Source organism: Megalobrama amblycephala, linkage group LG1 (assembly GCF_018812025.1).
Source record: "Megalobrama amblycephala isolate DHTTF-2021 linkage group LG1, ASM1881202v1, whole genome shotgun sequence".
In the NCBI taxonomy this organism is placed as follows: Eukaryota; Metazoa; Chordata; class Actinopteri; order Cypriniformes; family Xenocyprididae; genus Megalobrama; species Megalobrama amblycephala.
In genome coordinates this window covers 57,325,696-57,432,115 of record NC_063044.1, presented here as the reverse complement: position 1 = coordinate 57,432,115, position 106,420 = coordinate 57,325,696, and the positions used below count along the sequence as shown (strand labels likewise).

The window sequence follows — 106,420 nt, the reverse complement described above, 5'->3', positions numbered from 1 at the left end:
AAATTTTTTTAAGCTAATTTCAAAGAACAGACTTTCAAAAATAATCTCCCAAAGTTTCGTAGTCCAGATAATCGAGTAAAGGTATTTAAATGGCTATTAAATTTGACATGGTTTCACTAAATTAGCTGGAAATGAACTTCTCAACTCCTCTCGTCACTTATGAGCATTTCCCGGTATCCCCTGAAACGTCATTATCTCTGCTCTACAAATATGGTGTTACACGTTGTATAGAACAAATCAAAAAGCTTAGAAATGTAAACACACTGACCTAAACGCTGATTTTTAACAATGGGAAGCCCCGTTTCGACTGACAGGCACGCGATCGGTCCAGCCATCCTCCTGTCAGACTAGCGCGCCTTATAAAATAAAACTCCCATTTGCGTGTCTCTCTTTAAAAGCCAATAAAAATTGAATCCATATAGGTAGCACAAAAATTCTTTTTGCATACAAAACCAAAGACTTTAAACTTTAATATCAAGCCTCCAACATGCTTCTGTTGCGTTGTTTTCACCCTCTAATGAGTCTGAGTAATATGCGTTTACAACAAAAATAGCACAGCAGCTAACTGAATACAAGTATGTATTTCACGTGCTCATAACTTCATGAAAAATGCACAGATCATAAAAATGGCACATCAATATTTAAAGCAGATTCTCAAGATTAAAATGAATCCAAAATCAATATAATATATTGCGTTGATCACAAGATATTACTCACGAAATGATTTAACATACTTGGCTAAAAACATGTCTCTCATCTCTCCGGGATGCAGTGTGTATCCAATGTTCCCGGACCCATCCATGTTCGTTTTCCAACGTGGAATAACAAAATAGATACTGTTTTAAAGCTTAGAATCTCATCTTTTTAATGCATCTAACCATTTTGAAAAACTCCTAACGAGTGCTGAGAAGCACCTCTAAACCGGAGTTTACCGCCCGTTGGCGCCACCTGGCTGCGGAAAAAATGAACAACAATTTTTCAAACTATTCTTTATAATATCACCACGAAATTTGAACCAGATGCAGCTCACATATAGGAGAGCATCACCAAAAAATATTTTTTTAGCGATCTTATTGTGTTCCATGTCAAATAAAAAAGAAAAATTATTAAAAAAAATTATATATATTTTTTGTGTTATCAGCTGTTTCTCGGCAAGAAAATGTCCAAATGTAATGTAATTTATATTTTCTTAAAATTTAAAATGTTTTCTATCAAATGATACCTACCTTTTGACTCTCCTTGCTAGAGTTTTGGAGTTATGAGTCTTTACTTTTGTGTGTGTCGCTCAGAAAAAAAAAGAAAAAAAAAGAACTCTAAAAAAGCCTTCAGGTCTTAAAGGGTTCATTTAAATAAATACTTTAAAATAATTTGAGCTTCATCCTGGTTTAATAGCATTTATGTATATATAAAAATGTATTTGGTCAAATTAAGCTGTAAAATAAATAGTTTATCCCTTTAAATGCAATGGATTTTGAAAGATATCAACAAAAAAACGGGCAAAAAACTTTAAAAGCGATTTTCTCAGGTTTTCAATTTGAAAAAGAGGGCAGACAACCATAATTAAAATGGGTATATCTTTAAAACCATTCAAGGTATGACTTTGACTAGGATATCATTTTAAAGCTTATTGTCTCATCTTTCCATTGATACCAAAATCTTAATTTTGAAATTTGGGTCACTGTGACTCATTTTGCTGGATCAGGTCACATTTACATTTAAATGGTAATTAATCCACATAAAACACCAAAATGTAGCTATAAATTACTTAATCATCTTGATTCAGACAGATTTACTGAATGGAAAGTGCTGTTTTGTGTGCCTGTCACTGCGTGTGGAATTTATGAAAGCCTGTTTCCACCTCAAGAGTAAGAAGAAGAAAAAAACTAATTGTGAGATCAATTAACTAAATCACACTGTGAGATACAAAATCAGGCACAATTGAAAAATTGAGTTGCCATTTCAAAAGTCAGAATGAAGTCGTAATTGAAGATTATAATGTCACACCACAAAATATGTCACACTGTACGAAATAATGTCACATTTTGACATATAATGTCATAATTATGAGAAAAAAAGTCTAAATATCTACCTTATTTTAATGTAAGAGTGGGTGAGGTCATGTTTAACTTCCAGTCGCTTCCAGTTATTTTAGATGTACAAAAACATTATCTGTTAAGCTGCTTGTTGCTGCAAACTACTATTTACTGTATCATATCATTTTAATGTATTAATGTACTCATAAACACACTGTTTATTGTAGTGTAAATAGTTTTACAAATTATTGCCCTGCTATTTTTAGTTATTTATAGCAGACAATGAATCCAAAGTTTTGCACATTCACAGGAAATAGCTTATGTGTTGAAAGGTGGATAGTCATAATTTAAGATATAGTTTCAATTAGCTTTTTATTTATTTAGTTTTCACTCTTAGGAGAAAACAGGCTTCCATCAGTAGGTTTCTCAAACAGTAGGTATGTAGTTCACTCCATTATTTATTTATTTAGCTGCATAAAAGCTTAAACTGCAAAAAAATTGTAGTTAAATAGGTTTATTGTGCATTTTCTCCATATTTTGTGCTGAATTTAGCATGCTGCACATGGCAAAAATAGGCTCAGCAGTGAAACGTGTTTTACTGCTAAACCTACGAGATGAAGAATGTACCACATCTAGACTTGCTGTAAATGGCAACATTTTGATGCAAGTTCACGACAGTCACATTTAAGTCAATGCTGGCGTGTTGTCATGTCACAAAGTCCACACGGATAATAGAAGAGGAAGGGTTGATAAGGTGAGAGATTGCCATCATAACAACAGATAAGTTCAAATTTCTGCTGCTAGAATTTCAGTAATGAAAGAAGCAATGAGAAGCTATTCAAGCTGTTGTTCTGCTCTCAATGGGGAAATCATGCTGATCTGTATATCACATTCTCGTCATCAGGCACTATAATTGGCACCTTAGAGCACCTAAATCAAAGAGCTTTGTCAAAGAATTACAAATACATTCACTGAAAATTGTATACTCAATATGCGTGTTATGAGTGAACTCGAGTGGCACATAAAGACAATCAGGTGGATGGAAAAAAAAACAAAAAAAACACAACTGTCTGGAAACAGAGTTGTATAGTTTATTTTTGCCATTTTTGCCAAAAATAACTATTTAAGTATTATATGGATGTGATTCATGTGTCTAAAAAAATCAACTCTGTGTAACAAGTACTTGTGCTTTTTTGGTCTAGAAATGATCACATGTTGACACATTTATATTGTTTTGAAAAGACAATACACAACTGTTTACCCAATAAAATGTTTCAACTACATCAGTCACAATATAACAAAATATCAGTTAAAATATGATTAAATATATTGTCAACAACAATATTAATTCATTGGCATCAATGTGGTATTTTCATCTAAAAAGAGAAGAAAGGTTTTCGTAATGTAATCCCTTGTTGCATCCCTTGTTGGTTTGTGGGAGAAAGCCAGTGGATTTCTCTGGTACCTGTTTTACAGTGACGAGTCTGGAAGCAGAAAGAACAAAAGGTCAGTCTTCTACTTCTTGCATCTCCTCACATCCTCTTTTTAAAGAAAAGCTTTTGACATAAATCAGAATTACTGTCTTTAACTTCCACCTGGAAGCGCGTTTTAAGTCGCGGCAACAGCAATAGAACAAAAGCTGTTCGCTATAATTGAGGTTGCATCTGAAATTTTATGCATGCCCTTCTCTGAATTTTACAGTCTCAACAGAACAATAACACACATAAAAATGTACCGTGCATCCTTAGAGCAGCACGCAGCCCTTCTTCTTGACCTTGGTGGGCTGTGGGCATAGCACAGCCCGGATGGCCTCATCAAACACTGTCTTTAGACCTCTCTGAGTGAGAGCAGAACACTCCAGGTATTTTACGGCATCTGTTCGCACACATAACAGGTTTGTTAATAGCACCTCCTTTCTCTCTATATATATTATAAGCATAGTACTGAGTCATCTCTGATCTGTTCTGAGTGGGATACTTAGCACCAGATGTCTGGGTGTATTAGGTGTGCACAAATCTGTCATAACTTGAATGTGTAGGAGGACTAGCCCATGTGTTCTCCCAAATGCTAGTTCAAATCGCACCGAGAACAAATTGCATTTAGCATCTAAATCTGTAGCCCGAGATGTAGTGCTTTGTAATTTTGTGTATTTAGAGACTATGTGGTAATTATATGTTACAAAGGAACCAGACAATAAATAGTTTTTGCATTTGTCTTGTATCTTAAGCTTTATTTTTTTCTCTCTCTTTATTTTTTTCTATGAACAGATTTCCAGCAGAATTAGTATATAAGTATATAACTCAGATACACTCCTGTTCAAAAGTTTGGGGTCGGCAAGATTTTTTTGGGTGACACTTTATTTTACAGTGTCGTTGTTACGTATGTTATATGTACCTACTGTAGCAATAACTGTACATTTTGCAACAAATATTTTAATGTTTTTGATAAAAGTCTCTTATGCTCATCAAGGCTGCATTTATTTGATCAAAAACTACAGTAGAAGCAGTCATTTGGAAATATTATTACTTTTAAAATAAATGTTTTCTATTTGAATATATTTTAAACTTTAATTGATTCCTGTGATGGCAATGCTGAATTTTCAGCATCATTACTCCAGTCTTCAGTGTCACATGATTTTTCAGAAATTATTTTAATATGCTGATTTTCCGCTTAATCTAATATGCTGATTTCTTCTTATTATCGGTGTTGAAAACAGTTGTTGTGCTGCTTAATATTTTTGTGGAAATTTTTTTTCCATGTTTCTTTGATGAATACAAAAAACAGCTTTATTTGAAACAGATTTTTTATAACATAATAAATGTCTTTCTGTCACATTAATGTGTCCTTGCTGAATAAAAGTATTGATTTCTTTAAAAAAAAATCTTACTGACCCCAAATTTTGAACAGTATTGTACTGTCATCCAGCAACATAAAAGGACAAATCCACCTCTGCCACCTCACCTATTTCTTTGGCCAATGCAAGACCCTGTGGGTAAGTGATTGGTGCCAGTTTTTTCTCCTTCAGCTTCTCGATGGTCTCCTTCTCATCTCTCAAATCGAGCTTGGTGCCAACTAGAATAATTGGAGTGGAAGGGCAGTGGTGCCTCACCTCTGGATACCACTAGAGGGAGCAGAGGAGCAGATCAAAACAATTAATTCACTCCTTTTTATCAGCCCATCTCTAGACTCTATGGCAGGGGTGGAGAGCCACAGTCCTGCAGAGTTTAGCTCCAACCCTAATCAAACACACCTGAACAAGCTTATCAAGGTCTGAAGGGTTACTAGAAAGCTACAGTTTTTATCAGGGTTTGAGCTGAATTCTGCAGGACTGTGGCTCTCCAGGACCGGAGTTCACCACCCCTGCTCTAAGGTATTTCTCTTTGCTTGTCTGTTGTCATATACATGGGCTATAAAGCTATTCATATGCAAAGACTTGAGATTTTCTCTACTTTTTGATGTTTCCACTGCTTGCTATTATCTGCTACATCTGTCACTCAGTTCCAATACAGAATGAAGTGAAAATACAGGCTAATGGACATGTACAGTTTGTTCAATTTTAGATGTGCCAAGGCCTTTTCATTGAAAAGATTTTCCTCAGAAAAGCACCAACCGAATAATTTATTAAAGCTCAGCACACAAACAATGTCAGTCGTATCTCAGAAAGTGTGCAGAGTATGTGAAAAATGCAGCAAAAACAGTTTCTAAGTTAGTCATTGCAGAGCAGAGGAAAAAGATTTATGAAAACCTATAGTGCACAAATGACTGCTGCACTTTTCAAGGCCTGGCCTCTGAATGTGGTCTTTAATCTGACGCTCACAAACACCATTGTTTCCATACACAAAGCAACCCATGCAGTCAGACCTTGAACGGTCAATGAGCACAAAAGCATTGCTACAATAAGCCCACGGTGTACTTGCCATCCCAACAGACAAGTTCTAAATGGCAAAACCCCATTTAAAATAAAGCAGTCATCGATTTATTTGCTAAAACTGTAGATACTGCTATGTCTTAAACTATAGTTAAAAAAAGTGCTTCGCACTAGCTTTACAAATGTAGACCAGACGCTATACTGTGAACTAAAGTGCACACAAAAGATCACTTTAAATAGAGCAATAAACAAATCTTTTCTTGATGTTTCCATCCATTCCCTTTCAGTCCTATGCATTTGATCTACAGAAGATTATCTATTAGTGCTTTAGTATGCAAGGTTTATTTGTTTCCTCTCTTCAAACATATTAATAAAAGACTTCAAAAGGGTTTAGAGACAAAAAAATGGTGGGCTTCGTTAGGGATCAGCATGTCTCCAGTGGTATTTGTGAGCATATATGATTGCCGGGTGGGTGGGGCGCTTTCTAAGCATCGCTTTCTCAGTCAAAGCAAACCATTATTGCAGTGCCACGTTTTCACATACTATCAGCCTGTGTCAGTAATGAGAAATGATCTCTTCACACTAAAGTTGTCCATGACAGTTAATTGCTACCGAATTAATGCGCAAACACGGATCACGTGACGTCTTGCAACATGCATCTATGCGCTTTCCTCTCCACTTTAAATAGATTTTAATTTGTCTCCTCAACCTCTCACAATCTATCAAGACTACATTTGCATATGGCCAGTGTTGCCATGGTTACTACTCAGGAATATACTGTTGAAATAATAAAGGGAAAGACCGGGAGGGTAGAAAAAGCAAAGAGTGAAAGAAGCTTCTGAACATCTTTGATTGGGAATGAAAGCAAAATGCATTAAGGAACCGGCGAGATGAGATTGCCATTGTTTGAAGTTAATAACTATTCAAAGGGCTGTTTGCGGACTTGTTTATGCGAGCGCTGATTTTAAGCAATGTAAATTGGACCGGATTAAGCCTCGAGTGCTTCTGGAGTTATTGATATCACAAACAATTTGCTTTCCATTCCATCTCAGGCACCTTAAACGTGTTGCGGGGGCCTTGATAAGGTCTGGCATAACAACAACTCAACAGAAAAGGAACTTGCTTTCTCTTTGCTCGTTCATTTTTGTCTTTATTAATGAAAAGAAATCTAGGCCGGAAGAATATTATAAAGCTATCTTCCTGTTTGTGTTTGATTATCAGGATTCCTTTTGTCAGCGTGAATCTCTTTTTCTCAATTCTCTTTGAATGTCTACACCATCAGTTGCTGTCTCACTAATGCAGCTTTATATTACCATGCTCATTTCGGCTAATATTTGTAATACAAAGTTTTGCTCTCATAGTCACAGTTAATCCGATAGCTGATGGCAAAGTAACAGAACAATAAAGATCATTTGGGCGCCAATCAACTGCATAGGTAACACTTAACACTGAAGGGCTGTTAAAAAAAAATAGTTGTGAACGTTTGGCTCCTAAACTCTGGAATAGCCTTCCTGATACTGTTTGGGGCTCAGACTCACCCAGTTTAAATCTAGATTAAAGACGCATCTCTTTAGCCAAGCATTCACATAATGCATCTCATATCGTTGTACTCCAGTTATATCAGATCAAATGCACATGACTATCTTTGCTTAATGTTATGAACAGCAGCTACACTAATTGTTCTCTATTTGCTTTTCTGTTTTATCTTGAGATGCCCGCCCCAGGGTAACTAGAGAGTATGTCAGCTCCAGTTTGGATCCAGCCTCTTATGAAGACTTCAGATGACCAACACCTGTGAAGAGACGACCCCAACCCCTGCGAGGACTTCAGATGACGCAAACTCTGGATCAACATTCACCATTCCAAATTTTGCTATATATCCTAATCATTGTTAACATGTATTCATTACTTCCATGAGCTCATTGTTTCTGCCTTAAATACACTGCTTAAAAACATTGTTAGTTAACTGCGTGATTTGTACATGTATATTTCTGAAATTACATAATTTGGACACAGTCACCTCTGATAACAGATTACTCTAAATTGTAATGTTGTCATGCATTTTCTGTAAAGCAGCTTTGAAACGATATGTACTGTGAAAAGCGCTCTACAAAAAAATGTGAATTGAATTGAACATTGTTAAAATTAGTTGGTGAAATAGTAACAATGCCAATTAACTTTTACAGCATTTAACAATCAATGTTATTTTCCATATCCTAATACTTTTTACAACATTTTAAGTTGTATAAATTAATATCAGGCTCTGTTCAGACAAAATCTTTGGACATACCATTTTAACACTGTATGAATACTTCCAGCATTTCCGTCATCAGTTTTGATGTTATCGTTGTGTGGACATGCAAAAAATCGTATTTTTGCCATGTTCAGACTGCCAGCAAAAATCAGATTTTTTGCATATCCAGATGGGTTTTTGAAAGTCTGGACAGCAAAAATAAACACATGAAATCTTTTTTGTTTCAAATCTGATTCAAACCAAATACTGTATAAAAGGTGGTTTGAAAAGCAATTCCAATCAGACTTTTACAGGTGCATCTCAGTCTGGACGTTCTGGAGGTTTAAATCAGATTTCCTGTCCTGTGGGCCATGTTGTAGTTTTTCCCTGTTGATTTGTCTCACCAGGTGTGTCTTGTTCATCTTGTTAAGCTTGTTTGACCCTGTGTATATAGTATAGCCCTTGTGTTTCTCTTGTGCTTTGTCAGTCGTTGTTTGGTGTTCCCTGTGTGTGCGCATGCATGTTCTCCTAGCTTGCAGTGTTTCCTGGCTGTTGTTTTGATTTTTAATAAACTCCTGCACCTAGACTCAATCATGACAAATATGTCCAAAGATTTCGGCATTTTGCTGTGTGACGGAGGCGTTCTGCACCTCGACTCAACAGGGCGCTTTTTGGAGCGCGAGATGATGCACCTACACTTTTCCTGCATCCGTTTTGAAAGCCTCATCACATACGTGGGTACACCTACGTCATTACCAAAGCGACACATGCAGATAGGATGGTTATGTCTGGACAAACAAATCTTATTTGGTGACTTGCAGTTAATAGTGTGGGTAATCTGCCTGAAAAGATCTGGTTTGAGAAAAAATCTGGTTTGTCTGTAGTCTGAACAGTCTAAACTTAACATAGCCTAAACCATAATCTATTTAAAATGATCATTGATCAAAATTTTAAAATGCTGTAAAATTGTTTTAGTTCATGATAATGCATTAAAGGTGCCCTAGAATTAAAAATTGAATTTATATTGGCATAGTTAAATAACAAGAGTTCAGTACATGAAAATGACATACAGTGAGTCTCAAACTCCATTGTTTCCTCCTCCTTATATAAATCTCATTTGTTTAAAAGACTTCCGGAAAACAGGCGAATCTCAACATAACACCGATTGTTACGTAACAGTCGGGGTGTACGCCCCCAATATTTGCATATGCCAGCCCATGATTGAGGCATAACACAAGGGCAGTTAGTATTACACAAGGGCAGAACGTCTGGATGTGCACTGCTGAATAATCAGACTAGGTAAGCAAGCAAGGAAAACAGCGAAAAATGGCAGATGGAGCAATAATAGCTGACATGATCCATGATAACATGATATTTTTGGTGATATTTGAAAACTGTCTTTCTAAATGTTTCGTTAGCATGTTGCTAATGTACTGTTAAATGTGGTTAAAGTTACCATTGTTTCTTACTGTATTCACGGAGACAAGAGCCGTCGTTATTTTCATTATTAAACACTTGCAGTCTGTATAATGCATAAACACAACTTCATTCTTTATAAATCTCTCCAACAGTGTGTAATGTTAGCCAGTTAGCCACAGAGCATAGCCTCAAACTCATTCAATATCAAATGTAAACACCCAAATAAATACAATACTCACACAATCTGACGCATGCATTCAGTATGCATGACGAACACTTTGTAAAGATCCATTTTGAGGGTTATATTAGCTGTGTAAACTTTGTTTATGCTGTGATAGAGTCGAGAGCTCGGGAGGGGGCGGAGCGCGCGCGATTTAAAGGGGCCGCAACCTGAAATCGGCTCGTTTGTAATTATGTCCCAAAATAGGCAGTTAAAAAAATTTATTTAAAAAAATCTATGGGGTATTTTGAGCTGAAACTTCACAGACACATTCAGGGGACACCTTAGACTTATATTACATCTTTTAAAAAAAAGTTCTAGGGCACCTTTAACAAATGTTAATAAATTGAACCTTATTGTATTGTTTTATGACTCCAAATCTGTACATTGTTCCTTTTCCAGTGGAACACTGAAGTTATTTTGAAGAACATTGGATTCTAAACAACATACTGCATTGATTTTATTATTATTATTATATGGACAAAAACAAACAAATGTGTGTTTTTGTTTTTTTTCCCCCCAAAATATATTCTTGTGTGTTCCACTGAAGAAAGAAAGTCATACGGGTTTGGAATGACATGAGAGTGAATAAATCATGACAGAATTTTTGGGGTGAACTACCCATTTAACACTGCAGATTGCAAACTGCATTTTGATCAATAATCTTTTCAAACAAAGATGTCTATGTTTATCCCAACGATAATCTATTCATTTTAGCGGAGAGAACATGATGTAAAAAAAAGAAGAAAAAAAAAAAAGAAGAAAAAATATGTGTAGCTGTTCTGGTTTACCGGGTAGACCAGCACCAAAGCAGGACTCTGTCTTTTTTAAGAAAATACACTACATTGTTAGATAGAATCCAAGTAATGGCTTAAGGGAGTAAAGACTAACCATAGTAATACAAGATATCAATCGCAGAATCACAAACCAGATTCAAAGGTAACCTAACCAACCTGAACCGCTCTACATTGCCTGAATGCTTGCAGGCAGTAGGACACTATCTCTTTTTGCCCCTAGGACACTAGATTATTTTCTGATTGCACTACACACTCAGCAGAGAACTGTCATTTTGACTTATAAAACAGCATTCTCTTTTGGGATCACTCTTAAAGATGCTCTCTGTCAGGGTGAAATGGAATCAATTTAAACACGGTACCTCTAGCAGGACACTAAGTGGTGTGTATCTGTCAAGCTTCTACAGTTGCATTAACAGAGAACACGGCAAGGTCACCTGAGCTGGCACTGTTTTTATATTCCCTTCGGCGGTTTGGAGAGTGTGAAGTAGACAAATAACTTACTAAATAGAGTCAGCATTGAATGAACCTTTTGGCTAGCTGGAAAACATACAGGTAAAGATGATGCTGTGCGTGATAAATGCTTCCTGATAACAAAACGCTTTCTCTTTCAAAACAGCTGAATGCAACTGATGGAACTCAGCCTTTAATTTGTGAACGTCTGAATACTCACAAGGCCACCCACATTTTATAGCAGCTGGCGTTTAAGTCATGTCCTCTTTATGAGTATTTATTTCAATATGACTCTTACATTTAGTGAAAGTCTGTAATTAAGGTCAGTAAATGCACCTTGAATTAATGCACAGTGGCATCTAGTGTCCAGTGCAGTACAGAGCAAGTGTTTAACGGCATGCATGAGGGTATGTGTACATGTGGGAATGTGGCAAGGAAGGATGAATGTTGTTGTTTGCTACTAGATTGTGTCTATAGGCTCATGCTGGTGTGACTGTGCTTCTATTCCATTAAAGGGTTAGTTCACCTAAAAATGAAATTTCTGTCATTAATTACTCACCCTCTTGTCGTTCCACACCCGTAAGACCTTCGTTCATCTTCAGAACACAAATTAAGATATTTTTGATGAAATCCGAGGGTTTCTGAACCACGCATAGGCAGCAACATCATTGCACCTTTTGAGGCCCAGAAAGTTATTAAAGACAACATTAAAATAGTTAACGTGACTACAGTGGTTCAACCTTAATGTTATGAAGCGACGAGAATACTTTTTGTGCGCAAAAACAAAACAACTTTATAAAATAACGTATTTATTCAACAATGTCTTCTCTCCCCTGTCATTCTCCATTCTCCTCCGACTCATTATTGGCCCGGCTCCTGCGTCAGATTCACACGCAAGCGTTGCGGTGCTCACGTGAACAGAGTCGGCCAATACTGAGCCGGAGTTCGGACTGCACTGCGTCAGCTGCATAGGAGACTGACAGAGTAGAGAAGAAATTGTTGAAGTCATTATTTTTGTTTTGTTTTTGCGCACAATAAGTATTCTTGTCACGTCATAACATTAAGGTTGAACCACTGTAGTCACATTGACTATTTTAACAATGTTTTTAATACCTTTCTGGACCTCAAAAGGTGCAGTGATGTTGCTGCTTATGTGTGGTTCAGAAACCCTCGGATTTCATCAAAAATATCTTAATTTGTGTTCCAAAGATGAACAAAGGTCTTACGGGTGTGGAACGAAAAGAGGGTGAGTAATTAATGACTGAAATTTCATTTTTGGGTGAACTAACCCTTTAAGATCCCGATTAAACCACTTGTAAGGACTTACCTTGGCTCTGACGTTTTCAAACGATGCTGGGCTCACCAGAGAGAAACAGATGAGAAACACATCCTGCAAAAATACCATCAGAGGATGTTTATTTTGACGAATAAACTGAACAAATGCTACCGTTCATAAGTTTGGGGTTAGTTGGATTGTTTTTTTGTTTGTTTGTTTTTGTTGTTGTTGTTTTTTACTAGAAATTTTATTCAACAAGGACACATTCATTTGATAATTTCTATTCAATTCTATATTCTATTATGAATGCTGTTCTTTTGAACTCTATTCATCAAAGAATCTTGAAAAAAAATATGCTTCATGGTTTCCACAAGCCAAATATTCAGCAAAAACTACTGTTTTCAACATTGATAATAATAATAAATGTTTTGAGCAGCAAATCATCATATCAGAATGATTTCTGAAGGATCATGTGACACTGAAGACTGGAGTAATGATGCTGAAAATTCAGCTTTGCCATCACAGGAATAAATTAAAGTTTAAAATCTATATCACAATAGAAACAGTTATTTTAAATTGTATTAATATTTTACAATATACCTGTTTTACAGTATTTTTGATCAAATAAGTGAGCATAAGAGACTTCTTTCAAAAATAATTTAAAAAAAATGTCCGACCCTAGGTTTTTAAAAAAATGTATTGATCACAATTATGAATATTCAAGGGGATGTGTCCCATTAAATGTATATGGTGGTGTGTACCGTCTGAGGGTAGGACAGTGGCCGCAGTCTGTCATAGTCTTCCTGTCCAGCTGTATCCCAGAGGCCCAGGTTGACTGGTTTGCTATCCACCATTACATTTGCTGAGTAGTTATCAAACCTGAGTGAAAATAATCAACCCACACAATCTCTCAATATTTCACCATGAGTGTCAAGTTCAACATAAAAATATAAACAATCCTTCAATCCTCCTCTATTGTTGTGGTACTCACACTGTGGGAATGTACTCCCCAGGGAAAGCATTGGTAGTGTAGCTGATGAGAAGACAGGTCTTTCCCACAGCTCTGTAAAATACAAACAACAAAGAAAAATGGATACAGTTTTCTGTCAGATTGCTGGAAAACACACAACATAATGTACTTTCAGTAAAACACATGCTGCTAAAATTACTTCAAAGTACGCTAGGTGTTTGTTGTAACCATTTAATGAGAGGAACAGGTGCACTGTACTTTCATAGTGATTTCACACATTTGTTCTCAAATACAAAGAACATTGAATGTGGTCCTTTTTTAAGAACTAGGCATTGAATGTTTAAATCCTAACCGCATACAGCAATGCCATACATGAAAGGAGAGATTCTGCATCCACTTTGTCTGTATTATTGCTTGTCATTGCTCAAAGCTAAACTATCTCAGGAATAGTTCACACAGAATGAGTTTTTGCACGCCACGGCACTGCTTTTTAATTGTTTTTCAATTGTTAATTGTCTTTTACCATTGCACAGCGTCCAGTGTCTCCCTCATGAAGCAAGTGTTGTTATAGAACTTCAAATTTTAAAGTCACAATGAAATCAATGTTGCCAAATCTTGTTTTTTTATGGAATATTTAAGTATTTATTATAAATAATTTATCAGTGCACATCATTATTTATTTAAAATTCATGCGCCCTAGATCTTTAATCAAAATAACAGTAAACATGATTTCACCAAGTTAATATCTTTGTTGGTCCTGGAAAAACATTCCAAACAACCAATCACATTTGAGGGGCAAGTTTACAGTTTATGCCAAGGTTAGGCTTACAACCAGGGTTAGGTGCTTCTACATCAGTGTTATTCACTTATCATTTGCCTCTGATTTTAGGGATAAGTTATGGGTAGGGTTAGGGGTAGATGTTCCTAGATCAACAAAATATGTTGATCTAGGAAAATCTTTTACTTGGGAAAATCACAGCAACCTCAAAATAATATCCCCTCCCTCTTGCTGCAACATCTTTTCTCTGATGATGTGTTTACTGGCATGAGGGCGGGACAATCTGTCACTCACATGACATCACAGCAATAGCAAACCACAATGATCCAACTATCCAATCAAGTCTCACCCTATATTTTCTTGTTTGACAAGCCGTTTCACTCGAATATATGTCACAACCGGGAAGAAAAGACTATCGCAACTTTGTCTTCATGTCGACTCTAAAGAACTTTGACTTTTAAAGCCCAGCACGGCTGTCGGTTTGGGGCATGCTGCATTGCACATGTGTTTACAATAGCAGCAGTATATTATTTTTTTGGCAACGCCATTATGTTGTCCACACACTATACGATTTTAGCCGTTCAACAGCAGTGTGAACAAGCACTGAACATACATGTTAACATGAGATGCAATCTCAGAGAAGAGCCGATGCAAAAAAATATTTAATGGAATTTCACACTCCCTGAACCGCACACAGGTCAAGATATTTAACCATCTAAATAAAAGCTTGAGCATTCTGCGCTGCACTTTTTTTTTTTCTATTATTAATTTTACCTTTCCTCATTTTTCAAACAGCCCCTTACTGATGTATTTCACTCCTGTAAATAACACTGTTCTTTTGCGCAAAATTTTATGTGTGTGTGTGTGTGCATTCCGTTTGCAGCTCTTATTGTATTATCAACAACAGAAGATTACCCTCAGGGCAAAATAATTTGTATATACTCAGAAATCCCTTCATACAACTAGAAAAAACAAATGCTTTCACAGTCAGATTCAGGGATAGTTATGCCACATGCAGAGCTATGACAGCAGACCACAAAGCAACTCAAAATACCTCAAAACAATTGTACATGCTTAAAAACTCAAAAAGAGAAAATGGCATTCAGTACGAAAACAGGTCACCTGAAAAAGCAAAATAAACACATGGGCTGAAATAAGAGTGTACGAGACACAAATTCCAGTGGAGCGCATGTTGATGCATGCAGGCAGCGAAAGTGAGGAATGCTGGGATTCAGGAGCCTGTGGCTACATCTCCCTCACATCAAGAATCACTGGAGCTACTGAAGGGCAAGGCCAAAATCACACGCCTCTGGCTATACGCGTTCAGTCACATCACAACTATTTGCTATCTTTATTACACACACAACTGTGCCTGATTTCTCTCTCTTGCTTTCTTTAATATGTAGACATAAAAAAATACATGGAAAAACACATGTGTACTCACATGTGGCAACAACCACACATGATTTGAGTTATCCAGACTTGTGTGCACTTGACTGAAGGGCTAGGCTCTGGTGTATTGTGCACCGTATGGTATGATTCAACGCCAAAAACAGAAAAAGTCCACATAAAATTTCTGTAAGCCATTTTGACAAGTCAGGACGAAATAATGTAATATTAACAGAATTGAGTCTGAGTGCAGCCACTGTGGAAATCAAACATGCCTTACACCACTGAGCATACTTTAATCTACACAAATTCCAGTACACACTGGAGACAGTGCGCTGAAAACATAATTAGAAAACAGTGGGAGATAACCGTTAAGAGGTGCTTTCTGAGGCACTTTGAAGTTGTGAATCAGATATAGATAGATACAGAGAGAAAGAGAGCGAGAGAAAACTCAGTATGGGGCCTGGCATTGTCGTGACAGGATGACAGGAAGTTGGGCGGTGTCATCCAGGAAGAGAGACAGCGAGGCTCTTTTTGAAGTGTGTCTTTGAAAATGTGCCCCTGGTCGCTTCAACTTGTTCATTCTGTTTTTCTCTCTTTGATTGTAAAATGTAAACATTTTTTGCATCTTCTACTGCTGTATAACAATGTGATTAATATTAGTGTGTACATGTACTTTTGTGTTACAGATCTTGAACTGATCGTGTTAAAGTTTAGGGCCTCGTGCTTTAGCAGAGCTGGCTTCTGCAGAGAGCAAGAGAGGGTCGATATAGCAAACTGATACTGGGAAGTGTCAGAAGTGTTAGAAAAAGTAGAACATGTCCACCCAGATGCCATGACAGTTCAGAGAACTGAGCAGACATCATGTGATAGCATCAGAGTTAAAAACAAAACAAAAAAATCAAAGTGCTTCAGGATGTGCGTTGACATGCATGAGTTCAGTTGCCAATGCATGACAAAATATACAATCTATTCCACATTACTGCAAAGCAAAAAATCTGCAGTGTTAAAGGGTTAGTCGAAATGAAAATCATGTAATTTAATACTCCCCCTCAAGTCGTTCCACACCCGTAAGACCTTTGTTCATCTTCGGAACACAAATTAAGATATTTTTGATGAAATCTGATGGTTCAGTGAGGCCTGCATTGCCAGCAAGATCATTTCCTATTTCAATGCCCAGAAAACTACTAAAGACATATTTAAAACAGTTCATGTGACTACAGAGGTTCAACCTTAATATTATAAAGTGACGAGAATACTTTTTGTGCACCAAAAAAAACCCAAAATAATAACTTTATTCAACAATATCTCGTGATGGGCGATTTCAAAACACTGCTTCATGAAGCTTTACGAATCTTTTGCCTCGTTTACTGAAATCACGTGATTTTGGTGCTCCGAACCACTGATTCAAAACAAAAGATTCGTAAAGCTTTGAAGCTTCATGAAGCAGTGTTTTGAAATCGTCAATCACCAGATATTGTTGAATAAAGTTGTTATTTTGTTTTTTTGGCGCACAAAAAGTATTCTCATCGCTTCATAACATTTAGGTTGAACCACTGTAGTCACATGAACTGTTTTAAATATGTCTTTAGTAGCTTTCTGGGCATCTGAAAGTGTTAATTATCTTGCTGTCAATGCAGGCCTCACAGAGCCATCGGATTTTATCAAAAATATCTTTAATTTGTGTTCCGAAGATGAACGAAGGTCTTACGGGTGTGGAACGACATGAGGGTGAGTAATTAATGACAGAATTTTCAGTTTTGGGTGAACTAAGCCTTTAAAGTTTGCATTCTTTTAATTCAGGTCACACTGTGACGTATCAATCTTCTATTGGTCTCGTCTTAATGTGATATGAAATTTGCAGGTCAGAATTCACCAAAATTTGGAACCCACTAAAATTCCATCTCCCTCACTGGCATGGATTTGAATGGAAGTCAATGGAATGAAATGTGTATTGTAACCATCCCTTGACTCCACAAATCCCTTATGATGCACATAAGTTTAAGTTCTAGAGGTTTTAATATGTAGCAGTAGTTGAGGATGACTAGTAATGAAGTGGAACACACAAAATAACTTCACATTAACATTTTCCATTCAATGACAGCTCACAGTGACCACAGGCTGTCCATTATATGCACTAGATTTCAAGTACGCAAAAGTCAAACAAAATATTTGCGTGAGGAATAAGCCAGATTGAAGTTATCTCTTTTTGTGATTAACTTTTTATTCATTTCAATGTCAAAACCATTTACATACACGACAAATACAAACAATAAAGTTCACCACTCACAGTTAACATAAACTACACATATCATACAACATATACGTTACAAACAGTCTTACCCACCCCTACCCAAGGACCCTGTACAAAAAAAGAGAATTAATAAATAACTAATCGCCACCTTGGAATTATAAGGTTCTATCTGCATTCTGAGCAGTTTTGAGATATTAAGCTTTTGCATTCCATAGGTCTACTCTTTTGTAGATAGGAGGGGGAAAAAATCCCAAAATGTACACAACTTAACAAAAACATCACATAATGTAAATAAGTTGAAAGAATAAGAATGTGAATAACTCAATTTTGACAAATTGTCAGATAGAACCTGATAATTCCAAGGTGATAACTAAATCCTTTGATTGAAGTTTGAAGTTATTGAAGTATAATATCCACCTCCGCTGAGGCTCTCAAATCAAATATAACATTGTGTCATTGGTTCTGCAGTCTCATAACCAAACGTAATGTGGGCAAATGTAGCACAGTCCAGTGTGGACTAATTTGTGGCTTTACAAAGTGCATGCTTTTTTGACCTTGTTGCAGCTGAACAGTCTGTGGTCACTCCGAACTGTCGTTCTATGAAAAAGATCTATATGAAGATTCCTCATTTTTTAAAATAATTAAATAGTGACAGAATTTTCATTTTTACACCATTTCTTTCCCCCTAAGGTGTAAAAGGAGGAATATTCAGCCAGTTCATCTTCGACCAATATGAGGAACTTAAGCAGCTGGGTCACAGCATCAAATGCAAGAGGAAGTTAACAGCTTCAAAATGGAGAACCGTGCACAGGGTTTAAACAGGATATCCTCAAAGCGAAAGCACCTCTCCCCTGCTGCCATTTGCAGATGTTAGATGTTCCACTGAACATGGCCAAAAAGCAATGCATTAAGAGTGCATTTTGATACATGTCATTCATGAGTTACAACATTTCAGCACTTTAAACCTCCAAACTACGTCCCTAATAACTGCTGCATCAGCATTCTGCCCTGCTTCCAGATCTGAACATCAGCATTGCTTTTATTTTTTCAGTTCTGTCTCCTGCATTATATAAATCAGATAAGATAAAGTGATGTCGCAAATCAAAACCTCATATATGTTGTGCCTATGCAAATTTCCCCTCCTCCTTTTGAAAAGCAGCTTCAGACTCACATGTTTCGAAATCAGAGCCATCTCATCCTCCATCTTGAATCATGACTGTTTGTAGGTCAGCATATGCTCTAGAAACACCTAACATGTTTGTCAGTGTTTAACAGAAAGAAAAATACAAGCTTGACATATGTGGGTCTAAAAGAATAAAGGAGAATTTCCTTCTCTGTCATTGTCAGTCATCTTGAAAACAGACTAAAAGGTACCATTTTGACTGCATGACTTGACTTTATATGACTGCACTCGTACCAAGAACAGATACTTGTTGTGTTCCTTGCACTGCTATGATGCATACTTCATGGAAAACATGCTTGGTTCACTAGTAACAGCCCAAATGTTTACAGCCTGATGAAGTGCCCAATTGTGTAAGCAAACATTCCCCAACGTTTTTTGACTTCTGTACCACAACAGGCCCATCAGTAAGGTTTGGCTTCAACCACATTAGACCTAGAATGGGTTCATTTTAACTCTTAAATTAATTAGCATTATTAATATTGTTAATGCCCTCACAAATTTATTTTAATCAATTAACAAAGCAAAATCTAAATCTTACCCTGCAACCGTTCTTAACCACTGGTTTAGACCATATGATTTCATAACAATGCTCATCATGATCTTGTCACTCACAAAGAAAGTATAAAAACCTCCAGAGGATTGTGACCCAAGTGCGACTGCGGTTTCCTTTTTGATGGAAATCAGGTATTATGTGTGGAATAACTTCCTGGACACTGTATTAACTTGACTGTGAATGTCAAGGCTTTAAATATCTCTGTGACCCCCAATCTTTCTATACCAATATTGCTCATCTCAGTGCTTATCTTTCAGCCAAACACAACAGTAGTTCATGTTAAATCATGAAACCTGTAGGTATTTTATATCCATACACCTCAAAACAGAAAGAGAGAAATTTGAGATATATGAAGTGTATTCAGACATGAACTTATAGGTTCAGCAACTAACCTGAGCCTGAGGCTATATAAACTATAATACAAAGTATCTCACGTGACAAATGAGGAAATTAAAACTAACCGACAGACGAAGCAGATAAAATAAATTCCTTATAAGACATTAGCAATGCCCTTGAACACTTCAATAAAAGCTATCAAGCCAGTTTCAAATTAATATATATTAATAAACAAGAAAATATAACCCATTGTAATGTTTACGAACAACTTCAAAGGTAAAATGTGAAAAACAGATTTTGCTAATAAATTAATTTAAGAGTTAACTTTCTTCACTCACCCATCTCCGACCACCACACACTTTATTGCTTGCATTTTCCTATACTTTTGAAAAACCTTTGCCGGCTGCCGCTGTAAAACAACTGTTAAGGAACTAAGTTGTAATACAGGAAACAGATTTGCTTCTTCAGTGTGTCAGTTGTCTCTCTCTCTCTCTCTCTCTCTCTCTCTCTCTCTCTCACTCTCTCTATCTATCTCTCTCTCTCTCTCTCTCTCTCTCTCTCTCTCTCTAATCTGCGCACTCGCTCATGTGGTTGTGACAGTTTTGGACGTGTCTGTCTAGTGTCGAACTGTACGAGGAAGTATTTAACTTGTAAGTGAAAGACATGAACGCGCTCTATAAAAGTGCGTAATATGCATTACAGTCCACAAGAGGGCGACGACGAATCATCATTGAACGCGCCTATGTGTACACTTAAAGGATTAGTTCACTTTCAAATTAAATTTTCCTGATAATTTACTCACCCCCATGTCATCCAAGATGTTCATGTCTTTCTTTCTTCAGCTGAAAAGAAATTAAGGTTTTTGAGGAAAATTAAGCTTTTTTTTGTACCAAATGGTTTAAGGTCAAAATTACAGTTTCATTGCAGCTTCAAATCATTCTACATGATCCCAGATGAGAAATAAGGGTCTTATCTAGAGAAACCATTGCTCATTTTCTAAAAAAAAAAAAAAAAAAAAAAAAAAAAATGTAATCATAAATGCTCATCTTGAGCTAGCTCTCTTCTTCTTCTCTATTTGAATTCCAGCAGTGTAGACACTGCTAAGTGTATTACTGCCCTCCACAGGTTAAAGTTTGAAGTAATTGTTATATACTTGCACTAGCATACTGTAGGCTATATGACAATTTAGTTCAAACTTTGACCTGTGGAGGGCAGTAATACACTTAGCAGCATCTACACTGCTGGAATTCAAATGGAGAAGAAGAAGAAGAAGAAGAGAGCTAGTTCAAGATGAGCATTTATGGTTAAAATGTATAAAATTTTTATTTATTTATTTTTTTAGAAAATGAGTGATGGTTTCTCTAGATAAGACCCTTATTTCTCGTCTGGGATCGCTGTAAACTGTAATTTTGACCTTCAACTGTTTGGGCTCCATTGAAGTCCACAATATGGAGAAAAATCCTGGAATGTTTTCATCAAAAACCTTAATTTCTTTTCGACTGAAGAAAGAAAGATATGAACATCTTGGATGATATGGAGTAAATTATCAGGAAATTTTAATTTGAAAGTGAACTAATCCTTTAAAAAAAAAAAAAGTTTTAGCCCTAAAGAAGTTGAGAAATACATAAAACATACTGTGAAATAATGTGCACGTGTGATGTAGTTTCCAGTCATATCAATAACCTGTAGCAAAATCTGCACATTTACGTTTTACACGGAGCAACAACATCATAACCGAACCTATACTCGCTTTAGAACATTAATTTCATTTCTACTGATTGCACATTTGAAATAGAGTAGTTTATTCATTATTTGCACTTTATTATAATTTATTAGTATTTAATAAATTTAATTTAGCCTATTATTATTTTACTATTTGTTTTTTGTTTTTTCAACCGTGAGGGGGAGGATTTTGAAAAAGGTTGTATTGCGAAAGTCTCATGTTATCTGTCAGCGTATTCTCTGAATTGAAATGTGATAAAAATCTTATTCAAGAAAGAATAATTGTGACATGTTGAGGAAATGCTGAGGAAACAAGAGCTCGGCTGTCATTCATAGTCTTGACGTCACCCTCCTCGCGCAGGAACTCGGCGCTTGTTCATCAATTAAAGCGCATTTGGCGTTTACGTTCGTACTGTACGACAGCGAGTACTTGCACACTGAGATACACATATGAAGGTATGCGTTTTCACCGCTTTTCTTGCTTTTGACAAAACTTTGTTTAACCTCCATTTTAATCTTTACTTTGTAATTGATTTCCTTAGTAGTGCAAGAAAGAAGATTTACATCTTTATACCTCCATAACATCTCACCTATTTTACTAATCGTTTTTAAGAGGTTTGTTATGATATGTATGTCTTTTCCCCTCGATTTTTTCGACAGTTAGGTTGTTGCTGGGATGAAAAGGCTATTATAACATTATCAATTGATTAATAATATTATATGTAAGCTGAAAAACTGGCCTCATCAAGACATTATCATAATACATTTCGATTTCGTTATTTTAATAGACTTTGTCTAATATAGTAACTGCAGCACTTCGAGATTTAACATTTGTCTTAGTATGCAATCTGTGTCTGTGCACTGACTCGGAGCCTGATCTTCCTGTTTCCCTGCAGTCCCCCTGCAGCACAGCCAACATGGGAACCCAAAGAAAGGACAGCTTCCTCTGGGGGAAAGGTATGTTCTTCTTTAATCATTTGCTTAAGGTCTGAGACTGCTGTGCAAGTTCTGTGAATTAGGGGCTTTTCAGGCAAAATGTTCCAGTGCACCTGTAGTGGGATACCTGTGATATCAGCTTTATCTAAACTTTATCATTGGACATTTCGTAAAGGCCTACAGTATTTGTGTGATATTAAAGCAGCAGCAATTAGTGTTAAAATGAAGGACATAATGTTGAAGGATCAATAGCATCCTGTGTATGTGTTACTTGAAGAGAGCAACCATACATCTGTTTTGTTTTGTTTTCTTTCTTTTTTTCACTTTTTATTAATTTTTTATTATATTACGTATTATTTTACTTGCTTTTGCAATGCTTGCTATTTATGTTTAATCTTGTGATTGCATGGTTTCAAGGGAAATTACTTAAAAATGATACAATAATAATGAATTCTGTTCCACGGGGCATATTAATGATACAATAATATCATATATTGTTCCACAGCAGGGCATAGTCACTGTAGTAAATATTTATTATAAATATTTTGTGTGATGTCATCCACAGAAATGTCAGTGTTGTGTAAATGCAACCAGTAACAGACCAAAATACATCCTATGTGGAGCAGTTCTCCAAAACAGAAGTAGCAATGTTATATTTAGCTGAGAAATTTGGGCTGTGTTTCCACATTCTGCATGAGTGTGAGATCAGGGATCTTATGCTAACTGTTGATCTATTCCTGCTCCCTTGTCATCTTCAGCACCTTTAGCGTATCAAACTAATGACAAGAAGCAGTCTGACGTCCATAAGCATGTGATTCTAGATGACATTCAGGTATTTGGCTTTATAGTCTCTTTCTGCATATCATGATTATTCATAGTGTCAAAGGCTTTTAAGCAAATAAATACAATTTTGTGCTAAAGAAAAATGTAATGCAAAACTGGTGAAGTAAAAATGATGACGTATTTGTGAGCTACATGTCATTTTGTGCAGACAAAGCTGATCAATGTCTTTGCTCTTGCAGAAACTCAGGCTGGAGATCGAAAACATGATGACAGAAATTCAAACAATGGAGGCCGATGATGAGAAGTGAGTATTCATCGCTATCACTCAGCTCTGAGGTACCATAGCAACTAGAACAAAAATCGATTTGGCCGTTTGCTACATAATATTTTTGCTGTGTAGTTTCTTTCTCATCGTTCTTCATGACAGCACTGAATCATTTTCATATCCACTTTCATAATGTACACATATATTCAAGTTATACTGTCTAATAAAATGAAGCCACGTCTTTTCTCATAGCAGTCTAAATCCACGTACATCTAAATGTCTCCTAAAACTGAGTACAAACTGATTCCTAGCCAAGCATGTAACTCATGTGATCAATAAATTCGGGCCTCAAACTTAACCTTGCAATGTGCGTTCCATAGTCACTAGTCAGGAAAAGGTGCACTGAGTCTTTAAGTTTAAGAAAACACCAGTGTGTTTCCAGAGTCTTCCTTGAATTGAATTCTACATTTGCAGGTTCAGTTTATTACACATCACGAAACACCATCAATAAGCGTGGGTATCTGTTTCCTGTTTCTTGGTATCAATTTTACGAGAAGAGCTTTTGACGTTGCTAACTCTATATGCGGACAGGCTAAGCCACGGAAAATGTTAGACAGGTTATATGCATCGACCACTATACACTCACACCATGATTTAGCTGAATCAACGATCTCTTGTCATCAAATAAGCTGGAAATATTTTGTGGAACCGAGAATGTATTTCATTTTTGTCACAACAACGTCATTTTTTTTTTCATTCTCCTCTAGTAAAAATGTTATGAAGAACAAGAGAATCCAGTGTGGCAAAAAGAAGTTTAACATGGACCCAAAAAAGGTATGAACAATGAATCATTTGAGTTGCATGCAGCGCTACAGTGTGATGCATGCAGGGTGGGTAACAGCTTCACATCTACAAGGAGATTTAGCTAAAGTAGGTTAGAGGAAGAGGGGGTGGAGAGAGACAGAGAAAGAGAGATAGAACCACATCCTGTGTTTTCTGTAGAATAAGTGAGCTGAAGCCACACTGCATTTTCCGAGTAGCTCGGTATACATGGTCAGTGTGTTAAAAACAATGACCAGTTTTGATCGTGTTTCACCAAAGCATCCCCCAATCATATGAAACCTACATTTGAAAGATTTTACCAGACTCACTCAAAGCAGTGCCATGAAAGCCCTGGCAGCAACATAGTGTCGGGCCAGATCCAGCCCACATCTGGTACATGTGGACTACACGCGGACCAGTTGTGGGCCGGATCTGGCCCGACACTATGTTGCTGTCAGGGAGGTATGAAAGCAATGAGGGATAGACTTACTGTGTTTTCAGTGGCATCCACTATAAAAAGCTGTATGAATCTCCTAGATCGCTTATAATTTTCTGAAATTTCGTGGAAAGATATTCTTGCAGTGTTTCATCAGCAGAACAATCCAAAAACACACAAAATAGTACAACCCACAAAAGAGATTCAATGCTTTGATTCCAGTTAAAACAAAGATAGCACTGTTGTGAATAAGTACTTAGGCCAATAGCTAATCATGCGTCACAATCTGTATGTTATATCCTGTTTCTTAATGAATGTTTGGTAACAGAGATGCCAGTGGTCTGTGGTTCAAAATTGGCATTATTTCATTGAGGTTAACTGTGTGTGTTATTTTCAGGGTATCCAGTACCTAGTGGATAACGACCTGTTGGAGTGGAAACCAGAGGCTGTGGCGGAGTTCCTCTACAAAGAGGAAGGCCTCAATAAAACAGCTATTGGCAATTTCTTAGGAGAAAGGTATGGTGATGGTGATATTTTTGTGGCGAATACTGCTTGTGGCTCTGATATAGAGAAAAAGATGTTTCTTTCTTGTATCCACAGGGAGGAGATCCACCTTCAGATCTTGCAGGCTTTTGTTCACCTTCATGAGTTTTCAAACCTTAATCTAGTTCAGGCTTTGAGGTGAGAGGAGGTCCACATCTTGTTGTTTCATTTCTTTATATTGTTGTAACATATTCAAATACTAATATGGGGTAATCTGTGATTGTTTGATTGTGGATATAGGCAGTTCTTGTGGAGTTTCCGTCTACCTGGTGAGGCTCAGAAGATCGACCGCATGATGGAGGCCTTTGCTCTGCGCTACTGCACCTGTAACGCTGGGGTTTTTCAGTCCACAGGTAGTTTGCCACTGCATTTAGAGGATAGGTTTCATGTTTGACTACCAAGAGAATGAAAACATCAATTCAACAACAATTCAAGAGACATTTAGAAACCAAAATGCCCTTTTTCCTTATTGTTAATAATATAGCATACTGTTAGGCTTATGCAGTTCATGGTAATATTAATACATTTCAGCGTTTGACTATAGCCTGTTAACTGGAAGTGTCCCACTAGGGGGACTTGGCATTGCTTTTTTATTTTTTCCTATCACATATGTTAGTAATCATCAAAAATTATGTATCATTTGAAAACATAAAGACTCAAAATTCATTCTGTGAAAACCATTTTTTGAATTTGGAGCACAACTTGAATAGACATATGGCTTTGATTTTCTTGCAATTTTAGAGTGTAAATGATTTAGTAAAATGCATATTTTGTATAAAGGAAACATGTTTAGTTCTGTACATTTACTTTACAGTAAAATTACGCCTCTATAACTTCAATTTTTGGCTTTCACTTCTGCTATAATATGCTGAGTGTCTTTAAAAAGAGACCAACTTTAGGTCTGTGTTCCAAAGCATTTATGAATTACATCCATTTAAGCTTAGATCTACTGCTCAAAAAGTGGGGTGACAGTAATCTGTGTCCTGAAGTAAAACTAGTTGAGAACCACTGCTATAGACTGCTTTCATGTAGAAATTTGAAAAAACTGATATATGTGTGTTTTCTTTTGTGTTGCAGACACCTGTTACATCCTTTCCTTCGCTATCATCATGCTCAACACAAGTTTGCACAACCCCAATGTGAAAGACAAGACCACACTAGAACGATTCATCAGCATGAACAGAGGAATCAACAATGGAGGAGATCTTCCCAATGAACTACTCGAGGTGAGAGAGGTCACATGGTCACATTTTCCCTCAAATCACAGCTTTACCAGACCAAATACTCACGTTTACAGTATTTTATAATCCAAGGATTTTTTATTCAGATACACTACCATTTGTTTTTTTTTAAAAGAAATTAATACTTTTATTTAGCTAGGATGCATTAAATTGATCAAAATAGACAAAATGTTACAAAAGATTTCTATTTCACATAAATGCTATTTTTTAGCAGCAAAAGATGTTAAGAAGTTAGATTTTAATATGTTAACATGATAGAAAAGTTATTTTAAATTGTAATATTTCAAAATATTATTGTTTTTATTTTTTAATCAAATAAATGCAGATTTGATGAGCATAAGAGACTTCTGTCAAAAACATTTAAAACATTTTGAACAGCACTATAGTTCTTGTGTAAGTCACCTTGCTTGGGTAAAAGCATCTGCTAAATGCATCAATGTAAATTTAGTTAGAAATGTCATTAAAGGTGCCCTAGATTATGTTTTTAAAAGATGTAATATAAGTCTAAGGTGTCCCCTGAATGTGTCTGTGAAGTTTCAGATCAAAATACCCCATAGATTTTTTTTTAATAATTTTTTTAACTGCCTATTTTGGGGCATCATTATAAACGCGACGATTTTATGCTCCGGCCCCTTTAAATCCCGTGGTCCACGCCCACAGAGCTCGCGCTTGCCTTGAACAATGCCTTAACAAAGTTCACACAGCTAATATAACCCTCAAAATGGATCTTTACAAAGTGTTCATCATGCATGCGTCGGATTATGTGAGTATTGTATACTGTTATATTGTTTACTTCTGATTTTGAATGAGTTTGATAGTGCTCCGTGGCTAACGGGTAATACTACTCTGTTGGAGAGATTTATAAAGAAAGAAGTTGTGTTTATGAATTATACAGACTGCAAGTGTTTAAAAAATTAAAATAGTGACGGCTCTTGTCTCTGTGAATACAGTAATAACCAATGCTAACTTTAACCTCATTTAACAATACATTAGCAACATGCTAACGAAACATTTAGAAAGACAGTTTACAAATATCACTAAAAATATCATGTTATCATGGATCATGTCAGTTATTATTGCTCCATCTGCCATTTTTCGCTGTTGTCCTTGCTTGCTTACCTAGTCTGATGATTCAGCTGTGCACAGATCCAGATGTTAATACTGGCTGCCCTTGTCTAATGCCTTTTATAATGTTGGAAACGTGGGCTGGCATATGCAAATATTGGGGGCGTACACCCCGACTGTTACGTAACAGTCGGTGTTATGTTGAGATTCGCCTGTTCTTCGGAGGTCTTTTAAACAAATGAGATTTATATAAGAAGGAGGAAACAATGGAGTTTGAGACTCACTGTATGTCATTTCCATGTACTGAACTCTTGTTATTTAACTATGCCAAGATAAATTAAATTTTTAATTCGAGGGCACCTTTAATTATATTATTATTATTCGTTTTTTTATTTCAGAGGAAAATTAGTTTTGTATATATTTTTATAATCCACTGTTGATATCATGATTTTGTAATGATCATGTGTTGATAATTTCTCTTTATTCTGTAGAAACTTTATGAGAGCATTAAGAACGAACCCTTTAAGATCCCAGAAGATGACGGCAATGATCTCACTCACACCTTCTTTAATCCGGATCGAGAGGGCTGGCTTCTAAAAGAAGGTTTGTTACTCTTTTGTACAGCTAATGCTTATATAATATAGCTAATAAAATCATGACATGGCAGCTTCATCCCTATTATAATAAACCTCTGTTTGCATTGCAGTTAAGCATTTTACATCATTAGTTCCTATAATTTGCTTGATCAAGCGGCATTACAAGCTGTGAAACAGCCCAGTGCAGCTCGGCCAATCAGATTAGAGGATAGGAAACCAGCAGTTCTTTCTGATCATCTTGGTATTTCTGAATGTTAGTAACAATTCCTGTTAATCCATAGGTGGCAGAATAAAGACCTGGAAGAGGAGGTGGTTCATTCTGACTGATAGCTGCCTCTATTATTTCCAATATACCACTGTAAGTACTCCACCTTTACAAAAATTTTAAGCTCGCTGATATAAAACACATTAAATTAATTTGTTTGTTTGTTTTTCTAATTTGAATAAGAATATTTGAGTCATTAAAAGGCAATCTTTTCCCTCCCTAGGACCAAGAACCAAAAGGAATCATTCCCCTAGAGAACTTATGTGTTAAAGAGGTGGAGGACGCACACAAACAGGTACTTTTCCAATGTTATTTCCATTCCACCTCATCTATTATCACTGATCTAGCAGATAGTGTGTTTCACTATAGGCCCTATTGCACCTGCTGTTTTATGGTTGTTTTAGTCACTGAGTGATAAGTGTACCTCTTGCTATAATCAACCTCTACCTAGATCCTGATTTCTGTTTTTCTTTCTGAGTCAGCATGTCGTAAAACCAAGCGACATTTAAATGTTTGTGATATGACATGCTCTTGTTACCATGGAATGTAACCTTTCGAAAATGACAGCATATGCATTTCCTCTTTTGAAATGTGCGCATTCAGTTCTGTTTGGAGCTGTTTAGCCCTCATCGTAAAGGAGAGACGATAAAGGCATGTAAAACAGAGACAGATGGGAGAGTTGTGATGGGCAAACATCACTCCTACAGACTCAGTGCTGCTTCTGAAGAGGAACGTGCAGACTGGATCCAGTCCATCAGGTACCAGACAGCACAGTATGATAGATTAACTATTAAAAATAAACAGATACAATAAACATTAACGATTTCCGAATGGCACACAACCCCAGACGAGACATCCAGTGTTTACAAATGTGATTCAAACCACATCGTCATGAGATTTGAAATCCAGTTTTGCTGGAATATGTCTGTTTGCATGATTTCAAGTTGGATTCCAAGTCATTTTTCTCATAATTTAGGATCATGTAACATCAAAAAAAGTGCAATACTTTCTGAAATGGTGTCTCTTTCCTCATATAACACACTATGCGACATTCACTAAGCAGTGAAAGTGTCAAAGGTTTTAGACCGTTTGCAAAATTTGCAGTTTTCTGTTCTGTTTTTACATTGCGCTAATGATTACATCATTATTATAGGAACCAATGTAGGCAAGGCAAGTTTATTTATATAGCACATTTCATACAGTAATTTATGGAAATTTAAAGTGTTTTACCTAAAAATAATATAACTAAAGATTGACGAAAAATTCATTAATTAAAATGAAAACAGTATACATTAAAAGGAATGTGAGAGAAGAATATGATGTAGATACTGAACAAGCGATCACATTTTATCAAGATTTGCATGAACAAATGACTTCTCACGAGTGCAGCAATGTGTTGTTGTAGGTCATGGGAAAGAGGAAGTCAAGTATGTTTAGAAATTTGTGCACACTTAGTCATACATTAACAATAAAATAATTAAAAAATCATTTACAGTTAGCATTGACAGAGGAACTGAGAAAAAAAAGGTCTCTGAGTCTTAACTGTTTCCTCTCTTGTTCTTAGAGCTTGTATCACAAAAGACCCTTTCTATGACCTGGTGTCTGCACGCAAGAAGAAGATCATCAGCCACACCGAACAACAGGACTGAAGCTGATTAAACAGCTGACAGATTAATGAACTGACGAGATCTGATCTTTCTGAACAGCTGCACACAGACTGAAGTACCAACAGTAGCCAATGGTACTGACTGAATGAGCTGGAAATGATGAATGAGGTTCTCAGGGTGCTAATTCTCAGGCCTCCCTCTCACCACGCAGAGGTCACCGCTGCTATGTGTGCAGCCTCAGGGTTCATTCACACAGTGGTGTTGTGGTCAGGAGTTTTGTCAAAAAAATGTCCTATTTAATTTATTTAAAGCTTACGGGAAATTTTACAGTGAAAATCTAGCGCTGTAAAGATTGCAGTTTCTTTTATATGTAAAATATTGTATAAAAAAAAAAAAAAAGCCATTACTCTGACCTTGAAAAAGTTTGTATAGTGTCACCTGATAACTGTAGGATTTTTCTAGTCATGTTTGAATTTTATTTTCAATGAAAAACCTTTAAATTAAGCTACATTTAACAGGGTGTTTGTTTTAAATCACTATTTTTTTTTCTGTGTATTTTTCCATTTGACTAAAACATATAGTTTTTTTTTTAATCTAATCAGTATGTCTATCTTGTAAATATTGCAGTGCCAGTTAGCATTAATTGTTATCAGATTGAAATTGTCCATATTCTGCACATAATAAATGATTTATTTAATGAATGTATCATTATTTGATTATAAGCTTATGTAATTACAGAGAACTACTAAATAAACTTGTAAATACATTAAAACCATGTTATTAAAATACAATGACTGCACTAGGCTGATTTAATTAAAAGTCTTTTCCTCTTTTCTCCAGCAGAGGGCAGTGTTGATCAAGTCCTGTAGCGTTTATATATATATATATATATATATATATATATATATATATATATATATATATATATATATATTGTGTGTGTGTGTGTGTGTGTGTGTGTGTGTGTGTGTGTGTGTGTGTGTGTGTGTGTAAATGTGTAAAAACACTTTTCTCCAGTTTTATTAACATGATATGCAAGTACTTCACTGTTTCTTTCCTCTTGACGGTCACCTCTGGCTTCTGGATTGTAATATTTTAAACATACCTTTCTGTAAAGCTAACGTGAAACATTTTGTATTGTAAAACGGCTATACAAATAAACGTGCATTGAATTGAATTGTGTACAAACTATATATACAGTATATATATATGTGTATGTTTAGATGGAACAAGAGAGAACGTTTCAAAACATTTGAAATTACAATCTACTGAAGAAAAAAACAGACATCTGATTCTGAACTCTCGTGGGCTACACAGTTGCTTCCTTTGCTACATCTATACTGCACTTGTGGTCTACAAGAGCACACTCCCCTCTTCCTGTGTATCATTTCCTTCATCTTTGTGTCAATCGCTCATCATCTTTTCAGCCCTCTCCTTGAATCCTTCCCTTGCAAGATTAACTATTCACTCCTCTAACTGGTTAAGTACTTTACAAAAAGTGCCAACTCAGCAGTTGAGCACTACTATTTGGTGACCTTTGTAGACTGAAGTAGGGATGGGCGATACACTTATTTTGTTTTCGATACGATACTTTCAAGGCCAGTATCACCGATACTGATACGATACCTCAAATATGAACTTATAGATTTTAACATTTATTCAATTATTGAATTAGGCCTACTAAGAGTAAAATGGGTTATGATACCCACTTAACATATTTGAAAGGCATTTTAACATTCAATGTGCCTTAATTGCAGTTTATTAGATTATATTTTTGTTCACACATGGTTAAAATGTTTACTTGGTAAACCATGGAAAATCTACAAATAAGCCTATATCTAGCTGAACTATGGTCACTGTAGTAATGGTTCATTTTCATAAGGGACTGAGACAGGCTGTTGCACCCATAAAATGAAACATTTGTATTCTGACAGAACATCAATATGAACTTTTAACATTTAATTTAAATAAATGTAATTGCACAGACTATGTAGGCTACTATTTCATTTTGTTTATTGTGAAATAACTAATAATAATATGTTTTTCTGTCTTTTGCATTTCCCAAAAGCATCACGATACTAAACGCAGCCCTGTTTTGTAGTGTCACCCTCTGTGATTTATTGGTTCTGACTTACAGCATTTGCGTGTTCAGATCAATACTTCTACTACAAATTATTCGCTAACATAGGTTATTTGTCCATTTCAATGCATATTGGATGCATTAAATTTATTGTTAAATAAACAAAATAACTGGTAAAAAAATATATAGGCTACCTTAGTATCGATATTTTAATTTGAGTATCGATACTTTCAATACTCAACGTCAGTATCGATATATCGATACTTCATATCGATCTGCCCATCCCTAGACTGAAGAGTCTGGCTGAAGTAAAAAAAATGAAATAAAATAATGTATATGTCAGTTTTTATACATGTTATCCATGAAAGTGCTTGGTGTAATGTACGTTTTAGCAGCGCACATCATAATACTCTTAACAAACAAACGAAGGCAAATGTCACACCCATGTTAGTCTAACCAACCTGTTGACGTTTCTCTGACGATGTCAGCATGGTCAGCTCAAGTAATGTGGACGTCACCATATCACAATGACACAGTTCTGTTTTTGCCGTTTCATATTGTTTTGTAAAGCCACAATTAAAAATTCTCCGTTAACTCAAAATGGACCACTCACATTTCTTCCAGGCAGTTTTCCACAGTGCAAGATTACATCTTTTGAAGTTAAATGAAAAAGAAATACAAGGAATCAATTTATTTAAGGCCACGGTCACGGTCATTTATTTATTGGCACTCATGTACAAAAAATCTTTTGAGTCATATTTATTATTTCCAAGAGGCATAGTTTCACACAGAAAAGAAAAGAAGGTCCTGTTTTTCCCCGTCGTGTAAAACTTTCAAACATACAGATTGTTATTTAAATGACTGGATTTTGCCTGTGAAATTTTGCTGAGCAACAGTAAATGTGACCACACCTTTAATGGTAACTGATCAGGCATGTTTTCATCAGGCATCTGCCAGCTTTGCTATGGACCTTTTCCCTCCTTCCTCTAGGACTCTGAGGGAGCCACAGGCTCAATGATTGGGTAAGTAGAACGGATTGGGACAGGGATAACATATAGGGCAGAGATCTGCTGAACAGGAAAATTGTAACATTCTACATTTTTAGACACTTCAATTTAAAGCTCTCTGCAGTCCAACTATGAGCTCTGTAACCGGCAGGTCACGTGATCCCAGGCTGCACACATTTGTCTGAGTCATTTCAGTCATTTTTTCCTCACACCAACTCCTTGCAGTGTCAGCAGCATTTTGGAAGCTGTTCAAACAACCTCACATCCTTCTAAAAATACAGCACCAATACTTACATTTTCAGCTGAACAGCTGAATCAATATAACTGTAGGGAGAATCACTACACACATCCTGTCCAAAATGAACAAAATGAAAAATTTCCTCTTTCTTTCTTTTTTTTTTTTTTTTAAAGCATATACATTAGTATATTCTCATTGAAACATGTCCTAGAATCCAAGGTCCTGATTTGTAAGCACAAGTTCTTGATTCCACTAACAGGGATATCTCAGGACTGAATACAGGCCTTCTTCTGGGTACGCCTCCGCCCTCTCAGGCCTGAAAAGAAACAAAAGAAGTTAGTTATTTTCATATAAATTAAAATAGGGCTGCGCAACTTGAGGATGAGTAAATGATGACAGAATTTTCATTTTTGGGTGAACTACCCCTTTAATTAAAGATTTGCACTGCTTGTTTCAGAGTGAAGGGTGGTTTTTACAAGTGAGCAGCTCACACTCTTACAAGTGCCCCACACAGCATTTGTCTGAGTTTGGGTTGCTTTTGGGAACACCACATGTGCCAAAAATCTTCAAAAAAAGAATCTTTAAGGGCTCCCTGCAGTTTTCTGTCAAAATGTGGTCAAATGGTTTAACGCTTAAAGATTAAGAGATTAAGAAAGCCAAAATATTAATATTGCAATTTTGAAGTTGTAATGTAAAATAATAATAATAATAATTATTATTATTATTATTATTATTATTATTATTATATTTTTCTTAAATACTCAATTTTTTATTTTACAGTGAAATATTACAATAGTAATATTTCTTGTTTTGTTTTATTTAGTCATTTTATTCAGTAATAATAAAAATACATTTTTATTAGTTGTATTATTAGTATTATTTTATTGTCATACTGATACATAAATCGAGTTTTGGCCAAATTGTGCAGGGCTACAAAACATGCACAACAAACTTGGATTTTTTTTTTTTTTAATTGCATTTTAAAACAGCAATCACAATTTTAACTAGAAAAATCTTAATTCGATTTTTCTCCAAATCGTGCAGCCCTTAAAGGGATAGTTCACCCAAAAATGAAAATTTGATGTTTATCTGCTTACCCCCAGCGCATCCAAGATGTATGTGTCTTTGTTTCTTCAGTCGAACACAAATGATGATTTTTAACTGCAACCGTTGCCGTCTGTCAGTGGTATAATGCAAGTCAGTGGGAACTTGGGACTATAAGAGTAAATAAAACACGACAGACAAATCCAAATTAAACCCTGCGGCTCGTGACGACACATTGATGTCCTAAGACACGAAACGATCGGTTTGTGCGAGAAACCGAACAGTATTTATATCATTTTTTACCTCTAATACACCACTATGTCCAACTGCGTTGCGCGGTTGGTGAGGTTTGAAAACGCATTCTGATGACGGAAGTGATCTCTCCCGCTTATACTCCAATGAGTGTGAGTCTGTGAGACATCACTTCCGTTGTCAGAGTGCGATCAGACCTCGCCAACCGGATGTGCAACGCAGTTGGGACATAGTGGTATATTAGAGGTAAAAAATGATATAAATACTGTTAGTTTTTTCGCACAAACCGATCGGTTCGTGTCTTAGGACATCAATGTGTCGTCACGAGCCGCAGGGTTTAATTTGGATTTGTCTATGCAAGTTTTATTTACTTTTATAGTAGAAGTTCCCATCCACTCGCATTATTTGACTGACAGACGGCAGCGGTTGGAGTTAAAAATCATCATTTGTGTTCTACTGAAGAAACAAAGACACCTACATCTTGGATGCCCTGGGGGTAAACAGATAAACATCAAATTTTCATTTTTGGGTGAACTATCCCTTTAAAGGGATAGTTCACCCAAAAATGATAATTTACTCACACTCAAGTTGTTAATCTGTATGAATTTCTTCGTTCTTCTGAACACAAAGGAAAATATTTGAAAGAATGTCAGATCTCGCCCCCCACTGACTACCATAGTATTTATTTTTCCTACTATGGTAGTCAATAGGGGGCGAGATCTGCTTGGTTACAAACATTCTTTAAAATATCTTCCTTTGTGTTCAGCAGAACAAATAAATTTATACAGGTTTGGAACAACTTGTGGCTGAGGAAATGATGAAAAAAAAATTCATTTTTGTGTGAACTATCCCTTTAATGAAAATATTTCATCATTTGAAAATACTGTACATGACTGAGGTCCGGATACGTACCATCCTCGCCATCTGTGGCAATAGTCTGAAGAGAAACACTCCTTGGACCCATTTTGTTCTTTTTGAGTTTAAACTTCACCTGTGGTGGATTTATGATCTCAAAGGTGTCCTCAATTTCATCAGTGCTTTCAGTCTCTGAGATTTTGCGAGTAGTGGGAGAAACGTTTTTGGATGCATCTTCTTGCTCCTTAATATGATTGGCCGAACAAGATGCTTCCTTGGAACTGTTGGTAAGCTTGGTGTCTTTATGATTGATCTGCTTTGTATCTGTGTTTTGATGGGTTGTTTTAGAGAGAGCATCTGTAGTCTGGTTGTTCGCTCTGCCTTTCAAGAAATTGCGGAAGGAAGAGCGCTGCTTTTTAGAACCAAACAGCGAGGGCTTCTTCCCATCGCCCTTACCGTCCTCTGTCCCATCTGGGGATGTAGGCGACTGTGGATGTATACTGTCCCCATTAGCGTAGATTAATTTTTCCGTGTTATTCACAGAGGCATGGTCAACATAGTCCCTCAGCCTGGAAAGATCCTGCAGGGAGCCTGTCACACCTAGACTGTTGCCAACGACTAAAGAGTACTTAGGGTTGTGGTATTTATGTGCAGGCACCTTGAGGTTCGCTTGTTTGTTGTCCTCTACAGAGATCTGGAAGCGCGACGTGGATACGGGAACTGTGAGTTTTTTGGGTTCTGCGGGCGTTTTCAGCACAGGAACTGCCAGGGCCGGCTTGCTGATGTGAAACTCACGGTACAGGTCCACTGTATCAGACACGGCATACAGCTCTCTGAAGTCGTTGTCGAAGAAGTCAACAACTTGTCCAGACATCACAGTAATTGTGTTCCGGTTCATCCTAGAGGAACTCCACGTAAAGCTACGAAGATGAGAAGAGTAAAGTAAATGTAATGTAATGATGAAAGAGTGAACAAACGCACACAGCAAATTGTACTGTTTGATCTACACTACATACTAACCTATAGGACCCAAACATCACTTTCTCTCCGTCTACCAACATATATTTTGAGCACATCGATCCTGGCAGACGACCAAAGGACAGCGGCATGCCAGAGCCCCTCACAGTTCGCACCCGCAGGTTCTGAAAGAGCACAAGAGAAAATAACAATTAACGACGGATGAACACTGCATCGTTTTGCCACAGTTTTTCCGTCAAAGACAATTCTGTAACTGTTAAATTATTTTTTTTGTCACAATGGAAAAATTGGCAGTCTTGGATAACATGAGAACAATCTTATGCTTCAGAAAAAAATGTAACCGTATTTAAAATTTTGGGGCTATCTAGTGAAATAATAATGGAAACCCAAAATTAACACAGCAATGGATGACACTGGTGCCTGTGATAAGAAACTTTTAGCTAAAAATATCTTATTTTTTAGCATTCCAGTCAAGTTATTGTCAAAATTACCACAGGTTCACTCTGAAGAATAAAGAAATCCCTCTTTTGTCCATGTCACAACTGACTCTGCACTCAGAAGCTAGTTTTTCTTATAATAGAAAAATGTAGTCAACTTTATCTCAAGAATTAGCCTCTTGCGGAATCATTTCAATTATGCATGTAAAAGAGGATGTTAAAACAGACATGGACCAGTTAAAATGCCCAGTCAATTGTGATTAAAGTCTTAGCTAAGATGTGTATCATACTGTCTGGCATACAGTACAAGACACACAGTCTGCTTGAACTTTTACCCAAAATCTCACTGGTGTCACATTGTTTTTTTTGTTAAATTTGCACAAACAATATTATATTATATATATATATATATATATATATATATATATATATATATATATATATATATATATATATATATATATACACACACACAATAAAAATGTACCATAAAAAGGTCATTAAATGGTGGTTAAGGCCCGTTCAGTTTCACACACACCAAAGATTATACCTATATAACAATCAAGTTTTAATAATTGTTCTAATTCTATGAGAATGGTGAAATCCACAACCCAGCAATAATAATATTGACAAATCACTTTCAAAATGTTTTTTTTAGCTGATGACTGATAAAAACATTGACAGCCAATCAGAATGCACCGACTTTTAAGAGCATATGACAAAACTGCAGCTTGCACTAATAATAAACAGAATGTTATCGCCCGTTGGTGTGGACACCAACATAGTTATCATTATAGTTATCGTTCTTGGTGTGAATGGGCCTTTACTCCTGGTATAAAGTGGGATTTCTTGCTTTCATAAAAGATTTGAGGTGACAGATCAACACACCTGATCTGGGCAAATATCCAAGTTGCAGTAGCTAGTGTGAGGTTAATGAAAAAGAAATCCTTGCACACAGAGGTGTGGCGATTTCATTTGCACACTAAGGACTCAAACGAAAGGAATACTGTAGCTACAAAAGGACTTTGAGTACAATTCTGGCATGGACAAGGAAAAAGCAGAAGCGTGAGAGATGAGAGTGCTCCACAACTCTCCTAAATGAGATCGAATTGCCCTTTTTTCTTAGTTCTATTGAAATCTGCAGATCCTCTTTCAGGAAATAACAATGCTGAATTATCCAACTCTATTGCTCAGTGTAAAGTGTCAGATGAAAAGTCCCAGTGTCCTATATAAAACAATCCACATAGATAAGGCTTGTTGGCAGTGTATCTCAAGGAAATCGGCGGTATTTGGGGCAGTCTTGCGGAAAGTCCTGGGTTTCATTCTACGGCGCAGTTATGCATGTGCACAGCAGACCAGGAAGTCAGTTGAACCCTGTGGCAACAGCTACAGAATCATCCAGAGTTTCAGGTTCACACAGGTCCCTTATAGGTCAGCTGACAATCTGTTAACATGTGCATTTATGTGTGATATGGTAAGTCACGTGTTCAGGTTTGACTTCTTCTCCAGGAAAGCCTGATAAGGCAAGTCTGCCTATTCACATACAAACATTAAGTTGTTTTGATAACAGATGTCTTCTCTTTAACATTGTGTGATCACACACAGAGTTAAGAATAAAAGGGCAAAAGGGATCATGTTGGATTACTAATGGCTTGTATTAAAAGGTTAGTGTAACGAAGTTCGTCAATACGGGAAGAAGGAGGCGGGAACCGGCGAACATTCAACAAAACTTTAATCTCCAAAATAAACAAACAAAACGAAAGTAATGCCGGCAGACCCTCGCGGACGTCTGCCGGCCACACAAACATAATAAAACATAACATAAAGTCCAGGCCTGGTCCTCTCTCGTCCTTCACTGTAGTCGCTCCTCCTTTTATGCTCCCGGAGCTCCTCCGTGAGGGACTCAAGGCCGGTGCGCCTCCCAGGTGAAGCTCATTAACACTCGCGCCACCGGCCTCGCGCCGTTCCCTCACGGCTCTCGCCCGCCCTGGTCGCCACATACCCCCATCGCCCCTCGCAGGCCGGGGGGTACTCCCGAGACTGCGCTCTACTCCCCCCCGGGGCCTGTCTCGGCGGCCGCAGCACCTGGGGGTAAGGACAGACGAGACGAGAGAAAGGAGACGGAAGCAAGGGGAGCGACAGGACGAGAGAGGGGAGAGAGGAAAAAAGAGAAAAAAAAAATTCTTGGTCCGGTTCCCCGACACACTGCCGTTCGGTCCTCAGCCAGCCGGGAGGCTCTTCCTCGCGGTGCCATGCGGTGGCACTGGACGCTCGGTGGACGGCCCGATCCTCGACCGCCTCCTGGCGGCCGGCGATGGCTCCTCCGGACTGAGGGCAGCCGGCAGCGAGTCCCCCGTTCCCTGCTCCTCCCCTTTATGGCGGACGGCAGCAGGCTCCGGCCCACGGCAAACGGCGGCGACTCCTCCGCTCCCTCTTGGACGGCAGCCACCCCACCTCGTCCCAGGGGCACAGCCTCGAGCTCTCCGTCCCACCTGTCACTAGGCTCCAGCACCACCGCCTCGGGCAGCCTCTCGCGGTCTACACACACTCCCGCGCTGCCCGAACTCCGCAGCACCGCGATCCCCCTCAGCAGCGAGGGCTCTTCGACAGCATGTCCCTCCTTCCTCCCGGGTTTCGGCACCAATGTAACGAAGTTCGTCAATACGGGAAGAAGGAGGCGGGAACCGGCGAACATTCAACAAAACTTTAATTAGAAATAAACAAAGAACAAAACGAAAGTAATGCCGGCAGACCCTCGCGGACGTCTGCCGGCCACACAAACATAATAAAACATAACATAAAGTCCAGGCCTGGTCCTCTCTCGTCCTTCACTGTAGTCGCTCCTCCTTTTATGCTCCCGGAGCTCCTCCGTGAGGGACTCAAGGCCGGTGCGCCTCCCAGGTGAAGCTCATTAACACTCGCGCCACCGGCCTCGCGCCGTTCCCTCACGGCTCTCGCCCGCCCTGGTCGCCACAGTTAGTTCACCCATAAATGAAAATTGTGTCATTAATTACTCACCTTAATGTCATTCCAATCCCACAAGAAAGTCGTTCATCTTTGGAACACAAATGAGAGCTTTGTTTGTGCAAAAAACGTAATTTACTCGCTCCGGCGTCAACTCTCATGAATGCGCGTTGGAAATAAAGTATTAAATTATGCTTTTTGTGCCAACAAAGCACTTGTGTCTCTTCATAAAATTAATGTTAAACCACTTGGATTACACATGGATTACTTTAATGATGTCTTTACTACCCTTCCCAGGCTTGAAAGTGGTAGTTGCGTATGCTGTCAACGGAGGTACAGAAATCTCTCAGATTTCATTAAAAAGATTCTTAATTTGTGTTCTGAAGATGAACGAAGGGCTTGTGGGTTTGGAATGAGGGTGAGTAATAAATGACAGAATGTTCTTTTTTTTGGGTGAACTATAACATTGTTTTAAATTCCATAGTCTCAATAGTGAAATTAAAGGAACACTCTATTTTTTTTAAAAAATAGGCTCATTTTCCAACTCCCCTAGAGTTAAACAGTTAAGTTTTACCGTTTTCGAATCCATTCGAATCCAAAAGTTTCGATATTTCTCTTATTTAAAACTTGACTCTTCTGTAGTTACATCATATACTAAGACCGACGGAAAATGAAAAGTTGCGATTTACTAGGCCGATATGGCTAGGAACTATACTCTCATCCCGGCGATGTAACTACAGAAGAGTCAAGTTTTAAATAGGAAAAATATCTAAACTCTTTGGTCATTTTTGAGCGAGATGCTAACGGTCTAATCAGATTCAATGAACTATGCTAAGCTATGCTAAAAGTGGTACCGCCAGTGGTACCCGGAGATCGGCTGAATGGATTTGAAAACGGTAAAACTCAACTGTTTAACTCTAGGGGAGTTGGAAAATGAGCCTATTTTTTAAAAAAAGTGGCGTGTTCCTTTAAAATGAATGGTGAATTATACAAAATGATAATAATAAATATAAATATTTTATCAAATTGATAATATCATTAATAATATAAAACATTAAGGACCAACATATTTTTATATTTGCTTTACTATAATGCACCCTGATATTTTACTTTTACTATTCCTGTAATTTTCAGTGAGGATTCTCATTACTATAATAGAGTAATCTTAAAAACAATACTGTCATAAAATTATTATTTATTTTAAATGAAATCCAGTACAACAGATTTTTTCAACTTATGGTAATGTGAATAGAAGAATAGATTTTTTTGCATTACTGTAGTGAACATTTGGGGGAAATGTTCAACACTGAACATTTTTTCTTACCCTAAAATTGATTATTTTCCTTGTTTTGATTTATGGGGTAAAGTTCATGAATCATTCAATTGTTTTCGCTCACCCTCAGATGCTGCGTAGAAATCTGCAGCCTGCTGCTCATATCCAGGAAGTGCGGCAAGCCGTTCTCCTCCAGCAGCAAGTACACAGCCACCCCTCTCTTACTCGCAGCATCTAAGAGATCCTGCAGGATCTGAAGGTCTGTCAACAGGTCCATGACCACTGCAACCAACTGAAAACCAAGAGAAACCAAACCGTGGTTAGAGCTTAACTTATTCACTGAGTTTATCGTAGCATCTGCTTTGAGGTGTGTATGAAGCCACACTGGCCATTTTTGATGACTCTAGTCTTTTTGTGCAGTGGCAGTGCAGCTTGTTTCAGCTTGAGGTAACATGTGAAGTCTCATACAGGTGGAGGGAGAACAGGGAGCAGCTACACTCCAGCAGACACATTAGAGGCGACGTGATACTCAGGGGCTTTAGACAAAGTCCAAACTCAACATGAGTCTGTCACAAGCTATTCATAAAACAAAGCAGCCAATCTGGGTTAAAGGCCTTGTATGCGTTATATATAAACCACACACTGAGCATTTTAACAAATAACATGCAAACTAGGTCAGCATAAAACTTATAATAACATGGAAAACAAGTTTAAATTTAATGGATCATTTCAAAGCTTGTTTAACGCCCTAAGGGTTTTAAGGTTAGGCCTTTCTTACCCTTCTTCATCCTCACTGACTCACACATTGAAGCTCTATATAAATAAGAATGAAGCAATTTGCAGTAAAGAGAAAACAAACACAGGCGCGTCTGTTAAATCACTTTTAATAACACAGATTCTATTCTTCTGCTAAAATAAAAAAATGCATGTGGGTTTTTTTTTTTTTCAGAAATGCTGTAAAGACAGGCGTATTACTTTATCAGTAAGCTATGCATTTCAGACAAAGAACTAATGACCTTTAAGCATCTTGCACAAGTTTAAGTTGAAGGAAATGTTATTTTTAAGACACGCACGTTTCTTATCAGTTCTTCAAGAGGAGGTACCATGTGCTTCAGATGAACATCAAATGACATTCAGATGACACCAAAGATATGCACAAGAATCAGGATCAACCTGAATGATATGTAAATGGAATATCCTGTGGACATAGTCTAATGCTAACATTGACATTTCCTGAAACTAAACCAAAACGCTAGTCAGCAATCGGCTCTGAACCTTTTAAGGCATGTCTAAATATCATACAACTAAAGATTATGGAACAGAAACTCACCCAGAATGTGAGGCCTATTAAATATTATAGACATAAATGTGCATAGAATGTCTGTATTTATTCTGTATATCAAGAGTATTACAAAAGCTGTGCTTGAAGAAAGGCAAAAAAAAAACAAAAAAACATTTTCAGTTGTTGTATAAAGTTGATCTATTCAAGATTGTGACTACAAAACTAAAGACAACAAGGGCAGCACCTGCCAGAATGACATTAACTTCATTTGACAAGTAATTTGAATACGTTTCACCGCAACCCACCAACAAATAAGTTTTACCTGTCACATCTCTAAGCACCATAAGTACACATTGTAAACTAGAACAGACATGAAGTAAAATGTTTAAATATACAATATACCCCAACAAGCTCATTAACCAGCTATACATTTCATACTGTATTCATTTTAACTGTTATAAAATGACCCATTAAAATCAGCAGTTCTCAGGTACAAAGATTGTAAATGAGGTGTTAAATATGATCTCATGGTGTTTGGAATGTATGACAGATTTACAAGGCATTTGTGAGTGGAAACATACAGATAAATTATAACAAGTTATAATGAAATGTAGCAGAGTTTTTGAGCTCATATTTTCCATGAACCTTTATTACAGCTGTACTGTATTGAGGGTTAGTGTACAGTATATGGAGGTGGACTGAAGGCCGCCGAAATGCTTTGTTCCTTGAAGTCTGTCATTATAACTTACTGTTAAGGAAGTCGCACCATGTGTGTGTAAACCGGTAGCAAAGACGGAAGACTTGAAGCCTCGGGCAGCGTGATTGACAAGGCACTTATTACAGACAAAACCCAAGGTTATACGGGAGTGATTTTTAACTGATTATTATTTCACCGTTGACCTTTTCACTGAAATTCAGTCACAATGACATGCATCATACCATAGAAAAGGTCAGAGATATTTCTTTACACGCCACTTGATCTAACCTATGGCAAAATACCTCTGCTTTGTGTGTCTTCAGGGAAAATTTGTCTTAAGAATATCTTTTTTCCCCTCCTTTAATAATTTATTATTCTAAAAAATCAACATTGACATTTGTTTACATAAAATTAAATGAATGTAGAAGCTTTTTCAGCACATTTTTTATTAAGCTAATTATCAGTTTTGTACCATGTATATATTTATTTACATTTTAATTTGAAGTTAATTTTCATATTCAATGTTTATTTCATTATTATTTTCATTTAAACAGAATTATGATGTTTCTGTTGCATGTCATTCAAACCTTCAGGGTGATTTCCAAACAAGAGCTCAGAGCTAGCCTATTTTTCAAATGAAAAAAAAAAAAAAAGCCACAACCCCGTGCAACACGTTCCTGGATCAACATCTTTGTTGGTCCTGGAACAACATTCAAATCAACCAATCAGATTTGAGGGACAAGTTTACAGTTTATGTCAAGTTTAGGCTTACACAGGACTGGGTTACTTTTGAAATGTATTTCACTACAGATTACAAAATACATGCTAAGTAATTTGTAACATATTTCGTTAGATTACCCAAGTTATCACACAATTCTGACTTTATAACTTGCAATTGTGAGTTTATATCTCCCAATATTGACTTTATAAAATGCAAGTGTGAGTTTAAATCTTACAATTGCAATGAAACAACTTTTGCAAAACATGAAAATGGTTGTGGATCATCCAGTTAATGACAGGACAGCTAAGATTCAAGGGTATGTAAATTTTTGAATGGGGCAATTTTTTTGATTAATTCAGTCATTTTGTCTTGTGGAGCATATGTAAACATCCATTATGTGAAATAGCTAATTCAGGACAGTACTAAATAAAAATAACATGCAATTTTTATGATCGCTCTTATTTTGTTACATTTATTAAAATGTTGCATATTCTGCAAGGGGTATGAAACTTCTGAGCAGAAATGTAGCTTAGGATGCTTTTGCAACCTATCAGTCGGAGAATCACCGATTGCTGTTTAGATTAATTGCCTGTGACAGTTTACATTAATGTTTATTGACATTAAAATTCCAAGTAATCACTTTGGTACTCTACAATACTTTTCTAATGTAACTGTAATTTGATTACTACCAATGTAAAATGTAACTAATGAAATACAGTTACTCAAATTTTGTATTTTTTGTATTTCGTTACTCCCCAACCTGAGGCTTAAACCAGGGTTAGGTGCTTCTACATCAGTGTTACTCACCGATCATGATAAATTATGGCTAGGGTTAGGTTTAGGGGGAGAGATAGGGTTACTGCTACATTTTCTGACTGAGATGTTGTTCCAGGATCAACAAAATATGTTGACACAGGAACATGTCTTACTTGGTAATAATCATGGTGACCGCAGGGACTAGTCCTTATCAGTTTCCAAGAAATCGGACTTCTTCATCACAGACGAAATCAGCTGAACTTAACTCTTAATATTTGTACTTTATTCCATTATTATTTATCCCACAACTTTATGCATGTTTTAAAACAGTTAGTGTGAGAGTTAAATGTTAATTATTTTAAAATATGACATCATGCTCAGTCAAAAGTATAGCATCACATGACTGACAATTAACTTCATGACAGCCCCATATAAACTAACAATAAAGCTGGACGAGGCCACATGCTTCATCATCATCATCATGTGAATGATACGAATAAAACATCTTATATATGACTTTGTTTAAACAACAAACTTAGACAAGACACTGATTAACAATCCATTATTTCCATAAAACTAGTGTCTATTTCTCTTACTACTTTATTTGTTAGTATTTTTTTGTTTTTAATAAAGGAATCCAAAAGTGACTATATATTTTTAACTATTATAAGTTAACTATTCATTATATTTTAGTGTGTGGATCTGCAGTAAATATCAACTATTTGAGACAGATCTATCCCAGTTGTTACCAGTAACAATCTTATGTCTAGTCATATTACTAATTTGGTTGGAAATGCTACTTCATAGTTTAAAAAAAAAACAAGTATTAGTTTTACTAACAATGGGAATTACTTGGGTAAAGTTGGTTTTATATTCGCACATTCGGACTTCTGATAAATTCAGACTTTCCAATAAATGTGCAATAAATTAATGTTAAATAAATTAATTGTGAATTTTAAGCAGCGACATGATATTGACAACTAACGAATGTCAACTTACAACATTTTTCACAGTCGATCAAAATAGGCAAGTATTGTTTTAATGGCATATTTACTTGTGAATATTCACTGAATGTCCAATGTAGTGTGATTAACAAGGCTATTGAATACGGATGTCCGAATGTGCGAATATAAAACCAACTTTACCCAAGTATGGGAATTCACAACAGAGGTCAAATAAAAATGCAATAGAGACTATTCAGTTGGCACCAGGAAAACTAGATATGATCTCCTGGATCTAAACTAGTAGTAATACAAGTTAATAGTAAAACTTGAATAAAACTACCAGCAACACATGAAAAGCATACTAGTAGGAAATAAATAGGCCTAGTTGACCTGTGACCCACAGAACACCACATAATTTAATAATGGCAAATCATTTCACATAGTAAACAGTAACAATTGAATAGATACTTGTAATTTCAGGATAGTGAATACTAGTATGCATAAGTAGGCTACTGAAGACTAAAGGAAAACATAGGTCACTACTAGTGACTAATGAATTGTGAAACTGAACGACATACTAGTTACCATTGGAATAATACATAATAGCAATAATTTAAAAAGTAGCCTACTAATAACAAATACAGATGCATTTAAAACCGTTTATTTTTAGGAATAAGTGGTAAACTTCCATAGTCGCTTACCTTTGTAGATTCTTGAATGAGTCTGCGGGCCACCTCTTTAATATGCGGGCTGTCAGTTTTGGGTGGGTGGGTGTAAACTGACACCCGAGTTACCCCTTTGTAATGGCCGTTGCTAGGCCAACCGATGTCCAGCGGAGGGATCTCCGTATCAGACATGGTCGGCCAGTAGGTCGAGTGAACACCTGAGTCTTCACTCGTGTCGTGGGGCGACCGTGAGCAGCAGGTGTCCGAGTCACTGTCATACTCCTGGAACGTGTCCCGCATCCACTTGATTTCCCTGGCGGAGAGAAAGTCTTTAACGTTATCCTCTTTGAGACGCATCTTAAACGCGCCATCCCCGTTCTTCAAGAGCTGCTCGAGCGCGGCCCGCTGCTCCTCGCTGTAATAAAACTCTGGTTTGGACTCCGGTACTTTCACGTTAACATGATCATCGTCCATGCATACTAGCTGAGACTCAGCCATGGCAGTTGTGCTCCCGGAAACAACGGTTCACCTGTGTGGCTCCAGGGAGTACGCTCAGCCCACCTTTACCTGTTCGAGTGGTTGGTTGAGGTGAATTCAGAGCAGGATTAGAGAGAACAGGTGGGCGGGGTTTCGGTAGAGTTGTGGGCGGAGCATCGCCGACCTGGAAGAAGGTTCTTGGGAATTGACATGACGACACTTGTTTAACTTCAGATAGAAAAGACGGATGAAACTGTCACGGTAGTTTCCCTGAATGACGTCAACCTTTTCTTTCTCTCTCTCTTAATAAAACTTCCAAGAAATTGAATAATAAATACAAATACCACAAAGAAAAATCTTAAAAAACAAAAACAAAAAAACGTATTTTGTTATTATTTACCTGTATTACTTATTGAAACACAGAAAAGAGAAAGAACGTACAGGTTTGGTAATAAAGGTGATTAAAGGATTAGTTCTCTTTCAAATAAAATTTTCCTGATAATTTACTCACCCCCATGTCATCTAAGATGTTCATGTCTTTCTTTCTAGAGTCGAAAAGAAATTAAGGTTTTTGATGAAAACATTCCAGGATTGTTCTCCTTATAGTGGACTTCAATGGCCTCCAAACAGTCAAAATTACAGTTTCAGTGCAGCTTCAAAGGGCTTTAAACGATACCAGACGAGGAATAAGGGTCTTATCTAGAGAAACGATCGGCCATTTTCATTGCCGCGTTCGTTCCGTAAGTAGAATAGGGAAAGTGTAGGACATACAGCGTAAGCTTTTTTGAAGAATACGGAAATGTGGTTTTGGCAGAACCACTCGGATCATTTGTTTATATAAAGCATATACATTTACGTTTTTTAAGAAAATGACCAATCGTTTCTCTAAATAAGACTCTTATTCCTTGTCCGGTATCGTTTAAAGCCCTTTGAAGCTGCACTGAAACTGTAATTTTGACCTTCGACCGTTTGGAGGCCATTGAAGTCCACTATAAGGAGAAAAATCCTGTAATGTTTTCATCAAAAACCTTCATTTCTTTTCCACTGACGAAAGAAAGACACAAACATCTTAGATGACATTGGGGTGAGTAAATTATCAGGAAAATTTTATTTGAAAGTGGACTAATCCTTTAAATGAATGACAGAATTGTAATTTTTTGGATTGAACTATCCTTGTAAAAAATAACACTTGACTTATATATGAAAGCAGTAAGGTAATGTTTATTCAAATACTTTATACTACCGCTGTTATCATCATATTTGCCATTCATGTTTTCTATCCTGCATAGTAAAACAATAATAATCATACCTATTCTGCTTGTGCCACAGGCCTATTCTGACAAACGACATTAAGATTTTTAGTACAAAAATTGGTACAGTAACATAAAAGCTTTGCTTGGTACTGTAACACCTTCTCCTGTGTTAGTGTGTCCTACTGAAAGTCTTGAAATATAAACATGGACTGGACATGAAAACGATAAAATGGTCATTGTATGGGCTATAGTATATGTATTGTATAATTCAGTAATTCACAAGGGTCTAGTCATTAGGAGAATTTGACACAAGGGAAATGGTATAGTCCTTTCTTCGTACCTTATTTGTGAAATAAAAAAAAACATTATGTATAAAAAAAATAGAGAAGCAAAAAGACTGTCATGAGTAATGTCATTTTCTCACTTCTCTTCAACTGTTCTGCAGCCAGCTTTATAAAAGTAATTTGAAAATAATCAACCAGTCCGTACATTATAGGCAGGCATTTGGTGAGAGTACGATGGATTTAGTACGGTGATTCCACACCTCCAGGCAGTCGGAAGATGTCAGATCTGATCTGTGTAATTGGCAGGGAAAAGACCAGTCCTGCCGCGCAATCGACCTTTCCACCATGATGGATCAGAACGGTCCACCACTTCAATGACGTCGCCAGCATTGAAGCCCAACTCGTCATCCTCCTCTGCAGTGAAGTCATATATTGCTCTCACCTGTATGGTTGACCTCTGACACACACAGACACAAGCACAAAGTGTCAGTACCATAAAAGGTAATAATATCCTTCTGTATATTTATATAACTAGCCATTTAAAGGTGAAGCGTGCCACTAACATCACGAAAGGGAATTGTTTGCAAACAAGTTTCTCGAATTCCCCCTACATTCAATTGGCCGGACAAACAGATCGTCCTGCCCCCGAACTCACGCCTTTGGCTGGTTTTCTCAGCATATTAAGCTGGGACAGGAAAGTATTTTAACACTGAAAATATTACACACATCATCTTTAAAAAATAAAAAGTTCACACAAGAGCCTTGACAGCAGGTGAGACAGTTTCCCTGACAGCCACATAGTGTCGGCCCAGATCCGGCTGACATCTGGTCCACGTGTAATTCACATGTACCAGATGTGGGCCGGATATGGGCCACACTATGTTGCTGTCAAGGTTGTGAGAATTTCTGGTGTCATACCGGAGCAGGCAAAGTTTCAGAGGTTCGCCGAGGGGCTGGACTGTTCCTCCCTTGGTGACCCACAGTGTTAGCTTTCTCCTCAACACTTCCTCTCTTACTCTGAGGAAAGAGCACAGTTTTATTTATTAGCCAGTTCCCTTTTCTTGCTAAACATTTTAATTAATATATAATTTATAATTAATATTATATATTATAAAATTAAAATGTGACACATGTAAATATTTAACTGAATTAAAGGTCCCACTTTATATTAAGTGGCCTTAACTACTATGTACTTACATCAAAAAATAAGTACAATGTACTTATTGGGTTCATATTGAATTGCAAAACACTTTTGCTGCTATTGAGGTGGGGTACGGGTAAGGTTAGGGAAAGCTTTGGTGGTATGGGTAGGTTTAAGGGTAGGGGTAAGATGTAAGGGATGGGTCAACATATGTAATTAGAGAATATAATTACAGATGTAATTACATGCAGGTGTTTTTAAAATATAAGTACAAAGTAAAAACATGTATGTACACAATAAGTGCATTGTATCAAATGATTAATTTAAATGTAAGTACATAGTAGTTAAGGCCACTTAATATAAAGTGGGACCGAATTGAATATACAATAATACAACAAATATTAAAATATGTTATATTTAAGCTTTAAATGTCTTTTAATAATCAGTTTTCACAAAACTGTAGGTTACAGATGGTTAGTTGGAACAGGTATACATCCACTTTGAATGGACGCTCTTTAATAATTCAACAAGGTTTTTCAATTTTAAATGCATGCACAGCTGGGGTTGAGTTTGACTGTTGACACGCTTCTACCTTCTGGTTGTGAGTTTGATCCGTTGTGTTGCGGTATTGTGATGAGGTTTGTGGACCACCATAACCACCACCGGGGGGAGGCCGAACTTCTGGTTGACTCTTTAACTGAAAATGAGGACCATTTGATCATTATTGATCTCCTATACTCAGACTCTCAGATTCATTCACATTTAGAAGGCATGATTGACAGAATCTGTTCATATAGTGCACTGATAATATCTAAAATTAGAAATGAAAATCTCCCCCAAAGAGCTTCACTTTTTGCGTCTCACATCAGACATCTCTTGAAAAGCAAGAGCAAATGGATTAGTTCAAAGTTCATGGACTTCTGTTATGAGAGTCAGTATTAACAGTGACCTAGATGATTAAAAGCAAACCTATTGTATTTATTGATTTAAAAGTTTATTTACAGGCGGAGGTGCTCTTGGCTCATCTCCACTTCCATCCCTAAGGAAGATCTCCCTCTGCTTGGATATGGAGGTAGTCTTGTAGAAATCCACGAGCTTGTTTAGAGAGGTAAACCTCTCCGTCCACAGGTAGTACTGGCCCGATTTATCCTTCATAACTTTAAAATGCTGTACATCATACTCATGTCTGTGAGCAATGGAAAAAAAACAAAGTGAGATATGTGAGAAAAAAAATGACTCTTATTTCAGTGTCTCTTTTGGTCATATGACAGACTGATATCTAAAAATAAACTCAAGAAGTCATTTAGCAGAAGCTTTTATCCAAAGCAACTTATTAAAGGGACAGTCAGCCTAATAATAATCATAATCATTTATTTTTATTCATTTCAGTACCAGCCCTGTTTTTTTTTTTTAATAAACTACGGTTAACAAAAGCTGCACAACCTGCTTTCTGCACTAGAGGGAACCCTCGCTCATTCTCTCTCTCAGTCTTACACAGTGCATTCAGTGAGGACCTACTGTAAGGTGATTTATGAGAGGATGGCTGAAACAAATGGACTGTCTGACCGCTGTAATAAGATGGATGTTATTGATGCATTATTGATGGAGTGTTTCTATAGGCCAGACTCAGTGTGTGTGGGCCGAAAATGGCTCAGGTGTGAGCCTCTAGTCTATTAGGATCTTTCGGCCTCGTGGCTTAAGGGGGTAAGAAGACTGACAATTTGTGGGATTACAGATTCACAGCATTCTAAAGGTGACTTTCATGGGCCAGCTGAAATATTTACTAATAGGATAACAGGACTGATTTATGACTGATTTATGCTGATTTCAGTAAACACACAGACAAAACAGAATGGATATGTGCTGATGCCAAAATTAAAATCTGAAATCCTAATATTAATCCTCTAATTTTTGTTACCTGACTGAGATGGAGAAGTCTCCAGGGGAACTTTGACTGCCACGGATCAGGAAAGCACCCACCTCTCGGGATATTAGCATCTCCTCAGCCGAGCCACGACTGGCGCTCTCTTTGAACCAGCTGGGGAGGGAATCCAAATACATTTGTGTGCTTATTGAGGTCTTTCAATTTCTCTCTCTCTATTAACTACTACATACTCACAGGTTATTTGCATGTGGTTGCAAAGATTAATATCACATAAGCTCACCTTGGCGTTTGTCTGTCAACATAGTTTTTTGGTACAAAGCCCTCATGACCATGTAGCTCTGCCTTGAACCAGTCATCTTGAGATCCCAGGATCTGTTAAGAGTATTATTTGTCAAAATGAATTGAAGCACATTTTTGTCACATAAAAAAAATCATGGGTTACACTTTATTTTAAGGTGTACTTGTTACAGTGTAATTATACATTTAAGTAAAATATTAATTAACAACATGTACTTACTATAGGGATAGGGTTAGATTAGGGATTGGTTGAGGGTAAGTTGCATGTAATTATGCATAATTTACTGTTATTACTACAGTAAGTACAATTAACAACATGTTTAACAAAGACACTGTAAAATAAAGTGTTACCATCATGCTTTGGTAAATCTTAATGAACAATTATGAGATAAAAATACATCATAATTATGAGATGAAAAAAGTATCACATTGACTATGAGATAAAAAAGTTAAAAACATAACCATGACATAAAGAGCCGAAATTATGAAATAAAACTTTGACATGACATGAGTCGAAATGATGAGAATAAAAAGTCAGTTATGACATAAAAACCTGAAATATGAGACAAAAAGTAATAATTATGACAAACAAAATCGACCTTTTGGGCTCTGTTTTAACAATCTAAGCGCGTGGTCTGAAGCACATGGCGCGGGTGCACTTAGGGCGTGCCCGAATCCACTTTTGCTAGTTTAACGATGGAAACGGCATGGTCCAAAACCTATTCTCTTAATGAGTCAAGGCTGTTTTGGGTGGAGAGTGGACAGTCATCACATGACTCACATTAACTTGCCCAGTGCACTTGCACTAGCTCTAAAGTAACTATTATAGTCAGACGTGGTAGCGCTTCACTAAAAGATTGTTTGTACTTTGACCCCCATCAGCTGCTGATGTCAATTATTATCTGACAATTTGCATGATGCATTCAATGTGTGTCTTGATAAGTCCAACTTCACACCTACGTTTGTGTTTAAAACCTCAAACCTTGAATGCCTCGTTTTCTGTGCAGTCATGAAGCCTACAGAGTTTTATGAACCTTTCTGTGTATAAGAATTCTTATCAGTGTATTAAAACAATAACTGGATTTGTCCTATAGGCTCAAATACTTGTTTTCACTGTTTACTCTGTTCACTTTTCGTTTTTTTTGTTTTTTTCTAGCGTCTGTTTTCATGTGGTGGTCAATGCAAAGATTGGCGCTTGCAGTGAGCAGTGTTTTAAAGCTCTGACTCGAGGGCCTCATAACTCGTAAACCAAAGTAAGAGTTTTTATTTTTGTGTTTGGGTCGTCTGTCACTCACCTTCAAAATGTCTCCTTTTCGGAAGCTGAGCTCATCTTCTGCTGTGCCATTGAAGTCATACTTTCCCCTGGCCTCCATGATAAAATACTGAGTAGAACTGAGGAGAGGGTCTATAAGCTGCCATAAAAGAGAAAGATAAAGGTTACGGGTTAGACAAACCAGGGTGATGAAAGCACCAGAAAATGAAGAGTAAATGTGTTAACCTCAGGCTTATGAGAGACCAGAGAGGTCAAACACCTGCTGATGTTCTTGCTAAGCAAAAGCGTGCAGCTGTGGTTAGCTGGCTAGTCACAATTGTATGCTATGCAAAAGTGTGTCTTTTTAAAGTGAAGCAAGTTGGTGAGAAAAAGCCTTCTCAATGCTTATCGTATCCTAAGATTTGACCGCTCAGTCCAAAAGGTTTTAATGGTGGAAAGATAAAGAAATTATTGTATTAACCCATAATTTTGAATGAAGAGGTCAAGTCTTACTACTTTCTTTCTTACTTACACTGTCTGTGATCTGAGGATGTTGAGCCACTTGTTTAGCTGGCTTCAGGAGGCCATTACAGCTCCACCTAAAGAGCAGACAGATGCAGGTGTAAATTAACGAAGCAAAATTAATTGTGGTATCACAAAACATACATGTAGTCCATTCGCATGTGCGCTACCGTATAATCCAGGTCGTCTGAACTTGTAAACTTTTTAGATGGGAAACAAAGATTTAATTCATTATTACTAATAATGTTTTGAAGCTTTGAATCTTCTTTTTGGTGAACTAACCCTTTGTTCATTATAAACAAAACTCGGTTACACTTCTTTTTAAGGTGTCCATGTTACAGTGTAATTATACATTTATGTACCATAGGGTTAGGATTAGTGCTTGGTTTAGGGTTGGTTGCATGTAATTATGTATAATTTATAGTTGCAATGGGTGTATGAGAGTTTATTTTTAAAAAGGATGTTATTATTTTAACCAAGTTGATTAAATTGATCTTGTTTTTCACCAGATTACTTAAGACGTTTAAAGATTTTCTCTGTTCTCCTCTGAATAGAAAGAGAAAGAGTGAATAGAAAAAGGGATGCTGGTTTTCAGGATCATTTGCATTAGGAGAAAGGAGAGCTTCACAAACAGCTGAGGAGGAAATGCAGATTAAATTGTATTTAATCACTACAGTATGATGCATGTTCTTGCCCATCCTCCATTTGAGATGGTGGCGGAGAACACACACAAGTGGGAAAGAAAAGTGCCTTTGGCTCCCTGTAAGAGGAACTTTGCAGAAGTAAATACAAACTTTTAACCCTTTATCAACAGTTCATGCTGTTTTAGATAAAACAGCTGACGGCAGGCTCATGGGCTATATTTAAAGTCCCCTGTCTAAGTCATTCAATTGAAATTAAATTGTTATTCACTTATAATTGTCTTATTTGCTGCAACTCTCTCAGGATTCATATGGACTACTGTTATGGTACTTTTTATGGTACCTTTTTGTCATTTTTGAAACTTGACCACCCCTCGCCAACATCGATTTTCATTTTATTCACAAATATATATATATAATGAATACTGCTTATTTAATAAAGTGGTCCGCTTTGTTAAAACCAGGGCAACACAATTACAAGGCACCGAAGTGTTGTTAAAAGGACAAAATACATGCAGTAATAAAAGCCTTACATAGGATCCAATAATAAGCAAGACTGTAAGAAATAAGCCCTGCTCACACAAAGGACGATAACTAAAAAACGTATAAGTGTACGCTGCCGTTTTGTCGTCTGCCACTTTAAATGCTCAAGCTCTTCAAAATCTGGTGGACACTGATTGGCTGTCAATGTTTTTATCATTCATCAGATAGGAAAAAAAAAAGTCGTTCTGAAAGTTATTCCAACAATATCATTTCTCTGTGCCGTTATCGTTATTTTTATGGTGTGGACTCTGATACTCTTTTTTTTTTTTTTAGAAGATTTTTAGATCTCTTATCGTTATATTTATCATCCTTGGTGTGAACAGGCCTATGGACAACTCTATACAACTTATATACAGCACCCAGCTTTGTTTGATGTTAGGATGACAAAACGTTTTAAAAGTTACATTTTAAGGTCGGTCTGTCTTAGTGGTCTAACAGCGCTCGTCAATGTCAATGAGATGGCCAAAATATGCCATCATTTACTTGATTCATGTGATTCACAACTGAATGTGATGAGACAAGAAACATGCGTTTTCAATGTATTAAGCAACTTTGGTCCGCAGCGGCCTTGCTACAAAAAACATTACTCCTACATGGACCCCTGTTAACACCAGGGTACCTTTCATCTCATATTTCAAGGGGTCATATCCAACATTTTATTATCATTATGATTATTATCCCAGAGGTGTTATAAATTAGTGCAAGTTCATTGCACAACATTTTATTTTTCAATACCATTTTCCACTCCCTCTTTGACCCTTAAAATGACGGCCCATTTCACTTTTGTGCTTTTAAGAAACACCCATTTCACAAGTGAAATCAACAGCCTAATAGGTGTCATAGAAGAGTAAATAAAGACAGGCATATGTTGATGCGTTTATCTCTGTGGCGTCACAATGCTGTATAAGTCATTTTTGCTAAATATTTTCATACAGTTTTCATACATCAGGCTCTTTTTCAAAAGCAAAAACAAATTAAAAAAATGTAATTCCTCATAATATGTAACTGAGGTTATTTCCTTACAGGACTGCTAATGATCACTTCAGCAGCTGTATGTGATTTTGTCTCACAGTTGACAATGATGTTTTATCCCTGCAATTGCACCATAATGGGATTGACGTATATTCTCTTCATAAAATACTGTGCATGATCTTAAAAAAAAAAATTGTCCCACTAATAATGATAGCAATTAAATCTCATGTGTTGTTTTTGGTCTCATACAGTACATGCTGTTTTTAATGTACTGGTTTGCAGTGTCCTACTCCGATATAGCTTTCGATGTCATCTATTTCAATTTGTCACCTCCTGATTACATTGAGCCACACTTTGAGACATGGATTTGGAGTGGTCCGTCCATCCCTCTCCCCTCTGGCCTTGTGAAAAACCATTTCTCAGATGAGCAGCGATTAGATGTAAGAGCTGATCTGTCAGTCATGTTAATGTGCTCTGTCAGTTCCACAGTGCTCACTTGTCTTTGCCTAAACTGAGCTCCTGCCGTAACGCAGACAGAGACAGAGGGGGCCCAATGACGCATGTTCAAAAAGCAACAATTTCACATTAAATGGAGTGCAAAGTGTGCCATCTATGATAATTAGAAACCTGACTGAATGATACACAGTTAGGAAGTTTGAGGAGGAGGAGAGCTGTTCTGTTTTAGTTTTGTAGAATAATCTTACTTAATTTGGCTACAAATGAGAAATCAGAGAGATAGTATAGAATTAATTAGACAGATTCACAGAATACGCTACAGGAAATCAGATCCTTTTTTGCATAAAGATACTTTAAGGCGGGTTAATATTTCATTTTAATATTTCAAGTTTATCAAAAATACAAACCAAATCTTTTTACATACACTGAAAATAAGGGATTCAAAATCTAATTTACACTTTGAAAAAATTATAAATGTTATAATGTAAAACAAGTATGACAAATTTAAGATTCTACATTATTACTAGCTCATTATTCAAATAAGTAGATTTGTGACATTGATCATGTGTCAGATGATATCAGCATATCAAATCATGATGGAGAACATGATTATAAGTTTATTTAGTTTATGCTGCTGTCATTAAAGCAAATGAGGGATGAACCAAATACTGAGACTTTCATTGAAATTTACTCAACTGTGAAATTCAGTTTTCGCTGATAATATCATTTGTAACTTAAAATGATAAAATATTTCTATACACTGCCAGTACTGCTGTTGAACCTGTCACACTTCATCCGCCCTTTGCAGATCTGCGCTCTCTTTCATATGTTATACTCTGACAGGCAGCATCTGTAATATCAAGATACCATGGCTAAAACAATGTGAAAATATGAATAAACGTGAATGCAAATGAAACAACTGTTTGGACATTATTTTTTATCCTATCTTCCGTTTATCCCTTAACCTTGAAATACAGGCCTCAGAGTTCATGCAAACATCACCAGATCAATACTAGGCTAAAATAAATAAAGAAAAACAAAAAGGCCATTTAAAGACTGAACGCTGATTTGACTGCTGTGACAGGGAAGTTGTTTCATGAATAAACACTTATCTTAAGTCTCATTCCCTCAATAGATGATCTCTTTGTGTTACTGTATGTGCTGTTTTGCAGAGGCTCAGTGCTTTTATACTGTGCGAATATATTTTTTGGAGAGGACTGCATCAACTTAATACTGAACACTATAAGTAGGGCCTACTGTATAACAAAGCGAAACAATTTGCACTGTATATGCAGTTTGAGAGTTGATATTAAGATAACAACTTTTAATCGTTAGAAACAGGGAAATTGGAAACTGAAGTGGAAAAGGCGATCAAAAAACTATGTTTTACATAACATATTTTAGCTTCTTCAAAGTAGCAACACTTTCATAGGTTATATTATAGCTAGATCTCGCTCAATCACTTTCATGAGGTTTCCACCTGTGATGTTGGACATTGCCTGGGTTTTCCTTCACTATCCTGACCAGCAACATTAATATATAATGTTACTTATACGGCACATTTAAGCACATCTCTAAAGCAACAGTTTTATATGCCAAATATAAATGCAGAAGCAAACAGTTCAAACAAGCATCTCAGTGTGTCAGCGCGCACGCTGCGTGTCGCAAGAGTCAAGCAACTTAACACATCTATTTCTGGTCGTGGCAACTTTCAATGTTTTGTATAAAACTAGAGACAAACCAAATTACTTTACCGTTGTCTCGCTGTTTCACTGTCCGCCAACGAAGAAAAGACAAACCTCCTGCAGAAGAACTGTCTCACAAACCACCCTGTACTCAGCAGCTACCTGCATGCGCGCACCCGCGAAGTACCTCGAAGCGCGTAAATCGGAGCGCTGAACGGCACACCAACCACAAGAACGAGCGGAACCTTTGACTCCGCCCCTTGAAAAAGGCATTGAGATCGCGCACATTATCCCTGTGTGAAATATTCAATGGCTTTCAATGGATTAAATTCAACGAACTGTTGCCATAATTACAACTTCTGTTCACTAACGTCTGTTTAGCACATTCTGACAATCTTGTAGCCTGATGTAGCCATTTGTGGTTAAAAAAAACACTGTTTGAAAGCTTTGGTGAATAAATAAAAGTGTTGTATTTTATGTGAAAGGAATATAAGATCCTCAAAGCTATTAGTTTGATATATAAAATCTTTAAACATTTGGTTGATGAATGTTGGTTGCCTAATATGCAATTTCCTATGTCGTTGGTAAAGTGTTAAAATAACTTGCTCACACAACTTCTGCAGTTCTGCTAGAGTGGCAACGCATGCGACAGGAAACCCAGCTTGAGAACAACTCACTGGAAGTATGTGGTTTCTCTCTCTTTCTCTCCCTAACACACCATATAAGAATGTTTGTGTCTGTTTATGCATTTTACAACACCAAAGTTATGGCCTACATATTCTACATTCCGAGCACATGAAATTTGATGAAGCATGGATCTTCAAGCTTTGATAATATAGGCTACAGCAGAGGTCCAGGTCAGGATGTAATGTGTGTGTTATGGTAGTTGGTTGGGGGTCCCCCTGCGCAAACCTTTTATGCACCTGCAGGAATCAGGCCAACCCTCAAACCACATACGCCTTGACAAGAAAAAATGTTTTTGAATGTTTTGAGTAAGGTTAGTTTTTAACAAACTGTAACAACGTTGTTATTTTTATAGTTGTTATACAGTTGTTATTTTTGTGTTACATTATGTTATTATATTATATAGTAAAAGCAGTAGGCCTACTTACAATGAAACATTGATATAGCAATGTAAAATGTGACCCCCCCATTTCCAACAACTCTGAAACGGCTGTTATTTTATGTTCAGGTGGATATGAGCTGTGGTAACTCTGGGTTAACTCCTTTTCTAACTCTCCTTTTTGACAAATATCCTTCCTTGTCTGTCAATAATTAAGTTAAGCTTCCTGACAGAACACAGAACATGACCTCAGACAGGTCAGAATGCAGAAGCGAATGGGATTCCGCTGCTGTATCCTGACCAACTGTTATATAACTACTGTCCAGTACTGTCTATAAATGCATGCCATTATGTGTTGGTCACTAAAGCTAGCCTATCACGAAGCATGTACCTCGAAGTGCTGCATGACATACTAAAGACGTGTACAGTACACTCTTTTAAAATGGAGTTTGAGTGATTTGAGTGTGAAGTCTATCACTTCTTTCAGCACATGATGTGCTTCTTGATGATAAGATTGCTTTTTGATAACACTAATCAGAACTTGATTCGGAACTTTTTTTTTTTTTTTTTTTTTGCACAAAATGAGAAAAAGATGGCCGGGAACTGTTAACATGCTCTTCTGGTTATTTTCTTAGTTTCAGCAATGAATTGAGTCATAGATTTGCCAACTAGGATGACAGTGATTTTATAATAATCTATAATTCATTTTTGAATCATTTTATGTTAATTCTATAACAAAATGAGTGTTCGGCACATAACGGATCTTGTAAATTGATTATTTCTGTTTTATGCATCCTGAAATGAATGTCTTACTGTACAATCAGCAGTGTGTGAAAAGTAGTTTTGATACTGACTGAGATGTTATCTCATTAACACCTCTATCTGCCTGCATCTGCAATGGCAACTTGCTTCCTTTCTTCAGTAGGAACCATTAGACACCAGCTTATGCCTGAAAGAGAGCAAACAGTAACACTAATCTGTATCAGTAATGTTGGTTTGGGGGTAAAATTCAAGGGACATACAGTAGAGAAAATGATTTAATGATTCTGTGCATTTGACCACATCACAGACAGATCACATACAAGGGTTTCCAAGTTTTATGGGGACTTTCCGCAGACATAATGTTTTTTTATACTGTACAAACTGTATATTCTATCCCCTAAACCTAACCCCTTAAGCACAACCCTAACAGAAAACTCAGCATTTTTACATTTTCAAAAAAAAAAAAAACATCACTTAGTATGATTTTTAAGCTATATTCCAGAATCTATTTTATAATATTTTACACTAAATGAATCTTAATTAATTGAAATATTTACCCTAATTAATGTTTATGCTATAAGATACACAGTGGCAAAATTATATCAGACATATTATGTACATCCGAATGGTTTCCAAGGGACTGACCTGGCAAGAAACACATTTGATTGAATTAATAAGACTAGATTTCCTTGTTGTCCACCATAGTAATTTTTTTATTTTTTTTTTAAAGAAATTAATACTTTTGTTCAGCAAGGATGCATTAAATAATACTTCACAATATTAGGTGTGCACAAGAGACTTTTTTCAAAAACATATCTTAATGACCCCAAACTTATACAAATTTATATTATTTTGTTCACCATAAACTTCATAAACAGAACTTAAGCCATTTCCTGGTTGCATAAGCAGTACAGTGCCTGGTGTGCAACGTTTTGTGGCAAAGTGAATGACACGTCTTTTTCTCTCTTGGAGATTATTTCTTTCTTTTATTTTTGTTCTTGAGTTTCTGTCTAATGTCACTCATCTTTTCCCTTTCAGCAAGGAAGAGCATATTCTCTGGAGTTACACTCCATGAAGCTGTGTTAAATCCAGCTGAGGCTTTCCTCTCTTAACTGTGATACGATCACTCACATTATTCGTATGTGTGTGAGTTGTTCTGGAATAACTTTTTTGCTGACAATGGTGTTTTGTTTCCATGGCAACTGCTCGGACCCGTTCCCTTTGCCACTGAGGAGATGAGGTGAGTACCCCGCATGCAGCAGATGGTCAGGAAGAGGAAACTGCTAAAGAGGCCAGAATACTAGCCAGAGAGAGAGAGAGAGAGAGAGTGTAATTATCAATGGATAAAAGGGATTTGCTTATGCCATGAATGAATGAGTGACAGTGTTGTCATTTTCAAAGAGAAAGCAGAATTAAAAGCTCTAGGTATGTAGGCTATTGTACCTGACAAACAGGGACGAACAATCTTAAACCACTGAATAGGATACGTTCTCCCCAGTATTCTGATTAGCGGTCGACTGGTATGGGTTTATCAACGGCTTATTCTTAACCCTCATGTTCTGTTGTGGTTGTGTTTGAGAATGCACTATGCAAAAAAATGCTGGGGGTAAAAATGTTTAAAACATAAATAATATATATAATAAGAAATAATGTTTATCTTGACATTTAAAATTTGATTCATTTTTATGTCTTACTCCTAAGTGTCCATTCACTCAGAACACATTTCTGTATCCCATTACATTGCTTTTATCCCATTGTTTGTTTATGTAAACAAGGGGTGCCCAATCCTGTTTCTGGAAATCTACCTTCCAGATATCAGATCCAACCCTGACCCAACACACCTGTCTGTAATTATTAATTTCTTCTGTTGTGTTTGGGGTCAGGGTTGAAGCTGAGCTTTGCAGGAAGGTAGATCTCCAGGAACAAGATTGGGCAACCTCATGTAAACACTCTAGAAGATTGTGTGTGTTTGAAGCATTTCACACATGAGACAGCATCCCAAAAAAATTGCCTATTGTTTTTAAATACATTCTGAGTGAACCGGCCCTCAGGCAGTATATTTACATTACATTTAGGCTGTGCATTTGGCAGACACTTTTAGTCAAAGCAAATTACATTGCCATATTTGCATTCAAATAGGGTTGCATTCAATAACCAGAGTAGTGAGATTTACTTGTCAGCTTGCCTCTATTATACTCACCTTAAATCTCACTCCCATCCGGGTCACGGCACCAATATAACTGGTCCTATTTGACCCACTCCAAGCAGGATTTGAACTGCCGTCTCCGGCATGAGAGGCGGGTGTGCTAGCAATGCTAAAGGTTGCAGTCTCTAGTGTCAGGGGAGTGAGGTTTACACACACTAGCTTGCTTCTGTTACAACAGCACTTTCTTCTTACTGTCAGTGGATCATGGTGTAAAATGACAGATATGGTGATCTGGTATAGTGATCACTGGTAACCATGGAGAGTCCTTAAACCATCAGATTCATCCATGCAGAAGTGAAGTGGCGCAACTAACATAAAAAAAAAAAAAAAAGAAAACTTCCGCAGTTAACTTTCAATTCCATGTTTTCACCACATATTGCAATTGAGAGGCCAAAGATCCATAGTAGTGTTTTTAAAGTAGACATCTGGGTTGTCTGAGACCTCTGAAAAAATGTTACCATTATTTATGGAAGGTGGTTGAAGCATGTTATGAACTTGAAATGCTATTAACAAGTAGGTGTTTAGGAAAAGTCATCAATAAAAACCTGAATATGTGGTTACATCCTTGGTGAAAGGAAATGCAGTTGGTTAAGTTAGCATGACACCTTGCCCCATTTCTGTCGTTAGAAAGAGAGGTTGCAATAGAAGGATGAGTGAGATGGAGAAAAAAACTTAATGGTTATAGCTACGCTGGCAGAATGCCTTTGTGGCGACCTCACCAGCCCAGAGTCCGGCTGGCACAGAGCATTCTCAGTCAGAACTCATCACTTGAGGTGTAATTAATAGCCACCAGCCACCGGGTCAATGTACAGGCTGTGTTTAAGGAAGCTCCCTGGGGCTTTCCTGCTCTATACAGCTGGCTCTGGTCCAGCTAGGCCAAACACACACGCACACAAACAATCAACTGCTTAGCAGAGAGAGCAGGAGAGATAAAAAAACAGGCCCGGGTCTTTTTCCCTTTTATCATCACTTGAGGATCCATGAAAGGAATATGAGATGGAATGCAGGGAACATGTTATGGAATTCAGTGCAATTGCTTCATTATTTTACATATTCTATTCCGCTGTCCTCCAAGCTAAAATTGAATCCAGTTTCTTCACAGTTTCGCTGTAAGCTCTTGGGGAAACAAGTGAACACAATAAAATCACACTGGCTTCAGACAAGAGTTTATAACATTCAAAAGATAGGGGTTGGTAAGATTTAATCGGTATATATAATAAAATAATAATAATAACAAATGGACAAAACAAATAACTAAATAGGCAAATAATTGAATAAACTAAAAAATAAATGAACCACATAGCTATATAATGTAGGTAGATTTGAAGAAAAAGCTGAAAATCTGTAAAAAAAAAAAAACAAGGGTATTTTTGTGAATGGCATTATAAGTTTTATAAGTTGTCAGTTTATAATTGTATTAATTACAATCTTAGTTAGCCATGAAGACAATGGTTCACAGGTAATATTGTGACAACATCGACCAATAGATATTTTTTCCCCTCCCTCTCTCTCTCTCTCTCTCTCTCTCACACACACACACACACACACACACACACACACACACACACACACACGTGACAGCTAACCCTGGTTACCCTTGAAACCACCATAAGTCGCTTTGAATAAAAATGTCTGTCAGATGCATAAATGTATGTGAATGTACATGACCTGAACAAGCCATCTCCTCTTTTGTACTATAGCAAATATAAATCTGTTTCCCATGCTTTAAGGCAAGGTGCAGCTGAGGGCATTTCTGAGTGACCACGGTTGTCATGTGACACTGAGAAGACTTGGCTCCACTTGGCTCATCTCCGTCCTCCTCTCTGATCCCATGAGCACATGTCTGTCTCCATGGAGAGGTGAGGGCTCCTGCTGGAATTCTCTCTCTCTCTCTCTCTCTCTCTCTCTCTGAAAGAATTGATTAACAGATCGACACCATGCAAAAATAGAAACTGTCTTTATTTTGCTAGTTTAGACCCGACAATACATTATACATTTGTGGTGACAGCAAGCTTTGCAGTATTTGAGGTACATTTATAAATAGCTTGATGGAAGAAGGTTCTATTTATATTTGTAGAGTGTGATAAATGCAAAAAAAAAAAAATGTTTCCTTCCCCCACTCATGCTAACTTCTTCTTTTTTGGGCTTAATGTGTTAAATCATTGGCACTATAAAGCAGCTAGGCTTAGCATACTACTTACTACTGTACTTCTGCCATAATGAGACTATTTCAATCTCTATCTCTGTTTATTGCTGAACTGATGGAACATGATACTAACAACAGCGAGATTATAGGATGCACTTTTAGAAAAAAAGGTTCAATGGGGTTCCATATAGAACCCTATATGGGTTCTTGACTCAATTTTAAAGAACCCTTAATGCCAAAGAGTTTCTATATAAGAAAAAATACTTATATAATAATGCATAATACTTTCATGTTTAACAGGTTATTTTTTCTAGTGAAAAAGTATGTTGCAAGCTGTTTAATTCATAAAATTGTACAAAATGAAAAATTCAACAAAAATGAATGAATTAAAACCAAATCCATAAAATGATCCCATGATGGGAAAAGATATTTAAAAGGTAGCGCCTGAGAGAACCCTTTAAGGTTCAATATAGAACGTTTTCTTCTAGTGTGTAAGTCCTTTCTATTTTAAAATGTAAATATACACTCTAAAAACGTGCTGGGCAGTTTTATTTAACCCAATATTGTTTAAAAATGACTATATGGCTGGCTTAAAGTGAACCCAAAATAGTTTGCAAATTAAAAATCAGACACATAATTATAGAGGCAACAATAATAATCAAAAGATGAACATTTATTAGTAAGCAATTTAATAAATGTTTATTGTTTAATTATTATTCATTAAACTTATTAATAAATGTTCATTTCCAACATAGTTTGGGTTCATTTTAAGCAAGCAATACAGTCATTTTTAAACAACAGTTGAGTTAAATAAAACTACCCAGCTGGTTGGGCAAACATTTAACCCAACCGTTGAGTTAAAACAACCCAATTGCTGGGTTAAAAAAAACTGGGTTTGTCCATTTTCAACCCAACTTTGTTTTTAACCCAGCATTTTTAGAGTGTACATTTCTGTATTGCAAGCCTACTGGCAGCATGTAATAAAAAAACTTTTAATCATCAACAGGGGGCAGTGTTTAGCTTTTATCAAAATGTCAAAAAATAGAAAACAAAACAAACCCTGAATTATTTTGCTTTGTCTTTGTTTCAGTCGTGTGTGAACTTTAAAATCTTGGAAGAAAGAATAGGACAGTAAATGGCCTTAATTTATTTATTTAAAATATAGGGAGTGAGATGCCCACCAGGAAACTGAGTGACACAGCTTAAGATATGAGGGATGAGACCCAGTTAGTGTTGTTACATATTACAAGAGATTCTTTCCTTTTATTTTAAAATGGCCACAATCAACTGCAACCAAAACTCCATCCATTTCTTTTTCTCTCTCATAGAGCAGATGGTCCATCCGTAGGGGTGTGTGTCCCTCACGCTGACATCTCTGTGTCACCTCTCTGACTCCCACAAGTCGCTTTTCTCATCTTGTTCTACATTTATTCATATTTGTTGTTACTCTCTCCAGTATCTGCTTCCATTTTAAATCCCTTTAAGCATCACACTGCTTTGTGCTGTGCTTGCATTCTTGGTTCTTGCCTCTCTCTCGTTCGCTCTCTCTCTCTCTCTCTCTGGAAGTGGATGGAGATATGGATGCAGTCCAGACAGTGAGTGCTCACCGCTCTGCATTTCTGGTTAAATCACTGGTAATGTGATTCACAATCTATTTGACTTCAGCAGAGCGGAGGCAAGCAGGTGAGCTAAACCAAAGGAGACGTGAAATTACTCACTCCCCTCTCCATGGCAACGCTTCAAACCTGACCTCCTATAATATGCATTGTAATAACCACTGCATAAAAAAATAAAAACACTCAAAGCACCGTTGAGCTTACACACAGGCAAAATAAGTGGTGTGAAATCCCCTGAAATACTCCTCATTTTAGTTTCTTTATCTGTTAGTGACCTTTAGAAGACAGGCCATGATGTGCTGTGACAAGACACCATGTTTGATCATGCTGTAGAATGAATTTTCTATGCAATGCTAACATTTCATATGTCACATCTGTTTTAAAAGACTGTGTGATATAACCCACGCTTTCAGAAACCAGCACTGAACTAACATACTTCTTGAATCCTTCTTTTGAGTCTCTACCCCAATTCAGAAATAATTCACATATAGAAAATGGATATTATTAACCACATCAAAAAGCACAACAACATAATAAATAACAACACTTCAAAAAATATTAACCGATAGATAGATAGATAGATAGATAGATAGATAGATAGATAGATAGATAGATAGATAGATAGATAGATAGATAGATAGAAATAATTATATACTGTAAGACAAATTTTTGAAGGTTAATATGTTGACAAAAAAGCAATAAACAAAGATGTTACCAGGTCAGGTGAGACAGATTACTTCCTCAGCACATAATATTGATCGTATGGATTCACAGAGGTTCTAGGGTCCATGTATGTTTTAACCATTTAATTTCCTGGAAAGGAATAACAAGAAAGGAAAAGGTAGCTTATTTTTTCATTTAGTATAACAAACTGAAAATGAGAATTGGGTTCAATTTCTCTTAGTGTACAAATATACTGGTTAAGATCAGGATAAAGTCAACAACGGATGTTGAAGCCACCACTTCAACATCCGATTCCATTGGATTCTGTTTCTCCCATGATAAGATTCTAATATTTATCAAATTAGTTAAGAGGTAGAATGAAATTTATTTGATCTCATATTACATATATACCACAGTTACACAAATACCCTACAGAACCTTATAAAAACAAACAAAAAAATACTGTTATTCCTTACCAAAGAGGCAACAAAATGGTCAAAATGTACACAGACTTTCTGGGGCTGTTGTTTTACTTTATCTTCATTATCATGACTGAGATAATAAGTACAGGTGACCATTTCACTCCAAACAAACAGTTTTATTGCACTGCAAAACACACACACACACACACACACACTTGGTACCAATCACTGATCCCCCCCTTTTATTAAATTTTTTTTTACTTTCGGGTAATGAAAATCCAGTGGTGGTCAAAAGTGCAATGCTGTGCAACTTCAGAGCATGAGCTTCATCAAACCAGAGTTTATCAGGAATATGTGCTTAAATGGCCTCCAGCTCAGGGCGGTTTATCATCTGACTTATTGCACACGCTCAACACATGCATTACTGAACATGCTAATTATTTTGATCAGCATGATGATGATTGCGGGCTGCTCGTCACTCGCAAACACACACACAAACCAAAGTCAGATGTAGGAAAGGATACAAAGCAGAGAAGCACTAGCGAAGAATGGCAAGTGGAAATAATAGGAACAGGAAATGGGAGGAGAGGCGCAAATGATAATGTAGAATATGACTGGGGGAGATTCATGGGATTTTTGCACAGGCTTTCTGCATGGAGCGACAGATTTTTCCTGCACCCACACAGTGCTATGACTGATGACTTTTACAGTAACACAGTCTGCTGTGTCACCGCGACTAGCCTCTAACAAGACCCCCTGGGTGGAGAGGATAAGATCTTTCACTCTGTGTCGATGTTTCTGTGCTTGTGTGTGTCTCTTACACCACGAAACACACATACACACACACACCTGCTTTACTAACACCACCTTTGATATCTGGATCTCTGTGGAAACAGGAGAAAAGAGCCTCAATAACCCATCCTACATGTCATAGATAGATAGATAGATAGATAGATAGATAGATAGATAGATAGATAGATAGATAGATAGATAGATAGATAGATAGATAGATAGATAGATAGATTTACCAGGGCTAAAAGGCACATTTTCTTTTAAAGCTTCTCTGCGTTCCTCTTTATAGCATTTCATTTTCATGAGGCTTCTTTAGAGGAAAAATATGCCACTGGTTTGAGTTGTACAATAAAGCCCAAAGACCAGCATGTGATGTATAACACATTCTGGCATGTTATTGTTTCATCTAACAATATCCACAGAGGGGCTGAAAATGACTGTAGAGAAAAAAACAGCGTGGCGCTCTGGAGCACAGAAGCTTAGATAGAGCTAATGCTTATGTTAATGCAGCATTGTTTCCTGAAATGAAAGATATTAAAGGCAATATTTTTCTTTTGTGTCCACACACCTGCTGAAGCCCTTTCTACAGTCACCAGAGTGCGACACGCCTGAAGGCGACAAGCTGAGAACAACACAGTCTCCATCTACACCAGAGAGAGGTTTATGTTTATTACTCACACATTAAGCCCTATATATATATATATATATATATATATATATATATATATATATATATATATATATATATATATATATATGTTTTGGCCAACAAATATTATAATAGACAAAATTAATGTATAATGTATAAATGTAAAGCATTTGAAACACATTTGACAGCTTGCCCTGACATTTATGATATGTGAACAGTTATTTATTTATTTTTTTTAATTTGCTAATTATACTTATTTTCTCAATTTGCACTGATTTAATTTGACTTTATTTTTTGGCAGTACAAATGTGTAGTTTTTATTGTGCCAATATGGAACACTAAATTGAAATCAAAAATAAAACTGAGAGCGAGAGAAACAGAGCAGCATCGGTGTCATAATGTAGTGCAAGATTGTTTTGGACAAAAAGAGCAGTGGAGGAGGGGAGGGATGGGATAAGAGCGAGAGAGGTATAATGGAAAGATGGTGGAGTGTGAGGTGAGGTCGTAGCCTTCTGTCATTTGGTGGTGTGTATGTCTGCTGATTGCGCTTCAGGCAGCTGTCTCTGGCCTGCAAGGTCACACACAATAGGTTACTATCAGACGCGTGGAAGTAATACTGGAGGTCGGATGTGTACTTGTATGTGTACGGGAGAGAAACAAAGCCTCTGCAGCTGTAATGTAAATAAGTTGCTCATCAGAGCAGTGGATTTGGCGCAGGAGGTGACAGGGAGGAGGTAAGAGTGTCTCTGAGTCTAATATTCTGAGACTGAATCAACATCTAAAACTCAGCCATTAATTCTAATTCTGACAGACAGCACAGAAACTGCAACAGAGAGAGAGAGAGAGACGGAAGCAAAAAATAAAGAAATAAGAGCTGATTATTTTGAAAATGCCACATTCAGCAGTTGACAAAGCACATTTACTCTGCAAGAGAATTTGACAATTTTGTAGGTGGTGTTAACAAATGAGAAATATTCTAGGAAATATGATCAATTATGGGAGTATGCAGTGTGAATGTGTCTCTACCTCTCTAACTGCTTGTTATATGACTGCCTCACAGACTCATGCTGATCTATGTCACTGCCGTTACAGGGTTAAAGGTCAGCTTGCACAGGTAGACTCTAAATACATCACCTCTTGCTGTCACAGAGGAAGCTCCACAATGTAAAGAGCATAGATAGTATGAAAAACAGATATTAATAGGCAATCCCTGCTCAAAGACAAAACTGCCTACAACAGCTCGTCTAGGATGTTTCCTCAACTCAAATTTAAAATGTAATATTAAACTAGTTCAAAAAGAAAAGATGAATCTGAGGGTGCTTTCACGCTTCTTGGTTCTATTGCCTGGTCTGAACCAGAGTTTTATTGCTTCCCCCTTCCCCTGCCCCCTGCTGGATTGTGTTCACATTATAGCCTGTTATTTGGGTCCAAACTGGGGTACACTTGCATCATCAAAGCAACAGCTGTCATAACCTGGGATTTTTTCACAAAAACCCTATATCAGTCAAATATACAGAGATATCTTGGTGCATGTAACACAGAGAAAGAGTACACTTTGTTCATTTCCATAACACTACTGACATAATACAAAACTGGTTAAAATCTCCAAAGTTTCATTTTACATTCAAGTATTGAGTTCACAGTTCAGGACTTTTCTTTTCATAATCTTATGAGAAAATATTAGCAATAACTGTCATGTAAAATAATGCATCACTGACATCTGGGTTCTCAGAGACCTCAGATATAAAACATGAAAAAATCCAATGAATTTTCATACACTGATATTCTCAAACAGGCAAACACACTCTACTCTAGAGTCTTCTTATGTCTTTTTTATGTGTTTTATTATTATTATTATTATTATTATTATTATTTTTACAATGTTTGGCTTAAATCAACTCCAAACAGAAACAACATCTTGAGAATAGATTCCTGTCACATTTCTGAAAAGTGCATGATCCTAGTAAATAAATATGAAAGTAAATTAGAGGTTAATTTCAGAATGAATATAAATTATTATATTCATATTGTGGTCTTTGGGAACCCAAACATAAAAATAGTAAATTCAATCTCAAGACATAAGGGTTAAATCATAGTTTTATTGTCTTATGTATTCAAGACGTTTCATTTTAATCTAATCTATATTCACATTTAAATCAATATATAACCAGCCTCTCAATCAAACTCAAAATTAACAAACCTTCTGAAGAGGGAAACAAAGGGATAGAAAAAAAAAAGAAAACAGAAGAGGGATGAAGGTAATGAATGAAAGCAAGTGAGGTGTGGGTGTGCAGTCCATCACAAGTCTCTGAGATCTGACCTAGGGTCAGCGCATTAACTGTCATGAGGGCAGAAAGCATCACCATGACCTTTGAGGAGATGTGATAATTGAGATGCCAGGAAGACTAATGGACCCTGTCGCTTCCATCAGGTTCTCCACGGTTTTCTGTTAAAACTCACGCATGCAGTTTCACTATATTCTCATAATGCAAGCTCTTTTTCTTTCTATATGGAAGAGAATCTGCTGGACTTTCACATAAAATCACTACAGAATGACATTAATTTATTGCAGAGACAGTCCCTCGGAAAAAAGACTGGGGTTAAGTGCCATGCTCAAGGGTATGGTGATAGCTCATGTCTCCCTTCTTATGAGGGTCAAACCAGCAACCTTCTGGTTAAGTACAGTGGGGTTCAATTAAAACCCTGGGATGTTTTTTTCTGTTTAAACATGAAAATAAATAGGATTTTTAAAGGTACACTATATGTAACTTTATTTTTGTTCAAAATGTATATACTGAGTCAATCTTAATCAAAGACTATAGAATAACACAAGACGTGTCACTCGTATTGTTTTGAATGGGAGAAAGTGTAACACGCAATATGGCGGAATAAGTCCCGCCTTCTAAATAAGAACCAATTGCCGACTGGTAAAGTCATCGCGTCACCACAAATCCGACGAAACACGGAAGTAAAGCAGCGCCGGCATTACTGCGTGCCTTGCTGCTAAGGAAGTAGCAGAAGTAGCGTGTTGGTCCTGTAGGCTGTAGTAGATGTTAGCTATATCGTTTTTTTTAGTATGTATGCTGTCCAGTGATGCCGGGCAGAGCGTGTTGTGTGGTTGGTTGTTTTAACAACAGCACAAAACTACAGGCCTGGAATAAAACCGTTTGTGTAATCCACGAAGCTTTGTTGCACATTGACTGCCCATGTTTACTGCCATACGGATTGCACAGAGTTCCTGGTCGAGCGGAGGACCAAGATGTGCGTCAAAAGTGGATGAAACACATAACCGAGGTGGCTCATCGCATGCCAGATGATTAATATAATAATCTTGAATACCTGTAAGAACATGTATTTTATTGCTACAACTGGTCGTGGCTAAGGCCATCCTTAAAAATATTTTGGTTTGCCGTAACAGCCAAAAAAATAAAAAATGGTCGGTAGGTCGTAAAAAATGTAAAAAAAAAAAATAATAATTTTATTGCATCACATTAAGTGTATTGTGATTGTCAAAACATTTTAGTAACTAAGCTGAATTTTATTAGGTTTAGTGACATGTTACAATGTTTACATGGTAGGCTACAATTTCTGGTAAGCTTTTTTATTATTTTTATTCAATTATTATTATTTAATTATTATTGTGATTTGATTTAATATTGACTCATTTGGATAAATATTAGGTAGGCTATAATTTTTCTCAAGAAAAAAACAACTCACCTAACTTAATGCTGTAAACATACAGAGAGCCCTATCAGCTGGCAGTATTATTTAAAAATAACAATTTAAATATAATGCATTTTTTATTATAATAACAACTTTATTTAATGATATAAGTAAAAATATAATAAAGATGTAATACAGTACACATATCAGCCAAAACAGGTTCTGTGTGAGGGGCTGCTAGCTGACAGCGTTCGGTCATTTCTGAGAGATTTACCTCAGACGAAGGTAAGTGTGAATACATAAATCCATTTTGAAAAACATGTTTACAAGAACATAACATTATACGTAACGTCGTTTGATGTTGTAATATTTTTTAATCTGTATTTCTAGCATGTCACATTTACAAGCACCAAAACGGTATTTATTGTTTGAATTTCGTAATAAAATTGACAGAATCTGAGAGCTGAGATTTTTTTTCTATCATAAGTAACCTGCTCTGTCTAGTCTGTCGGTCTCTGTGTCCTCTTTACTTTGCGATTTTTCTGTGCGTGAGAAAATGGATGTGTGGCGTGAGAGCGTGTGAAAAGCGTCAATTGCGTGTGTCTCACATTTTATTGCATTTGTATTAGCTGTTTGAAGAGTAAAAAAAATTCGTGGGTCTTAACGCAATTACAATGGGCAAGTCGGTCGGACTAAAAGGGGAAAAAATAATTAATTGGGTCGGTCCTAAATTGACAGGGTCGGTCGGGTTATGGCAAACAAGAATATTTTTAAGGATGGCCTAATAATTATTTAAAACTTGAAGCTTGTGAACGTATTAGCAACACAGCTAGTAATGACAGCGTTCGGTTTTATTGTTGTCATCAATTAATACACTTCTTAATTACATTACATTATTACATTATTACATTATGTTGTCAATAAATTACCTTTATCGGTAAGTTTTGGCCACTGCCTGACATCATCTACCCATGTTCCCTTTCACCAGACATTTTCTTTAATGAGCAGGATGCGCTTTAATTGAAATGTCATTAGAGGGCAACGGCAAGTGTCACACTGTCACACTTCGCAGGCACGCAGTAATGGCGGCAGGCAAGATGGCGGCGCCCATAGAGTTCGCGGCGGATTTGTGTATAGAAACAGTCAGACGTTTCTATAGAAACCGGTTTCTAATGCGCATGCGCATTAGCTTGATCCAGACTGAAAAATAGTTTTTTTTGTCATGATTCGAGCGTTTAGAAACTAAATTTATGAGCCGGTTGTTGTTAGATTTCATTGGTGATTTCAAATATGAAATTTAATCGTAAGGTTGGCGAACAGTTTTGGAGAATTTGATGTTTCCCCATTCAAAGAGATTGCATGATGCCCAGGATGCCCGAGAGGCGTTTCAAAGATGGCCGCTGAGTGAAATGACTTGTCTTAAAGGGACTTTGTCTTAATTCATCATCAACCCTCAATCATCATCTGAATACATCATCAGTCCTTCTTCCAAAACTTGTTTTTGTTTTACCCCGATTCACTATAAGCCTATTAAGGCCCTGCCCACACGGAGATGCGTTTCTGTGTATACGCACACATTTTGCACCGGATAGGCGTTTCGTCCACACGGATCCGGCGTTTTTGAAAGCTTAAACCGCTATTTTTTTTTAAACCGGGTCTCAGAGTGGATAAATCTGAAAACGCCGCCTTTGCGTTTTCGTGTGGACAGCCTATCCATATATTTTGTGAAACGATGATGTCATCACCCCACGTGTCGACCCTAGTCAGACGCTGCTATAACAGCACAAAACAGCAACAACAACAATAGAGGACTCTAGATGCTTGTGATCGTGCAGCAGAAGCTACTGAGCCAAAATAAAGCGTTATTTCTAAAACTGCGGTCACACTAGACTTTGAACGTGCGAAATTTATTCGGATGCTGCAACGGTCGTGATATGACGTCACGGTCTACAATGTCTTTTTTATAAACATGAATTCAACACATAACTTAAACTAATACATTTAAAATGTAAAAATATAAAACCTACTCGACTTTACTGCAAAAATATAATTCTTTTAATTCAGCCAAGAGGTCAGGCTGTGACGAATCGATCTTCTGCTGGTCGTACGTCTTCACATGATGCGAATTCGCAGGTCAGAGTTCACCAAACTTGAACTTTGGAATGCAGTGAAATGCGAAATTTTTCGCACCAGCTTGCGTTTCCGGTCTGACGCATTCGCATGCGTTTGAATGGAAGTCAATGGAACGAAAAGTACAGTGTGACCGCACCTTAAAGCCGCGGTCACACTAGACTTTGAACGTACGATTTTTTTTCTGTTGCTGTAACGGTCGTGATATGACGTCACGGTCTACAGCGTCTTTTTTATAAACATGAATTCAACACATAACTTAAAGTAATACATTTAAAATGTAAAAATATAGAACCTACTCGACTTTACTGCAAAAATATAATTTTTTTAATTCAGCCAATTAAGAGGTCATGCCGTGACGAATCGATCTTCTACTGGTCGCACGTCTTCACGTGATGCGAATTCGCAGGTCAGAGTTCACCAAACTTGAACTTTGGAACGCAGCGAAATGCGAAATTTTTCGCACGAGCTTGCGTTTCCGGTCTGACACATTCGCATGTGTTTGAATGGAAGTCAATGGAACGAAAAGTGCAGTGTGACCGCACCTTAATCTTTACTATAGTTTGTATACAGCGCGCAAGGTACTACATCGTTTTGAGTCCTTTCAGTGGTTTCGTGTGTACACAGATATTTCTTGAGACAAGGAAAAAAAGATTGGATAGGGTTAGCTCTGGCTTCGTGTGGACGTAGCCTCAGTGTTTATATTTTAGACCAGGTGAATGGTTTCGCGAGAAATTGCGTACATATGTCACTCGCCTGTGCATGTCTCCTCATATTCATAAATAGAGAAAAGTTGCTCCGACTGCTTTGACACATGTATAGTGTTGGAATGGCATAGGATAGTTGTCACAACGAGTAAGAAAGGTTGACCTGGAGCATACTAATGCTGCGGGTTTTTGAGCCTGTGAGTCACGATTTCAAATCACGACTCACGACTTTGTAGCGTTCCAGGCAAGTCACGCCAAACTGACTGACCCTGCATCCCAATGTGCATACTATCCACCCTATCCGCCATAAATAGTATTGAATATTACTAGTGTCACATACCATTTAGGATGGATAGTATGCACATTGAGACGCAGGCTGAGTATAAACAAACCAACACGGTGGACCGGAAGGAACCGGAGGAGGAAAACGGCGCATAAGGCAAGAGAAGCTGTTATACCTTGTATTTTACCATGCACTTGCATAAACACCGCATCTGTAGGGGCTGCCATTATTGTTTCGCGGGCTATGTGATGTCAGAACCCGTAACTGAGAGTACATCGATCTAGTACGAGTTCACAGGTGGGAAGACTGCTGTTCCAGTGCACTTTCACGAGTAGAAGGTTGGAAAAACACGGGTTAAGGGTTGCCTGGAACGCGGCATAAATCTCCAACCTCTGGGGAATCACCTTTTTTAAAAAACACAGAAGAGAGGAGAGTTTGCTGGCAAAAAGAGAACACTGGGCTGGAATTTATTTATGTGGAGGTATTCAAAGACCTTTATTTTGAAAGGGTTTTTTTTAATAAATAAATAAATAAAAAAGACAGAGTGTTCAGGAAAAGAGGTGAGCGTGACGAGCGCGAGCAAAAGAAGAGAAAAAGTTAGTGTTCTCGTGACTTCTTTGATTAAATGTGAACAGCATTAGACAATTGCGTCGAGGTGAGCGGACGAGAAGCTGGACCGGGCTTGTGCTGTCGTGAGTTTTGATTGGACATTTCTTGGTGAAATCATAAGTGAAGTGAAACAAAGCACCAAGCTCCTCTATTGCTCATAGCAAGGCACATTTTATTTTATACACTATTATTAGTTTATATTTATTTCGCACTGCTTGAGCAACACAAACGTTTCTATAGAGGAAATGAAGCACGCTAAACTGAAATTGCAAAATGTGAACACACTAAAATTAAGACATTTTGAAATTCATGCAAATTATTCAATTCAACATTTTACTCAAATATATGCAGACAATTTATTTTGTAATAAACTAATTCATATTAAATTAGAAAGCAAAAAGAAATGCAAAACAGAAGCATCTTTACTATGGCCTCAGACTTTAGGACCCTGCTGTGTCTTAAAGAATTTTATTTCATGTCTTGTCTTTCTGTATCATCTACATTTAATTGTTATAATGTTAATTTATACAAAATTTGGTGTTTTAGATGAAAGGACTTTTCTTGTACAGGCAGTATGTAATCCTAATCCCTGACATGCAGACCTGCTCTCCAGGCCTATCAACAGGCAGCAGAGCAGTTATAAGGCTTCTTCTCTCATTTTCAAGTATCCAGTCTGTAATACTTTCCTGGTTTCTCAGCAGGATCTGGCTGAATGTGGTGCTGGTAAAGAGTAAGCTAGAGGGAGATAAGCTGATACATAAGGATTATGTCCTGTTGAGTCAAACGAAAATATGAAGGAATATTGTTGGACATCTGAACATAGAGCATAGAGAATGTGTGCATGTGCGTGTGTGCTTGGCTCCAAGCATACAGCTATAATGACACCCATTTGCACTTGGCAGCAGGTTGTTCTCGTCTCACTTCACTACACCAATCGTATTACAATTTACTGGAGATCCTCCAATCAACACACAACTCCTTGGGGTGGCTGAGAATCATGGAAGCCAGAGTGAAACAGATGATGAGGGCTGGGGGAGAAACCTCAAGTCAGAAAACTAATGATGTACAGTCAAGCATACAAGTGCAGATCTCAAATTTAAATAAAAAAGAATGAAGTTCCAGCTGGAAAGGATCTGATGCACACTGACAGACTGATGATCTGGCTGCAGGTCTGTGTGCCATTCCTGTAAAGAGGGATCAGATGTTGCTGTTTGGGGCAAAATGGAGCGCTGCTGAAAGACTTCACACTGATCAGGGCTTATGCATTTAACACTGTGACATTGCACAGGAATTACACACCTGCAGCCCAGACAACACTGACATAGTGTGTTTGGATGCGTGAAGAAAGAGATTTTGCCCATCAGTAATTATGCTCATTTCCATTCAGTCAGGATCAGACTGCAAAAATTAACCTTTCTTGTCACTTTAAGCTAAGAATATTTGAATAAGCTAAAGCAGTGGTTGGCATTACTAAAAGCAATTAATAAACTGCAACTAACCAAGCACCCATGTATTATGAGGATAGAAAAATAAATAAGGATATTTAACTGTTTAACTTAAAGGGTTAGTTCACCCAAAAATTAAATTTCTGTCATTAATTACTCACCCTCATGTCGTTCCACAGTCGTAAGACCTTCGTTCATCTTCAGAACACAAATTTTGATGAAATCCGAGAGGTTTTTTTTATCCTCCATTGAAAGCAATGAAATTACCACATTCAATGTCCAGAAAAGTAGTAAAAACATTGTTAAAATAGCCAACGGGACTACAGTGGTTCAACCTTAATGTTATGAAGGGACGAGAATACTTTTTGTGCACAAAAACAAAACAACAACGACTTTATTCAACAATTTTTCCTCTTCTCTGTCATTGTTACACAGTTGGTGCAGTGCTGCATTTTCATGTTTACGTCCTAACACGTCTCTTGTGCAGTGTTGCCAATTGCTTTCAGTTGAAAGTAGTTAAAACTGGTCGTTAAATGTCTCTAGATGTCTCTAGTATTCTTTTCACTTCATAACATTAAGGTTGAACCACTGCAGTCAAGTTGACTATTTTAACAATGTTTTTACTACTTTTCTGGACATTGAATGTGGTAATTTTGTTGCTTTCAATGGAGGATAAAAAAACTCTCGGATTTCATCAAAATATCTTAATTTGTGTCCCCACATCCTTGTGAGGATAGAATTCCCCATTTCCTCCACGTATCTCTTCCCGCACAGGAGGCATTTAATAAGGTAAACACAATTTTTCCGATTGAGAGGAATGGCCTGAGTAATTTTATACATTCCTGACCGTCCCCCCTCACCATAGTGTCCTGTGTTTTTATATTGTTGCTTTTGTTGGCTAGGCCCAATTTACTGTGAACCAAACGGCCCCAAACAGCATCCTGACCGCCTCGACCCTAACCCCTTCCCTAGTACAGATCCAGCATGCATATCAGTACTTTTAAAATATACTTTAGAGTCCAGTCTCCCGGAGTCTTGGAATCCCAGTCCCTTAAAAATTGTTGTGTAGAAAGTTTATTCTGTCCTTGTTTTTCTCAACTTTGACACAGATGGATGGGTGATGACCATTCAAGGTATCCACAAACTCCCTGAAGTCCCCCTCCATACCCTCCCAGACCCCCCACACATTGTCCAGATAACTCCAGTAGTGGGTCCGCCTGAATTTGCATTTTGGGAATACAGACTCCTACCAATCGGCCATGTATATATTACCATATGCCGGGGCAAACCTTTTACCCATAGCCGTTCCTTTCACTTGCAGAAAATAACATCCATTAAATTCAAAATCATTCCTCACCAGGCTCAACTCCAGCAATCTTAGAATAGTCTCATTCGGCCTCCCCTCCTCTGGATATCTCCGCAGGCATCTCCTGACTGCCTCCAGTCCCCTCTCCATCTCTATATTAGTATATAAGCTTTCAAAGTCCATGGAGAAGAGACTGGCATCGGGATTTATTCTTATTGCCTGTACCTTCTCCAGGAAATAATACATATCCCTGACATAGCTTGTATGCCTGGTGGAGAGTGGGCCCAGGTACCAAGTGATAAACTCAGCCACCCCATAACTTTCACTGCCACAGTCTGACACGATTAGCCTCCCTGGAGGGATGTCTGGGAATGGCCAGGTGGTCCTATCCTGTACTTTCGGGAGTAAGTAAAACCTCCTCTCTCTCTGAGTATCCCGCCCCTTAATGTATTGGACCTGCTTTGAACTTAAAAAAACCTCCTTCCTGCAACTGCCCAAGCTCCCTCCTAATCAACTCTAGACTTAAACCTCTAGTTTGGGAGCGGTTCACTATGGTCCCCATGCTTTGGTTGCAGAGTCCCTCTCCCCTAGCAGTTTAAAGACTCCGCCCAATGTTTCCACATTGCTTGCCCTGTAACTCTGGTCCAGTGAGTAAAGTCCTGCTCAGTCCTGAATCCCTCTTATGGAAGGACCTTCAGTGCTCTGCCCGTTGTAGGGACCTTAGGTCATTTATTAGCTCAATTTAATTGTTACAGGGAATAAGAATTGAATCAACTGTAAGTGATTCACTGTAAATGATTCAGAATTAATATTTAACACTTTATTATTATTCTGCGGCCAACAGTAACAATATTTTATTATGATTATTATTATTATAATTATTATATTATTATAAGCAAGAGGTAACTGATCTTTGAGTTTAAGACAGTAATTTGATACACAGCACAAGAAACTCGTATATGTGAAAATCAAAACAAGCTTTATTGACTACTTCTAATGATTACAGGAAACTAAGGCTAAACACACACACACACATTCATACGCACACACACACACATTCACGGAGTTGATATGAGTTATGAAGAAAGTCCCAAATACTAACTAAACATCGCAACCTGAGGAAAATCACAAAAGCAGAGCTTTGGCTTGATTCTTTAGGTTTAAAGGAGTTTCACCAGTTTCCAGCAAGAGAGAGAAGTTTGCTTGTACCTGCGTTTGCTCTGACAGCTGAGGTAATCGGGTTGTTCTGCGACTCGCGTGCAGCGGAGTCCCGTTCTGGATTGGCTGTCTTTCAGGTGACGTCTTCTCGGGAAAGCCTTTCGTGGGTTGCGCGGAAGCTTTAAAGTTAAAGTTGGTGAAATGCGCTGTTCTGAGCAGTTTTCTTCTTTGGAGACTTTGGTCAGATATTTCACGGAGTGTTTTGGAGTCTGGATGTGACGGCTGTTGAATGGTCAGCTGCGCGGCTCGTGGTTGAAGTCGGCGACTGTTAGATGGAAAATCAGCCCCGGTCAATCAGTTCTCAATGACCCATGCGACTTTTCCGCCGTGGTCAAAGTAGCGGTGCTTCGGCTACTGGGCTTCAACGACTGTGCTTCAGTCTGACTTATGACCGACCTTTTGACCGATTTCTGACGATTTCTGACCTATTTCTGACTTTAGCTTGTTCGGACAGCATAGTTTTAAAGGAGCAATTTTGGCTCCATCCTTCAGATGCGATCCTCCAATGAGACGTTGCTACGGAGATTAGACACGCCTCGTTTATTGTCTATTGATCACATCGCGTGATATCTGCAGAACATTCTCCTGTTTTATTAACAACTTTATAAAGTTTCTTAATATTTTCCTGATACTGAATTTCAATTTTTCATTCACACAGAATTACAGAGAATTATAAACTCTGTATTTAGAGCTCAAACATGACACACTTCTTCCACACATATTACTAGACTGACCTAATTAAAAACAATGATTACAAGAGAAAGAAAATGCATACGGGAATACAAACATATAATGCATTGACTCCAACATGTTAGTAATCCCATCATATCATGCGTTATTCTAGATATAGCTAGTTAATATTTTAACAGATAAACAATTGTCCCTTTTTGAGATTCAAGATTGAGTCCTTAAGCATAGTTTACACTTTGACCGGAGTCACGAGTGACCGGGTCAGGATGGATTGCTCAATACAAGGGAGGTATTGATAGGACAGATTCGTCTTTAAATCCGTTGATGGGTGTTTTCCTGTTCCGTCCGATAATACCAGAGGGTTTTGTGAGAGAATCAATAGATTTAATGTGATCAGATCCACGTGATGGGTTCTGATTAGTTTATTGCTGATGAGCTAAGAAGTCCTTTAGACAGAGTCCTTTGTTAAAAGAAGTCACGTCATCACTTCTGTTAAGGCTAGGTGTTTCCTGTCAGGAAATGGATCTTTTGGACCAAATGAAGCTTTGTTCAATCATGTTGTTCATTGATAAAGTCATTGGTAAGTTCTGTCGAGCGATGCCCTACACCGTGTTGGTGATGTGGGAGTTAATCTGATTGAGAGTTGTACATTGCTTCTTGGGAAGGTGTATATTGAAGTTAATCTTAGTGATGTGGATCTGGGCATTAGGGAAAGTGCTCTCCGCTGCCCCCAGGGCCTTCTTAACCAGCTTCCCCACTGCCTCTGGTGAACTGTATGCCGTCATTTATGCCAAATAATAAAATCACTCCTGTGACCCAATCAGTCATAAGAGTCCTGTTCCTGAGAATTTCATATGCATGAAACCAATGTGCCCCTGGATAGCATTCCACTTGTAACCTTTCATCAAAAATGGCTGGCAGCCTCCCCATGTTGGAGTCCTCCATGATCAGGATTGGCCATCTGGGCCTGAGGATCCAGTTCTTAATTAAATTCTCCCATGCTCTTGTCTATGGAATATATTTGCAGGCTCCATTTCCACTTCCTCCTCTTCATCCTGTATCCTTTCCCCGTTACCTTCCATCCCTCTCTTCCTTCCCCTTCCTCCTCTCTCTGGACCTCTTGTGGTTGGCTACTCCCTCCCGCCACTTCGTCCACAGTGATCCAAATAAGATTGTCTCCTTCTGACTCCTCTGATCCCACCGTGATCATGGCCCCCCTCTTCCTTCTAAATGTAAGGTAAAAGATTATTCATAGCCATTTAGGCCACCCATCAATTGTTGAACTCTCAGAGCTTTAAGCTAATTTGACCGGCCCCTGTCGACCAAATCGTACCTCTCCTTGGGATGTTTCTCTTGTAGTCCGTGCGTCCCTGGCAATGGTACTCTCCCCATCTGACCCCAAATACGATCAGCATTAAACCACTATTATTAGAACCTATGTCTCCAGGACCTAAGCCAATTTGAATCGCTACTCTGGCCTGTATCGTACCTTCACCTGTGTCATCTCTCCCCGAGTCTGCACCTCACTGGTAACTGTAACTCCTTATTCCCATCCAGATGTCACAATCTTGGCCAACTCCGACTCTCAGCCGCCCTGCTCCCCTTGGGCCTGCTCTTGTGTAACTCCCGCGACTATACCCCTCCCTCTGGCCCCCGCTCTAAGGCTACATTTGGACATTTTGAACTATTTTAGTGCTGTGTTTGGTTGCCACTTGAAGCAAAACCAGAAGGTTTTTCTGGCCAGCCACAACAAAAGGAACAAAAACAGAAAAGAAAATCTATAAATGACTTATTTCTTCCTGGTGAGAGACCCACAACAGAGCTATAGCTCCAACAAACATATTACATGTAAGAGGTGTGTCAGAGAACAAATCAAACTGAAAACTACAATGGTAAGAAAAGGGAATGAAAGGACCAGGAAAATGGCAAAATCAAAACTCCAGTTATACACCCCTGCAGCCCTTTTCCCCAAACTAAATGCCCAATAGCTTTTTAAAGTAGTTTCACACCAATGCAGCTGAAAGTAATTGACAGTATTAGTTACAAAGACGTTCATATTGGTATTCATAATGAGGCAGGGCATGCTTGGGGTAACTATACTGTTATCAGTTCATTAATTACCAACATAACACACCCACAGATCTCCAGCTAAAGAAACGGCAACAAGATGTTTAAAAAACAGTCTTCTTTTAGATGCACAAAACTTCCATTCTTTGTTTACTGACACTGTCTCTTGTACAGCCTTGGCATGTTGTCCACCACCACACATATTTTGGAAAATGTAGAGACATTCAGTTATGAAATCTCATGTGGCATGTAAAATAACCTTGTTGTCATCCCGAAATTCCTCATCTGTGTGGTTGTATGGTGTACATTTACATAAAGCTCCATGAAATCTTTGAAGCATTTACCCTCAGGGAACAATCATTAGCTGTTAAAACGAGGCAGAGATACGAAACATGACGTGGGTAGAGTATGCAAGTTACCATTTGTGTTTATTTGCTCTTCTGCTTCTTGCTGGATGCTAAAATGTGTATATTACACGGTTACATGATAGAGATGGCATTTGAAGCCTTGTTTACATAATTTCAACTCCTGTGGATGAAGCAGATTTAATTTAATTTTTTTTTCTTTAGCAGATGCTTTTATCCAAAGTGACTTGAAGTGCATTCGAGGTATAAACTTTTTTTATAGTATTTGTGTCCCCTGAGAGTCGAACTCTGACTTTGGTGTTGGTAGTGCCACTGGTCATTGCTTTGACATTTTATTGTGTACTGATGCTGACTGATGTAAATGAGCAAAGCAATTGACTTACATTTTACTTACTACTTGCTTGGGAAAGTCCTGTGGTGCAATAGAGCATTAAGACCACGTGCGTGTTGTGATGTCCCTGTCATTCGTTACTTGTGTGTGTGTGTGTATTGCGTTTGTGTTGCGTCTGTGTTTTGCAGGTGACTGGCTGATTGTGGCTTGATTAGGAGCACCGGCACGCAGGTGTTTCTTGTTCTTCATAAAAGCAGCCTCTTCCTTTCAGTATGGTCTCTGCTCTGGCTCCGTCGCTGGAATTTGGCAGCTTCTAACTCTTCGTGTCCATACTAGGTTCTAGATGGCTGATTTTTGCCTTTATGTTAAGCATGAATGTAAAATAAACCTTAGATGTTTTGCAATGTAAATGTACTCGTCTTCTCCTTATTTGTAGTGATCCTTCGCAATCGCAACAGTGTGTTTCTGCCTCTTTACATCTGTGTGAAATTCAAAAGTTCACAAGGTCACATGCGTTTTTGTACTTTACAACAAAACTACAAAAATACCATGTGCATGTACTATAAAAAGAGAATGAATTACCCCATACAGAGTTGAAAAATGACTTTTGTTGGTCGATTCAGTTATATTAAATGTTTGGCCTTTCAAAATATCTAATCAAATGGATATTTCAGATTAATAACCAATCTTTTTGTGTTTCAAAGTAAAAAAATCAGGCTTCGAGCGTAAGCAAAATGCAATTTCATCCTTGTTAACATTTAATTAAAGACAATTCAGTCTTATTTAGAAAGAAGACTCTCTGTTGCTTTGACCCTTGAAACCTGGCATCAGACTGTCAATAACACTCCTTTAATCTGTGTTATTGAAAGACGGTGGGAAGTCGAGTGTGTCTGAGATATTATTTTACTCCTGAGACTGACTAAATAGCGTGATGGGTAAATGAGGTTTTCTAAAATTTTGCTTTGGGCAAATATTGTAGGAGTAGACCTGGCATGCACACAAATGAACATCTGTGACAGAAAATGGATTCAAAATGATGCCATCTCATCCTAAACACCCCCTACCCACCATAAAAAGGAAGGCCATTTTCCCTACAAACGCAAAACAGGGTCATTGTGCATTAATGAGGCCATCAGATTCTATTAAAAGAAGGAAATTAACTACTGCATGTCAACAAGAGACCTAAAAATACCATTATGAACGGAGCAATATTAAATTCATACAAATAAAATTAATTTAAATAATAAACAATGCATGGCACAATGTTTTTCATAAAGTCTCAATATCTTAAATTTTATTTCATACAATACATTTTACAATGAAATCTTAAGCAGGACTGGTGGTGAATGTACAAAGGTGAGAGAGGACACCTCAGTCTCAGTTCTGGGCGAAATCATCTTTTTGGAAGTCACACCTCTTTATTGCCACCAGGCTGACTATATACACTAAATTACAAGGTATATTTTTTCTTCATTGTTCATTATTGCACAACTTTTTGTTTGGTTTTTATATGAACAGAATCAACAAAATAAAGCAATCAATCCATTTTGACAATATAATACAAAGAAAGCAAAAATAAAGTGTTATGTTTACATATATTAATATATTTATATATATTCATAAAGTCTTTCATATAAACAGCCTCTCAACATGATAAAATCAGTCAAACTGCAGCAGAAAGCCAGAGAAGTTGTGTTGAGTAATGCCACGCCCCCAGCGATTTTGAGTGACAGCTCTGGTGATTGGGCTTGCTCATAGGAAGTACCTCCCACTCGTGAAAGCTTAATCAGTTGTGAAGTTTAAGCACCCTTAAATATCGTAACACCCTTGTCCTCAAATGATCATGCACATGTTTGTCTTCAGTTAGATTCTGTGCTTTATAAACACTACGCTAAGACCCTTGACAAATACAAGACACCTTCTAGATTTTCTATTCCACAGACCTTTAAGACATGGGACACATCGCACAACTATAGTAAGCTCAAAATATTTCATTTCCCTCATTCTGCCCCTCCATCCTTTCCACTGAAGAGCTCTCATCATCTGTGGTATCTGTTTTCTGTGATGCTCAAATCCATCTCCCGTAGTCCTGTTCCTCCACTCTTTGTCTCCCTCTCATCCAGCTCAAACCATCTAAAATCCATTCGATTTGTCACTCCGTGAAGAAGCTAGTGGTCCAGATACCAAGTCCTGCTACCAAGTCCAGACAGAGTATGAATGGCCTGTTTTTCATATATTCCCCAGTGAATCTCTAATGACTCATGCGCTGCATTGGACTGCTGGGATAAAGGGCTTTGTACATTAACAAATGTGAAAACAAGACATAAGGCTGTGCTTCTGATAATGAGAACATTCATCACTCTCTGCTGCTGCTGTTCAAATAAACTAAACGGCCAAAAAATCTAAACACACAAACACAACACCCATATGTACTTGTATTTCCAACACCATGGAATAATTCACCCAAAAATTTAAAGTCATTTACTCACTTTCACATTGTTCCAAACCTGTGTCTTACTTTGTTTTGTAGAACACAATAAGGGAAAATTGGAATGTAATGGTCACTTGTTTCCATACAGTTACAATAAATGGCATGGAGCTTTCAAGCTTCAAAAAGAAAGCAAAAGTACCATAAAAAGCACCATCAAAGTGGTCCATATGACTCATGCACCAAGCAATACGACTGATTTGGCTAGATTAGTTCTTGTCGAACTCTAGAAATTCAACAAGAAAAATCATTGAATCACTGAGTGAACAAATCATTCAAACTAGTTTTTGTGGATAAAAATGCCAAAGAATTAAAGGGTTAATTCACCCAAAACTGAAAATTCAGTCATTAATTACTCACCCTCATGTCGTTCTACACCCGTAAGACCTTCGTTCATCTTTGGAACACAAATCAAGATATTTTTGATAAAATCCGATGGCTCAGTGAGGCCTCCATTGCCAGCAAGACAATTAACACTTTCAGATGCCCAGAAAGCTACTAAAGACATATTTAAAACACTTCATGTGACTACAGTGGTTCAACCTTAATGTTATGAAGCAACGAGGATACTCTTTGTGCTTCAAAAACCAAAATAACGACTTTATTCAACAATATCAAGTGATGGCCGATTACAAAACACTGCTTCATGAAGCTTCGAAGCTTTACGAATCTTTTGTTTCGAATCAGTTGTTCGGAGCGTGTATAAAACTGCCAAAGTCACGCCCCCCAGTGGTGAACTACTGAAATTTTCGAAACTCTTATGATGTAACGAATCCTTGTTTACTGAAATCACGTGACTTTGGCAGTTTGATACACGCTCCGAACCCCTTCATGAAGCAGTGTTCATCACTAGATATTCTGAAATAAAGTTTTTTTGTTTTTTTTGGTATTTTCATCACTTCATAACATTAAGGTTGAACCACTGTAGTCACATGAACTGTTTTAAATATGTCTTTAGTAGCTTTCTGGGCATCTGAAAGTGTTAATTGTCTTGCTGGCAATTCCACCCAGACATTAATAATAGATTTTTCAGGATCATCTTGGTGGATCGTTAAAATAAACAACACGTATGCAACAGACATGACAAAAAGAGCCATATCCCACTTTCTATACCATGATTGATTATATAGACAATGATACATAAAACCCATGCTAAGACAAATATGAAAATCCCAAATGATCCATCTTTCTCTCTCTACCCTCAGCATTGGCTTTCATCCCGGTCTCTCATCTTCTGCCATCTCTTTCTCCTTTCCCATTACCTCTCTTCTTTCTGTCCATCTTCCCAAACATCAAAGTGTGGGAGACATCAGAGGACGGATGTGAGAAGATGCTAATGCAGATTTCCATTCATTCATGCACGGCTGGGACCATTCTACTGTGAACGCAGTGCAGTCTACCCATCCGTCCATCCTTCTGGGCCACTAAGCAAGTCCCACACATATAACATTTAGCTCATCTTCCTAGCAATTTGTAGCTGATATGTAGTAGATTTCACAGCCAGCCGTTTTCGTTTCTCTTCATGAATGACTAAGAGAATCATAGTAATGTGCACTAGAGTAACATCCTGTGCTGGAGGTGCTGGCTTTAGACCGATTTCCTGGAGCCCGGAGCTATACAACATGTCACCCAGACAAACAAGGGCTATTTTCAACCTCGGTTTGTAGATGTCTGTGGGCTGGTATGTATGTTCCTGCTGAACCCTTATCACAGCTTTTCAGACCACATCCTCCTTATTTCTCTCTCGGAGAGCAGCTATTTTCTATGAAAGCAGAGTGGTACAGTGAAAAGGAGTGGCAGAGCCCTTGTTGGGGCTGTATAGTGCCGTGATGGTGGCTGTAATGGAGAGTTTGAGCATCTCTCATGTATACACAAAAGCCACGGCCATTGATAACCGGGTTTAAGAACGAGTGGCGAGCACAGACTGCATCAATGCACTATATGCACAGGGGCACTTTCATTTTAATGGCCCTTAGTGCGCACATCTCCTATTTGCCAAGATAAATACGTAATACAGTCCCATGGGCCGTTGACTAAGGTGAACCTGCAGTCTCAGGCTGTGCACACAATGAACCTTCTAGAGGCATGCCAAAGCCACGTGCTGTTTACAAGACTGGGAGAACGAGAGAAAGACAGATAAGGAGAGCAAAGGGTGAGAGAGCATTTTGTTCTGACAAGGCAGTAGCTGTGCACGGGGTTCGTGAAAAACGCCACATGCTATCTTTGCATCTCCTTTATTCTTCACACAATAGGCCAGCATCATAATTGCTATCGAGAACATGACACATCAGGAATAAATTGCCAGTGATTTTTTGTCTCTCAGCGCCTATCTGCAACGCTGCTGCCGGTGTATTAATGTCAACCCGTGCAAAACAGTCTTTGAGTAATCACTTTCCAATATTAGCACTTCATTCTAATGGAAAAACAGATGAGGTTTTTATTGAGTTAATATACCGTGTGAACGCAAACAAACGGCTACTTAAATGAAGCGGAACAAAGATGAAGAGGGACAGTAGAGGCTTTACCTGCTGCGCACGGACCATGTTTCATGTTAAACCGGGACATAACATTCAACTAGACAAATGAATGGCCTTTTAGTCCATCGCGCTGAATATAATCTAATGCAGTCGCACGTAACGATATGAATGTGTATGTGTCATCATGACATTAGGACGCAATTAGCAGATAGCGCATATTTTTGAGACTATATAAACACCGTTGTTGGGGAGAAGCAACACTGAACCTAACAGCTCATTTCTGAAGCGTCACAACAGCCGTTTCAAATTAGCCGTTTCCAATCTCTAACGAGTAGCACAGATATTCATTTACAAATACGGCAATGTAGGCTACCACAAAAAAATATGGTAACTTTAATGCCTAAGATGGACAAATGCACTCACTTAATTCTCTCTCTCATTCATTGTAATTAATTGGTTCATCCCAAACTGTACTCTTTCTCATATGGTATGTAGCATAGGCTAGTTTGTTCAAGCGGTTGATGTAAACAAATAAAACAACCAATTCGCTGATAAAGTAGTTACTGTAAGTAGCTATGTTTAGTTGTAACATGAAAAATACTATAGTAATTTATAGTAAATGTAGTGAATGCTACAGCATACTGTAATATTAACTATAGTGAACTGATCAACTGTAATAAATACTGTAGTATAGGCTACTTTAGTTTTTACTACAGTAAACTGTAGTGTATTGTAGTATAATATACCCAATAGTTGTAGAAAATTTAGTACAGTATTGAGTAAAGTATAGTTGTTATATTACCACAACTATAGAATTTCCACAACAAATTAATTCAAGTTCTTTACTATAGTATGGTTCAAAAACACTATAGTATTTACTATAGTATATTTCGTGTAGTCACCTACTTTTTGTAATACCTTGACCGCTTTAAATAGTTTAAATTGTGATTAGCTTGCAGCTCGGCAAGCTACAATTTCAAGGTAGGTTCCCAAACACTGATAAGCACTGGCCAAGCCCAGTCTGTGCTGTGTAAGAACTTGGCATGAAAATAAGATCTTGTAACATTGAAGTTGTTCCTATAGCAGAAGGCCGAAGTTAAGAATTCATGCCTCAGCAAATTCACTGAGAGCCCTGTATATATAATGTATTGTACCGTATAATGCTAAAGCATATTTGAATTTTCAAGAGCACTTGGTGCAGTCATTTAGCAAGAATGATTTGGACTGCAGTTTTTTTTTTTTTTTTTTAATCAGAGCAACACACTCAATCCATTCCTGCAAAGTGAAATGAGGTTCTGTAAATGGAGAATTCAACATGTTTTTCTTGATTAAAAAACAAGATCATGTTTGTTAAAACAAATAACATCATGCTTGACTAATGACATCTTTGAAATGACAACTGTACCTGTAAATAATCAAATGCATAAAAAGAGAAGAAAACGAGGCAAATGTGCCTGGAGGATACAGACACTACTCGCTTAATTAATGTCAATACAGCATAAATAAATAAACAGGCATAACATGCTGGAAATAAACATACTTATGTCTCTCACCAAGCTTCTTCAAAACAATCAACAAACATCTGTGAAAAATGAAAACCCTATAGCTTATAAATAAATACTCAAGCTCTGAAAAATGATATTGTTTACATCGCTCGGTTCAGTCTAGAAGCAACATTGTTTGCAAATATGCTTACATAAACTGTACCATCAAGCTAATCTATTTCTTTAAAATCTTTTTAGAATTTTACAGTATCAGTATATGGAAAGAAACCATTTTGGAGTCATTTAAAATCATTTTATCGCAGATTTAAATGGCAGCCATAAGAAAAAACTTTTGATGTGGTCAGCATTTAAAAAAATAATAATATTATTATTATTATTTCGCACAGTAAGATGCTAGTTCCAATAAGCAGCAAGTATCTGGCCATAATTCAATCAAAAGGCAAGGGCAAACTTAATAATACAGATTTGACACTTCATAAGCTTGTCGTAGTGATCGCAGACAAGCCCAGACAATAGCAGGCCTATCTCACCCAAACAAGAAATTATGATGGCGTCATTGCAAATAAGAATCATCATCAGTCTCAGGCCCAAAAAAGATCTCTCTTGTTTCCAAGTAGGGTTCTGGGGCAGGGATTTCAACCCAAACACCTGCTATCTCGATTGAGGACATGGAATTTATTTTAAAATTCCTAGTTTCTACTATTCTTTTTCTAAAAGTTAGTATTTTTAAATTAGGATCAAAAGGGGATTCATAATCACTGAGACAACTAATGAATTATTATTGCCATCAGCTGTCTATTAAACATACATAAACTTACACGTAACAGGCAAGGCCAACCAGTGAATTCAATGAACTGAAGCTGAACTCACATTAGCAAAGCTCTCAGAACCATGAATATTAATGGATATTGTGGCTTTTTTAACATAAATGTATGATTCAGGACTAGGAAAGAACATAGACGCAAGCCGATTCATATTATATGCAAAAACCTGCATAGTAAAATAACCTGTTTGTAGTTTGATCACTTTCTGCGCCTGATGGAAATAAGACAAAACAGCTCCAAATTCAATTTAAACTAATATAAACTGACCCAAAGGACCTGTGCAGACACACAAAAGAATAAGACCAGCAATCTTCTCTCAGTCGCTGTCTATAGAACGGTCTGATATTAAAGACCATTAAATCAAATTTAATTATGTGGCTCTTAGCCCTTTTCAGCTTTGAGATCATCTGTATGCTAGTGTGCTCCTAAACACTGAAAAGGTTTTATTTTAGCAGATATACACACTTAAAATTTGGTATTAATCTTGATAATATTGATGACTCATCCTGCACCTACTCATTTTGTCCAATCAAATGCTGTGAAACAAACTAAAATCAACTGGTTATAAAAAAGAAAGAAAGAAAAAAACACTCTTTAAGCAATATGCATCTTCTATTTTTTTTTTTTTTTTAAATAAAAGATGCAGATATTCTATAGCAGTGGTTCTGAACTGATTTTGTTTCAGATTTTACATCAAAGTAGAGAACCAACACAGTACCAAATTTTTTTTATCTTACAGAAATGCAGTTAAATCTAGCTATATAGGCACAGAAAATGTCTCAGGGTTACTTGTGTAACCCAGTTCCCTGAGAAGGGAATGAGACGCAGCATCAAGGCGGTGATGCTATGGAAACGCCTTCGGTATGAGCCAGTGTCTGAAGTGCGCGTAAAATCACACCAATCCTATTGACTGACGGAGGTCATGTGACAAAGTATAGCGCGTCACCAAAACCATTAAAGGGCACCTACGTCACAGTATCCCCAGATTCAAATTGTCTGAAGCAGCCGAGCAGGCATGAAGTATGGCAAAGCGATGCAGCGTATCGTAAATGCACAAACCCTGTGGCTCACTGAATGCATTGACATTAGCCGCGTTTCCACTGCCGGGCCAAAGGCGGGCGTGCTAGTGCGTGCCAGGGCCGGTCGCGTTTCCACTGTCACTTCCGGGGCTTGATCGTGCCTCTTCGGTGCTTCCTCGGTGCCAAAGGCACAGGTTTTTCGGCCCGCTGAAAACCTTGGTCCAAAGCGGGCCAGCTGGGGCTTGAGGCGCAGTCGAGGTGAAAGGCGGAGCTAATCGTAGTCAGGTGATGGTCTACACGCTGAAATGGGTTGTGTTGTGTGACGTTTGATCAAGGGAGGTGTGTTTAAGGGCGGTTTTTAGATCAGCGCTGCGGAGCTTGCGGACCGACAGTGGAAACGCAATTTGATTTTGGCCTCGGTGCCTAAGGTCTGTGGCCACAGGCCCAGCCCGGCACGCTGTTAGCCCTGGCTCGCACTGGCCTGACAGTGGAAAAGCGGCTAATGAGAGCCTGGGGTCGAATCCATGTCCATACTGTAAAGCCTTATGAATGTGTACGGAAAGGACACAAACCTCTTATGCCTGTTTACACTAGTGCGTTTTCATTTTAAAACGCATACGTTTTGCTACAGTTACGCCTGTCGTTTACACTACTCCAGTGTCTATGGAGACTATCGAAAAGGGACTTTCGACCCCGTTTTAGTTTGAAAACGCCGGGGTTGCATTTCAGTATAAACAGACCAAAACGGAGACTTTTAAAACGATGGCGTGGCTGCCCATGTTCACTCTGCGTATCCTTGACGACCGTGTTAACAATAACATGGAGACTGAACTGCAATCTTTGCTGGCTTTGTTGTCATTTTTTAGCAGCCACTGTGCAGTTAAACTCTGCATTGTGCATTTTTTTCAATATTGCAGCTGCCTACATGCACAAGAGGCAACTGTTTACAACAGGCATGCCCAGTGTGCATGAACCATCATGTGACATGTATTTTCATTTGTGTAGACAGAGATTGTTTCTGAAACACTGTGGAAACGCCAGTGTAGATGAGGATCATTTTCATTTTAAAATGCCGTTTTAAAACGAAAATGCACTAGTGTAAACGGGGCCTTACATAAGCATATTAGAAGAGGCCATGCTCCTAGAGGAGTGGGCTTTGATGCCTCGAGGCGAAGCAAATAAAAAATTGCCAACCAGTTAGGTTGCGATTTTGGATTTACAAACCTTATGGCCAGTAAGGAAGGATTAACCCAGAAGGACCTGAGATCCTGGGGCTGAATCCCTATCCAAAATGTAGAACCTTATGAATGTGTGTGGAGAGAACCAATCCACGGCAGCACAAACATCTTGCAAAGGCACAGTGGAGTGAGCTTTGGTGCCAAGAGACAAAGCCACACTGCGCGCCTCGTAGGCAAAAGAAATTTCTTCAAAAATCCAATGACAAGTGCTGTTTTGGTGGCAGGAACTGTTGATTCAGATTCACACCACACTTCCTGAGTGGTCAACACTGAAACAGAGATGCGGCTTCTTAAGACAAAGAAGCTTGGGATTCTATGACGTAGGTTCCCCTTTTAGGTCTTGATAACGCATTAATCTTCGTCACCTGACGCCTGTCGGCCAATTGGATTGTGTAGAGTTTACTTGAAAGGGAACTTAAGTTTTGTCCTGTCCAAATACCCACACTTGCGGTCTTTGCACTTGACCACTTGTCAACTTACATGACGTATTTCCTGTATTTGGCTCAAGTGTTCAAGTGGGCCTGAAGACCGCAAGCGTGTGTAGAACTTTCGATTACCCGATGGGATACACTAATAGTATTGCAAAAAAATGCAAGCATTAACAGCTTCTTTTTTATTATTATTCAATACTTTGCATTTTAAAATACACTTCTAAATATCTGTTCAGTGGTCGCTATGTAACTAACAAGACACAGTTTTAAAATTGTGGTGCTTCTTTAAGTGATAAAAAGTTGCAAATGATGTACAAAATACACACAGCCGACGCATCTTTGCATCAATAAAATGTGCAACACTTTATATTTTACTACCAAATTGTATGTAATATATAATTAATTTAACTTACAGTCGAATGTTTTCCTTGACATCTTGTTATTTCGGGGGCATGTGAGTTCCCGAACATAATGCATTATGGGATACGCTTAGCCTCAAACACCGCTCCGAAGCAGTATTCAAGATAGTGTGGGTTTAGTGTGCATTAAGGGCAGAGCACTTGGGCATTTTTAAGACAGTCTTGCGCACTTCCTGTCGTGTGCACGCGCTCTCAAGTGGCCAAGACCGCAAGTGTGGGTATTTGGACAGGGCATTTGTTTCTAATCCTGAATTTTTCAATGGTATCATGCTTATGGCAACAAGCTTCTACTAAGTTGATTTGAAGTTGATTTGAAGACACAGGCTTTAGGGACAAAAACAAAATATATGAAAAGCATTTATATCCTCCCATTTAAAAGTGAAGCCTATTTATTTTACTATCTATTTATTGCATTTTATGATTTGCAGTTAGCATATAGGGTGATAACTGCAGCCACCGCTGTAGAGTGCAGGTATCAGCATTGCTTCTAATGGGGCAGATTGACAGGCACATCAGATAACTCTCAGCCTTTGTTCCTGTTGTCACAGGATGTTTATAGTGGTTTTGTTTTGTGTCTTTTATCTCTTTTGCTCCTCATTTTTTTTCTTATCGGCACTAAATGTGGTAGAGTAAGCGAATCCGAGCGGAATGTCAGGAGTGATTTGCTTTGTGTCACCTTGATGAAACGGTTGTTTGTGTATGTGTGTGTGAGTGGGCTACCATATTTCAGGTGTGTGAAGTGCTGTGCTCTGTGATGATGGAGAGCTGGTGCCTTGATTTAGTGATTGCCAAACAAACCACATGAGAGAGGTACATATACTGGGAAGAGAGAGAGAGACTTAAACACACCGAATGAGGGCTACACTTGAGATGTCACACCAAGCTGCAATTTAGTCCAAAAATACAACACATAGAAGTAATTTTAAACATGTCTTTCTTTTTTTTTCCTTTAAAAAAAAGAGAAAGGTACAGATAATGACACATTCAATGCCATACAGTATGCCACAAGGGTATCCATCTCATTGTCCTCCCAGAGGTGCCCTGGTCATTACTGAAGATCATTTTTTGTCATTTAATAGGAGGATCTCCTTTATTTCACCCGTATGACTTTTGTAGCGATTAGCACTTGCTTTATTCTAGTCAGACGGGGACAGTAATTACTCAACCTCTAGATAAAACACTGATGCAGCCACGATGACAGAGGTTCTCCGTACATCTAACCGACACTCTCTAAAGCTGTAATGATTAGATAAGAGCACATGTATGAGTCAAATATAAAGCATATGACCTCCAGAAAAAAGAAAAAAAAAACACAAACTGCAGCTTAAGAAACTCTACCCCTTCAGAGGGTTCTTGATTTGTTCGATGCTGTGACAGCCCGCATTCCAACTTTCCCGAGGCTGGCGACACCACGGCCTTACGAGCGTGCGGTCAGGATTTGGAGCAGCAGAGCAGCTGACATTTAAAGGACAGATAGCTGGAGGGTAGAGATGGTTTAGGTGTGGAGAAACAACACTTCTCCTGTGCATTTCTGCTTCAGAGCTTTCTGACCAACCACACAAGCATGCCAAAGCACTAGCAGCATGTCTACTGTCAGAACCTCTCCTGTCTCTTTCCACCCAACTTTATTTTCTCAAGGGCCATGCTACATGGAGTATATTGCTTCTTTTAGAGGGGCAAATCTATGTATTTTACTCATGAATATCCAATTAAGCAATACCACACAAGATGCACTGAACATCAGCACAAGAAGTTAAAGCCCTGCAGCCGATTCTTAAAGGATTAGTTCACACAAAAATGAAAATTCTGTCATTAATTACTCACCCTCATGTCGTCCCACACCTGTAAAACCTTCGTTCGTCTTCGGAACACAAATTAAGATATTTTTGATGATATCCAAGAGGTATATGACTCGTCCATAGACAGCAATTTAACCGACACTTTCAAGTCCAGAAAGGTACTAAAGACCTTGTTTAAAAAGTCGACGTGACTGCAGTGGTTCAACCTTAATGTTATGAAGTGACGAGAATAGTTTTTGTGGGCAAAAACCAAACTGATGACTTTATTCAACCATCTCTTCTTTTCCCTGTCATTATCCTTACGTAGTTGCCACAGTAAGCAGCGAAGGCTTCTGTGTTTACGTCCAAATGCTAGCTCAATATTGGCCAAAGCTAATCACATGAGCAGCACGATGCATGTGTGTGATGCTGACGCAGGAGCCAGCCAATAACGAGTCGGCGTTCTGACGTAGAACCTGGAAACGCTGGATGTAAACAACATATGAGAATGACACTGAAGAGAAGATACTGTTGAATACAGTCATTTTTTTTGTTTTGTTTTTGCACACAAAAAGTATTCTCGTCGCTTCATAAAATTAAGGTTGAACCACTGCAGTCACGGCGACTGTTTTAACAATGTCTTTAGTAGCTTTCTGGACCTTGAAAGTGGTGGCTAAATTGCTGTCTATGGAGGAGTCATATACCTCTTGGATTTCATCAAAAATATCTTAATTTGTGTTCCGAAGATGAATGAAGGTCTTACGGGTGTGGAACAACATGAGTGTAATTAATGACAGAATTTTCATTTTTGGGTGAACTAACACTTTAAGATTTTATTGGTCATGTCAATCCCATTACTGATTGTCTACACTAAACACTGATCCCTAAACCTACCAGTCTCCACCCCCTGGATTGTGTGTCCTGCAGTTAAGAGCTACTGAGAAATCCAGCTTCTGCCTTTCAAATGAATTTTGGTCTCAGATGCTCTTACAAAGCAAAACAATCTCATTTTAGACTACACCGTTCACATATTCTGGTCTGGAATGTCGCAAATACAGAAACATGAAGTCATACGAACAGTGAAATATCAGAACTCAGCACAGCCAATTGGATTCGAGGACCAGAACTAACTGTTCAATAAGGGATCTGAGCTAGCACAGAAGACAGTTTGAGCCCAAACTGCATATGACCACAGCAGTCTAATAAGAAATTGTAGTCTCATTAATAAAACAAAAGGGAAATGTTTTACATTAATACAGATTCAGGAAGACCTTGGGGTGGGTGAAAAAAAAAAAAAAAAAACCCTACAAGCCTCAACCACTCTAAAATGCATGTATTATTGTCATTGGTCATTGCACACATGCAATTCAATATATAAAAGGATATGTACATATGTTCAACCCAGTGACAAGACACATTGAGTTTCGTATAAAATCTCACCCATCACTCTAGACCATTTAACATCACACTTACATATACTTTTCAAATACTATATGCATCCGTCCTTAAACGCATTGTCGTATATTTCTCTAAGCTACATACACTCTCAAACTATGCAGCGATGGCTATAAATTAACTCTTGGTTTACCTGTTACTCTTATAAAACTGGCCACCGCTCATGTTCTGCTATAATGGTGATGCACTGATGCAAGCTTATTAGAGCATTAAATGCAAAGTCAAATCAAATGAACATTAACATTTAACATACAGTCCTATTTTTTTCATCCAGTCATCTGTCTCCCTGAGGAAACAGAGCATTCAGTAGTGGTATTTTCCAAGGCCCTGAGTTCGAAATGACTTCATATGTTCATCTGAACCATTGGCAGCCCATCTATTCTCAAAGATCGAATGGTTATGTAATGAGATCAGCCCTCACGTCGTGCAGGTGTTGTTTTTTAGGCTAGTAATCAAGGGTAAATACTCTACTTGAAGGAGAAGAAGAAAAAAAAAGACATTGACATCATTATGTATACTTGGGGCACACAAAGCTACTGTTTATTGCTGTAGTGTCAGACTAACCTTTGAAGTCTTGCGCACTATTAGCAAAAAATTGTCTTGTGAGATCCAAGAACACCTTGGAAACCAAGTAAGCCCTTTGTTATTGTGTTTTGCTGATTAAACTCCCTCAAACTGTAGTGTTCCTCAAATAGATGGAATAAGCAAGATTAAAATGACAACCCCGCACTTGGGTCCTGACTAAACCACAACACAACTGACGTAATGTACAGAGACCCCGACGACGTCACGGATGGACAGTCACTACCAATCAAGTGACAATGAAGTTCATCAACAGGTCAAGTCTACTTGTGATATTCACATGAATATTATAAAACAAAACTCACCAGGGGTGCTAAACACTACGGCAGACTAAACTAAGATATTTGGAGATTTTTTGAGTGACATACCTACAGTTGCTCCATTTGCACATGAATACAGTGACCAAATCTAAGTTAGATGAAATAAAGAGCAAACAAGTGCAATTTTTTTAAAGAGGAGGAATAATAAATAAGGTGTCCTACTGCAGTCCAGTAACCATGCTAAAGAAAATTCATGTATAAATAATTGATTCAGTTGCAAATCCAATCAACCTAGTTTTGTCAAAATGAAAGCTGAATATCACCGTCTTGTGTTTTCTTCATCTGACATGCCATCCAAGGAACAAAATAAATCAGAGGCTCCTGGGTTCTTGAAGAAGCATTTAAATCCCATGGCCTGTTCATCATCCTTTGTGTCTGGCTGTATTCAACCTCCAAAATATCCAAGAATTCAGGTAATCCACAGTCTAAAATCATTTTTTCTTCCTTTTTTTTTTTTTTTTTTTTTTGTTTGTTTGCTTGGCTCTTTTCGCCCCAGCATACAAAGAGTCCCCTCCACCTAACCAAAATTATAAAAATGGAAGCCACTTGCAGGGAATAAAGTCACAGAGAAATGTTTTTGGATTGTGGGGAGGACAAAAGTGACCACAACAACGTGAGTCACCTATTCCTTGATCCAGAGCATATCAATAAAAAAATATCTGAGTAAAAACCTCACTCCTCTCATCCAGCATTGACATCTTCAGTAAATGTGACATTGAACTTCTTTGTAAAGAGACTCCGTCATGCAGAGGACTGTTCTTTGTCCTTGTGTCCATATTTTCTTCATCTCCTAATGCAAAAGGTAGGAGATTACATATTTCTGCATTTGCCCTTTAATTAAATATACAAACAATAATTTAAATAAATAAACTTGAATAAATAAATAAATAAATAAAAAAATGAAAGACAGACATACAGATAGATAGACAAATGATAAAAACGAAAGCTTTACTTCAGGCTGACAATGGAACATTTTTCTTTATCCTCAACTATGTACAACACAGACAGAAACAAACAAACAAAATGACAAATGAACAGATAACCTGTAAAAAGTATGTATGCTCAAAGTGTTAACATCCTAAAACACTAGGTAGAGTTTCATCTATTTTTTCTAGAGCCCACAATTGTTATTTGGCTTGTACTTTCCCCGTCTTTTCCTTGTGCTGCCTCCAACTGCCTCTCTCGTCCTCCTTCCTTCCTTTCTTTCCAGGGGCTGGCGATATTACCCAGTGGCTCTTTTGCGAACACCTTTTCTTGGGTTGTTAGAGTCCCCTGGTCTAAGCTGCCCGTGCTGTTGCACTTTTTCACAGACGGGGGCGCTAGAGAGCTCGGCAGAAGCAGCGACGTGAGCGACAGACTGCTCTGCGTCTCTAAGAGCTGCTGGCTGTCGCACGTCAGGTTTGAGCCGCACCGTACCATCCTTACATCCCCATCGGGGCCTTGTCTAGTGCTTCCCGCACTGATGTTCATTTCACAGTTGCTCTTGCTGCGCTGGTGCCCCCTCGTGGTTTGGAGGTTCTGGAGGGCTGGAGGACTGGGTCTCAGGGTCTCTGTGGAGAGACTGGCACGTTCGTCGAGGAGCGTGTCCAACAGGGGCTGGGGGGTGGATACGACGAAACTGAGCCCTTCTTCCATGGTGGTCGGTAGACTGCCCTCTGAGCTGCCCGTAGCCAGGGAGGAGTCACTGTGAGATGGATACTAAGGACAAAGAGTTTTTTTAAGTCAAGTCAAGTCACCCTTTATTTATATAGCGCTTTTTACAATGCAGATTGTGTTAAAGAAGCTTTACAGTGATAACAGGAAAATAATTCTGGCTGCACAGCAGCTCAAGAAGAAAATAGTGTCATTGTTCAGCTTAAGTAAGTTCAGTACTGATTCATTCCGTTGTAAAAATCATTAGTTACTAATTTATTTCATTTATCTATACAGCAGCTCTGGAGAAAACAGTGATGTCATTGTCCAGCTCGGTTCATTTCACACAGAAAGGAGTCAATAAGGGAATTTATGGTGTGACACTGCCACAGTAAAGCCCTGAATGACTCTCACTTAAGCAAAAAAAAAAAAAAAAAAAAGCCATTGCTTATGTATATGTGCTATGTTTGTATATTTATAGTTTTTTCCTTAATTTATGTTGATTTTGAACATTTACACATGCATTGTTTTGAGGGGGACTTTTGTTTGCCTCTAAGGACTCTTATTATGGTGGGCTTACCAATAAGGAGGGAAGGGTGGCCATTTTAAAAGAAAAGATTTTTGTGTTTGGTGAGGTGGCTTGTTCTAGGCTAACCTAGCTTGATGTAATTGTCCGAAGTGATCTCTGGGAAGAGATCACTTCGCCTTTTCACGCTTTGGTCTGGGATATACGTTTTGGATTATACTCTGGAGACTTTATACAGCTGGAGGATAACCTGTTTTCGTGGGGTCTTGATCCAGTGGATTTATATTTTTTCTCTTTTTGGGGACATTGTTTTTTCGTCAGGACTTTAAACTTCCTACATACCCCAAAGCAGAAAAGGAGGGTTGAGTACCCTCTTTATCATTATTTTTTTTTTTGCTTGGAAGGACTGTTGGGCAACAAGCCTACTCCTGAACTTTTGTTATTTGACTATTTCATTTGGGTTTAAAGAAAGAGTCAACCAATTGTGTTATGTTTGCCTGTGTCTAATAAGTGTATACTTTGCCTTACTTTACCTCATATCTTCAACACAGCATTGTTTTGAGATTTTGCTTTGTTTGCAGTTGTTTTTTTTCCATGCTTTACATTCTTGTCCAATCAGTAAAAGGTAACAATAGTCAAAACCCCTTGTGATAATGACTCAATCTTTTTTGAGTTTGAGTTGTTATAATGGCAACAAACAGATAAGATGCATAAGCCATACATGTATTAGAACAGATAAGATGCCATACATGTATTAAAGCCCATACAGTGTTTGAATTCTGTCAAAGCTCTTGGAGGGTCCCCCTCATTTAAAAAAAAACAGCGACCTAACTATATACCACTAAATGTTAGAAATGGTAATGTGGTGATATGGATTAATTCAGGAGACAAACACTACTGTGTTGCTCAGAGATGCGTAATGTTTCTGTAATTAGTTTGTAACAAAAATAGGCAATATTGTGTCTAAAATGTAATTTGCTTAACATAATTTTCTTGTTTATCGTGTTGTATAAAATCAATATCACATTCGCAATCCTGCCGATATTCGGGGGAAAACAGCACTTTTGCTTGTCTTATCTATACCATATTTTGAATTTTGAGATCAAGTTAATTCGAACTCGAACAATGAGTCTATACCTGTGTAGTGAGCAGCCTGGTGTTTGCTCCAGGAGAGCGTAGAGATGCCCATGATGCTGGGGAAGTTAGACGGAGCCCTCTTGGTTTGTGTCCCGGTCGGCCTTTTGGGGGTGCAGGGAGGACCGCGGCAGCTGGGTGGAAGAATTCAGCTGGGAGACGAATAAGAGTGTTAGAGCGGCTTGAACCTCCAGAAACCTCTGGGTACTCTTGATTACTGCTGCTACAGGGAACTCCACCTGCACACAATTCAGTTACTGAATTTGAATTGAAATTAAATGGATGTAGAATTCAAATGAAAACGTACAATTTCTTCTGTCACTCCAAACTTTTTGTGGGATGTGGTCTATTCAATGTAAAAAAAAATAAAAATAAAAAATTAACTTCAGTGTAATATGTTTCCCTCTCGCTTAAAGAGGCAATTAATGCCCATGTTATGTACTGTAGTAGGCTTTGAAAAATCAAACATAAAGAAGAAAGAATGAGGTATGTAGCTCCTTGCATTGCTAAATGCTAAGAATTTTTAAGTTCATTAGATGAACAAAAGTTTTTAGCTGCTAGCTAAATTAACAAATTACCTGTAATTTTAGATTAGCTAATTAGGTGTTCAATTCAAATTAAAACTCTTAGCATGTTTGAAAGGAAGCCAATTCTTCACTTCTGAATTTTACAACATTTTACTTGCTTTGCTTGTGACGGTGCCGCATTACCTATGCTGTGACGAGCAGGTGTGTTATGATGTGGACTTTGAGAACCGCCTCCATGCATTGCCGGCCCATCCTCTATCCCGGAGCTGTGAACCCGAGAGGGTCGCCGTAATCTGCTGTGACCTCTCCCGCCTGGTTCTTCTGAGGTTAGACACTCATCACAGCCCTTTTCCTGAGCAAAAACATTAGCATGAGCTTTCAGTATCCTGGGGAGCCTTTCAGGACTCTTAAATGCTAACATCTTGCTTTCATGGTAAAAAAAAAGCTTTTAGTTTCTCTGCATCTAGGGATTGTTTCTATAACAGTAAAAGAGATTAAGGAGCAATTAGGCTCTGCTGGATCATCTGAGCCATCTGCCCTACATATTGTCTTTATGGTATTTCTCTAACAAATAGAGATGTTTAAAGTCTGCAGAAGAACAACGCTGGTTGAGCAGCAGAGCTACATGCCCCATGAGACTGCAGGATTTAGACTAACAGCTTATAGTTATTTGATTTCTTCAATCTAATTAGTGTGAGTCTGGTCATTCTCACTGATTATATTCAATTAAAGGATCATAGTATGGGATGTAAGGGATTACAGAAGTTATATATTTAGGGCATCTGAAAAATGAAAAGAGTATGTATATACTATACTATACTATATCTTAAATCCCACAAATAACATTGTAAATGTACACTACCATTATAAATTTTGGTGAGACATTTGTTTGTTAACACTTTACAATAAGGTTTCATTAGTTTACAGAAGAATGAGCAATACTCCTACAGCATTTATTAATCTTAGTTAATGTTAATTTCAACATTTACTAATACATTATGGAAATCAAATGAATTTGTTAACATTAGTTAATGCAATGTGAACTAATGAACAAACAATGAACAGCTGGATTTTTAAAGATTAATAAATACTGTAACAAATTAAAGATTAATAATTACTGCAACAAGTGTACTGCTCACTGTTAGTTCATGTTAGCTAATGCATTCACTAATGTTAACAAATGAGACCTTACTGTAAAGTGTTACCATTTGTTTCAAGAAATTCATTAGCTTTACTTAGCAAGGACACATTACATTGATCAAACGTGACAGCAAAGACATTTACAATTTCTATTTCAAATAAACTTCATAAAAGAATCTTGAATGAAAAAAATCATGACAAAAATATATATATTAAAAAAAGGTTCTCACAAAATATTTAGCAGCACAACTGTTTTCAACATAATAAGATATTGCTTCTTGAGCATCAAATCATCACATTAGAATGATTTCTGGAGGAGGATTTCTGTGACACTGAAGACTGGAGTAATGATGTTGAAAATCAGCTTTGCATCACAGTAATAAATTACATTTTAAAATACATTGAAAATAGCAAACATTTATTATAAATTGTAATAATATTTCACAATATTACTATTTCTTTACTGTATTTTTGATAAAATAAATGCAACATTGGTGAGCAGCAACATTGGTGCTTTTAAAAAAACATTAAATAATCTTTATGACCCCAAACCTTTATTTAATTTTTTTTTTTTTTATAGACAAAAATAGTACAACATTTTAATATTAACCCTTTATGAGTTATTGGCCATAACATGAAAATAATTAGTGGCTTTCTGATATTAGCAAAAATCCTAATATCAGGGCATCCTTTTTTTTAATAGATTTGAATATTTTAAATTGTAAGTGTGGATACTGGGATAATTAATGGGGTGAAGCATTGTGACAAAATCATCTTTCTGTGAGAAAGTTCACCTTGCCCTCCTTGGCAGCCATCTGGTACATGCTCTGCTCGTCCAGGCTGAGGTCATCAGGCAGCGCTGGTGAGGATGACTTATCTGAAAGCTGCTCTGACCTCAGAGACGCCTGCTCCAGTTCAGCCATGTGGATCTGCTGTGGGCCAGAATTTATAGCAATGAGACTTGAGAGGGGTTTTAATCATTAAAATCCTTTCCCAGTATTTGAATTTCTGCAGACTTTTACTATGTGCCAGTCCAACGGCTAGAGTTTGCAGAGTGAGGTGAATTTTGAGTAGTAAAACTGTCAAAAGAGACCTGTAATTGTTATGGACGGCATGGTTCATATCTGACAACGTGATGAAAAAATTTGGGTAATTCAAGAAGAGAGATGCTTAGAGTCAAACAGAGTGAGTGAGAGAGAAGAGCCTGCAAATCAGAAATGTATAGAGAGCAAAGACAGGGCAATGGAAACAGACTGATGGACTGACATTGTTGGCAGACTGGCAGAATGGCGGGATGACAGGTGTGGAGATTACCACTTGAATTACTTCTTTCCTGAATTACCCCTATCCTGTCTGTCAGAGTGATGGGACACAAGCGTCGGGAGATTTTGTGTGTGTACATTAAAATATGTACTGTAGTACAACATTAGTTGTACAACATTAGCATCCATCCATCCATCCATCCATCCATCCATCCATCCAATGTGGCTTTTTAAATCCTTTTGATAACTGATTTCAAACAAGGTTTTTTGAAGCCAACATTTGAACTTTTTCAAGATAAAAAATTACAGTCATGTGAATTTGAAAATGAACATGAAAATCTAATTTAAAAGCCATTCTGAATTAAATTCTGATGGGTTTATATGTAGGTTAGTTTAACTCTTTCCCCACCATTGACAGAAATTTCTGGCAATCCATGTTTTCAATAGTATATGGTAGGCAGCGCTATTGCACATCTTCTGAAGGAGTACAGACACGATCATCAAACATTAAACAACATATAAATCAAAACTGCATAACGTTACTGAATGAAATGTCAAACGGATGAATAGGTAACAACTAAGAAACTTTGAGGGTGTTGATGGAGCGATCTACTCCATCTATGTTTTGATCATCAATCTGAATCTGACACAGACGTAGTCTTTGAAAAAAAGCATGATTTTTTTAAGTGCATAGTCTGAAGCGCATGACGTAGGTGCACTTAGGGCTTGTCCGATTCCACTTTTGCAAGTGTAACGACAGAAAAAATGGTCGGCGCACCAGGTGCATGGTCCAAAAGGGTTGTACCTGGTCTCTTAATGAATCATGGGTGTGTTTTGAGCTTAACATGCATTAACCAATCAGAGTCTCATCTCCCATTCCCTTTAAAAGCCAGTTGTGCTTGCACCATGGTGGATTGCTATTTACATGGCAGAATTTGCAAGTGGAAAGTCTTATTGCTTCTCCAGAGAGGAAGCTTTTTATTTTTAATATCTGGCATGTTTTTGTGCTGCTGCGCATCCCTGTATGTCTAACAAGCAGAGTGTACACGTGTTGTGTACCTGCTTATAGGCGCATTTATTAACACGCCCTTTAAATAACAAAAAAATACTGCGCCATTTACCAACAAAAATCCAGTCTAGAGTCAATGGCGCAGTATTTTTTTGTTATTTAAAGGGCGTGTTAACTAATAACGCAGCCGTTTTTAGTTGCAATAACAATAATAAAAATAACAAAATAATAATAACTGCAGAAACAAAACAACAACAACAACAACAAAAAAAACATAAAAATGAAACTAGCGGGCTGAAACTAGCAAAAAACACTTGCTTCATGCCTGGTGTCACATTGCGTTGAGTGTACTGTATGATAGGGCCCTGAGGCTCTGTTCTTTCTTTTTATGTACTGCATGTTCAGATACAATACAATAACAATATAATACAATGAAATATTGTGCAAATGATCAAATATGCTGGCAACTTTAAAAAAAAAAAAAAAAAAATGCTGGCAGGGAAAGAATTAATGTAATGTTCTTAAACTCAAGAGTGCATTTGCAATAAACACCGACATCTTCAGTGTGAAACTACCTCTTGCGGATGAGTCCTGCAGTCCTTGCAGACGGGTGGGGAGGAGTAATGATGGAAGACAGAGCCAGAGAGGTTGTCAATCATCAGCATCTCTCCTTCAAATGAATCTTTGATAAGCAGAGATACACTGTCCAGCCACAAGTTCTCCTGGGATACAAACACACATCACCAGAGTTAATAACTCACTGAGTAAATGCAGCACCATAGACTGGGGGTTTGGAGATCTGGGAACGCTTTCCCAAAAACTATAACGAGGGGGGCACACTAAGATAATGAGTGCAGTGCATGACTCATTATGAATAATGAAGTGTAATTCTATAACAGTTGGGTGACTTAAAAGATATCAAATAGGGATGCACAATATTAAAATTCTGGATACAATAAGGTAATTATGTTATGGCTGATAAATGGCTAATAGTAAAATCCTATAAAATTATACCTAAATAAATTTAAAATAAAACAATAAAATGTTAAATCAATAATTTTAAAACCCACAACTGAATTTGGGCACCACATTATTATAATGTAGATAATAAAAATGGATATAAAATTTTAAGATTTGCTATATATAACATTTAATAGTGTTATTAAATTATTAACATTTTTAATGGTTAACTTTGAGTATTACATGATGGCGAAAGTAAACTAAATGTACATATAGGGGAAATAAGCATGCAAAATTAAATATCGACTAAAAAAAATAATATTAAGAAGTAATAAATAATAATAATAATAATAAATAAAAAATTTAATAAATAAATACTCTAATATCGGTTGATAACCATCATGGTGCCTGTATATATATGCATCCATAATAGCACACATTGAGATGTTCCTTGTACTACAAAACAGAACATCCAACCACCTACACACACACACACACACATTAATAAGTGGGGTAGGGTCAGCAAAAGGGTCTCCTTCACTGTCACAGGACTGGTCTTAATGATGGCGTTTGAGAGGAACCTTACAGCACAGCTTCAAAGAGCAGCTGTACAGAGGGCTAAACCTGTGCGTGCGCGCACACACACACACACACACACACACACACACACACACACACACACACACACACATATATTAGTATATATAGTAGCTGCTCAGCAAAATCCTTTGTGGGGAAAAAAATTAATTTTTAAAGCGATAAAAGTTTGAAAAAATGTCTGAGGCACCTCAAAAGTTTATTGAAATTTGGCTAAACTTAAGGGCTTTAAACACATAAACAAAAACCTTTCGCCCCCATCAATCAACATCTGTTTTAGCTTCCTTCATAAATGCCACATCACTCAATTATAATATCAAAAT

The 106,420-nt window shown here is 37.6% G+C and overlaps 5 protein-coding genes and 2 long non-coding RNA genes across 13 annotated transcripts in view; 2 read left to right on the top strand and 5 right to left on the bottom strand.

Moving 5' to 3' along the window:
* Positions 1-3,102: 3,102 nt before the first annotated feature.
* Positions 3,103-20,267, bottom strand: rac2 (Rac family small GTPase 2). 2 transcript variants are annotated; one of them, XM_048203530.1, is made up of 7 exons: positions 20,098-20,267; positions 13,288-13,359; positions 13,058-13,175; positions 12,348-12,410; positions 4,995-5,154; positions 3,757-3,908; positions 3,103-3,517 (listed from the first exon to the last, which is right to left on the bottom strand). In XM_048203530.1, exons 1-6 carry the CDS (start codon positions 20,130-20,132, stop codon positions 3,778-3,780), a joined length of 579 nt encoding a protein of 192 aa, XP_048059487.1. In that variant the 5' UTR covers positions 20,133-20,267; the 3' UTR covers positions 3,103-3,517; positions 3,757-3,777. The 2 variants fall into 2 exon arrangements, with proteins under 2 accessions (XP_048059487.1, XP_048059478.1); XM_048203521.1 differs by having other exon boundaries at positions 3,769-3,908; positions 20,098-20,263.
* Positions 20,268-21,781: 1,514 nt separating this feature from the next.
* cyth4a (cytohesin 4a) lies at positions 21,782-30,911 on the top strand. 2 transcript variants are annotated; one of them, XM_048203507.1, is made up of 15 exons: positions 21,880-21,937; positions 22,024-22,096; positions 22,378-22,438; positions 23,176-23,249; positions 23,440-23,504; positions 24,233-24,299; positions 25,121-25,239; positions 25,324-25,404; positions 25,507-25,619; positions 26,344-26,492; positions 28,064-28,175; positions 28,450-28,526; positions 28,657-28,728; positions 29,037-29,191; positions 29,998-30,911. In XM_048203507.1, the coding sequence occupies exons 3-15, from the start codon at positions 22,399-22,401 to the stop codon at positions 30,080-30,082; spliced, it is 1,209 nt and encodes a 402-aa protein (XP_048059464.1). In that variant the 5' UTR covers positions 21,880-21,937; positions 22,024-22,096; positions 22,378-22,398; the 3' UTR covers positions 30,083-30,911. The 2 variants fall into 2 exon arrangements, with proteins under 2 accessions (XP_048059458.1, XP_048059464.1); XM_048203501.1 differs by lacking the exon at positions 22,024-22,096 and having other exon boundaries at positions 21,782-21,937; positions 29,998-30,910.
* A 1,902-nt stretch (positions 30,912-32,813) lies between these two features.
* Positions 32,814-47,227, bottom strand: fam83fa (family with sequence similarity 83 member Fa). The gene is made up of 5 exons (XM_048203493.1): positions 46,270-47,227; positions 41,293-41,460; positions 36,537-36,658; positions 35,574-36,436; positions 32,814-33,681 (listed from the first exon to the last, which is right to left on the bottom strand). The coding sequence occupies exons 1-5, from the start codon at positions 46,729-46,731 to the stop codon at positions 33,632-33,634; spliced, it is 1,665 nt and encodes a 554-aa protein (XP_048059450.1). The 5' UTR covers positions 46,732-47,227; the 3' UTR covers positions 32,814-33,631.
* Positions 47,228-47,911: 684 nt separating this feature from the next.
* Positions 47,912-57,879, bottom strand: grap2a (GRB2 related adaptor protein 2a). The gene is made up of 9 exons (XM_048203486.1): positions 57,711-57,879; positions 53,355-53,421; positions 52,866-52,982; positions 51,554-51,645; positions 51,307-51,426; positions 50,391-50,574; positions 49,981-50,085; positions 49,166-49,264; positions 47,912-48,704 (listed from the first exon to the last, which is right to left on the bottom strand). The coding sequence occupies exons 3-9, from the start codon at positions 52,941-52,943 to the stop codon at positions 48,528-48,530; spliced, it is 855 nt and encodes a 284-aa protein (XP_048059443.1). The 5' UTR covers positions 52,944-52,982; positions 53,355-53,421; positions 57,711-57,879; the 3' UTR covers positions 47,912-48,527.
* A 2,512-nt stretch (positions 57,880-60,391) lies between these two features.
* On the top strand, positions 60,392-67,968 carry LOC125276053. Its single transcript, XR_007186574.1, has 3 exons — positions 60,392-60,706; positions 63,403-63,531; positions 67,889-67,968. It is a non-coding gene; the product is annotated as an uncharacterized LOC125276053 (long non-coding RNA).
* On the bottom strand, positions 60,677-61,979 carry LOC125276060. The gene is made up of 3 exons (XR_007186575.1): positions 61,667-61,979; positions 60,910-61,066; positions 60,677-60,766 (listed from the first exon to the last, which is right to left on the bottom strand). It is a non-coding gene; the product is annotated as an uncharacterized LOC125276060 (long non-coding RNA).
* A 28,303-nt stretch (positions 67,969-96,271) lies between the features above and the next one.
* The window catches only part of cacna1ia (calcium voltage-gated channel subunit alpha1 Ia), a 167,993-nt gene continuing 157,844 nt past the window's right edge, over positions 96,272-106,420 (bottom strand). For 2 of the 5 annotated variants that reach the window (XM_048203435.1, XM_048203467.1), the window contains 5 exons: positions 105,116-105,262; positions 103,064-103,201; positions 101,313-101,481; positions 100,606-100,841; positions 96,272-99,008 (listed from right to left, as the gene is read on the bottom strand). In XM_048203435.1, coding sequence (XP_048059392.1) covers positions 98,409-99,008; positions 100,606-100,841; positions 101,313-101,481; positions 103,064-103,201; positions 105,116-105,262 — 1,290 coding nt within the window. In that variant the 3' untranslated portion in view covers positions 96,272-98,408. The remainder of the gene's footprint in view (positions 99,009-100,605; positions 100,842-101,312; positions 101,482-103,063; positions 103,202-105,115; positions 105,263-106,420) is intronic. The other 3 variants (XM_048203450.1, XM_048203445.1, XM_048203460.1) reach the window with 3 other exon arrangements.

Excerpts from the sequence above, each read along its gene's own strand:
- rac2 (XM_048203530.1), bottom strand. The coding sequence starts at position 20,132 with ATGCAAGCAATAAAGTGTGTGGTGGTCGGAGATGG. Across the intron at positions 13,360-20,097 it reads TGTGTGGTGGTCGGAGATGG|AGCTGTGGGAAAGACCTGTC; the intron begins GTGAGTGAAGAA and ends TGTATTTTACAG. Across the intron at positions 3,909-4,994 it reads TGCATTGGCCAAAGAAATAG|ATGCCGTAAAATACCTGGAG; the intron begins GTGAGGTGGCAG and ends GTGTGCGAACAG.
- cyth4a (XM_048203501.1), top strand. Across the intron at positions 23,250-23,439 it reads TGATTCTAGATGACATTCAG|AAACTCAGGCTGGAGATCGA; the intron begins GTATTTGGCTTT and ends TTGCTCTTGCAG. Across the intron at positions 24,300-25,120 it reads TTAACATGGACCCAAAAAAG|GGTATCCAGTACCTAGTGGA; the intron begins GTATGAACAATG and ends TGTTATTTTCAG.
- fam83fa (XM_048203493.1), bottom strand. The coding sequence starts at position 46,731 with ATGGCTGAGTCTCAGCTAGTATGCATGGACGATGATCATGTTAACGTG. Across the intron at positions 41,461-46,269 it reads TCATTCAAGAATCTACAAAG|TTGGTTGCAGTGGTCATGGA; the intron begins GTAAGCGACTAT and ends CTTGGTTTTCAG. Across the intron at positions 33,682-35,573 it reads TGCCACAGATGGCGAGGATG|GCCTGAGAGGGCGGAGGCGT; the intron begins GTACGTATCCGG and ends GTTTCTTTTCAG.
- grap2a (XM_048203486.1), bottom strand. The coding sequence starts at position 52,943 with ATGGAGGCCAGGGGAAAGTATGACTTCAATGGCACAGCAGAAGATGAG. Across the intron at positions 49,265-49,980 it reads ATCAAACTCACAACCAGAAG|AGTAAGAGAGGAAGTGTTGA; the intron begins GTAGAAGCGTGT and ends CTCTTTCCTCAG. Across the intron at positions 48,705-49,165 it reads CTGAAACTTTGCCTGCTCCG|AGGTCAACCATACAGGTGAG; the intron begins GTATGACACCAG and ends TGTGTGTGTCAG.